This window comes from Rhamphochromis longiceps, linkage group LG2, assembly GCF_057381845.1.
Source record: "Rhamphochromis longiceps isolate RC_006_pf linkage group LG2, R_longiceps_female_GT1.1, whole genome shotgun sequence".
Taxonomy (NCBI): domain Eukaryota; kingdom Metazoa; phylum Chordata; class Actinopteri; order Cichliformes; family Cichlidae; genus Rhamphochromis; species Rhamphochromis longiceps.
In genome coordinates this window covers 29,060,501-29,204,679 of record NC_140558.1, presented here as the reverse complement: position 1 = coordinate 29,204,679, position 144,179 = coordinate 29,060,501, and the positions used below count along the sequence as shown (strand labels likewise).

The 144,179-nt window shown below is 39.3% G+C and overlaps 4 protein-coding genes and 1 pseudogene across 5 annotated transcripts; 2 read left to right on the top strand and 3 right to left on the bottom strand.

The window, feature by feature from the left end:
• Positions 1-10,084: 10,084 nt before the first annotated feature.
• Positions 10,085-13,559, bottom strand: mchr2b (melanin concentrating hormone receptor 2b). Its single transcript, XM_085381895.1, has 2 exons — positions 12,870-13,559; positions 10,085-10,818 (listed from the first exon to the last, which is right to left on the bottom strand). Exons 1-2 carry the CDS (start codon positions 13,271-13,273, stop codon positions 10,179-10,181), a joined length of 1,044 nt encoding a protein of 347 aa, XP_085238021.1. The 5' UTR covers positions 13,274-13,559; the 3' UTR covers positions 10,085-10,178.
• Positions 13,560-46,453: 32,894 nt separating this feature from the next.
• Positions 46,454-51,016, bottom strand: LOC146677396 (uncharacterized; annotated as a pseudogene). Its single transcript, XR_014913631.1, has 9 exons — positions 50,176-51,016; positions 49,473-49,523; positions 49,128-49,246; positions 48,640-49,032; positions 48,362-48,560; positions 48,023-48,234; positions 47,763-47,910; positions 47,580-47,684; positions 46,454-47,249 (listed from the first exon to the last, which is right to left on the bottom strand). The product of XR_014913631.1 is annotated as an uncharacterized LOC146677396 (transcript).
• A 38-nt stretch (positions 51,017-51,054) lies between these two features.
• LOC146677395 (uncharacterized) lies at positions 51,055-55,529 on the top strand. The gene is made up of 3 exons (XM_085421672.1): positions 51,055-51,898; positions 52,492-52,572; positions 53,193-55,529. The coding sequence occupies exons 1-3, from the start codon at positions 51,443-51,445 to the stop codon at positions 55,335-55,337; spliced, it is 2,682 nt and encodes an 893-aa protein (XP_085277798.1). The 5' UTR covers positions 51,055-51,442; the 3' UTR covers positions 55,338-55,529.
• Positions 55,530-59,942: 4,413 nt separating this feature from the next.
• ctnna1 (catenin (cadherin-associated protein), alpha 1) lies at positions 59,943-138,795 on the top strand. The gene is made up of 18 exons (XM_085421664.1): positions 59,943-60,250; positions 61,741-61,858; positions 62,099-62,294; positions 73,787-73,953; positions 74,316-74,435; positions 76,522-76,791; positions 82,766-82,969; positions 100,158-100,238; positions 100,527-100,679; positions 106,456-106,548; positions 107,066-107,222; positions 108,091-108,291; positions 111,491-111,642; positions 115,342-115,452; positions 119,598-119,779; positions 124,548-124,653; positions 135,769-135,903; positions 136,980-138,795. The coding sequence occupies exons 2-18, from the start codon at positions 61,754-61,756 to the stop codon at positions 137,268-137,270; spliced, it is 2,724 nt and encodes a 907-aa protein (XP_085277790.1). The 5' UTR covers positions 59,943-60,250; positions 61,741-61,753; the 3' UTR covers positions 137,271-138,795.
• Positions 93,819-96,265, bottom strand: lrrtm2 (leucine rich repeat transmembrane neuronal 2). Its single transcript, XM_085421656.1, has 2 exons — positions 96,142-96,265; positions 93,819-95,463 (listed from the first exon to the last, which is right to left on the bottom strand). The coding sequence occupies exons 1-2, from the start codon at positions 96,143-96,145 to the stop codon at positions 93,827-93,829; spliced, it is 1,641 nt and encodes a 546-aa protein (XP_085277782.1). The 5' UTR covers positions 96,146-96,265; the 3' UTR covers positions 93,819-93,826.
• Positions 138,796-144,179: the final 5,384 nt, after the last annotated feature.

The window sequence follows — 144,179 nt, the reverse complement described above, 5'->3', positions numbered from 1 at the left end:
GGAAGTCTTAGAATAACTTGTGAACTGACAATAATAACTTTTTACCTTGAAAATGACTGAAAAAGAGACAAAAACCTTCAGGAAGCCTGGAGAACTGTTGCTGAAGACCACTTCTGTCACAGTCCTGAGTCTGTGGACTGTGTTTTTCTGTTATTCTCTATTAGTTCTCCTTGAATTCATGATGTGTTTTTGCTAGCCTCTTGGTTTTGATTTCTGTCTCTAGTATTCCGAGCTCCTTAGTTCCTTAGCATTTCTTGTGTTCTAGTTCTTAGGTTGTGGTTCTGTGCTACTTCTGTTTAGTGTACAGTCATTTTTGCCAGTGTGTTCATTTGTTCTCTGTCAGCTGTATCCCCTAGTCAAGTCCTCGTCTGTTATGTTTCCTGTTTTACTTTGAAAGTCTGTGTATTATTATTCAATGTGTTGATTTTTGCTTCACCTTTGTCTTGTCATGGGGCGATTGTGGCTCAAGAGTTGGGAGTTCGCCTTGTAATCGGAAGGTTGCCGGTTCGAGCCCCGGCTTGGACAGTCTCGGTCGTTGTGTCCTTGGGCAAGACACTTCACCCGTTGCCTACTGGTGGTGGTCAGAGGGCCCGGTGGCGCCAGTGTCCGGCAGCCTCGCCTCTGTCAGTGCGCCCCAGGGTGGCTGTGGCTACAATGTAGCTTGCCATCACCAGTGTGTGAATGTGTGTGTGAATGGGTGGATGACAGGTTGTGTAAAGCGCTTTGGGGTCCTTAGGGACTAGAAAAGCGCTATACAAATACAGGCCATATGTCAGATTACTCTCAGCTGTGCTCTCCTCCTGTTTCACATTCCCTAATCACCTCAGTTTGTATTCAAGCCCTGTGTTTTTTCCCTGCCAGTTGTTGCGTCCTCCACGTTAGTTGTGTGTGTGAGTCTCTTGTCTTGTATCGTCAGCTCATATCAAGTCACCAAGTATTCTTGGTTTACTTAACCTTCCTAGTTGGAGTTTTATTTTTGTGTGGCCAAGTTTCTTATGCCAGCAAATAAGGCTGCCACTTTTGAGTTAACTATTCTGTCTCGGAGTCCTGCACTTGGGTCCAGCCATTGCCAGCCACACAGCTCACCGTGACAGTTTCTGACTCCTTGGAAAAATATAAAGAAACGAGGAGTGAAAACTTTTGCACAGCACTTCTTCTTCTTGTGGTTGCTCCCTTTAGGGGTTGTTACAGCAGATCATCTTCTTCCATCTCCTGCTATCCCTAGCATCCTCCTCCGTCACATTGACTCTATGCACGTCCTCCTTCATTACATCCATGAATCTTCTCTGAGGTCTTCCTCTTTTCCTCCTGTCTGGACGCTCTAGCTTCAAGTTTCCATCATTTTTCCTCAATCTGCACATGTCCAAACCATCTCGAACTTGCCTCTCTAACCTTATCTGTGTCGATCCTCGACGCCCCCAATGAAAACCTCCTCATTCTCTTCATAGCTGCCCTCATTCTCTTCTTACTAATCCTCTGAACTTCCCGATTCACTAACCGTCCTCCACACCATCCCTTCTCCTATCTCGCATTGTATTGATTCATAAGTGTTAGTTAATTTCCATCTCTATCCTTAATCATCCTAACCTACTGTACATCCTTTCCAGTTTAATCTCTCTGCCTAACCAATCAGTACAACTCCTGCTCTCTTTCCTTAGTGTTCAGTCTCACATACATGCATACCTTTTCCTTTGAATACTACTACACTTCCTCATTTTACCACCAGGTCTCCTTGCCTTCTTTCCTCTGCCTTGAGACTACACCCAACACCTTCCTGGCAGTTTCCCTCACCACTTCAGCTCTACGTTCCCAGCCATCTGGTATCGCTTCACTACCACCTAGAGCCTGCCTCAACCCCTCCCTGAACTCTGCACAGAATTCTTTCATCAAAATCCACCATTTAACCCCTGCTTCTCACTTTACTTGCTTCGTCTTCTTAGTTTCTAAAGTCATTCTGCATACCGTCATCCAATGCTGCCTAGCTACTTTCTCCCCTGACGCCACTTTTCAGTCTTCTATCTACACTCAACAAAAATATAAACGCAACACCTTTGTTACTGCTCCCATTCCCCATGGGATGGACGTAGAGACCTAAAATTCATTCCAGATACACAATATAACCATCCTTCCCAAACAGTGGTCACAAATCAGTCCAAATGTGTGGTAGTGGGCACATCTGCTATATTGAGATAATCCATCCAACCTCACAGGTGTGCCACATCAGGATGCTGATCTGACATCATGAGTAGTGCACAGGTGTACCTCAGACTGCCCACAACAAAAGGCCACCCTGGAATGTGCAGTTTTTTGCGGTATTGGGGGTCTGGGGACCCAGAACCGGTCAGTATCTGGTGTGACCACCATTTGCCTCATGCAGTGCAACACATCGTCGCATGGAGTCTATCAGATTGTCAATTGTGGCCTGTGGAATGTTGGTCCACTCCACTTCAATGGCTGTGCGAGGTTGTTGGATATTCGTGGGAACTGGTACACGCTGTCGTATACGCCGGTCAAGCACATCCCGAACATGCTCAATGGGTGACATGTCCGGTGAGTATGCTGGCCATGCAAGAACTGGGACATTCTCAGCTGCCATCTGCCCTGAACAATGTGAACCATGATTCATCCGTGAAGCGCACACCTCTCCAACGTGCCAGACGCCATCGAATGTGAGCATTTGCCCACACAAGTCTGTTACGGCGACGAGCTGGAGTCAGGTCAAGACCCTGATGAGGACGACGGGCATGCAGTTGAGCGTCCCTGAGACGGTTTCTGACAGTTTGTGCAGAAATTGTTTGGTTGTGCAAACCAATTGTTCCAGCAGCTGTCTGGGTGGCTGGTCTCAGACGATCTTGGAGGTGAACCTGCTGGATGTGGAGGTCCTGGGCTGGTGTGGTTACACGAGGTCTGCGGTTGTGAGGCCGGTTGGATGTGCTGCCATATTCTCTGAAACGCCTGTGGAGACGGCTTATGGTTGAGAAATGAAGATTCAATGCACGGGCGACAGATCTGGTTGACATTCCTGCTGTCAGCATGCCAATTGCACACTCCCTCATTGCTTGTGGCATCTGTGGCATTTTGCTGTGAGACAAAACTGCACATTCCAGGGTGGCCTTTTGTTGTGGGCAGTCTGAGGTACACCTGTGCACTACTCATGATGTCAGATCAGCATCCTGATGTGGCACACCTGTGAGGTGGGATGGATTATCTCAATATAGCAGATGTGCCCACTACCACACATTTGGACTGATTTGTGACCACTGTTTGGGAAGGATGGTTATATTGTGTATCTGGAATGAATTTTAGGTCTCTACGTCCATCCCATGGGGAATGGGAGCAGTAACAAAGGTGTTGCGTTTATATTTTTGTTGAGTGTATTTCAGATTGCACCCTCTGCATAAGATGTAATCTACCCGTGTGCACCTTCCCCCTATTCTTATACATCACCCCATTTTTCCACCCTCTTCTTCAAGTACATGTTCACCACAGCCATTTCCATCCTCTTCACAAAATCCACTACCATCTGTCGTTACAGGTTTCTCTCCTCAACACCATACCTACCTAACACCTCACCTCCTCGTTACCTCTGTTCCCTTCACCCATATGTCGCTGCAGCCTGCTCCAATCACTACTCTCTTCCCCCGGAAACACTCTCCACCTCTTCATCCAACTTACCATACAATTCTGCTTTTACTTCTACCTGGCATCCAATTTGTGGGCATACAACATGACTACATTTCAGCTTCAAACTTCATGATTCTCATTCTCATGATTCTGCCTGACGCTCTTCACCTCCACAAAACTATTCAGATACTCTTCCTTCAAGATTACTCCTGCTCCATTTCTCTTCCCATCTAAACCATGGTGGAACAGCTTGAATCCACCTCCGATGCTCCTGGCTTTGCTTCCCCTTTTGCACCATATTTTCAAGACACCCTGAGTTAAGATTTTGTGATTAGATATAAGATTGCAATCCTGGTTAGGTGGGAGTTTTTCCTCAGTGAAGAATGTTTTTTGTTTTTCAACTTATGAAACAAAGTTCAAACCTAAGTGCATCCGTGTGTGTGTGAGGAATGAAAAAAAAAGTGCTCATAATCAGAGATGGGCAGTAACGCATTACTGTAATCTGATTACTTTTTTCAAGTAATGAGTAAAGTAAGGGATTACTATTGCAAAAATGGTAATTAGATTACCGTTACTTTCCCGTAGGAACGCTGCGTTATTGCGTTACTAAAACCGTGATATTTTTTGCGAGAATGTGTCATGACATTGACGTAAGCGAGTGCGACGTTTGTGACAACAGCTGTGTGCAGATCAACAATGGATCATATATCGAGTGCGGGAGAGAGTATGAGCGTGCAGCGTTTAAAGCATGGAAGTACTGACCTTACTTTGAGTTTGATTCCATAAAAAGTGACAAAAACATTAGCGTCCATCGTGCGTGGGAAGAAAACTTCTTTTTACAGCGAAAAAACCCCCTAAACTTCCGAGCAAGCACCGAGTGCGCTACGACGTAATGGGAAACTCACAGAGAATTTCCCATTGTTCAACTCACGGCTGTGGCACACCTGCACCAGGGTAAACCTCCGCCTACCCCACTACTGCTTTACAGGTGAAAATAGAGCAACAGGACCGCTAGTCTTTGATTTTATTTATTTTCTGCTGTGTTTTACTTGCATCTATTTGAAAGAGTGAGTGTAAACACAAAAAATATTTTATTTTATGTGCTGGAATGTGCAGAAAATAGGTTTAAATGTTAAACTAATTTATTCAAGTCAGAGAATGTTGTATATAATTAAATTTAAAGTTAAAAGATTAAAACTAATAAAACAAGATTTAAAAAGAGACTTTTCCATTTGATTAGATTTTATATGATATATATCAGTAACTAATTATATGTAATTAGTTACTGATGACTTTTTTCAAGTAATTTGACCAACACTGCTCGTAATACATAATCAGATTCCACCATGGAGTGTGTTTTGCATATTTAGGTCTGGTAATTTTTTATGGATCATCTCCCTGCAGTGCAAATAGAAGTGGGCTCTATCCCGGGGAAGCTTGCTGTAAAATCCCTCGTGCCACAACCTCCTGGTGTTGCATTAAGATTTAATTTCCAGTAAAACAATGAGTCTTAACATGCATCAGAGCTGCAAGGGAGAGCAACAAGTGTTGCTCGCATGGCTCTCCATCAGCAGTCACAAGACCTCAACCCCAGTGAATATTTGGCATCATTTGAGGAAGAAAATTTTCAAACAACATCACAAGACATGCTCTGGGATGCTCTAAAAGCGAGCTGGAATTTTGTGTTTTGTGTGGTAGAAGGAAAGAAATAGTTACGTGAGGTGTGAGTTCTGATAAAAGCAAACAGTGAACAAAACCAGACTTTTAAGAGGGTTTCAAACACTGAGAGCAGTATCGCTGTGGCAGAGGCGGAGTGGAAAATCTGATTAGTGACCAATTGCATGTAATCTGGGGTTTTAGGCTGTATCCACACTGATAAACCTGAAAACACATTTTTCTCTCCTGCTGGGCTTTGTATCCGTGCCAGAACTGCTCTTTGCAGTTTCGAAATCGAGCTTTTTGGGACTGCTGACTATATTAGGTGAATCTGATAGCGCACGTTTCTTACATAACTTAGGAACGAGCCTCATGGTCTTTTTTAAAAGTTCGCCTACTAGTACTTACAATGCTCACTAATTAATTCTGTTAAAATCCCTATAAGCAGTTTCCAGCTGTCATATTAAACTAAACTAGCAGTCTTATCCTGTCTAAAGATTAAGAATTTTACTTTCTCCTTTAATAGGAAAAAAAAAATCTGTGAAACTCCTGTTTTAGCTATCAGGAAGATTTTGTTCAACTGTGTTCCCAACTTTCAAATCAAAGATCCAAAGAAAAGAGGAGTGGGGGTGGTGGTTGTTGATGAAATCCTCTGCAACTTCACTTCACTTAACTAAAGCAAAGATAGAGGTCGATATATAATTCAGGGTCATTTCAGTGCACTGGTGTGACTTTGAAGCTGTTTTGGCTGCTGACGCTCTGACTCTTGCTTCGAAGAAGGCATGCAGGCATGTCCCAAAACACTAGACTAACCTGGGCCAAGCACACTTCCCCAGTACCTCCTTTTTTAAACTGGCACTTTCAACTGTTCCTTTGGCATTACTGGCATGTTGCTGGAGTGCTAAATAACACAAGAGTTACTGTACGAGCTTCACCGTAAATAGCAGAGGCAAGTGTTTTCGCTTGATGCGTCTGAAGATAATCAAAGATAAATCTGAAATATTACCACTGCACCAACTACTGATTAAAAGTTTGACTCTCCATGGATACTCTTTATGGTTGCTAAAGTGAGAATCGAGAGCACCGATGTATTAAATGAAATGCTGCTTGAATTACTGGGAAATGATTTGGAAGGATGCAGTTATACTGTACAATATGCTGCAGGTCTGAACATTTACAAGAAATTCACAAAGAACTCACAGAGTTCATATATATGATTGACATGTAAGCCATACCAAAAGCTAGAGAAGCCACAGAAGCTTTAAAGAGGCTTTTAAAGCTTTCATTGGCTGAGTAATTCAGCATAAAGCAATGAAAGAAAATAAAGAAAAAACACTTTACAATACAGACAGTGAGGAGACCACAGCAAAGCAAGGTCAGGGCTGGATTAACCCAATGTTGAGGTCCCTGGGCAAAAATCAGTTTTATTTATTTTTATTTAGATTATTTGATTTCACTTAAACTTGTTTGTTCTGGATGTAAGCTCAATGGCAACAGAAACAATAAAGGGAAATGCCACCAGTTTCACACATTAAACGCAGGTAGTGAGCCCTAGTCTGGTTCAACCTGTGAAATTGAGACTCCCAGCAGAAACAACAGCAGCGCTTCTTCCAGCAAATTTCCCAAAACAATATTTTTACAACAAGCTAGTGGTTTATAACTAGTGTCACTATTATAGAGTCAAGTACCAAAGAGGAAGAGAGGATCGGGGAGGATGAGCAAACTAACAAGATGTGAGAGACGGCAGACGGTCTCCCATTTCCTGTGTCAACAAAGTGTCTTTTATGCACCATTCTGGTCATTTCTGGTAGAAGGATTTTACTGTAACCATGGTTATGAAGATTTGTTTACCTTAATAAAGCAGCAAATTTTAATCCAAATCATAGTCTGTCCCTAAGACGAATCAAGCTGCTTAAAGCCAATTTCTTTTAGCTTTCACTTGAAAAAAAACCCTTTATTGTTATGAACAATCGTTGAGTTCAGAGGTTGTAAAATGAGGGAAGTGTTGCTTACATTGAAAGTTACACAAGGTTTGTCCCATCAAGTCTGAGAAAACGGTTCTCCTTCAGCATTGGGGGAGAGTTGCTATCCCAAGGGAAGGAGTTTGACCATCCCCGAGTGATGCTAACACCGAGTTTGAGATGGATGGGTGGATTGATTAATTCCACTGTGGTGAAAACAGACCCGAGCTAGATGACAAAGCTTTCCATTTACCAGTCCATCAGTTTTCCAACCTTCTACAACAGTCACAAGCACTGAGTAGTTCATTTTCCATTCGGTTCACGTTTATTTACATAGCATTGAATGACAACAACAGTCACCTCGAGGTTCTTCATACTGTACAGTAAAGACATTACAGTATTCTGGAGAAAACCTCGAGATAACACTTTGAACTAATGGGAAGGAAAAACTCCCTTTTAACAGGAAGAAACCTCCGGCACAACCAGGCTCAGGGAGGAGCAGCCATCTGCTACAACCAGTTGGGAGTGAAGGGAAAGAGAAATAAAAGGAAAGAAAGAGAAGACAAAAGAAAGAGAGGAGCAGGAAACCAGACTAACACGGAGTAACGAAGAGAAAAGAGAAAAATGTAACGACATCCTGCAGGGGTTCATAAACGCCTAGGGAGTGAAAAGAGGTGAGTGGAGATGTGCTAAGTGCATCGCATGAGGTCCTCCAGCAGTCTGAGCATATAGCAGCATTACTAAGAAAGGATTTAGGGTCACCTGATCCAACCCAAACTATAAGTCTTATCAAAAAGGAAAGTTTTAAGTCTATTATTAAAAGCAGAGAGGGAGTCTATCTCCCAAATTCATACTGGGAGCTGGTTCCACAGATACAGGCTCTGCTTCCCGCTCTACTTTTATAAACTTTGGGAACCACAACAAAGCCTCAGTAAGTCTGAAAGCAAAATACTCTGTTGGGATAATATTATACTATAAGATCTTTAAGCTATGATGGGGCCTGATCAGTCAAGACTTTGCATGCAAACACAAGGATTTTAAAATCAATTCTAGGTTTAACAGGGAGCCAATGAAGAGAAAAAGGTCCCGTTGGTGCTCTCACCGCAGCGTTTTGGATCAACTGGAGAATTTTTAGAAGAACCTGATAATAATGCATTGCATATCCTCCATTGGGTGGCTGTGCTGAGCTGAGATAAAGTGACAAATCTGGACATGTAGAGGTAAATCTGCATGTCCAAACTCTATTGAAATAAGCTACATGTGGTAGTTCAGACATCTACTAATGATCTCTTCCAGGGCACATTCCCTTTGAAGGTAACTACGGTGGCCCTGACAGGTCAAATGCACAGTAATTTAAGAAAACACCAGCATGTAGAAAAATGCTGCAAAAACACACGAAACACAGCAGAAGTAAAAATATAACAATGGAAATGGGAAAAAAAAATGTCACAAAACACAATAGAAGTGTTTTTGGGGAGTCATTAGTGCAGATATGACAGAAGCCAAAATATAAGAAGGACTCCACTGACACACGCTTTAAAAGAAGAAGAGGAGGATGCATCGGTATCGGTGACACAGATGCCTGTTTACTGTTCACTCCACGACTGTTCCTTCACGTTATCGTCTCCCCCAAAAACACTTGTGTCGTGTTTAGTGAGATTTTAAGCTGCTGCCGCCATGAAAAAAAATGGACAGAAACTGGGATATTCCCGTTTTTCTCTTGTGAGTTTGTATTGAAATGCAACAAGGAATCACTTGAGGGCCGTTGACAAAGATAATGTGAGCTTACTCATTGACAAAGGCTCCCTTTCACAATACAGGGCCTCGATATGAAGTCAGACTCTGAGAGCCACTTCAACACTTCGAGCTCGGTTTGTATTTTGAGTTTCCAAACGAATTTACATGTCGTTAAATTACCACAAACTAATTTTCCAACTTGTATGCATCCAGGGCCCAGTCGCCTAATTAAGCACAGCTCGTAATCCACAGCGCAGAGAGAAACACACTGAAACACACTGTGATTATTTACTGAGGAGCAAGTGTGCGAGGACTCAGGAATGACCTGTAATTAATGAATGTGCGTTCCTCTTTAAAAACTCACTAGGCTCCTTCACCTCAGTTGGCACACAATGAATAAACAACACTCAAAATTAAAAGAATTCATCTTAAAAACTTATGAAAGAAACCAGTGATGATCATCTACTGTGCAGTCATAGCTGTTTCCAAACTATACAGTGACAGTTTATTCCTCTGTGTTTATGCTGCGTCACAGATCTAACAGGAAGCGTTATACTTATAAAACGTTCTCACTTTTCATTGTGCTTTTTAACGTTACACTGCAGGGAAATGAGTATGCGGTCTCTGTAATATCACTCTGAGCCCTTTATGAGAAAAAACAACAACTTCTTATCACAAAATGACATGTCAGAGGCACAATCTGAAGCACATATCAAATATACATTACATGGGAGGAGAGAAGAACACCAATATTAAATCAACTATCTCAACTCAATATACAGTATCAACACTGTTTCAGAATGCTCAGAATGAACATGCCACCATGTGTGTTAACATTATCCGTCAAACACATAATAAAGCTGACTCCTATCACCCTCCCATAGAAAGAGTCCTGAACATCACATCATTTCACACACTCAGCATGTGAACGCTTATCCAGCAAGCTGCACTTCAGTGTTGCAACTGACCAGCAAGAGACTGGAAGTACAGTTTATGAAGGCTAATGGAAACACTGAGGCTAAAAGAGAAAAAAACAGTACTTCCACTTTCCTGTTTTTTTCAGCTGCGGTTGCTTTTGCTGCTCGTGCCATTACGTTAGGTGGTATGAGTTTATGGTGATTCCATCCATCCGAGCTCCTTTCTTCTGTGTTAAGCAGCAATATATTTACATGTACATATGTGTATATATAGAAAAAAAAGTTAGATGACCGTACAGCGGTAGTTGGGGTCGTTTGTCGTGCTGGAGCCATCTGTTTTGACCACCGTCACCTTGGAGGAGTGCTGGGAGCTGTGCAGCGCGTTCTTTCGGCACAGACGCTCACGGTAATTCTGGGCGAAGATGAGCAACATGAGCGGATTGATGCAGCTGTGAGAGTAGCTGAGGCAGATGCTGATGTTGTAGGCATAGACGAAAGCGACGGTTGGCTTGTTGTTGCTCAGGTTGATCACCTGGATGACGTGGTAGGGCGACCAGCAGATCAGGAACAGGGCGATGACCATGAGGACCATCTTAGTGGCTCTTTTAGCCCAAACAGACTGCTTACGCTTGACCCGACGTATGGAGCTGAACACGTGGTAGAGGGTGAGCGAGTAGAAGGTGCTGATGATGATGAGGGGGATGATGAAGCCCAGGATAGACTGGTAGAGAGTGTACCAGTACATATCTTCAGGCCCGTCCAGGTACATCATACACACCTCCAAATGCTGCCTGCTCACAACCTTGGCGTACATCATGACGGGGACGGAGAGGAGGAAGCTGCCCAGCCACACCAGAATATTGATGATGATGGTCCACTGCACGGTCCTCTTTTCTGAGGTGGGATGGACAATAGCTATGTACCTGTGAGGGAGAATGCACTGTGTAAAGAGTATGACCACTCTCTTGAACACAAATGGTAAAAGCAGCTTTGCCAGAGTGCATGCAAGTGCAGGATTTTGCTTGGATGGTCATTTTCATGCTGGATGAGCTCAGGCTACCCAATGAGATACAAGGTACTATGTCAGAGATACACAATCATTAAAGTGATGATTGCACTGATAAATCAGCATAATTTAATAAGAGTAATTTAGCAAGAGGATGTAAACACATTTCCATATGGATTGTGCTTCAGTTTGAAGAGCCAGAAAAATCATTTTGCCATTACATGCAATCATTGCCATTTAAGTAGAGCCAGGGACTGTCTGCATGTTTGCGCCTGACCTTTCTGTTGCGATTTAGCAGGCGTGGACACAAAAACACTCCTGTAATTTCCTCCATGACATGCTGCTAAATTGCCATTGCTCTCTTATCATTAATTTAGTATACTGATCATTCAGAGCCATTCGTGTCCTGAGCTCAGGTTGAATATGTTTGCTATATGCCCAAATACCCCCACTTCAGACTGTCAAAACACTAGATAGCCCTGCACTATATTATGTGCAAAAAAGGTGTCCCTAGATGATTTTTAGGTTTGCATAGAGGAAGAATACTACAGTTTACCTCTATGCAAAGAACCAACAGCCCTTCGGGTATTGTGTTTCAAATAAACAAACACTTGTACGTATCTAAAACCTATAAATCCAACAGCATTGGGGCATTAAAACATGAGTCACTCATCTGTAAATGTTTTTACAATTATTTAGGTCTTCTGTTAATTGGGAACACGATCATGTTGGTATCCACAAACCTCCCATGAAATGAAATTACACAGCAGCCCGAGATAAAGTGGCCTTTGTTGGGATAAACAGCAGCGAATTCAAAGAAAAGCACCGTAATGGCAGTTTGGACTTTACCTAATAAGAAATTAAGGGAAAAAAAAAAAATGCAATTACAGTATGAGCAGATGTTGAGCAGATAATGTATGCTTTCTTTGAAAGGTAACATTGATATCAGAAATAAGGGGCAACTCAAATAAACTCAGATAATCAGATATCAAAAATGTGATTTGGAAACTCGGGAAAATCAGCTGCTTTTTGTTTTAGGTTTCCATGAGTTTCACTGCCATTTGACTCAAGACTACAGACTAAAATTATTTGCCTTGAAAGGGAAGAAGTTTTGATTTTTTTTAAAAGGATTGTTTGATCTTTTTCTCAGTGTTTGCTACAGTTAAGCCTTTGTCTTTGTTTTCCCCGTTAAAGAAGTGATTTAAAATGATGAAGCTGAATTGATGTGATATAAAGCTCCGATGATTCACAACCTAAATGGCAAAGCAAATAAGAAACCTGTGAGGAATTCTTCCTGTGGAGGTGGTGCCGCTAAATCGGAGCACATTTATCCGGTCCAGTGACCCCCCTCGCAGAAATGTATTATGTGTATTATTCTGAAGATGTGTGCAATCATACCTCTGTCAAAGCCACCTGATCCAGATTATGTCTAAATGGAGATGTTTATCACTTCAGCTCTTTGGCGTGAGGGCTCATTTAATGTCCTGAATGTGTTCAGCTCACAGACCCGACACATTTATATAGGGAAGATTGTGTTTTCATGGGTTGTTACTCGCATGAAAAAACCCACTCAGTGGTACATTTTTAGAAGGAGTGCCTTTCAAAAGAAATGAAAGCTTCACTTGCACCCACTGAGGCTGGCTATGTATCAGGCTGAACAAATGAGCATGAGCATGGATTTCTGTTTTCAAACAGAAAACTCTGGAAATGAGATTTAAAAACACCTACTGTGGAATAAAATAAAGACAGTGAGTACAAAGTGGATACCAGACAACTACTTTTACTTATTTTCAGGTAATATTGGGTTGTTATTATCTTGATTTTTTGCACAGATAAATACAGATAAAATTTGTTGTTAGCATGCTTTGGAGGATATCTTTTGTTTTGTTTTTTCCTAAAAGATAAAATATTAAAATATCTTCATGGATTGGGAACAACTCTGTGAGATGTGTGGATTTCAACGCTTACCGATCAATGCACAACACAGTGACAATCCCCACTGTGGTGAACTGGTTGCTGACATCCACCACAACGACCGCTTTGCACATGAAGTTTCCGAAAACCCACTGCCTGTCTCTGACCAGCTGGTGAATGTTGAAGGGCATCACAAGCAAGAAGAGCATATCTGCTATTGCCAGGTTAAACACGTAGATGTCTGATACCATTTTCTTCTTGCACGCTGCCACCGCGTAGATAACCAGCCCGTTGGCAACAACTCCAACTGAGCACAGGATGCCATAAATGGAAGGGAATATGTGCATGAAAGTGGTGATGTCGATCTGACTGTAAGGCGAGGGAGTTGAATTCTGACATGACTGATCAGCGAAGCTGTCTGTTTGGTTGTTTTTGCACAATATGCCAGTGTCATTCATCTTCAGCTCGTCCTCACAGTCACCTCGGCGTGGCCAGTAATTAAGTGGCGCACCGTGCGCTCCGGGATCCCCTCAAGCCCGAGCTTCAAACTTAGGGCGGCAAACTTTGGCTCTCTCTCCAAACGCGCGTATCCGCTTCTCTGCCCTGGCTTTCACTTACAAGGATTATATGATTTAGCACAAGAGGAGGGAAAAAAGCAGTGTCCAATCCAGGCTGACTCCACTAGCAAAGATATCGTTCCGAAGATGTTTATATGTGGGAGCAAATTAGGATCCAAATGTTTACTGTGCGCTTCTGCCGCGAGCTTCAACGGACACCAGTGTTCCCTCCTTGTAGAGGATCACGCTCCGCGTTGTGTAATGAGAGGAGCAAATCACAAATCGGCACTTTAACCTCATGACAAGAATTTTTTTTTTTTTTTTTTTTGGGGGGGGGGGAGTAAAAAAACATTTAGTGAGACATTTTTGATCATAGGGGCGTTTCCAGGATTTTTTCCCATTTAAACGAGGCGACACACCCACAGTTTGTGCGCCTTTACGCTTCTACTTCTTTCTGGGTGTAGGTTAAGATTCAAGCTTCGTGGATCAAAGAGGACTTCCTGCTTAAACTTTAAGACGGCAAACTGAAAGAATCTCTCTTCAAGTTCTTTCAAATCGTTTAAGGCGTTAAAAAAAAGTTGGAAACAAATCTGAGGTTCAGACTGCAGACAGCTGTAGCGTGCCCCCCTTCCACACTTCTCTTGTTTCACTTAATTTTTTTACATAAAACAAAAGATCTGTCTCCCTTTGGGGGGTTTACCTAGATTTCCAGACGATCTTTAAACATTCTTCTCTTTTGCTTTCTCTAAATTATGATTAGCTTCAACTTCAGCAAATTAAGGCTGGCAATTAAGTTTTCCGGTGGTGAATAAGCCCTAAAGGCTCCTGTCTAACCCTGCTATCAAAGATGTGATTTTCTTTGGAGCTTTGTTCTGACATCGCTGGGAGCAGCTATAAAGGACAGGAGCTGATCCAGAATCTGAAGCAGCTCAACGTAGAGAGGGCTCTGCTGGGATCTCATCACAGGTCATCCGGCAGGATTATATATTGGAGGTTTCCCCGTGCCGGTTTCAGGGGCTGTTTGTTCATTCCCCGTAGTGCTTTCTTTCTGTTCCACCAACCATTCAAAGACGCATATAATATAATTATTTTTCACACAGTCCTCACATAAAATATACATTATACTTTTGCCAGTTCTCTCTTGTCCAAAACACACAGCCCACCTGCCTCAGCGAGCTCTTTAAACTCAGCTCTGAAATGAGTTTTGCATTTAATTATCTTGATCCTCCACACCAGCCCTCCTTCGTGCAGAGATAGACGGGTAATTGCTGTGATCTAGAGTACCTGTGCAGATTCTATCTACAAGTCAAAAACATGCAGAGTGACTAAAAGCAAGGCCGTTCGCTGCGTTTTGACTGAGGCCCCTCCACTTTGATATCAGCAATTCAAGGACAGGAGATGTGACTACGTTTCAAATAGAGGATTTGCATAATAATGTCCCCCCGCAGTATCAGAAGTCATTTGCTTTGCTTAAATGTTTTTGAGCAAATCCTTGAGATCAAGGACTAATCCATTGTTTGCATTTATTTCATTTAGTGTTGCATAACTTCATACTCTCTACATGGGCTCCTGTGGAATATTATATAAGAAGTGCGAGTCCCTGAGAAGGTCCTGATTTCTTTTCGATATATTTCTTCGTTGTATATCTCACTGGGTGGATGCTCCCCAACACAAGTTACCCCTAGAATGAATTCTAAGGACTTTTATTGTCCTCTGATAGTTTACAGATGTCACCATCAGTGACGTCATGAGTCATCATTGGACAGCTTCTTTTTTGCCTTTGCCTGCGTGGGTTTCTTCTGGGTTTCTTCCACAGTCCAAAGGCAGAGTTTGTTGGTTTAATTTTCTAAACTGGCATACCGGCTGTAGGTGTGGGTGTGAGATGAATCAAGCTCTCAAAGCACAGAGAATCAATGTATGTGTGAATGGATCAGTTTGGCTTGTTGTGAAAGATGGCTTTAGGCGGTTAGTGTGACTACAAAAGCTGTCCATTTCCATTCTTTTCAAAATTTCCATTTGTGGCCTGCACATTGTGTTTAGTGCAGATTTGCTAATGTTAGCGGGCCCACTTGGCAGGTAGTTTGTTCCAAGCTTGCCACGGTTCTTCTGTGGATTTGGGCAGTCTCGCTGTCTTTTGTCTCCTTGTGTAATCCTAGACTGACTGCAAGATGTTGAAATCAAAGGTCCACGGGCGCAGTGCCATCTGTTTTAGGACTCATTGTTCCTCTTGTAACAGAGGATAGTTCAGCTGCAGACTGAATTTGGGACCAGTCAGGCAACATCCTGATGGCTCTGCATCATTTATAACAACCAAATACATTTACACAACACTGTGCGGCTCTGTGTGTGTGTGTAGGTGTGTGTGTACGTGTGTGTGTGTGTTTTAATAGCTTGTTTAGAGAATAACAGTGTTTCTCATGTGACTATCTGTTTCTTAGAAGGCTAGTAGAAAATAGTACAAAAAAGACACAGATCTCATTGTTTGCAGCAGCACGCTTCTTGTGCTATAAATGATAGACTACTGTGGGCTGAACGTACCCAAAGCTCTAAGAGCTGGGCTTGTGGCTGATACAAATCTCCAAAGGCGCGCAGTGTTTGAGTCTCTCTTTCGGCACCTGCCACTGTGAGCGCTGATGCGCGACAGGGTTAGTAGGGTCTTACCTCACACCTGCTCAAGTGGTCGAGCGCAGAGGACGGCGCTCGCCCTGGTCTAGCCCATGGATTGTGAAAGTGTGTTACTGTAAAAAGTACACTGCAGAAAAAAAGAGAGTGACAGACCAAGCCTGGATCAAGTTAGGATTAGCTGACAGCTTGTTAAAGTTTGGAGTGTGCCGACACGTTTCTGGGTACAGATTAAACCAGAAGGGTTAGGTGTATTAAAACCACAGGAAGATAATGCTTTACCATGCATTACCCTCTTGAGAAACTTTGCATCAAGGCATTCATGCAGAACACCCACATGAACATTGTCTTAGATCAAGAATCCCACCAATATATCCAAACTTGCCAGATCCCAATCCATGCAAGCCTCTGGTCTTGCATGGATTGTCAGTTCATTTATAGGATGAACTGACACAAACTGTTGAATGTTTTTTTTTTTTTTTGGTGACAGCATGAATTGGAAACTCACTCACATGTATCATGCCTGCCCCACAGACTAACAGTGAGGAAAAAAAGAAGTGAACAAAACAAAAATATTGTCTTTAGTGTGACTCAGTCTGTAGTATATTAGGTAATGATCATGTGACCTATGCCACCAGTGTCCTCAAAGGCTTCATTATGGTCTCATGTTGTTGTCTACTTCTCCAGCCTGGATTACGGGAATTGAGCCAATGTGAATGCTTTGGAGGTTCACTCGGGTGCAGTCTTTGAGCACGCAAACAGCAGGTCTCCTCTGGCCAGTGACACTTTGCACACTTTGCAGACAATGCCCAGACGCCATAGGTCAGGTAGGCTGCCTTGAAGTGGAAATAGAACAGCAACAGCAGAGTCTAGTGCAACAGGAGGGAAAACAAACAAAGAATCAAGAACAAAGAGTCAGAGATGAGAAGCGGCTTCAGCGGACAGCTTTAATCATTTTTATGTTGGGTTTCATTCCTTTACAAAGAAGTTCTTTGTACACGGCTTCTGTCGGGGACAAACAGAAGCAACACATTCAGAAACAGAACGTTCTGATATTGATCTACACACGGACATTATTTTTTAACCTGATAAAAGCAAATTACCATTTGCCTGTCAATCGCAATTTCCCTTTTTGCTCTTCAATGAATTAGTAAAATAAAGTAATCCAAATGCCATCCATGTGACAAACACCATTTACAGCATTCAGTGAAATTACCCATGCTTCTTAGAAAGTTCCTCAATGCAAACACAGAAGTGGTTTCAAGTCTTCTCCAGACAGTTTAAAGACATTACATATTAGATGCTACCCTGTCCTATTTTTTGACATTTCATGCCCTCCAGAATTTTCTCACATCAGTACAGATGAGCACTCATTATGGTGAAGTGTATAATTGCTGTGACATTGAATCGTTTCAAAAGAGCATCGGGGAGCTGGCACTGAGCTGCGCACAGCAGGTTTTTACCTGTGTTTTCATGGTATCGCAGTCAGTATCAAATGCGCATGTAAAACACATGCAGGTTGATTTATATCCATGCAGATAGGCACTAGATTATCGCCTGACATCATAAGTGTGTCAAAAGTGTGGCCGCAACCGCACTGCAGCAAAATACACAGATTGAGCATAAATCTGTATTAGTAGAGTGCATCTACAGAGATTTATACTAAGAAACATTTCGACAAGCATGCACTGTAAACCTGTTTTGACATCCCATTCCTCCTTTCACTTGGATTATTTTACAAAATCCAAAAACAGACACTAAAACCAATCAATACCTTTCCACAGCAAACCATGCTCCATCACATCAAAGGACACAAACCTGAGTACATCCTGTGCTCTGTGCCCGTGGTACACTCTGTGGACATGGAACTGAAAGCAGTGAGTGGCAAGTGTAGCAAAACATAATGTAGTGTCTGAGTAACTTATCTAGGAACATCTTTTATGCAATATAGTGCTATGCCTTAGGCCGATAATTAAATTCTGAAAATGTGAAACGCCACAGAGAAACTGCCACTGTATCTATACGTCAAGCTGAATGTATAGTATAGAAGGAGACTTCAAATTAAATTAATTTCGAAGGATCATGTTTCATTTCCTGCACATTCTGAGCAGGCTGCAATTTACTGAGCAGATACAGTAACGTATGGGCTGTACGTATAATGTGCTCAACGCTAAACTAAACCAGGGTAGAAGTGTCTGTTTGCAATTCAATTGCAAAACATGAACCAAAGAAAATGAAACTCCAGCCTGTCCACTGTGCAGTTAACAGTATCACATGCCTGAGAGGTCGCATGATACTCTGCAATGAAAAGATGCATAAATGCATATATATATATACTATCATGATCATCATCATCATTATTATCAGTAGTAGTAGCATAAGTAAAAGTAATTACTTAAGAATAAAGACAAGACAGAACATGGTTGACTTGGCAAGGTTAAGGCAAAAGGGCAAAATGTGCATTGATTATTTAAAGTTGCCAACAAAGTTGAAGCTGGAGTGGGTGTGCTGGGTTTATTTATTGGTGTGTAAATGTAGAGAAGCAGCCAAGAGTGTGTTTAGGAAAAAAATACATCAAATGGTTTTAAAAGTACAGGCACAGATTTGTTGGTACCCGAAGCAGCTTACATTGTGAGGTTTTTTTAATATGATTTTAAATATGATTTTTAGTCTTATCCTGTATTTTTGAATTGCAGCTAGTTTACCGCAAAGCCATGATGCAATCTTTTACTTTAACGTATTACAGTGGAGTTATCTGTTTATTTGTTTGCCTTAACAGAGTTTGCATGTTTTCCCTGTGCCTATGTGGTTTTCCTGCGGGCAAAACACCAGAATGGTGTTTTGTAGTATAAAATGATCATTAGCAAATATATGACGATCAGTCCTACAGTGGTTTTTCTCCGAGTGTGGTTGCCACGCCGCGGCAGAGCTGTAAGACTGTTGGATGCAATCAAATGTCAGATACTGTACTGTCTGTCCTTTTCATTACTTTCAAATGCAGTAAAAGTCCCTGGAAACTAAATTTAGTCCCCTCTACAGTTCAAACCCTCACTTTCTACAGCCATGGCTGGCTTTCATTCTACTTCCAAAACATATAGAATTGAAATACATCCAACTACTGGTTCTACTGAATTTTCATTGGCCGCAAGTAATAAAAAACCAAACGCTGACAGGCAGAGCTAAGAGGTAAGTACTCCACATTGCTACCACCATAATTAAATGTGGCAGTAGGGTATGACTGAAGCTTATAATGATTTTATTGCCCCTTGTGACATTTCTGATAACAGATCTTTGCCAGCTTTCAAAGGCAAAACTTCAGCTTAGTACAAATTTCCCTCTGATAGTCCTTCCTTAATAGTGGATGTTTACTCAGAGTTCTCACAGATGGATGCTATATCTTACTAAAGGCAAAATCCCCTCATTATGGAAGACTACCCAGCTTCACAAAGGTTGTGACTTTTGTGACAGAAGAAACTGTGGATCTACAGTTTCTCAAAGCTGCCCAGTCTGTTTTTGACTTCCTCGATGATCAAAGCTTCCTTCAGTGACAGCATTCATACTTTAGACCTTAAACCAGCAAGAACTCAGCTCATAAAAAGTAACACTGTGCTGCAATCCTTGTAGATTTGTCCAAAGTTACAATATCATTACGTTTTGTTAAATAATCTGCTTTCAGCGGGCATTGAAGCCGCTCGTTATTCCAGATTAGATATACGAAACACACAAGATAAAGTAACATTCAAACATCCCTCAGATGAAAATGAGCCCCTTGTTATACTGTGGTCACTGGGTTAAAAGGCATCCACCACAGCCCCCTGACCTTATTTATAGAGCTGCCTCTCCTATTGATCAAATGCTATGAAAATTCCTAGAATGGGACCTTTAGTAACAATTTGCCCTCACAGTTGAGACTAGATGCTGGAACAGATAAAAGCTATTCACAAACCATCTTTGCCATTAAGAGCTGATAAAGGGAAGGAGTGTAAGGAGCGGTGTAGGGAAGAGGATTTATAAGAGATTATTCAGTCCTCTAGTGCAGCACTGTGGCCATGCATCACAGTCTGATCAGGATGACAGCAATATTTCAAATAGTGATGGAAAAAGGACTCGGTCTGCATTTGATTATGGCATTAGTGTGTAAATAGATGCAAGAGGACTACCAGCCAAAGGTAGTTTCAGGTCACAGTTTGAACAGTCCCTAAGAGTTTTTGTTGTGGTTCACGGGGAGCTGGAACAAACACATGGGAAACACTTGACCCGCTTGGCCACATTCAGACTCATTAAGCTTAATAAGAGAAGTATTTATCTCATTAAGCTTGAATTTGGAGGCGGCTAGTTGGTACATTCTTGACTGCGGTGTGTAAAAGCTAACCTCATTTTAGACCCGTGTGTGATTTCCTCTGAGCCACAAATCCCATGATTCAAGGAAATGTGCCTTTTATATTTTCAGCTTCTTTGTTTTATGTTTATTAAATGAAATTGTAGTTTGCGGTGTAGCTACCCTGCCATGGATTACCACAGACTCATGGAATTTTGATACCATTTTGTGACTGATAACAATCAGTTAATACCTACCTACCTAAAAGCTACATTTCTAGGTCTAGGATTTCTGCATTGTTACATATTTGGTTGTCTTTGTGGGAAACCAGATTTAAATTGAGATGATTAATAATTCAATCTTTCATATGGAAGTGGTTCAGGGTCAACACTGGATGAAAGTGCGCTGCATGGCAGGCAGACTATGCTGGATTTGGATGAGAGAGTGAAGTACTGAGGTATCAGCTAATGCTTGCAGCCTCTGGCTCACATCTGCCAATTAGTAATTAGTAATATTAAAAAAGCCACTTTTGCAAAACAAAATCTGAGAATTCTGTTAGTAAAATTAACAGTAGAGGATAGTAAAATAAAATAAAAAACTTATAATTTTATTAAAACACCAAGACCATCTTGCATCTGAACCTAATCATTGTAGCCTTACAGCATGTGACAGATTTGCTAAAGTATTTGGAAATTCAATGCAAATCTACAGGTGCTACAAGGTTTTGTTTACTGAGGCTGTCAATATCTATTCAGCTGGACTTTAGATCCACCGGCGTGGCTCACATCAAGAAATCTATGGTTTCAGGGTTTTTAAAAAAAACTTTATTACATGCCTGTCCACGTCTGTATGTTTTTTATGGGACAGTGATGGCCGAGTTTGCACAGGTTTCTACAGAGACAAGCACCCATGAGTCTTAAAACTGGTCGTAAAAAAGTAAAATCCTTTTATGGTACATATAGATTATTCTTTTTTCAGTGAGGACAGTGTTTAATGTCTGCAATGGTTATCTATATATTGTAAATCTCAGCAACTTGAGAATTTTCTTGCTACTTTGACTTTCCGTTAAATATATTTAAATCATCATGGCTGTTTTCATGCTTCGGGGAAAGCAGGATGTGCAGGAAATGTTGTAGAAATGTAAAAGTACACTTTCGCTGCTCTCTGAAACATAAATTAAGGCTTAATCATTCATGTATTAATGTCAGGTTGGCTATTTATACATTCTAAATACATCTGTAGTTCGAAACTTGGCACAGAGATTTATTATGAGGGAGTTCTTGGCCGTCTAATGTGAGGGCATGAAATATGAACAGTATGCACGGTTTGAGGTTGACTAAGGAACCGTGAACACATTTATAATGTGTTGGATATGAAAGCAATGTTTATCAAAGCTGTTCTGTCTAAATGGAGAAATACTGCGTGACTGTATAACGAGAGTGCACAAAACTTTTTTTCAGTGTTTTTTTTTATTTTAGCACAAAAAATGAAGAAATTATACATAAAAGCAAGAGGTCAATCTGACCTTGGTAGGATTCATATCATGCATCCCCACATGTTTTTATCTCTTATTATTTTGGGGGATTCCCAGTGGTGCACCACCTCACATACATGTCTCCTCTGGCTATTCAGTATGAATTTGTGTTTCTTCCTTATGTGCTGTTTTCAGCTGTGTAACACTGCTGGCCACAAGGAAGCTTTTTGTTCGGCTTCTTCTTCTCCGACTAAGCCTGATGAAATATTCATGGAAATTTCACCCAGAACAAAGAAAAGATCTGAATGTAAATTACATGTTATTCCGCGACTATTACAAAGCATGAATCCAGAACAATACTGTGGCTTTAGGGTTTTTTCTCTTTACATATAGCAACGACGCTCCCTGTATGTTTCGTCCCACGCGAGTTGTCATTTTAATGTGCCATTCATTCGGATTAGTCAATGACTCACTCCAGGCAAGAAGAACGAACGATAGGTCAGCGCATGTCAGCACAAACTTATCAGTCTGTGTCTGTGTTTGGATCACAGAATGAATGACGCGCATGTCTTTTAAGAAACTCCGATTGTACGACTTGTCCTTCCATGCTTGTTTTGTTCTTCTCTGGTTGTTGGATGACACAGATCTTGTGAAGGTTCTTTAGACCATCATATGATCTCCTTCAGGGGAATGAGCAAGATGAATTCACATACTGTATGCAGGGAAAGCATCCACTTATAAAATACCCACACATCTATTCTGGTGTTACAAATAACTCACTTTACTAGCATCTCATTTTCCAAGAATTAACAATCAAAACATTGTATTTTCCTACGAACTCGGGACAAAGTTTAGATTTGTGGACATTTTAAATAGGCTGCCATTTAAGTTATATATGCTGGTAATTCGGGTAATAACGACCAGAAGAAAAGTGGCATGAAAATTTTATTTTCTTAAGATACAGCAAGTGAAGTGAAAACATGCAGACAGGTGCTGAGCTCCAGGAAAATGTCACCACTTTCCAAGAACAGTTTTAATGCACATTGGCATTTACTGTGGAAGTGTGCTAATAAATAAAAAAACCAGCAGTTTTTTCAGTATGCCTGACTGGAGCAAAACCAATTGCTCCCGGAAGTTAGCGACATACGGTTGCTGAGTACTATAGAAAGCAGCACTGATGTTTGAGGTCATTTTTAAAAGGTAAGATGTTTTTTTTGTTTGTTGAATGAGCAAGCTTGCATGTTATCAGCACATAAATCAAATTAATCTGTGTATTGAAACACAAAACTGTGGCTTACCTAGCAACAAATTACTACACTGTGGACATATTAGGCTAGCAAACTCGTAAAAGCAATGAGGAACGACACATTCATTTATCAATTAACCAAATATTTTATCCTAATGTTATTTCATTCATTGACATCATGACATGTTTAAAAAAAGACTTTGAGTTTTTGCTGGGTTGCTGGATTGAAATATTAGCTAAATATAACATTAATAAAACATTATGTCCTACGGCTGTCTGCTCTGTTTATCCTCAAATAATGTTTTCAATGTTTTCAAGCTTTGTCGTCCTGTTTACCGTTACTGTCTGTATTACAGCTGAGCTGACTGCTGAAGGAGAGCCAGTGAGACTGAAAACACAAGGTAAGTTTATAATATGCTACCAGGTCTGAAACAAATACTCAAGACTAAATAGATGAATTAGACTAAATACGTAAAACTTATATAACTCTAATCCTGTATTACAGTATTAGTATTTATTGAATATGTATTGAATTACACAAATTCATAATAAGTGAATTTGTGTAATTCAATACACAACTCGTCACAAAGTTCTATCATTAGAGTTTTCCAATGAAAACCATACTCACCTCCTGATGCATTTACCTGTCCAGGTAACGTGTTTATGTGATGCCATCACCGACAGTCTCTTTCTGTCCCACCTGCAAGTCTTGGAGATTACTTTCACTCTGAGATGTGAATCATGAAGATTACTGAAAACACAATGAAGAAAAAGTGGTAGGTAGACAATAATTCATTGTGAAATATAAATTTTATTGCATAAAAATATAACAATTAGTTATATCACAGTTAATTGTTATTGATTAGCAATATATTAACAATAAAAATGACCACCAGCAGCGTGCTGCAACATATGCTTCACTGTGAGGTAACAATTATTATAGATTGATTAATTTATTGACTATTAATTGCCGTTACTATTACGCTCTTCCACAGTGTCTTGTCTGTCTGCCTTCTGCCTGTGCCTGGTTCTTCCTGTTAAATGGGAGTTTTAGTTTCCCGCTGTTGCCAAGTGCTTGCTCACTTGATTGTTGGGGGTTTCTCTGCCTTATAATATAAAGCTTGAGTCAACTGCTGTTGTGATTTGAGGGTCTATAAATATAATTGAATCTTATAAATTGAATATTCCAGCTGCCTGTTAAGCACTTCCAGGAACTATCTGAATCACACGATGACCCCACATTCACCATTCGAGGGCTCTGACTGAAGCCAAACCATGTCTGCAAATTTCCTCTTGCAGCATAACAGTGCCACTAGATCTTGGGATCAAGAGTTTTTGACACATGTTGGAGGAGGACTTATCTGGTTTTATCACTTTCTCCCATCTCTGCAGACCAGTGCTATGATTTCTCTCAAATGTGTATTCATCCGGGATATGCTCTGCTCTGCCACCAGTGTCATCCAGAGCTTCCTACCTTATTTACTTATTTATTTATAACGTTTTAGTCACCCTACTCATCTCGGCGACCGATGCTCCATCCACGACAGCAGTGACCCTCCCCCACCCCCAAATCACAATACTGAATCAGACTCCGCTGGGCCTCCTCAGCGCTTTCATACACCACAGAGCACAGCTGGATGTTAACTGCTTAATTGTACCACGCAGTGCAGCTGTGTGGTACCGTTTGCGTTCGTAGCGTTTCTCCCTTCATTTAATTTGCCATTTTTCCTTTAATTTGTCACCCATCTGCAGTTATGTCGTGCGCCTCTGTTTACCCTCAAACTGCGAGGTTTTGACAGCAGTCTGATGCGGTTCCTGTTTGATTCGTAATGCCTTTCAAAACAGTGGTTTAGAAAGCACAGAGTTCTCTTTCTGCAGCTTATCTGATTATAGATTTGATGTAAAACAAGAATCAGCCACACTTGCCAAGTTATGATTTCTTTTAAAAAAGCTCCTTCCTTTCCTTCCTTCGTTCCTTACTTCCTCCTGGCAGTTCTCAGGAGTCTCTCAGCAGTTTCTAATCTTTCCTTTTCTTTCTTTGTTTGTTTGGAAATACAAATATTTTCATATTCCTGATGTCTTCTTATGGCAGCGGGGTGTAGGTTGAAGAAATTACAAAGAAAAATAAAGGACAATAACCCAGCTTGATAACATTTAGCATCAGCTTAAGGAACTGTTTACATAATCACATCTACTGTTGAATGCCAGTATTTAATGGAAGTGTTTTCCATGAACCTTGATGTGACATGTAACTCATCACAGCTCCCCGATGCCACCCTGATGCTTTATTTGATTTCATATTCTAAGATAAAAGAAGACGAAGGAGAGGTAATAGTTCTTTGTTCATAATGAAGGCTTCAAGCAATCCTGAGAATGTTTAATTACTAATAGCAGACATTAATCCCGCATCACAAATGCAGTGCCAAAAAACAGACTACAAAATGCCGATAAAACGTTTCTAAAATGATAACTAAATAAAACGCAGCATAAGTGGTTTTAGTTTCAGTGACGGAGGCTGAGGACGCCGGCAGCTGCAGGCATGCCTTTCATTTAAAGTGGTAACTTTAAGCCATAACAAAGCCCTGATGGGTTAGTTATAAAGGCTTCTTTTTTTAAAAAATTGATTAAAAACAAACAACCAGGCTGTAAACATGTTATTTTCATGGTTGAATTTGGGCATTTTAAAACGAGTCTATGGGGACTGACTCGCTTCGAGTGGCCTCGAGGGAAACAACAATTTTTCCTGCTTTTTTTTTTTAACCCTAAAACAGCTCTGAGTGAAGCACCAGAAGCCGGCATGATCTTTTCACAATACACCGTTTTCGTGAAGACATTTTACCAAACCACATACTCTGGGAAGAGCACAGAGGTCATTCTTTAGATCCTCACTTAGCTCTGTGTGTTACCTCCAAACTTCCGTTCTCAGCCAGCGTTTTAAAGAAACTAGCGTGCATGCAACTGTTAACTATTAGGAAATATTGCAGATTGTAATTTGTTTTTCCACAGATTGCACTCCACAGGGGCAGCTCTCCCTTGTTGTCACTAATTGCATTACTGGATGGCTCGAGCTGTAACTGGAGTGGGTTTTTTTATGTCTCGTTTTGTCTCTGAATATTCTGCATTTGCACAAATGATTTTTTTTTTTTTGTTATTTGTGTGCTCATTATACAGCGAACCGCAAGAGCCGATTCTCGGTTCATACTGAGAGCAGGCTCAGTGACTCTAACCCTTGCTCATAGGAGGTCGCTCTATTAGTGTGGGGTCTTTACCTAGCATTGTTAAGTGTCTGTCCCATTTAAATCAGATAAAATGAACGAATTTGCTCCTCTGTTCATTGTGTTTACTGCTTATCCGGTTTAAGGTCACAGGGGAGCCTCCACCAGCAGACACCAGTTACAAGGCAGGGTACGCTCTGGTCAACACAAACCATAACCCCTCCCCTTGTGCTGCCCCCTGCAGGCAAAATGTTTAATTAAATTATATTTAACTAGATATTTTAAAAAAAGGGAGCTTGGTACTTTCCCATTCTTCTGCATGTCTTCTCTATCAACCCATATGGAAAAGAAATAGTAAAAACTTGCATAAGATGTGGCCTACTTCATATAGTGAATCATATAAGGCTTATATGATTTACTCATGAAAGCGGCCACTTTCTCATTACTTTCATATATTGTTTTAGTTAGTATCCAAAACATCCAAGTTTCATTTATATAATTTTTCAAGGGATCTTATATCTGTTTTCACTCTTGTATGCTTTTCATACAAGTTTCGCACAAGACAGATGCAAACTTTATAAGATTTATATATATCTTTTCCATATGGGAATACTTGAGCTTTAATCCAGTTTAGATTGTCTTCACGGGTAAAGCTATTGGTTTAAAAGGGGTCAAATGTGATCGAAATACATCACCAGCACCGTCAGCAAACACGTGTTAGACATTTCTAAGTTGATGGAGACTTGCGGCAGTCTCCGAGCAAACACGGAGGGATTACACCTCGAACATAGCCTGGAAACACCTCTGTGCGATTCAAGAACGGCTGTGGGATGCGACTGGACAGTGGGGACAAAAAGAAAGCATTCACACGCACATATGAAGTGGCACATTTCCATGATGGCAGTATTTGATTTACCCAAAATTGTGTATTGATTTATTTGATTACTTGCCTCACAGACTCACAGAAAACCATGGCAAATAGTGAGTCATACCCAACCAATTTCATGTGCAGACAAGCATAATGTTTTGTGTGGTCTTATGGTGGGTGCTCAAGATTTAATCAAGGATCCACACTGGATCTTGCTTGCATAATCACAGCTTTGATATCGTGAGTCACTCAAAAATAGGAACTGCAGAGGAGAAGAAAATCCTCCATTGTCACATGGCTGCATGGGGAGGATGGATGCCTGACCACATTGTGGTAGCATAGGAGAGCAGTGACACCCAATGAAGGCTTTATTCAGTCATGGGCACAATTCTTCCCTCGCTTTCTTTAAACCAAGACAATAAAGGTACCCTAGCTGTAATTTTAAAGTTTAATTTAAAAAATGAACTGAGGTATTTCTGTGCCTGAAACTTGACAAGTCTAAACTGTAGCATTTCTGTTTCATAAAACAGATGAAGCTTTAATATTTTGGGAGAAAGCAGGGATTGTGTGCTGCAACAGTGTCCTCTTAGATTTATTTGCACTGTTATCAACACCACAAGAGGGCAAGATGTTATTTTGGGATATTGACGTTGCTTTTGTGCGGATTTGAAATGCAAATAAGAGTTTAGCGTGTAGTATCACAGCTCTTTTTAAGCATTAGAAAAATTATTTCGCCACTATTCTCACCTCAAAGTGCAGCAGCACAATAAAAACATAGTGCATCTTGCAAACTATACTTGCCAGATGCCACTAGACTAACAATGACACTGCAGTCATTTCAGGTCTTCTCCTCCTACTTCAGTGCACAGAGAGAGGAAAAAAGGAAAACAATAGCTCACTGTGAAAACATCATTTTTATTTATTTATTTTTTGCTTCATGCGCAATCATCAAATCTCTGGAATAGTTTTTGCCCATTTATGACCTGTCACAGCCACAACAAACATTGCCTCTCATAATTGGATTTTAAATAAGAGGATGAAAACTGAGCCACAAAGATGCCTTGTTTTGTGAGGGGACATCTGTATGCCAGTCTGTGTCAGAGCTCCCTCTGGAAATGGAGTCATTCCAGTAAAAGGGACGAATTAAGTAAGGTTCGGATTAGAGATTTGACGTTTTTTAGGAGCAAAGCCAGAACGAAAATGTTTGCTAAAGAAAAGTTATTGTATCAAACAACGTCTCAAAGGACCATTTTTCATGACAACTGTGTCAACAAGGCCACTGGTGGAGAACTTGAGATTGCTTTTTCCTCAATGACCGGTTCCCCTGTTCCCATCCTGGTTCCTGAACACCCACTGATAGCACAGAGAGTGAGCGATATAAAAAAAAAAAAACAGATTTCTACTAAAAATGTCTGCCAAAATTTGTTGGATGTGGATAATCAGTTATGCTGCAGAGTACACGTGCGCAACACTTGGTTACACATTTTTCTTGCAAACTGCAATCAAAGTATGAAACTGTAGTTTGTCTTCCTGCCATCCCCTTTCCCGCTTCCCCATGCTGAGCGCCAAACTGCGCCGCTGAAGTTAAGAACTTCCTTTTTGATGTGATTTTAAGTTTCTAATGGCATAATTAGTCTTTTCTCCAGGCTTAAGGGAGGGCATTTATGTTGTGTTTTCTTTCTTTTTCTCGACAGTCATGAAAGTGGCTTTATTCGAGGGTGTAAAATGCCTGTGCGCAGTTGCTCGTTTGATGACTGTTCGAAAAGAGAAGAGGCGCGTCACTCGGCTTTACGCAAACAAACAAAAGTCTAAAAGGCTCAAAATAGTTTCGGGGGTGGCGGGAGAGAACAAAAACAATAAAAAGAGACAAACACCGTATTGATCCTTCATCGCCCTCGGGGGCTTTTTGAATTAGAGCTCGCCATCTCCGCAAAGAGTTGTCTCACCTCTCTGTAGCATCTTAGCATTCACACGGTGTCTGTGGGGTTCCAGCACTATCAGTATGCGGCACACATCGCCTGCAGGTCTGCAAATAACTCTGTGGCATGCCCCCCACCTACCCACCCCGCCCCTTTGTTGATCTATACTTTATTGCTATATTTATGAGTAATACACAGGCACCAACGCAGTTGTTCCAATCAACTGGGGGCTGCGCAGATTTTTTTTTCCCTTCTAGCTGTAAAACTTAATGAATAATTTGAATAGGTGCTGACGCAGATAGAGAGCATTGTCAAGTTTATTTCGTTAGATTTTACATATACCGCTCTAAAGTTACACGCTAGCCCTCAAATCCTGCGAACGTCCTCTAGAAAAGCATTGATCCGAACATTCCCGTTCCTGCGTGTCAGCCCGTGGATCAAAGATGAACATATCAAACACAGTGTCATTCCAGATAACATCTCATCCCTACCTGTCTTTATAGAAGCAGAGACTGCCTTAGTGCACACGGGACTTGCAGTCACCGCTTTATACATAATCCTCTGTGGAGTTCAGTGATTTCACTGTGGAGATACGGACAAGCGCTAAGCCTGCAAAGAAGAAGGAATCAATAAAAACATTTTTTTTTTTTAACACCAGAGAGACCGGGTTTATACCCGACACGTAACTGTCTTTGTCGCCAGCCCATGATAGCAAAGCTGGCATCATTTTCACCCTGTGACTCTGTAAGGCAGGACCTGCCAACCAAAAAGGTTTTTTTTTCTTGAAGCTCATTGGCAGTTGTTTATATTCCTGCCTGTGGACAGCTTTAGATGATGTAATAATGTCAAGATACAGACGCTAAAGTTTACAGGTGTGTAAAGATCGAAGTGAAGGCCAAGTTCAAAGATGGATGAGGTCATGGGTGGCCTATGAGTGCTCAGTGAAAGATTTTGTGTGTATTTTTAACTCCCATTTAGAGTTTATGAATACGGACTATTTTCCAGGATGGGTAACTCATTGGCATTACTGCTGAAGGATGGGATCACACATGGTCCATCCATTCATGCCTTCAACCAATGATCCATTTTCTTGTCCCCTTATCCAACAAAGATCGCGGTGGAGCTGGATTCCATCCTAGTTGGCACCGGGTTCAGCTAGCGTTCAGCCGCCATAAAATACGACTCAGGACAGATTTCCTCTTCTCTGACACCCATTTTACCAGCTTAAAGATGTACACACAGGGTTCCGTGGAAGAGCATTATCCACCAGAGGAAGATGGCACTGCAGCAAAACCTCTTGGCACTCACTCAGTCACTTAATATGCATGCATTTCCACCTACTGGTCAAGGGATAACACTGCACATCATGATCTCCCCGCCACCCCCATTTTTTTTCTTCTTATTTGTCAGTCTGTGATACAAATCTAAATTACTGCTGCAAAATAGAGATTCGGGCAGATAGTAGACATGCATGTAAAATTTGAGCATATTTATGTAATAGATTGCAGCCAGTGGAGCATATCACAGGCTGCCTCAGGGGTTTATAGAGGTTGTAAAAGCGGGCTGGTTCAGGCCTGAGTTGATTTGTGTCTCTGCTCTCAGGTGTTCCTGCATGTAATTTGTCCAGAACACCCCCACACCCCCTTTTTTTTTGATATCCAAGCTGCAAATTTTCTCTCAAACAGGATGACACAGTGCGTGAGCCATTATTGCAGTGCATTTTAAATTAAGCTTGTCACCCAGACCTGCTCTAACTGTTCAGCTATTGGGAATAAAAACAGGTGGTGCCTCCCCCTCTTGTGGTTTGATGCATTATTACATTGGTTTGTGCAGTTACTGCTTTAAGCTGTGCCCAGTCATTAGCGCTTTTTTCTTTTTTCTTTTTGATAACCGCACCGAGGCTGCGTCTGAGCCGGGGCAGTGCGTAAGAATCTGCATTTCATGAGATAAATGTGCGTGCAAGGGTGGCACCGATGTTTGATCTCAGCAAAACATCCCAGACGCTCTCCTTTATGAGCGTAATGTGGAGTTATGCGACTGGCTGTGATCATGAAGACAATGTTTGAGAGAGAAGAGAAAGAAATCCACGTCAGAATTGAAGTAGATCTCTTATTTCCTTTGGAGTGCAGTGTATTGCTGATTGAGCGTTCAGACCTATTCAAAACCAAGATTGCCTCTCCTCTTTATAGACAGCTTCAGCTTGGATTGACTCTCAGTCTCATGATGCTGGTAAAAATAGCCCTGTTCTCAACAGGCTAGATTTAATTTAGCAGTCTCTACATCGGCAGTCGATGAGAAAAAGTCGGAGTAGAACCAGGTTTAGAAAACTGAGTTCTGTGTGACTTTCATGAAAAAAAAACAACAACAATAACAACAGTGACAACCAGAGTGATTACTGTAGAGCTTTGCATTGTTTGCATTTGTGTACCTATGATCACTTTCCTCTACCTTCACATCTGTCTGTGTGCATGTGGGGTTTTATTTTTTTTGTGACAGCGAAGACAAGTGTTCAGCATGGCAAATGTTTCCCCATGCGTTCAGAATTTTCTTCTTTAATCTCCTCCGAGAAAGCTTCGGGGCTTGGCTGCAAAGCATGGGTGCCTGGATGAGTTATGGCATGCCAGCGCCTCAGAAGGGTTTAGAAGAACGGGTGAAAGAGGAGGTTTCACCCAAGAACATGCTAATAGTGAAAACTTACCACATAACCGTGCAGAGATCACAGATCCCTATCAGTTATTAAAAAGCTATAATACTTCTTTGCTGTCCCTATGCCTTGTTTGCTAATGTTTGCTTTGCTACTGCAGTTTACAGTTGTGCTGTATATGTCTGTACCCCCCCCCCCCCCCAACCCCGTTTTAAATCAATAAAATGTTGATCACAAAAAAAAAAAGCTATAATATGAGACAGACGGTATTGTGTCCTGGAGAACAGGGTTCCTGCAGGTGAGGGTGAAATGCCGCACACGAAGTGGTGATGAAACTGCAAGTATAGATTCTTGGATTCATTCTGAAAGCATCAAATTTAAGTGTTTCTTTTTCTCTTTTGTGCACACATGATTGTGCATACAATACTCGTGTGTGTTTGTGCACAGGAGGCTGTTGGTGCATCAGGGGGTTCAAGTTATGTGGATTGAAATTCATCAAAATCAGCAGAGCGTTATGATGAAGGTTTTGTGAGGGAAATTCAGCCACGACTATAGCCAGGCTCCATGCAAAGTTGTTCGTTTTCTGTTGCCTTTTTAATGAAAATTCTCCCCAGCTATATTGGTCCTCAGTATAGCTTTAACCTCTGCTGTTTTTACTATCCGCTGAATTGGCTGGTGCCATCCACTGGGCGGGCTGTGTGAATTAAAATCATCCAGGAGTTGTTTAGCGCGCTGAGAGTCTGGCCACGCGTCTATCTATCGCCTGAGTCCCTGGAGACAGATTCCCCATATTAAATTTGTGTTTGTTCCATCCAGTTTCCATTTGGAAACTGATTGACTCAGTGCATCCCCATCCGCCATAATCACCAAATAATTTACCTTGTTGTTATCAAGAGGCAGATAATGGGAAAGAAAATAAATCTCCAATCTCAGCTTTGTTAGGCCAGAACATTACAATAAAATGCTCGAGTTGTTTGTGAGGCACCAAGAAATGAAAACGGAAGAAAAGCCTCCTAATGTTTTACTTGTTTGCATGATTGCTTTAGCGGTTCCTCACCTGTGTTGTGTCTTCTTAAGATCAAATGGGTTCACGTATCTATGGCCAGTCGTTCACTTCCTATAACCCAGCACATTAGTGTGAATGGCACGACTGAAGCTGCCATCATGTCCTCAACTACTTACAGGATGATCACAGCCCATTGCATATGCATTTACAACCTCCAAGTAGGAGGCATGAAGTACAGTTGACATTAGCTCGCTCTCAGTGCACCATCATAAACAAATTCAGTGGCCTTGTACAATAACCTTGCCCAAATCATGATGGATGATTCGCCATCAAGATGATTTTTGGTGAGATCTTCGCTCTAGCAGTTTTTATGATGCAGTGTTTGGAGGCAAATAAAAAAAATATGCAACAGTATTGCACCATGACCTGTTGTGCATTAGCTGGCAAAACTTCCATCTATCATTGGCAGTCAGAGGTAGGAAATATTTAAGTAAGTACAAATACTAGAATTTTCAGGTATCTGTACTTTTTGAGTATTTTTTGTCAACTTTTTACTTTTATTCCCTACATTTTTAAACAAATATCTGTACTTCTACTAAAGGGTAGTAGAGATGAATTTGAAGCTAAGCTGATGATGATTGTGTAGTGTATAATATAAAGACGGGATAGGCATTGAACTGTCAGTGTAGAGGATGGAATTCAGCCAGGACAACTGATAAAAACATCTGCTTACACTTCGTTGAATTAAAAAAAGTCTACTGATGCTTTCAATAGACAAACATTGTGAGTTGTGATTCCTTTATTAGAATTAAAAATTAGACTGAAATTAAGTTTATAGTCCTATCTACTAATAATATTTTATTATTACATTAATATAGCCCAAGGTTCGGTTAGCGTTGCATAAAATTAGGTTGTTGAAATGTTCTTCAAGGAACTACATTTACTTGTGCTGACAGTGCAGCATTGGGATGCTGTTTACAATGTAAATACGATTAGGATGCAATGATGTGAAAATCACAAAAAACCACAAAATCTTCGCAATAGAACATCAAAACCATCTCAAATGTTTAAAGTCAGAAAATCATTTTGGTAGAAAAATAATATCATGTCAAATATAATGGCAGCAACATGGGCAACAAAAGGCTGGGAAAGTAAGTGGCACTAAAAATAAAAAGCTAAAGGAACATTGTGCAACTGGTTATGTTATTTGGCATAATTGGGCATAAAAAGAGCAACTTAGAGAGGCACAGAGAGTTACTCAGAAGTAAAGATGAGCAGAGGTTCACCGATCTGCAAAACATTGTGTCTACAATTTGTGAAGTAATTTCAAAATAAAATAATTCAACATAATTATCATCTACAGTACACAATATCTTTAAATGATTACAAAAATCTGGAGAAATCTATGTGCACATGGTAGAAGTTTAAAAGTCAATGATGATCATGATCTTTGGGTCCTTGCTGCAATAAAAACAGTAAGGATTCTTTCATGGAAACCACTGTATGGGCGAGGACACAAAGCCATTGACAAATGTAGGTTAATTTTTTTTTGGGGGGGGGTGGGGGGTGGGGGGGGGGGGTGGGGGGGGTGTCATTGATGCAGATATACGAAGAGTATCTGCCTTGTTATCAGCATTCAATGATATATGGAGGTACATTTGTGCCTATAGAATTGTCTGCGTGCACATATGGAAAGTGAATTAATACTTTTGGCTATATAGTGTACTGTATGTATATATGCTTTAGAGTAACATTTGCTCCAATCCAAACAACATCTTTCTCAGGGAAAGCCGTGGATATTTCATTAAGAAACTGCTAACCCGCACACTGTGATTTGCAGTAGAAGCGAGGTTGATTGACAATGATTGGGAATTTTTAGCTGAGAAAAGTTTTAATATAACTTTAAATTACTCTCAGAATCAGGAGTCACAATAGCAGACGTGGTATTACTTGGTGTCCAACTACGTGTGAGACAGGAAAGCTTCTTCTGTTACTCTCCACACGTACAGCAACACACACAGGAGGAGAGAGTAAAGGGGAAAAGTAGCAGTTTCTTTTCACATTCATTGCTTTCATATAGCACATTCATGCCGGGCTCCTGACAGATTTCACAACAGACCATGTTGTGTTGATTGAAAATCCACTGATATATTATCACCTTTACATAAGCCGTGTGGTTTTCACTGTAAAAAAAAAAAGTATTTTCTTTGTTGACAATAGAAAATCCACACCTCTCATACCAATCACCTAATACTTTAATCACACTCGTTTGTCCCACACTTGTGAATGTAACTGATTAGCTGAATCCACCGGCAGATCAACACGTTGTTTCAACACTGTTAGCACAAGTGCTGACAATGATATTGCTTTCTCCCACTGATACCTCTGGCTATCATATCTGCATTTGAACTCTTGGTCTTCTGCTGCTCAACATTCCTATCCACTCTGCCTTTAACAAATTTGCATCTTAGTGCAGTGCAGAGAGGAAGGTCAGAGGAAGAACACTGTGTAAGCCTATCAATGAGCAAACCTGTGTCAACGATTTGGGCCAGTCTTGTTTTCAAAATTAGTGTTGAGCATCTAAAAATATAATCTGAAATGAGAGAATGTAAAATAGATTGGTGTGTATGTAAAAAAATAAAATGTTTTTAGAAGGAAGGGGTTTTGTACTGTGAAAGTACATACATAAGGCTTAAAGGTTTATTAAAAGCCCAAAACCTCAGTTTACTCAATGGCTACTCATTTATTATTAAGTCAGAATTGTTTATCCATGGTTAATAGCACTGCACCATAATTAATACATGAATGGTTTGTGGGCAGCCACACATAGAGAAGGTGCATTTAGCTTCATTTGCACAGACATGATTAAATTGAAGTCCAGAGAAACACAACCAGAAAAGGGAAAATCAATTCCAATCAGCAAGAGCCTGACCTAATGTTAACTATGAGGCCCTGAGACACTTGTGCTAACTGCGTACTCTGACCACACTACAGTGAAAGTAAACAGCATTTCCAGCCTGGGTGTAAAGTCGATCTCAACGGAAAGAGAATGAGAATGAACATCATGAGGATCCCGGCGGCGCTGATTGATAGCAATCGCCTTCCCGTATCAGAATAGAGCTCAGCGGACTCTAATTATGAGATGATGTTAAAGTAACATGTCACATCTGCACCTTGGAATCACTCCCCAGCATGAATTCAACATGACAGGTCTGTGTGCTGTGAGAGGAAATCAAATTATATTGTGACAAACCGCTCCAACGATGATACAAACTGCACAGAAAGAATTAAGCCTGGAAACCTGTCTGACAACTTTATTCTCAAAGCTGGGGAGCGGACCATTTATGAACATCAAGCATCAGATTCAGGAGCAGCAAAGAGGCCACCGAGTGTCATAAGTGTAAAATAGTTAGTTAGCGCATTTGGTTTCTGAAAGCATCAGGCAGAGAGGTTAATTGTACTTTAAGGTCATACTCAAGAACTCCAGTGCGCGCCTGCCCAGCGTTCCTCTAACTGTTCAACTCTGTGATGCTGCAAGTAGATTATTATGTCTCTTATGTTCATGTAGTGTTCGCGAAACACTACATGTATTAGGGCTAATTTACATCATGGAGCCGTCATAGATTTAACACTTTCTATGAAGCTGGATTTAAGCATGTGTGTAGCTTTGTCGACAGTACAAACCGGACACCTTGGATTACTAATCCAAGCGTCCTTTTCCATCTTCCACATCATTCTGTGTGTTTTGTCTTTTCATCGCCATGCCGCAACATATCCCTGCTCGTCTTCTGCTGACATGCTGACCCTGTGAAATGTTTATTTTCTCCATGTTCACAAATAGTTGCGACTTCCTTTCGCTCGAGTTCTTTACAGACAGTTTACAGCGCTCATACTTGTGACTTAGGTCGGAAAGTGAAGTGTTGCAGAAGAGTTGTAGAGCTGAGGTCTTTAAATCGTTATGGGGATGGGGGGGCGACTCCTCCTCCTCCTCCTCCTCCTCCAAAATGACTTCTGGTTGTATAGAGGTTTATGTGGGGAAAACACCCTAGGCCCTTTTGTTGTGTGATGGCGTAATTGGGTTCAGTCTCTCATTGAAAGAGAACATTACGTCCATTTTGCAATTTATGGTCATTCTAAGAGTCAGAAAGGAGGATTACCAAGCTCACTGGCTAATGATTTGTCAGTCACAAGTTGTTCACCAATGAGTCAGTCACATCCACCTATCACTGCTCAAATCAAGTTCAAATCACCAAACTGGCAGAGGTGAAAACACTCATGCTGAGGCTGATCCTTGATTAGATGAACTATTCTGCATGTTTTGACTCACGACACAGTGAAACTATTTAAACAGGACTAAAACTATTCAGCTGACTTAAATAGATACACAACCAATATTTGTTTAATTTGTAGATACTTGGTAGTGTGGAGGTTAGTGCCATCGCCACACAGCAAGCAGGCTCTGGGTTCTAATCCATCAGCTGGATGGGACCTTTCTGTGGTAGCAATGTGATATTTTGGTGATCTGTCTGGACTGTACCCCGCCTCTGCCCTATCACAGCTACGATAGGCTCCAGCCAAGCTATGACCCTGAAGTAGATGAGCAGAAGAAGATGGATGGATGGACTTTAGATAATTGTACTCAATCCTATTTGCCTCCATTTCCTAAAACATGTATAACACAAAGCGCTCAGAGAAAGCAAACCTTCACGAAGCCTGGTCACTCCCTCAGCAATATTTACTTTAGAGAGAACAGTCTTGTATTTCTTTTGCATAGATTCATTTTGTTTTCTTTGTTCGTTGTAAACAGTGCAGTAAAAAATAACACACTCTGAGATCAACATAGAAGAAAAACTGTAGACAAGCATCACTTCTCTGAAAAATAAAATGCATTTAATGAAAGTTTGACCTTATTTGATTTTAAAAAAAGAGGTCAGAGGTCTAAATTAGCATTATTTATGTAATCCCCAATATCATTCCCTATATGCCTATATGTCATCAATACAAACAATGGAAGTAAGAAACATAGTTTTAAATAGATCAATATAGCATTTTTATTACTTTAACCTTGAGATCATTCTATTGACCTTGAAGGAGAGGTCGGAGGTCAGGTGTGATATTTAAAATCTTTATGTGTGGTACTTTCTATATGTTAACAAAACACACCACACTTGTAGGATTCATAATTTTTAAGTTATAAGGCTTTTGGTCCATTGCTGACCAATAAAAACTAAGCTGACTATGAAGACCTTGGTCATGTTAACATGACCCCACTCTATACACCTACAAAATTTAATCAAAACACATTCAAGGCTTTTTGAGCTGTCGTGTTTGCAGACAGAATGACATGCATGCAAAAACCATAACCATAACCTTCTAGGTGCCACTTTAGCTCAGTGGGTGAGCAGGCGATCACATGTTAGATGGCTGGGGGGCAGTGAGCTGGGTTTGAGTCTGACCTGCAGCCCCTTGTTGTGTGTCTAGTTTCCTATTTTCACTGCTAAACAGTGAAAGGCAAAAATGCTACAAAAAAGGATCTTTTAAAAAAAAAACACAACCTCCTTGGTGGAGGTTATGTTTTTTTTAAAATAATGAGCAACGAGAAATGCTTTTTCTGACGCGCACCATTACGAACAGCTTTGAAAAAGTCAACTGTCATCACCAGACAATTGAACCAAATCAACCGAGAAAAACAGACATGCAAGAAGGTACAAACCGAGGAGGCACGGTTAAGTAGTGGTCTTGATTTGGTGCAACAAATATTCCTCTTAGTTTAGTTCTGTTTATAAGCTTCATCAAGCCCTGAGAAAAATATCTGTTTCTAACTGCCCGCTGCTCAATTTTCCTCACAAGCAGAACATTTTCTTCATTCCAAACGCTATTTAAAATTGCATGTATGCATAATTCCACTCCAGTGAATGTTTTGCATACACACTGCAACACAATAAAGGGACTCAATTATATTGATGTTAATGGCTCGTTCCCAGCCGTAATTTAGTTTTTTGTCAGAGTCAGCGTATTGTTCCAATACGACCAGGTGCAAGGCAGCTTTTGATGCACTTGAGCACAGATAGCTTTACACTCAATTCTGTTGCCTGGTGAATTACATAGCAGGGGGAAGCCAGAAGTGCACATCTGTCGGGATAAATTTTTTATAAGGAAGTCCTACTTGTGGCCATATTCCCTTCAATAATGTGTGAAACATTTACCACAATCTGTGAAAATAAGTCGAGAAATCACCGAGAAATTGGTTGAAGGTGCTAACTGTAGCAGGACGCAGCTCTCTGACATACATGCAATGTGGTTTCCTGATCCTGCAACACCGACACTGGACGAGGACTTCTTCCATATTCCTGTGCTTTGATCATTGCTTCTTCTTAACCAGGTCCATTCCCCTCCTTTCTGTTTCCCTTTTATTCTGCTCCTCCAAACCCATTCCTCACTCTCGGATTCTTTATAAAACACAGCTGGGTCATTCTTCCCGTTGCACTTGTTATTCTCATCTCTTCATGCTTCATGCCTAATGGTTTCATTATACTTAAGAGATGACACATTTTTTGGATAGGCTGCATTATATTTGTCACAGGCTTGTTGTATTTTTTTTCAGGCTTGTCTGCTGTCACTAGATAACCTTGGTATGTTAAATGGAGCAGCTACAGTTCTTCCCCAGATGAAACTGCAATGTGACGCCTTTCATTATCGCTTTGTCTTGTCTTTGTCTTTCTTCAAAGACGCGTCAGTGCAATAGTCAACAGTGGTTTAACCCTCGGATTAGTTTTCTCCGCCATGGGCTTTATCTCGCTGTTGATGTGCCGCTACAGAGTGCATTTCAGCTGTGTCACTCAAACTGACAGGGTGGGATCCTTTTCTGGACATAAGTCATTCTCTTTCTCTTAGGTTCTTACATGTACATATTAAAGTGTAATTAGAAGAATTTTCAATGAAAGCTCCATTACTGAAACATCAAGAAAAATAATAACTGTGTTAGGAATGGTGTTTAAAGTTGAACACGTAGCATAGATTTGAAATACCACAGATGCTAGCACACGAATTAAGCTGTTCAATCTGATTGTTTCCGATCCAGTCAGAAGGCAAGGACATAGCAATAATGCTTTTGAATGTATTTGTGCTATTTTCATAGCAATGTGATCCATGGGTCCCAGTGCAACAGAGAAGTGAAGCCACTGCAAGCAAAGCACAGTTTGTGCTAATTTTTTCTTTGTGGCTTTATGAGACATTGGACAACAATACATTTTGAAAAAAGGAGAATTTTTCTTCTAACTTGTTTTCACAGCCAAGTAAACAGATATTTAAACATAAGCTAAAGGCGCACACATTAGTTCTCAAGGCTTTGGGGGTGGGGGAGTGACACTGTCTGCCATGGCATTCCAGATACACCAAGTTCTGCCAAATATCTGCTAATATCGCCAAGAAGTGGACAAACTGACCCAAAAAATTAAAGAAATAACCCAGAGTAAATATGTTAATTTCAAGCTGACACAATCACACACTGAGCTGCTTAAAATAATTATTAAATAATTAGATGAAGACTCATCCTATCCACAAGACATTTTCGTAATGCACTCTTGAAGGAAGTGTGTTTTGTGTAATGTATGTATATTCTTTTATCAGAATAATAATGAAAGTGTTTATTTCCCTTAGATTTGAGTTACTAAAATATGGATGGGACTATTATGTCACCGCATTAAAGAAATATTGAATCACATTATACTGCAATGTGCACTTTTGTATCACAAAATCAATCAGATCACTTGAACACATTCATCCAGTCACACAGCGCTTTTATCTGTGACTAAGTGCTTTTTAGCATTCTGGGGGAGTCAGGGATCGAGCCACCAACCTTCTGATTGGTGGATGACTTGCTTTACCTCTTGAGCCCAGATAGATAGATAGATAGATAGATAGATAGATAGATAGATAGATAGATAGATAGATAGATAGATAGATAGATAGATAGATAGATAGATAGATAGATAGATAGATAGATAGCGAACACTTAAACTGTAGCACCAGCAAACTAATGAGATGCTGAGGTGAGTGCTGGGCCATAAAGTTAATTGTGGGTGTGGACAAGCGAGACAGCAATTACTGATGGCCCTGTGATAATGATGTCACTTTTCAGACAGCCAATTAGGGGTTCAACCCCCTGTCTGCATAAACCGTCTCTTATTAGCTACTGAAATAGCACAGACCCAAACTGAAAGTATCTGATTTAAGCACACAGCTCTGTAAAGTAATCTAATATAAGACAGCGCGTTGATTAATCCTAAGAGGGTGTAACACATCAGCCTTTTTTATTTTCAGTGCAGACATTATAATGTATACAGTGCATGCCCAAGACGTTGGACCAGGACATACTGCACCTCTCGCTATATGAGAGCTGGGACAGTCCAGCCACCCTCCTGTGACATTACGTTTGATAAGAAGTTGTGGAAATGGATGGATAGGTGGATGTGTACTCTCTTGGCTCCTCTGATTTAAAAAAAAAAAAGAAAGAAATCTCTAAATGTCATGTCTATAGATAACCAATGTAAAATTTTTATTCTTTGACTGCTTAAAAAAAACACACGGTACAAATAAGCACAAAATAAAACAGATCCTCAACAATTTTAAGATCACATAAAATATAGGAATGCCTCACCAAGTGTCTGACTACCTCAGTTGCTGTTTGTAGTCTTCTTAATTGGACACACCAGGGCTTCTGCATATTTCTTAAATATTTTATTTATACTACTTTTCATCTTTATCAAGCGAATGTTAATAATTTAGATCTGCAACTCTTCTTTGTGCTTGTTTTGAGGTTATCAAGCAGTTGCTTTTCACTAGTTGTTTTTTTTCTTTCATGGATCAGTATGATTTCTGAACTTCTCCTGACTCCAGCATCTGACACAAACTGCTACAGTATGCACCCTCTATAAGGAATAAAAAGTAACAAACGTTTCTTTTGCTTATGTGATGCACAGTTCATGTTCCAAATCAGTCAATTAATACGTTCCTTCTAAGAAATTTGCACTCTGATTTCTGCTACTCCAGAATTTATTTCCTCATATATTACAGAATTTTGATAATGGACGTGCGGGATTCCCGCTTGGCAACACTGACGCGTCAAAATAGAAATCCATAAACCTCTCTTGACAGCGCATTAAATTGGACACATCCTGGTGATTGATTAGACATCCAGCTGACAGATACCCGGCGATTGTTTACTGTGGTGGACCCTGGATACGACTGGGTGTTTATTGCTGTCTGGTCCTGCAGTATTTCAACATTGTATCTCACTATTTAGAGCTATCAGCAAGCAGCTACACAGCAACCACACGCTTCCAAGTACCAGTTTGTTTCCAAACCGCAGCACATCCCTGCCGTGTTTACCTGTGCTATCACCTCTTCACACTGATGTTTTCACCTGCAGGTATTGCTTTTACAGACCGGGTAAAAAAAACTGTCATTTTGGATAATTTATGGGTAATTATCCATACGCGTTCTGACATTCAACACGTCTGCTGAATTCCCTTCAGGTTTGTAAGTACTCTTGGAGGAATGAAAACTGCTGTTTGCCATGTTAGTTTTGGCAAAACGGCAGAAATGTCAACACTAAATGCATAACCATTTCCGTTGCAGTTGTAGTTTGTGTGCTTTTTCTCTTCGTAAAAGGTTTTTGCATATCAGTAGATCAGCTCTTCAATCTTCTATTCATTATTCAAAAAACAAACAAACAAACAAACACTATCAGGTGCTTCTGAAAACTTTATCCATCATCCATTCAAACAGCATAGTGCCATATCAAGTGAAAGTGACTGACTACACATAAACGATGATTCTGGTGACAACCTCCTCCACCAGAAGTCCTCACATCGGAAAGAATCAACGTCAGAACGGCGGCGGTTCGCTTTCCTTCGCTGCTCTTTCTGCAATGTGCGAGAATTTTATGCTTTCAATGACCCGCGCTTTGCAGCACAGCAAAAACAAGTCATGGCCGACTACACAGAAAGAGCATTACTTCCCCTCTTTTCCATTGTTTCACTGCCTTAGGAAGACTTCTGTAAATCTGTGACGGTGATTACATTTCGTTATATGTGGAAGTAATTTGATTTTACAATACACTGTGTGAGGCACCTTTTAAACAGGCCATGAGCAAACAAATGTTTGAGCTTCAGTTCTGCCCGAGCTACAGCCAGAAAAAAATGACATCATCTGACTTATTATCAGCTGTGTGGAAAATGGTAGGTAGTGCCGGCTGAATTGCCACATTTCTGCTGCTGCACTGAGTGACGCTTCGAGCAGTTGGTTTGATAAATTTTTATTATAATAAATATGGCATGAGTGGAGCCGGGGAGAGCTGATATTCTCTACAGGCCTGTCTACACATCACATGGACCCAATCAGGTCCTGATGATGTCATAGCTCTCTGCATCATTAATATTGAAAGGTCATTTCCCCAGCTTGGAAGTTGTCTCTATCACAGGCCGGATTCAATTTCCAATTTGCCACACAACTCTCGAGGTCTTTCTTACTGTATATCTGAGAGAACGCCACCTCACAGTGTTGTAAAATTCTATTTCCTCTATTCTGCTTATAGAGCCATTGACTCAGAGTGGCATTTTATTATTTTCTATGAAATGAATATTTAGTGAGTAGTCATACTCATAACTATACACACACCAAATCCACATTGGATTTCAGGCTTTAATAATATGACTAAGTATCCATTTTTATTTTATTCACAAACATCTATTTATTGCTTGTTTTATTGTTTTATTTCCTACATAGACTGCTTCAGCTCTTTCAGCGCATTAGAAGTCGCAAGCAAAAACATATTCTTTCTTTTTTCTTTTAGCTGTTTTAATAAGGCCCTTAGGTTACTGTGGTACTTTTATGATTAGTTTCTGAACTTCAAAGAAGTCTTATTTTCCATCAGCCCAAATCCTTTTGTGGATTCTCTTTTTACCCATTTCTCTTCAAGTTCCACCTAAAATCACGCCTGGTTATGTGACACATGTGACTTGAAATACATTTCTACCTATAAACACATATGTATAAATATATACACGCTTTGTGTATAAAATGTTCTATCAGAAGTCACAGATTATAATATAAACAGCCTGTGGTGCAGACATTTCCCGAGCGTCCCTTATTAAAAAAACAAAAAAACATCTCTTCTGTAAGGTAGAGTCTGACATTATATAAGCTGTCTTCAGTCATTTCACTGCTGGTAATGCTATGAGTGTGTATGTGTGTACACGATTAGTGCTTCAATGCAAAACAAAGCTTGCATCCTACTGTATTTTTGAAGCTCGCGAATGTGCTTAGTTCAAACACTTTGGCAGCTGCTTAAACCTGTGACTCATTATCGCTTTGAAATTCATTATGTTTCATTCTGTGGCTTCTATCACACACTTCACCTTCCTTTTAGCCTGAATCCCACTTGGAAAATGAGAAATTAGGGCAGCGGGTCTCAAGAGACTTTTGGAATAAAACAAGGTTTCTAGAATAGTTCTTTGTACTGTGAATGACAAGTGATTTCGTGGTTGGTGGCCTGGTGGTAATTGCATACCAGTCAGTAATCACTGTTTATGTGAAAGTGATTATAAACACACGATTGTCTTCTAATCAGCAAAACCCATCTGGCAATAGAGGTAACATGATGAATACAAGTAAGAGGGAGAGAGAAAAAAATAGAGATGCTTGTATAGTATAGTCTGCATCACTGTTTTCCTATTAACATCACCTATCATCAACATCACCTAATATTAACACCACCTTCGCAAGTAGAACCTCTGCAAAAAACATTTGTTTGAAATGCACTGCTTGAAAAAATTAGAGGAACACTGTGAAAACACATCAGATCTCAATGGGGGGGGGTGAATCATGCTGGATATCTACACTCGTTTGGACTGGGAAATATGTTAGACATGAAAGGATGCCAAATCATTTGTTGAAAATGAAAATGATCAATCTCCAGAAAACTGAATGCAACGAAACCCTGAAAATGCTGAAAGTGCTTACTGTGAGTGTTACTCAGTAGTATTTATGCCCCCCACATGCTTGTATACATGCCTGACAATATGCTCCTAGTGTGATAATGGATGGTGTCCTGGGGGGTCTCCTTCCTAACCCCTAACCCTGGACCAAGGTATTGCTAGGCTCTGGAACAGTCTGAGGTGCAACCTGACAGCATTGCATGGGCTGAAACATAATGTTCTAGAGGTCTTCTGTTGGTTATAGCTCAGGTGAGCACTGGGATCCAGTCAGTGGTTCCTTTATCCTCCAGGAACTGCCTGCATTTCTCATCACATGAGGCTGGGCACTGTTGTCCATCAGAAGGAATCCAAGGCCTGCTGCATCAGTGTCTGACAGTGGAGCCAAGGATTTCATCCTAAGATACCTAATAGCAGGCTTGTGTGTCCCTCCATGGATATGTCTCCCCAGACCATCACTGACACACCACCAAACTGGTCATACTAAACGATGTTACAGCAAAATGTTCTCCACAGTTTCTCCAGACCATTTCAGTCTGTCACATGTGCTCAGAGTGAGTCTGCTCTCAGCGAGCCTGTTCTCAGCTCCTTGTAATCTCCTTCATGCTCTTTAGACTGCGCTGGGGGACACAGCCAGCCTTCTGGCAATGGCAAGTATTGATGTGACATCCTGGAGGAGTTGGACTACCTGTGCAACCCTTGCTCGTGTTACCAGTAGTGACACTGACCCTAGCCAAATGCCAGACTACTGAATAAACAGTAAGAAACGTGTGAAGAGTGAAAAGGAGGCACGTTCAGATCAGTTCATAGCTATACTTGTTATACTTGACCCAGAAACAGAAAAAGGGTTATTTCGTTAGTTCCTTGCTTTTTTTGTAAGTCAAGGAGAGGTTCTGTCAAAGCAGCTCCACTGGGACAGCAGGGAAGAGTGTGATCAAAAAGCCTAAATCAGCAGGTGGAGCTCAGCAGACTGCAAAGAACAGTTTACACTGCAAAAACCCACCTCCTTAATACTAGAAAAATACACTTATTTTTGGTGAAGATTTGCTTAAAACAAGTGAAATTATCTGCCCATGGGGTAAGTGTTTTTTTCTTAATAAGATTTCTTGAAATAAGAACAATATCTAGATTTAAATAAAGCTAAAAATAAGTATTTTACACTCATTCCAGGGAACAAATCAGAACATTGAAACTTAAAATAAGCTTTAACCACTTATTGTAGGCCACAAATAAGATAATAAAGCTAAAAATAAGTCTTTTACACTTATTACAGGCAACAAATTAGAACAATTGAAACTTAAAATAAGCTTTAACCACTGATTGTAGGCCACAAATAAGATAATAAAGCTAAAAATAAGTCTTTTACACTTATTACAGGCAACAAATTAGAACAATTGAAACTTAAAATAAGCTTTAACCACTGATTGTAGGCCACAAATAAGATAATAAAGCTAAAAATAAGTCTTTTACACTTATTACAGGCAACAAATTAGAACAATTGAAACTTAAAATAAGCTTTAACCACTGATTGTAGGCCACAAATAAGATAATAAAGCTAAAAATAAGTCTTTTACACTTATTACAGGCAACAAATTAGAACAATTGAAACTTAAAATAAGCTTTAACCACTGATTGTAGGCCACAAATAAAGATAATAAAGCTAAAAATAAGTCTTTTACACTTATTCCAGGCAACCAATCATGGCTTGAAACCTAAAATAAGCTTTAACCACTTGTTCTAAGTAAAATGTTGAAGAAATTAAATCTGAAAATAGGCATAAAACACTTATTCTAACAAACAAATCAAGGCAAATAATCTAAAAACTAGTACATTAAATCATTTTAAAGATATTTCTTCTTTTTAAATTTAGCTAAACACTACTTTAAGATTATATTGCTGATTAAGGACAAAACAAAACTGAAACAGAGTAAAAGTGTCCATCTTTATTTGTCCACTTTAACAATAACCTGCAGATAATAAAGATACAATTGAACAGTACAGGTCCAACATTATGAGTTTAAGTGGTTTCAACATTTCAACAGCCTTAGAGGTTTCGCCATTGCCCCATTAAAATTGACGAGTGACATAGGAAGACCACAAAGATTCTAATTTCTTCCGAATGACACCAAATACCACAAAACTTGTCTGGGTGAGTAAATGAACATTTTCCATTTTAGAAATAAGACCCAGATTAAAAAAAAAACAAACAAAAACAAAACAGAAGTGCCCTCTCCTAATCTTATCTGAAATTTACACACTACTTTCCAATAAATGCATGCCATTCTGCCAGGGCTTTTCTGTAAGATGATGTAGTGTCATGCTCATGAATGGCATCCTGGAGAACTTCTGTCTGAATGACAGACAGCAGGGTTGCCACGCATTTGGGGTAAGTCAGATGGAGTGCATAAAAGTATGCCATCACATATATCATAGCCTCACCAATATTTTCTTTGTCAAATGTTGTAACTGGTAAATTACCAACAGCAATGACACACTTGCAGCCATCGAACATCACTACTGGACATGACAAGCTTCGTTTCTGGAGGACAGCATCTGGATCTTCTGTAGGCTGCAAGACACAAAAGACATGACAGTCAACATCTTATGTTAATTGTATGTTTTTTTGCTGGGATTTGGTCATAACGTTGGAGATGTCATTATCCTGTTCTTTGTTGGTTACACACATTTTATAGTAGTTTTGACTTATGGTTTATCAAGCGACTCCTTATGTGACCACACTCGTGTACATTAAATACGTTATAAATTAATGAAAACAATAAATTATAGATTTAAGTCTTTCGGCTGAAACTGAAAAAGCATTTTTGAGTCATGTTTGACCGAAATATTTTGTTTGCCAAATTTTCTGTAGATCTTTATAAGCAAATTTTATAAAACTTACCTTCAGGACATGTAGAAATGCTTCAGAAGCATTCCCCATCTTTTTTGGTGGATGGGCAGGTGTGGGAAAGAGGAAGAGCCTTCATCAGTGCAAGGTGGGCTTCAGCTGGACAAAGCAGAAACAAACCTTCATAAACATAAATTTTAAAGGATGAGAACTTTGTATTCAAATGGTAAAACTTACTTTTGTCCATGGTCATTGGTGGATTCATTGCCTTCTTTGACACACCGTAGAACTCTACCCTGGAGCAGAATTCTTCCCATCTCAGTTTTACTTGACTGATGAACTTGTTGTTGTGGGGATCCAAAATTCTGCGAAGCTCACCCAACGCCTACAATAGGTTTAAAAAAATAAGTAGACAAATAAAATCAAAATAACTTTACTACCACACCAAATATATTTGAAATTAAAGTGATTATTTATTAACTCTTCCAAAAACTTACATGATGCAATTCTTTAAAGCATGGATATGCATCCAAGATGAGGCAAGCTCTGTTCTCCTCTTTCATGGTGTCTGAGTCAATGAAGGATCTTCTGGCTTCAAACTCGAGGTCTAATAGCTGGGACACATCTTCTTGGTTTGGTTTTGCCTTCTTACACATTTCTTGTAATGTTTTGTAATGTCTTGCTTGTATTTGCCGACTATCCTTGTCAGCTAAGATAGAGAGAAGTACAAGAGCATTTTGGTTTTTCATTGTTACTGAAGTAGACTTCCACAAAACATTAGCTACTACTGGCTGTGTGTTGATAACCATTTTACAAAATTACTAGTATGTACTCACATGAAGTGGAGGCATTGTCAGAATTTCTGACAGGTGATAACAGAGTAGATGCACCACAGGAAGAACTGCGATCAGCATCTTCATCATCAGCTTCTTCATCCCTTGGGTAGAGGTCAGTGAGCCTTCTCTTGGGCCGTCCCCTCTCCGGTGTTGGTCCTTGCCTTTTTACTGGTGTTTTCATATTTTGCAGCCTTTTCTCCTGGTGAAAATACATATATATCATGCCCCCTGAACAAAACAAAATGATTTATATATGAGACACAAATACAAGAACTTACGTGTTTTACGCTTGCATCATTATCCTGCAGCATAGGATAATATTCCACAACTTTTTTAGCCATTGCAGTGATTTCGGTCTTAGAGGGGTATTGCTCCATTTGGCCTTGGCTTGCTCTCAAAAGGGACACCATACTTGTGATTGTATTTCTCACCAATCTGCATCTCAGTTCTTTTGACATGACGCATGCCTGTTCCCTGCCGGAGCAGGCCAACTCCAGGTAACTCTTTCGGCATTGCTCCAACTCACTGTCGGTGTACAGAACATATTCCGGAGGACTGGGGAGCTGCAAGGTTTTCAGCTGGCTTACATTAGCATCAGCAGTTGGAGGGCCTGTTGCAACTACCCTGGGTGAAGAAGTTGTTTCAGGTTTCTGTGGTAGCAGATGGTCTTCCTGGTTTAGGGTGAGAAAATAAAAATGTCAAGTACTGCTAAAATAAAAGCATACTTTCTGGAGATTAGTTGAACTAAATATTTTTTACATAATACCTCAGGATGAATTATTGACCACATATGTTTTCTTCTGAGAAAGTGCTCAGGCCCAGAAAAAAGGTCCCTCAGATCATCACGGGTCAATGTTAAAAGCATGCGCTCGTCAATGCTTGCAGCTAACAAAAAGACAAACACCAGTTAAACTGTGCAAGCACATAACTGCACAAACATAACTGTTTTTTAATAAATAAATATATACACACACACACACACATATACATATATATATATATATACACACACACACACACATACATATATATATATATACATATATATATATATATATATATATATACACACACACACACACACACACACAAATATATTATCAAATATAACCTTTAAGGACAGATACTGTAACATCATCCAGCTTCTCCATTGCTCAGTCACCTGCAAGACAAATGTTTACAATTAGTGTTATGTTAAAAACATTTGAAAAGTTGAATCTTAATTGAGTCCCATGAGAATCAAATTGATTCACGTCAAAGAATCGTTTTGATTGTTCAACATTTTTACCCTTTTTAAAGCTATTATAGAAAAGAAATGTCCAGACAGCCCAGCTGAGGTCTGAAAGGGTTATACAATATTGCCCGGTGAACTTTTACTCACCCAGATTTGTGTCATTGAATTTCATCAATAAGATTATGCTGACTAGGGCTGCCAGATCATGCATCCATTGGACGTAAAATGTACAGCTTATTGCACCAGCAGTATCTGCTCTTACATAACGATCATTAGCTTATAGCTTTAAATGTTTAAGGTATGTGCTAACTAAAAATAAAGGCAAGATGATAGTTTATTACATTTTAAAGAAATTTGCAGATTGCTCATTGCTATCTAAAATATAACAGGACACCGGAGTATATTCTCCAGCATCTCACACTTCTGATAATCAGCTGTCTGCTTGACGTTTATTCAGCTGTGTAAAAACTATAACTTTAATCTCGGCCAAACCGATTTACTCAGGAACAAATAAAATACTGAAAAAAGCCAAACAATAACATTTTTAAGTTATTTAAGTGACTTATATATCATGTTTCACCTGAGTAGTGAAAGACGGCGGTGGTTTTGAAATTGGTTCGCCCGGAGTCCGGTGTTCTCACGGCTCTAGTGAGCGTTAAACCCCGGCTAGCTATCGAGCTAGTGGGTAACAGACGTCTCCGAAAACGTCGGAGCGCTTTTGAAAATATGTGGTGTCTTGATAAACTGTCCAGATATTTGAAGTTTACACGGCTACATTCTCGCCTGAAAATATGTTAAACGTTTATTTTGTGACCTAGAAAGAGTAATAAGAGAAATTTTAAAACTAACTAGCTTCCGCCATTTTTGGAAACTGAGCTAGGCCGCGCTATGAATTCTGGGATACAGCTTCTTCTTCGGGGTTTAACGGCAGCTGGCATCCTTGTACATACAGTGCTGCCATCTTCTGTTTCAATTTTGAATCGATACACAGCGCTACTTGTTTTACCAACCAGCCTGATTCCTGAATAACACTGTTTTGAGCCCACTTTAATAAATCCAATTAATATCAAAATATTAATTTAAACCCACACCTTGTGAGGGAATTCAAGCAGCTAGTAAATCAGTCAAAGACAATTGGAAAACCCTGAATGTGGTTAATTAGCTCTCTTGCTAATTGAAAGAAATTCTCAGTGTGCCTATTAACTTAAGTTAATACAAACGGCTAATACTGCCCCTTATAAATAGCATAGCTAGGAATTCTCACAACATTACAGTAGATACTTCACTAAATAATGTTCTCTGAACCACATGCGAGGGCTGCTAAGCTAACGCTAGCATCCGTTAGCATGCTACATTACTCCTTCCCGCGCTCAAATTAAATTTATTATTCTGTCCGCTTGACTTTAAAACAGTGATTAGACTACACACTACTTACATTCGAAAAATTAAAATTGCTTACCTCTCTTTCTTGACGAAGTTTTCTCTTACAGTTTTTCTTTCAATGCTCAGGTGCAGAAGATTCCTGTGACTCCAAATTCAAACGGAGTTGGGTAGCAACTAACATGGAACACGAAGGGGGTGCACATCTCAATTTTTGCTTCTATATACAATTTAGTGGTTTGTACGTTCATAAAACACAGTCAGTATGATAGGTAAATTTCTTCTTCATTGATTTAAAATAAACTCTTATAGGTGTTATTTCATTTTACCTTATTTGTGACCATTTTTTGTTTTTACAGCTCCAGTTTGTAATACCCCCCTCCCCCCATGAACTTGGTATTTCCCAAACTAGCGCGGCAACAGCTCCACACTGCAACATATTTTTTGCTTGACTTTAGTCTAATACAATGGCCTGTTGGAGGTGTGTGATTTGCTTCGTCTTTGTGGCGTTAACATTGAAGTCTCTCTTAAGTCACATTAATACTGCACACAGTCGCAGTCCAGATTTCCGTGTCATTTGTGGAGTCGATGGATGCGCCGAGGATTACCGTGTTTTCAACTCGTTTTACCACCATCTCAGACGCACACATCCACAATACATCTCCACAGGGAACCCGACTACAGGATGGCTGACAGCTTCATCCGATGCAAATGTATTAGGAGGCGAAAATTTTGGTACAGCCATTTTTGCCGACTATACTGCCGAACCCAGACAAACTGTTAGCAATGGCAATGGCACTGAAGTAGAGCCACCACCACTAGACCCCCCAGTAACATCGGAGGTGTTGGAGGAGGAGCGACAGGAAAGTCAGAACGTGATGGAGCAAGACGCGGCTGAGCTTCAAACACCTCGTCAGAATCAGGTAATGTACTTTATGTGTTTCTGTGTGTACGCGCGCGAATTTTTAAATGTATGTGTGTTGTTTAACCTTAACCAAGCACAGTTACCCCAATTCAGAAATGTACTCAGTTCAAGTGAAAATTATAGTTTTAAAGTTATGTGTTTTCTAAGATAAACTACTTGATTAGAATATTTTAATAGGTATGAAGGCCAGTGCTGAATTTCAAATGCATGAATCCGCTGAAATTCAGGCTTGCACAACAATGTAGGCTTAGTTACCATACTTAAACATAATAAATAAACTTATTTACCAGTGTTGTGTACCTGCCTTGGTTGTTATTAGATGCTCCATGAACCAAGCAGCTTTCAAATTTTTCTTTCAGTTAACTTCAGAGTAGATTCCATAAAGATTGGTTAAGTTTCATTAAATAACTCTTAAATTGTTCATAACATTTGCAGCTTCATTAGCTATCCATTGTAGTATGAATCTTTTAATAGCAAAAATGTACAACAGTTTGGAATATTTCTTTGTTTTGTTTTGCATCTGGTGGAATTTGAAACACATTCTGAGTGAGTCATTTTTCTTACACAATTGTTTTTCTTTTTGTCCTGTAGGGTAAAAGAGAAACTGTTGATCTTGCCAGATGTGCAGCTGCATTTGCTATTGGTGTGCGGGAGCAATGCCACCTATCACAGGTACTGCTTCATCTGATATTATGGGGGTGTCATTGTTAACTTGTTAATAAGTCTGGTTCAATGTAAGGCTGCAACTAATGATTTTTTTTTCATAATCTGTCCACTATCTTTGCAATTAATTGATTGTTTTTCATCGCTGGTTTTATTCAGCTATTACTTTCACCTATATAAGTTATTAAGAACAAATGTACATTACGAAGAAGTTAAGCACAAGAGTTGTGCAGTTCACTGCAATGTATGTAACTCTGGGCACACTCAACAGTTTAAAATAGGCTTAACAGTGTAAAATGTGTTCACTTTTAGGCATAAAAGACAAATGAAGTAGAATTACATAAAAAAAATAAATGAGGCAATCATTTGTTCACTTTTTCTGTTGTAACCTTTCATGCTCCTCCATCTTGCTCGGTGCAATGTGTTTGTGCCACGTGAGTCATGCATGTGGCATGTCATGCAAAACAATGCCAATTATTGGCTGATTTCTTCTTCTACTGCTCCACTGGTAAATTACAACATTCAGTGGCTCATTAATTTGAGCTAAAGAAATAGAGTTGCATTTTGCTTCTGTTATATTTTCTATTTACGCTTTCATGTCTCTGATGTGTTTTTTTTCCCCCCATCAGAGGAGTGTCAACAACATTGTCCTTGGTGTCCAACAGTATCAAACAGCTCTTCTGACGTCCTTGAGGGGAAAAATAAAGACCATCCTTGAAAGGCAACCTGACAGCAATGGACCTTTACAACAAGAAGTTCTTTCAACACTGGACAACTTTCAGGATCCCTTTCCCATATGTGCAGCTTCAAACCTACAGGACCGTGTAACACAGATGCATTTCAACCCTGTCACACCTGAGGAGATCATCATTTCCAATTATGCCTGTAGAGTTAAAAAGGGAGAATCGAGAGTTCTTGCAATCAAAAACAAGTCTTTCTACTACATTCCTTTGATTGAAAGTTTGAAACAGCTTTTATCCAATTCAAGACTATTTGACATGCTCAGTGCTGGACCTCAGAGTTGCCCCAACGCCAGTTTTTTGTATGACATTAATGATGGAATTATTTTCAAAACCCACCCACTGTTTTCAAAGAAGAACTCTGCTTTACAACTGATACTCTATTCTGATGAGATAGAAATGTGTAACCCCCTAGGGTCACGTGCGAGTGTAAATAAACTACTAATGTTTTATTACACCTTAGGCAACATAGACCCTAAGTTTAGATCAAAGTTGGCTTCCATCAGACTTCTCGCAATCGCAAAGTCTAGGGACATAGATGAGTGTGGGGTAGATATAATACTGCGGAGAATCAATGAGGACTTGAAGTTACTGTACGATGGTGTTATGATTAACACTGTCAATGGGGAATTTTATTTAAACGGAGCAGTTGTTGCTGTGTGTGGAGACACTCTTGCCCAGCATGAGCTTGCAGGATTTAAGGAAGGAGTTGGTTTTGCGTATAGCAAATGTCGTCATTGTGAGTGTACTTTTGATGAAATGCAAGAAAATTTCAATGAACATAGTTTCACCAGACGGACATTGGACGGACACATTAGGCAGTGCATTGAAATAGAAAGGGCAACTACCGAATTTTTGAAATCCTCGCTCAAAACGACTTTTGGCATAAATAGACAAAGCAAATTAGTTGATTTCCCAGGTTTTAATCTCATAGAGCAGATGCCACAGGATATTATGCATGTAATTCTTGAAGGAGTGGCACCAATGGAAATTAAGTGTGTGTTGAAATACCTTGTTTTATCTGGAAATTTGGATTTGGACTTGTTTAATTCTGCCATGCAGAACTTTCCTTTTTCATCAGTGGACATACGTGACAAGCCTTCACCAATTAGTATTGCTACTTTAGCTTCAAGTGACAACAGACTCAAACAATCCTCTGGACAAATGCTTATATTGATCAAGATTTTGCCATTCTTATTGTACAGTGTTGTAGAGAAAAATCCCTTTATCCAGTTTATTTTGGATTTAATTGAAATTGTTAAAATACTTTTTGCCCCAGTTGTGTCTTTACAAACTGTGTCCAAACTAAAAAAAATGATAGAAGATCATCTTAAACAATTCAGGCAACTATTCCCAGAAAAAAATGTAATACCAAAGCAACATTACATGCTGCATCTTCCCTCTCAAATTATTGCCCTGGGACCTGTAATACGTCATATGTGCATGAGATTCGAGTCTAAACACAGTTTTTTTAAACAATGGTCATCCAAATTAAACTTTAAGAATGTGTGCAAGTCTCTTGTAAACCACAATCAGCTGCTGGAGTGTTGCCAAAGTGAAGCAGGAACTGAGCATCCGATATTTGTAAATGAGAAAGAACTAGGTCCTATATCAGAGGTTGCTAATATGGACCATTTGCAATCAAAGGTTGTAGAGTTTTTGGGGATTGAAGATGCTATACATCATGCCGTTAGAGTAAAGTGGCTTATTTTACATGGAAACAAATACATCTGTGACAGGTCTCTTATACTCATTTCAGCAAATGGTTTAAACCCTATCTTTGGACTTGTAAAAAACATTTTTATTGTTAATAGTGTACTTTATTGTTTTGAATACCAGGTGTATGAAACCTTGGGTTTCAACAAAGACTTTCTTGACTATGAAATTGCAATTCCCAACCTTGCCCAAGCAACTGAACTGACTGATGTTGAAGACCTACTTGATTTTACGTCATATTACCCAGTCAATTTCAGAAACAGTGTCTATGTTATGACAAAATATAACCTTGAAGATGTCCTTTCTTTAAAAACCTGAAATAAATACCTTCCAATGAGTGACTTTCTTATTTCAAGGAAAAAGGTGAATGTTTCTTATTTTGAGATAATTTTTGTTTTACACTCTATCTAAAAGCTATTTTTGCTTGAAATAAATGTAAAATGGTTCATTTTTAGATATACAGACTAAATAAGGAAAAAAAGTAATATATACTTGAAACAAGTCTAATCATCTAACACATGAGACTGGAAACTAGCTTGTAATGTTCAAAACAAGATGGACAAGATAATCTGGCTAAAATTAAGACAATAAATCTTGTCAAGCTACAAGGAATTTGCAGTGTAGTAGTGTTTGAGTCATGGTCACTGTGACCTTCCGATATGTCCAATCAGACAAGCAAGGCAGACCTCTGATATTATGACATCACCGTCCTAACACCTACCTGTAGGCATGTCTGATATGTCATAAGAGCTTATTGTTTGTCCACTGGAATAATGTACGTTTCTGTTCCGCTTTGCTGGACTGTCTCGATGAATGACTGATTATCATTAGCGTCACTAGTCGGCTGACTTCTCTCTGATGCCATGCATCACCACACACTCATTTCTAATCAAGGTACAGGGTTTTGCTTAGGAAAGGGAAAGCCTGCAGATGACATCATGCAGCTCCATGGACAGCTGTCAGAATGAGTCAGGTGGTCCTAGGCAGACTGATAGTCGCTGTGTTCCTTATGTCAGGGAACAAAATTCCTCCAGCAACGAGGCAGCTTCCAGTTCAGTCACCGTCAAAGCATGAGTAACTACTTTGACAGGAAGCTGTAACATACAGTAGCATCCATGACTGAAAAAAACAATAGATAATAACACAATTGTGAAAGATGCTTACCTTTAGTAGTCACCGTGAGCATTTCTTTTATCGGCGTGGAGCAGTGCCAAGGACTGTGATTCAATAAGATGCTGTGTCCCCTGAATAGAAATGTAGAGCTAATCTATAGAATCCATGAAAGCTAAGAGGAAAGATAGCATAAATACCATTTTTGTATTTTGATTTTTGTAATATTCACCTGACGTAGCACAAAATAATATTGCCGCATTTTCTATTTTTCTAGTGCCACACTCTGAAGATTTGCATGCACTCAATTATACATTCAGTATGTGACAAACATGTGCACTTCCACATAATGAGAAGGAATTATTTATAGCATGCTGCGCTCTTATCATTTGTCGGGCCCAACAGGTACAAAAAGATGAAGTTCAAGGACACCCAAACTTGTCCTCCCAGCAAGCTGTTACTTAGACAAACATTCATCATTCAAGAACACAATTACACCACATCTAAACCGTCTTCTCTACGGAGTATTAATTGGATAAACAGATCTCTGTTACACTATGTACATGCCGGTTTTCTCTGTTCTACACTGAAATTAATAATGTACACAAGATAGTTCACTGCTGTATCTCCATCCCAAAGAATTTAATATGGAAATTGAATCCATTACTCCTTAAGTTTTAACATGGTCAAAACTCTATGGCGAAAACAATTACTTCACAAATTATTATTGCACAAAAACCCCAAAAAACATTAAGGAGTGTCTTTCTGAAAGATAATTATATTCCGAGGCCTTCATTAAGAGCTTGATAAGTACATTTGTAAGCTCATTCTCTCCAAGACTGTAATTCATGCTGCACTGGTGGAGCTTCTTAATTAACACCTACTCAAGCCAACAAATAGAAGTGTGTTAGTTGTACTTGGCTGCAGGACAAGACAGCATTGTTGATTGTAGTGTTCTGTGTGTCCACTGCTTTGAATTACTGATGACTGTCCTCTCTTTTTGGAACCATGACGTGAAGCACTGTAGAAAAGTCTTATCTCACCCATCAGTTCTTCATATTTTGCTTGGACAATACAGATCCATTGTGCAGAGATCTATTGAAACATGCAAACATGTATAGTTTGTGCGATTCTAACAGTTTTGAAGCTTCATTGAACCACACTGCTTCAATAATGTTGAGGTCCAGGCTCTGTGGGTGCCAGTCAACGACTGATAGTGTTCCATTGTGTGTTTTTCTATTCAGTTATGCTTTCACTGCAGTGGCAGTGTGTTTGGGATCATTGTTATGCTTGAATATGAAGCTGTTGCCAATCAGACTTGGTATTGCATGATGGATCAAAATCTCATGGTACTTTTCTGCAATCATAATTCAGTCAGTTTAGACAAGATATCCAACACCACTGGATTAAATTCAGCCCCAAACCACGACAGAGCCTCCACTGTATTTTCCACATGGCTGTGGACACTCACTGTTGTTCCTCTCTTCTGAGCTACTCCATACATTCTCATAAAAATTAAAACCCACAATGTCAAACTTGGATTAATCGCTCCAAAAGACCTGCTGCGACTCCTTTTTAGGTCTGAACTGACACCCCAGTGTTGGTTTTGTGTGTACAACATCATCATAACAATGTTGGCTCAACATTGCAACTGACCAGTCACGCTGTCTGAGCAAACCAACACAAGTAATCTAAATTTGGCTAAAAGAAATGCTAACTTGATCATATGTTTGTTAAATAAAATAACTTTTAAAAAATGAACCACTTACCATTTGTTCCATAAGAGTTTAATATAAACAAAGTAATTTGTTTTCTTTTTTCTCAATATTCCAAAGCTATCACGTCACAACAATATGACTGGTCAGTAGCAATGCTGACCAACATTAACAACACCAGCACAGAGATAAGAGATTATTTAGTCCAGCTCTTATCTAATATGGCATACTTCAGTCTTTTTATTCCTCTGTTTGCCTTTAGTGGCTTTCCTGAACAGTAGGCCAGTTGTACCTCTCAGGTCAGGTCTTTGCTGGATTCCCCCCCTTTCTCAAGCACATGATTTTCACAGGTCCATGTTAAGTAGCTTAACAAACACAAAAACACATTCCTCTGAAAGTGGTCAGGTACAAGGACTGGACTAAAAATGGCTAAAAAGCAAACAATGGCAGAAGAAAAGCCTGGAGGACTTTTACTTACAAACACTTTGCAATATTGCAAGAAAGTCTGGCTCCTTGGAAGCAAAATGTTACAAAATGAGGGGTAACTCAAGACTTTTTCACAGTACTGTATTTCTTTAAGAGGTGTCTTGTGCCATAAACACACATAACATTAGGAGGATACAGATTGAACTTAATTAATAAACTATTAATTGCCAGCTCTGCAGCTAGTTCTATACAACCAAGAACCAAGCACTGAAGCTACCACTGCTATACGTGTGTGCGTGTATGTGTGAATTAGAAAAGTGAGGCTAGAGGGGTGGCACCTGGCCTCTTTAGATAATCTATTTATGTCTTTCACACTTCATCAAGCCTGAACCAAAATACCCAGCACTTGAATATGTTTATCAAATGTCTCAGTCCACGACATATGTGAGATATATTTGCTCTTGACCTTGTAAGAGTTGAATTTGCACATGTTTGCGTATCCACAAAGCATTTCTAGATATAGATATGCTGGTTAATTTACTTGTCTTGAATGCCTGCAGTGTTTCCATATGATGTTTATTTATTAATAATAAATGAATAAATGGCGCTTCAATGTGCCCATTGTGTCTGTGCACCTGATGCCACATCAGCTGGCTTTCCCTAGGGGATTCTGTTATACAGAGTTGCTAACATGTAAAACCCATTAGCATTAACAAAAGATAAACATAATTTTAGTTTAAAACAAATCGAGCTGCTCTAAATTGAGTTAAAATTAAAAATTAAATCAACTGAAAGGAAGATAATCAGCAAGTTAACAGAAGGTACAAAATGTGCAAAAGTTTTGATTCACCCGTCTAGTTTTGCATATTTATGTTTTATGAAATATGTGCTAAGATAAATAGAAGTACAGTAAATAAGGAAAAAACAGAGTTTGCAGAATTCTAATGACTTTTGCACAGCACTATATAACGCAAATAGCTATTTGTGAGTCTTCGTGATACTTCACAAAAAGGTTTCAGTTTGAAAAGGCTCTGTTTTACATTCTGCTAGCGACGCACACACAGAGAGACAGTAAGAAAATAAGCAACAGACAAAAGAGCCACTGCCTGTGGTAATAACCTTAAACCTTGGAGTTTGTTATCGACACCGCCTCATTGCTGTCACTGAGTGGTGCAGTGCAGAGAGGAAAGTAAAGACAGGAGACAAAGGTCCAATACACGAGTTAGCAATAATACGAGATAATGAACTGATTTGCTCACGGAGAATTTCACTGTTTTTTAATGATTATTTTTTCTGTTGTGACAGACTTAAGAAGAGTAAATCTTTTTATGGCTTTCTAGTTTAGCCGTTACGATTGAATGTCGAAGAAATCCTGGCAGAAAAAACAAAACAAAAACTATTACAACAAAATGTCACGTCTGAAAATCCCCTCAAATCAAATGTCATATTTAAAAATCAGATTTCTTCATAATAACTACTTGCAGTTTATTTTCCATCCTCTGTCAGAAGTCTGTTTTTTCGCCCAACAGTTTAAATAGCTCTTCCCTACTCCTGCCTTTATGGAAGCAGTAATTAATCCATATATGGACATACACAGCGAGCGCCACGCCTAAAACACCTCCTGGTTTTACGGACTTGCTGTGGCCCGTGTCCTCCCTTCCCCGCTGCCTGGAAGTTCAGGAACTTGGTCACCGCCCAGCGCCCCCTCCTCCTCCTTTTACCTCATCTATTGTTGGGCAATACGTTACGCCATCGAAATTCTCTTAACCGAAACTTTTCAGCTGACTTGCTGGAGCTCTTGTGATACTTTTCTGTATAGCCGTCGAGCGGAGGGAGTGTTTATCGTGAGTGAGCGGCGCAGTTAAACTAAGTTCGTGGGGCGAGGAAACGGGAGGAGAACTTTTGACGCAAGGAATTCCGTAATTCCCATTCCTCCATTTTGAACTTTTAAACTTCACTTTGTCTAGCGGACTGTTGTCGGTGAGTATATAACGAGTCTTTCTTACTTTACATACAATGAATACTTAAACAAAATGAGTGGACTAGTTGTTTGGGCCGTCGGTAAAGTTTCTCGCAGAAAGCAGGCTAACAGTTGTTTGTCGCTTAGCATTAGCTTTAGCTCATCGCTGTGTTTGGAGAGCTCCGTGTTACAGCAGGCAACCTGCATTACGCTAAGCTAAGCTGGTTACCTGTTACCTGTAGCCTGCTGTTAATAAAGTATTGAAAATGACTTGAGGTGGACAGTTATTGGCTGTTAAATGTGTACACGAGTATCTTCTGCTTTGTATATTCTCGCTTAACGCTTTTTGACGGGGTAAAACCGACGTTTGTTTAGGTAGGTTTTGCAACAGGTGGAAGTTGAGCTAATGTTAGCACACCAGGTGATTGACCCACCCTAGTGCTTCTCAGCAAGTGTTAACATGTTTCTGTTTTGTTACGTAATTTTTCCTGTTTGGATACATTATATACACTTCTTGGTACCTACACATGGCTTAGTTTGACAGTTTTAAACCGTTAATATTATTATTTTTTGCCTAAGTCGCGTACATAAACCCCCCCAAACCTGCTAGACGGTTTCGATTTAATTTGCAGAGATTTGTAGATATCACTTTGCGACATGTACCACGCCCATACAGAGCAGTCGAACGCAGTTTCTCCCACGCTGGCCCAGATTAACCTTCGTCTCATGACTAGCATTTTAATGTTGCTTTCAGTGGAAATGCGTCATGTTGTCTGGACAAACAGACGTCTTCCTCAAACAACCTTTACAGAATTTTTTTTTTTTTTTTCCCCAATACACTTTTTCTTTCAATACAACATTATCAGTTTCACTGCGTGTTAACTCATGGGTAGAAACTCTGTGTATATTAGAAAGAAGAAAAGTGGTTAATAATACAGTAGAACTGAAAATAGCTCTAATATATAACGATTCACTATAAAATTAGAAAGCCATGGTTGCCATGTTCCCCTCTTAATATTTTTGTACTTTTGTTGGTAATGTAGGCTAATAGCTAGTGTTGTAATTCCTCACATAATACAGCTGACCAACTTTTCAGTTGAAGCCTCTCAGCCCTCGGGCCATCCTGATTATCCCTGCCCCTCCATGTTTGATAGCTAATCAATGGAGTCACAGCCACTGCCTGAAAAGAGAAATTGAAATTGGGCCACTGTGTTGCTGTGCTCTGCCGTTGGCATTCATTCTGAAAGCAATGGAGCACTGCTGGCTCTAACAAGGACTTTAATAATTTCTTTAATGCACCGAGTTCTAGACACTAGTCTGATAATCTGACAGAAATCTTGATTTGTGAAGAGAAATTATAACTTTTAAGTCATTCAGGGAAGCAAATATTGAGTAATCAAAGGACAGAGATGTCCATTTTTTTCTGTAGTCTACATTTTCTGCTTCAGAAGAATTAATTTGTCATTTGTTTTTGTTGTTTTATTATTATTTTTTTTTTTTTGAAACCCAGTAAACTAGACATCATGACTAGCAACACCGCACCAAACATCAACTTTAAATGGGACCCGAAGAGCCTGGAGATCCGTACTCTGGCAGTAGAAAGGCTACTGGAGCCTCTGGTCACACAGGTAATACAACAAGTATTAGTATTATTAAAATGAGGCACCTTACACATCTTATTTCACAAAACAGCAAAGTGAAAAAATGTGGTGTTTTTTCCCCCCCTGTGGTTCATTCTTGCATTTCACCATTTTAGAACTGTTATTTTGCCTTACTATGTCATATGTTGTTTGTTTTGTTTTTTTTAGACTTATCACAATTTATTAACTGTAGGCAGGTATATAATATCCTAATAATCTCTGCCATAGGTCACCACTTTGGTAAACACCAGCAATAAAGGCCCATCTAACAAGAGGAAGGGACGCTCTAAGAAGGCCCATGTTTTGGCTGCATCAGTGGAGACTGCTACCGAGAACTTCCTTGAAAAAGGCGAAAAGATTGCAAAGGAAAGTCAGTTCCTCAAGGATGAGCTGACTGCTGCTGTGGAAGATGTCCGCAAGCAAGGTATATTGAAAATACGAATTGCAGCAGTGTGGCTTCATGCTTGTACAGAGTGCCTCTTAAGATAGGACGGATGAAAAATAAACCATAAGCTATGTATACATCATCTACTCCAGCAAAAATCCTTGAAATAAGAATATGGTTTGAGTCTGATAGATTTCTTTTAGAAATGGGTTTTTCAATGAGGCCATTAATAGACTTTCAGTTTAAGCATGCACATGGTTCAGATTCATTTCATGCTAGATGGTGTCATTCCCGTACCTTCTGTGGGGATCAAATTTAACCACTTTTCCCAGAGAAGCCTGCGTGTTCTCTTAGCGCAGTGTTAGGATACTCCCCAGTTATCTGAACTTGAGAATCAACCTCACCATATTCAGTGTTGTATTTTCTGTGCTTCCTCCCGTTTCTTGTCCTTTGTTTTTGTTATAGAAGGATACCAAGATGTGGTTATATTATAGAGGTTTGCATAACATCAAATCAGTATTATTTTACTTGTTTCTTAATGTTCAGAACTTATTTTTGGGTAGTGTGTGGGGTATTCTTGGCTTTTAAAAATCCTTACTGAGCAGTCTACTATAAACTATGTAGTACTCACACGAAGAACTAAATTCCAATTTAAATCTTGTGTTTGCCAGAAATCATAAAATGTATACAAATTAGGGTGTAACATGTAATTGCACGTTCTGTACTGATTGCCAAATATCAACAGTTGTGAAAAAAAAAAGAGGTTTTGTATGATAGAAAATTTAGAAGATTTATGTTATGGTTAGCATCAAAAAGATTGATGCCGATTTACAGTTTTATTATATTTCTTCTAACATTGGAGTGATATCACACACACTATCTGGGCCCTACATTATTGTGCTCATCTCTGCGGAACTGGGGTTTTATGATTAGCACAGTGGGTTGAGGAAGGTTTCTGTACCCGTTAACAGCCCACTGTTAGAACCGAGACAGGGCACAAGTTTGCACCTACACCTGGATCTGCGTACAAGTCTGTAAGGTTTATTTGTACCCAAAGTTGGCGGTATTCAAGATTTTTCCTGGCTCAGAATAGGTCTTTGGATTTGACTCTGTATACAAGTCTGATTGATTCACATAGCCAAAGAGTGTGTTAGCAGCCTTAACAGAGGTCAATACACTTCCTGTGGTTTGGACTGTTTTGATAAACAAAATGCATTTTAGCTTGGAAAAACTTCAAAATCACAGCCCTGATCATTTTCCTTTTATCTAAGGCCAAAACGTTTGGTTTTTTTTTTTTTTTTTTTTTTTTTTTTTTTTTTTTTTTTTTTTTACAGAATAAACCCTGATATTGCAGATAACGTCAAAAGTGATCCGTGGAGGCTTGTGTTGGTGGAGAGGTCTGTTATTCTGTGTAATTAGTCATCTTACTGGGGTGATTAGTGGTATACAAACTCATATGGCAGAAGTGACGCATGAGCTGTGCACTGTTGTTCCCGCTTTTTAATCAGAATGCTTCCCTTCTTAGTTGTTGCCACGGAGACCAGAGAAGGAAAAAAAGTTTGCAGATGTCACCAGTGATGTCAAATTTATTTAAATGGCTATATCCACCTGCCTGGTGGGAGGCCTCCCACGCACAGTCCATTTCAAATTCAATTTCATGACTTCCTCAAGTCTCAAGACAGGAATCCACCATAAAAATCACCAGCCAATGCAATTACAATTTGTCTTGAGATAGCAGGTTCCATCATCTTAACAACCACACAGCAAGTCTCATTGACTCTCTCTTTTTCCGTATATCATATCCGTCTTTTGACACGCTAGGAGACCATTGAGACCAAGGAGCTATGACTGGAGGGTGGCTGTTATCACCTTCTGAAGTGACATCTTTGTAGCTCTGTCCTTTTTTTCTTTTTTTTTTTTCTTTTTTTTTCCTCTGCCCCCCTTCCCCTTGATGCCCAGTGAGTTAGATGTCCCCTGCTCAAGCTCAGCTCTGAGTATTTGGGAGGTAGAAGACATGTTGCTAGATAGCCTGTGCTGTGCTCAGTGCCCAGGAATGTTACTGTAGTTATGGTAAGCTGTCACTGGGCTGGAATTCAGTGACTGTTAGCTGGTGCCTAGGCCTGGCTGTCAGCTATGCCATGCTGCTCAGTGGAGCGTGCCTAGACTGATAATATAGCCATTGAGTAGGGTAAAACCACCCTGGATTCAGACAGCATTTTCTACCCAGCTGTGGATTACCAGCTGTTTAAAAGGAAACACAAAGAAATCACTGACATAATAATAAATAAAAACTCTGTATATATTGCATGTTCAAGTGGTTGTTGCAGCAATTATGCCCTCTTTTCCCTTTTAAAGACTTTTTGTTTACTCAGTCCTTTCTGTCTGCTCTTGTCCTTGTTCCATCTCTGTTGCCCTTCCCTCTGTGTCTTTGTTGTCCTGCTGTTTTGGAGCCTTACTGTGTGATATACATTTTAATCATTTCATCATGCACTTGGTGGGCCGCAGGTGAGCATTAAACAGATGGAAGTTTATTAAAGGAGCACTGATCACTATCTGTCCCCTGAAAATGGCCTTATTGATTTTGTTCAGGGGGGAGTAACATCCTAAGGGTGTAGCAGACTGTGTTTGAGGTTTGTGTTGTCGATCATTTGCACAAACTGCTTTCGCTCTGTCAGACTAAAATGGGCAGAATCTGCGCGAGTGGTGTGTTATGCCTTTAGTGGTGCAACTTTTAGATAAGTAAACAATGCTTCACTGAAGTAGGAAGAAAAACTCCAAATGTGCATTTTAAAAATACCTTCATTACTGTAAAGTTACAAGAGAAATGGTTGATTTTGTTAAATTTAATTAAAAAGTTATTATTGGTAACAAGTAGTGTCTCAGTAAATGTCCCAGGAAACATTAACATCTTTGTGTTAATCTGAGGTTTCAATAATTTCTTTATAACTAGGGATGGGTATCGTTTAGGTTTTATCCGATACTGGTGCCAAACTGGTACTTTTGAAACGGTGCCGGTGCTTAAACGGTGCTCAAACCGGTGCTTAAAGAATGGAGAACACAAAATTGATCCAAAAACCTCATGTTCAGCTGGGTTTGTGTGTTTTTATTTTTTTGTAAAAAGAAAAAAATGTTAACCTTTTCTGCAGCTATGGGGCATATATGATATCACTCTTGGCTGGAAGCAGTGCTTAATCAATGGGGAAAAAACACAAACTTTGTCCAAAAACCTCTCATGTTTAACTGTTTTCCACTTTTTCTTTGGTCATTTTAGCCTTTTTGGCCAGGGCGAAGGGAGCATCTGCCATCAAACAAGAAGACAGCTGCATGAAACTACAACGGTGTTTGCTAGTTCACCTTACATGCATTAATGTAATAACGTGGTTAGCCTACTCAGCGTAAATTACACACGGACAGCATTAAGCTACTCACACAGAGAAGAACGGCTGCTGCTGCCATCATCATCCGTCATCTTTTCTGCTACACTGGCAGGGCTAGGGGCCAGGACTCTCCTCTTCGTGTTTTTGGGGGATGTTGCTAACTCCGGGTTCGATAACAGGCAACCCACCCGCAGTAGATGCGCTCGGTGTGAGGTCTCGCAGCAAGCTATCAAATACGGCGCATTTTTCGGCTTTTAAAAAAAATGCTATGCGTCGCCAGGTGTTTCATCGGATTTGAGGTTTTACCTCCTTTGCACAGTATCACTTTAAAGCACTTGTTGCAGGCTGCTGAGTTTGCAAATTTTGCTGTGAAGTACAGCCAGACTTTTGACTGCTTGGCCTTGGGCATTTTTAATCTGTAGCTCTGCTCTAAAAGAACGTATGTACCTGGACCTGCCTACTATCCTCGGAAACGTAAAATGATTGGCTAGAATTCAAAGTGTATGACATCTCAGGGAGAAAAAAAAAAAAAGCACCGAAATAAAGCACCGAAATGTGCGCTGCTTTTCAGTCTGGTTACTACCGTTTATGTCAGAACCGGATACCGGTACCCATCCCTATTTATGACTCACTTTTCTTAGGTATTTGTAGTATTGCTCTATTTTAGATCTGCAGGGATTATTTAATGAATCTTTTGGACTGTTGGTGGTATATTGGAGACTGAGTTATTGTAACTGTAGATTTGTTTTGAAGCCAGTTGATGATATGACAGTTGCTGCTGATGTGGTGCTGCTAAAGCCACAGCCACTTCTGGCTCACAGATGGTCACAGCAGTGTTGTCCGTTGAGATACACGCGCCTTTGAATGACTGAAGCTTTCTACATTTGCCACATACAGTAAAAAATGTATCATTTCTGGGAGGAAGTCTATTTGCTTGTCTGTTTGACGTTGTAGTGTTTATATAAACTTTTTAAAACTGGTTCTCTGAACAAACCACAAAGCAGTATTTTGGCAGCGTGGATCTAGTGTGAACACAGCAGCCAAGCTGCTTTGCTTCCAACGTTCTATCTTCCTTTACAAGCTAGAAGGGACACGTTGGATCCCAAAGTGTTAAATCTGTCCATTTCTGCTTATTTGTTTGTTAATTTCTTTGAACAGTGAAATTTTAGAAGACGGTGAGTAAAATTAGTCATTTTAACTGCCTTTATGTTTCTGTCAAAATGGAAATTTAACATGAAATTTTGACAGTTTGGGGGAAGACGCCTTTTAAAAAATTTTTTTCTTGGTTTATTCATTAGGTTTAATTCAAGCAGGATTTTGTCCTAGAATTGTTTTTTTTTGTTAAACAATCACTTGTATAGTAAAATGTGTGACAGTGTAATAATGGCCTTTATTTACATTTTGTGTAAATAATTTGAAAGCTTCCATGCAATAACGTACACCACAGTATAGATACTGTTCAGAACTAGTCAGTTAGTTCCAGAATGCATCAGGCAAGCTAGGAAAATGGCTTCTGTGTTAGCACTTCTATATTTCACTGCCCCCCCCCCCAAAAAAAAAATAAATAAAAAATAGATCTGCTATCTAAATAATCAGGTTGAGATATGTGAAGTGTTTGGCAAGATCCTAATAACTGAAGGTAAACATTAACAGCTAAATTAATTTTCATTCATCTTTATTCCACATCACACTGGCCAAAGAAAATTATTCATTCTGCTTGTCATATCTCCTCTCCAGTTTCTATAAAGCTGCACCACATGCTAGAAAGGTAGACACAACAGGTTTTCTTTTTTTTTTTGGTTTCTCTCTTTTCTTTTTGTGGCTGCGCATTTCTGGGGCAACGATGGTGGTTTTACGATCTTTTTCAGAGTTTGAGGTTAAATGTGTCTCCACTGAAGTAAACTACTGATTTCCTGCTTTGTTCATGACTACAGAATTTATTTATGTGCCCAGTCAACTGTGCAGACCCATCCAATGTAGAACAAAGCATGGTGCTGGACAGAGCAGACACCGAGCCTTTTGTTGTGGTTTTGACCTCCCTTTTTTTGTGTGTGTGTGTGTGTGTGTGTGTGTGTCCATGTATAACCAGAAACGCTGACAAATGCCTATATCTCAGATGAAGATTTCAAAAACAAAATGTGTTCAGTCATTGGTCACTCCCTGTAGGCAACTACTACTATTAATGATTGTGTTTTTTACTCTTCTTTTTTTGTCTTTTAATGAACCACAAAAAAGTGATTCATTGCACTGAAAAGCATTTTTTTAAAAAAAATATTTTTATTGAAAAAAGAAAACAGTACTTGCAGTTACCAAAATACAATCAACCTAAGTAAATAAACTTAATATATATGAAAAAAAACAACGCCCCCCCCCCCAGTCCCACACAGATCAACACAAATGGCCTGTATTTATATAGCGCTTTTCTAGTCCCTAAGGACCCCAAAGCGCTTTACATATCCAGTCATCCACCCATTCACACACACATTCACACACTGGTGATGGTAAGCTACATTGTAGCCACAGCCACCCTGACAGAGGCGAGGCTGCCGGACACTGGCGCCACCAGGCCCTCTGACCACCACCAGTAGGCAACAGGTGAAGTGTCTTGCCCAAGGACACAACGACCGAGACTGTCCAAGCTGGGGCTCGAACCGGCAACCTTCCGATTACAAGGCGAACTCCCAACTCTTGAGCCACGATCGCCCCTTAAATACAACCATCAAACATATTAGAGGAATATAACAGTAACAGAAGTAGATTTAAACAGGCAACACCTCTAGACTAGCAAAATAAGAGCATAATGGGTTGCCACTTGTGAAAAAATTTGGCTGTGCAACCTCTCAACGTATATTTAATTTTTTCAAGTTTAAAAAAAAAAAAAACATCTTTAAGCCACCGGGAAATGGTAAGCAACCGGGAAATAGTAGGATACTTAACAGACTTCCAATGCAACAATATTAGACGTCTCGCTAATAGGCATGTGAAGGCTATAATATCCTCTTGTGTGGAATCAAGTGTAAGTGAGCGAACAGGAATCCCAAATACAGCAATCGGAGGACAAGGATGAAGAGTTACCCCAAGAACAGTTGACATAATAGCAAAATACCCTGTCCAGAAACCTTGTAGCTCAGGACACAGAAAAAACATGTAGCTAAGGTGACAAGGAGAACCATGGCATTTATCACATTTATTTTCCACTTCTGGATACAATTCAGAAAGTCTAGACTTAAAGAAATGCACCCTGTGTATGACCTTAAATTGAATGAGTCCAAGACAAGCACAGGAGGTGGAAGATCGTACCCTCGCTATAGCCTGTTCCCAAGACTCCTCATGTATTCGAATTCCTAGTTCTCCTTCCCATGTACACTTAAGCTTAACATTAGAGTGGTTGCTAAAAGACAGAATAGCATCATAGTTTCGAAATGGTTCCTCTGTGATGAGGAATAAATGATAACGTAGTTTCCCACTGCTGTTCTGGAGGTAAAGACGGGAAATTTGGGAAACACTTGGCAACAAAATTTCGAATTTGAAAATAGCGAAACAAATGGGTAATAGGGAGATTATAACGAGAAGACAAGTTGGGAAAACTATCGAAAACACCATCCACATATAAATGTTTGAACTGTTTTATACCCTTGTCACACCACACTGAGAATGTCGAGTCCAAAAGTGAAGGGGGAAACAAATGGTTGTCGCTTAGAGGACCCGAGGAAGACGGCATTACAAAATTAAAGTGATGTCTAAACTGAAACTAGATTTTGAGTGTGTTAAGAACCACCTGATTATCAGTGTACAGAGGGTTTTACGGGTAAAGAGGAATAGAGCAAAGCCGGTAAAGAAGAGCCCTTACGTGACGATAGCTCCAATTTACACCACGAGGAACCAGAAGATTTTAGCCAGTAGCAAAGTTTATGGATTTGAGCGGCCCAGTAGTAGGCTAAAAAATTAGGTAATGCAAGTCCTCCACTAAATCTGCATCGCTGCAGCAAAGTTTTAGAGACCCTCCCCAAATGAAAGAACAAATAATCTTGTCCAGTGAAACAAAAAAATGTTTTGGCAAAAATAAGGGAATTGACTGAAATAAAAAATTTTGGTAAGATGTTCATTTTAACAACATTAATCTTACCGATTAAAGAAAGGGGGAGATTACCTCATCTTTGAATATCAGATGTGATCCTTGATATAAGAGGAGACAAATTTGCTGATTTAGGGCCAGCTAAAGAGCGAGTCACGTTAATCCCTAAGTACTTAAACCCAGATGGACTGAGACGAAAGGTTAGATCGGACTGTTGAAGTTGACGTGCTGCCGTATTAACAGGAAAACACTCACTTTTCCCCAAATTTAATTTATAACCTGAAAACGAACGGAAGTTCTCCAGAATACTTAAAACAGCAGGGATGGAGCATGCAGGGTCAGTCATATATAATAAGTCATCCGCATACAATGATACTTTATGTGTAATTCCATTACGGATGATTCCCCTGAATACAGAAGAAGATCTCAGTGTAATAGACAGAGGCTCGATGGCAATGGCAAAAAGAGTAAGGGAGACAAGGGGCAACCAGGCGAGGAGGCCTGACGTCGTAACTGATGTGCCAACAAGCGACTAGCCTTGTAACCATATTCGTAATATGAGCCACGACTGCGTAGTAATAAGTGCTCAGCCTCTTTGGTTGACATAAGATCAAATTCTGCTTGCAAATCAAGGCGCTGCTTCAGTAATTCTGGAGAAGGGTTCAGTGTATAACTTTGATCAAGGTTACTAATTGCAGCTATAAGTTCTTTAAGCCTGGCATTAATCTTTTTATTAGCACGGACAGAGTAAGAAATAATTTGACCTCTCAGGTAGCATTTAAGAGTCTCCCATAGCAGAGAATATGAAACAGAATCATCCTGATTGAAGGACAAGAACTCCTCAATAGAGCTTGAAATTCACAAAATTCTTTATCCACCAGAAGGAGAGAGCTAAATCTCCAAAGTGGAGGACTACGTTTATGGGTAGAAAGCTGAACATCCAATAGCAGAGGAGAATGATCAGATATTACAATACCAGAATAGTCAGAAGAATTAACACATGAATTAAGAGTTCTGTCGATGGAAAAAAAAATCAATCCTGGAATAAGACTGGTGGACCTGAGAGAAAAACGTCTGTGAAGGTTCTCAGTCATCCAGGTCATCGTAGTCAAAGGAGCTTGCAAAGAAAAGTGTCTGGACTTCTTTAAGTTGCTTGAAGACGTTTCACCTCTCATCCGAGAAGCTTCTTCAGTTCTAAGGTCAAATGGTGGAGAGTCCCAGATATAAACCTAGTGGGAGTATCCCCCCACAGAGGGACAAAAGGACCCCCTGATGATCCTCTAATCCCCTGAGCCAAGGTGTGAAACTGGGCGTGGGTCCAAATCAGCCAGAGTTTCGGGTGAGTTCATGGTGAAACCTGGCCCCACCTTATCATGCGAATTCCTGAGGTCAGATGGCCCAGGATGTGAGTGGGCGTTAAGGCATCTGGGAAGGGATCTCAAAACTGGATTATAGATGGCAGAGAGTTGGTGTCGTAAACCACCGCCTCTGTTCAAAGATGGTCGCTCACAGTGGACATAGATGGCTTCTTTCACTCCTCTTTCAAACCATCTGTCCTCTCTGTCCAAAATGTGAACATTGGCATCCTCGAAAGAGTGTCCTTTATCCTTAAGATGCAGATGGACTGCTGAGTCTTGTCCTGTGGAGGTGGCTCTTCTGTGTTGTGCCATGTGCTTGTGAAGTGGCTGTTTGGTCTCTCCAATGTAGAGGTCTGGGCATTCCTCGCTGCACTGTACAGCATACACCACATTGTTAAGTCTGTGTTTTGGCGTTTTGTCTTTCGAGTGAACCAGTTTTTGTCTGAGCGTGTTGCTGGGTCTGAAATACACTGGGATGTCGTGCTTGGAGAAAACTCTCCTGAGTTTTTCCTGATACACCGGCTACATAGGGGATGACAATGTTGTTGCGTCTGTCTTTCTTATCCTCCCTCGCTGGTGTCTGATCTTCTTTTCTGTGCCTCTTTGCTGACTTTTAGAACGCCCATTTAGGATAGCCGCATGTTTTAAGTGCTTCCTTTACACGTGTGTGTTCCTTCTTTTTTTCCTTCAGGCTTAGAGGGAACATGTTCTGCCCGGTGGTGTAGGGTCCTAATTACTCCAAGTTTGTGTTCCAGAGGGTGATGGGAGTTGAACAGGAGGTACTGGTCCGTGTGTGACAGACCAGTGCCTCCATTGGCAGCTTTATCGATCGCCAGCTGCGTCTTCACCGCCTGCAGGTCGAACTTAATGGTAGACAAAGCATCACCAAGAGTATCCTGAAGTTCCTTTTTAAAGATGTCGGCGATATCTTTCCTCAGTGAAGCCAGCAACTCGACCTTGAGAGAATCAATATCAGGATTAGCTTGACATGTGGGGGGGGGGCTTTGCAGGAGACGACGGCTCACTCGAGGGTGTGGTCGCGGTTTGCAAACTAGGCCTCAGTTGTGTTTGAATAGTACTGCGGGTTTTAACATTTTTTTTTTGCTGCCATTTTACGCCGGCCCGAGTAAAACTTCTCAACAAGACAATCCACAAACCAAAACAGGACTGGAAATATGGCCAAAACGTGCGAATAAATAACAATTTAATCAAAATTGGCGCGAGCTCCCAGACTCTCTTCCTACTCCATCAAAGCTCAACTGGAAGTCCCACTGAAAAGCATTTTATGCAGATTTTGTGATACATGGCTTGCTGTGTACGAATGTGTGTCTCATATCTCTAAATCACTGCCTTCATGAGGCATGTGCCAGGTAGAGCTGGGCAAGTAATCAGATTTTCATCTTGGTTGTCATATGGGCTTCTGGCATTTTATGAAAACAAAATAATTGGTATACAGTGGTTATTCTTCTGTTTTCATTTTTGCTATGCTGTCTGTAACGGCGGATATGTAAAGCTAGCTCATATTCACGTAATATAAAGTTTGTGCTTTTATTTTGGTAACGAATGGTTCTAGCTACAGTCGACAGGGGAACAAGGGTTTGTAATGTATATGATTTAATTTGAGCAATCTGAAATGCATAATATGTATTATATAGTTTAATAAAAAACGTTAGACCAGCGTAATGAGCGATTAAGATGGTGTTACATGAATAATATGGTAATTGTTTGTTTGTCTAGCTCTTACATTGGTTCGTTGTCTGATACACGGCAAGGAATAATAAAGGTCATTCAACAACCATCAGTTCTGGCCTTCTCAGTTCGACTGGATGCTACACTGTCCTTGTTTTAAACACAGTGGTGCACTTTTTTTTTCCCCCTTCCTAAAAGGTTCAGCTCATCTGCTGACTAAAGGAGAACCTTCGGTCAACAGTATCCATTTAGAGGAAGCAGAACTCGGGACATTTATGTAGTTCAATCCTTGGAAGGATTATCAGTTGTCTACAGCTGTCTTTTCTCTGGATTGCTCAGGGTCTCTCGCCTAGTCTGCTTGCAGTAGCAGATGACAGTTGGCTGTTGGCTTCGTCTCTCTGTCATTCACCGTATGGTTGTTGTGCAAGTCTCACGGGGCTCACTAGTCCGCTGCTTTCTGTGGCTCCCTTTGCACCCTTTTGCACCTGCAGACATTCTGCAGTAAATACAGGCCGGTAGAGACTTGGCAGTTGCCCATGCGAGACAGACTTTATAATCACTAGTCAGGGCCTTACTCCTCACTGGATGAGCTGCTGTTGTCCATTTCATTTTTAAAAAAATATTTTTGTCATGTAACTTTACAATTCTCAATAGAATTATATTTAAAAGTATCTACATTTTAAGCACAAATATAAATAAATAAAATAAAATATTGTCCCAAATAATACTCACTATTTTTCCCATAATAAATGTGATATCAATGTTAACAGCTCAGTAGCATGTTTTCTTTTATTTATTTTTCTTTTTGTTACTGTGAAAGATGTGAAAACTCTTTCCCAGTCACAGATGCCTGGGGGTTCAGAAAGAAAAGGTCATAATGGTTTAAAATGGTTGCTTTTGGACAAATGCTTGTAAAAATGTTTTGAACAGGTTTCTCATGTAAGGTTTCTGTTTAAATCTTGGATATGGAGCTGATTTTTTTTTTTTTTTTTTTTTTTTTTTTTTTTTTGTGCTTTGTTTCTCTACCTGAAGGTGAGTCAATGCGTCAGGCCTCTGGAGAATTTGCAGAAGACCCCTGTTCATCTATGAAGAGAGGCAATATGGTTCGTGCAGCCAGGGCCCTCCTGTCAGCAGTTACGCACTTGTTGGTGCTGGCAGACATGTCTGATGTCTACAAACTTCTCGTGCAACTTAAACTGGTGAGATGTTGAATTCTCATGCATAACATACATCGATAATTCTAATTAAAGTGTCACTAACAATGAAGTGAATGCAGAGTTGGTAGAATCAGTTTGATTTAATATTTCTATTTGTCAGTAATTGCCTCAACCTCTTCATTCAAGTGCAAATTGAAATCTTGCATTCTCTCAAACTTTTGGGAACAGCTTGATGTCTTAATTGATCAATCCTAACTCATACTTGAATTTTAAAAGCAAGCATAGACATTACTAATCTAAGTTAACACTTAATGTTGTGCAAACTGCTAATTCAGTCAAGTACTGCTTGTGTTTCAATTACTGTCTTCAGTATTGCAGCAACTCTTTCTATCTGTGTGGCTCAGGTGGAGGACAGTCTGGCCAAAGTGCGCAACGCAGGTACAGAACAGGATTTGGGAATCCAATACAAGGCCTTGAAACCAGAAGTGGACAAGCTGAATGCCATGGCTGCCAAGAGACAGCAGGTAATTGAAAAAAGTGATAGACAGGAGCAGAGTTACAGAATCTGTATTATAGCTTGAACACGGTTGGAAATTTTTTGAGTGACTTCAGTACTTGTAACCAAAAACGTGCTCCAAACAGCACAGTGACAAGTGACTATAAAAGTCTTGAGTGAGAAAGAAACATGTCCCAAAATTTACATTAAATTCAGCCTTCTAATTAGTATACAAGTATCGGAGTGATTTGTGTTTTTAAAATGATTATAGCTGGGCTATATAGCTATATATGATTATAATGGGCTTTTTTTTTTTTTTTTTTTTTTTTTATAAATCGGTTACTAGCTTGTCTCAAAAATCAAAACTTTAGATTTTAGCATCAATAAAATGATGCTAAAATCTACACAAATATTGTACACTCCCAAATCATTCATCCATCAATTTTATTCCACTAAAGCTGGGCAGACACTAATTTTTTATTTTATTTTTTTTTCCCTTTTTTTTTTTTTTTTTTTCCAGTCGCGCGATTGAGCTCCTGCTCAAACTGTACGATTGACTCGCAGGGGTTAGAAGTTCATAGGTCATGATGCAGGGTCTCACACTATACGACCCGATGCTCTGATGTGACCCGAGTGCTCACACTGTGCCTCCATAAAATGAAGGTTATAACAGAAATTCTGTCGCTCGTTCTCCCTCTCTGTCTTTCACTCACACAGACACGCACACCACCATCATCAACTTTGTTAAATTGCTAATGAAAAACATTGATCAGGCAGCTGTGATTGAGCAGCAGTGTAGATCCAACTATTTTCACGGTTGTTGTGGTCGTGATAATTTTGTGAGGCCACATCGAAAAGGCTCGGATGAGCTTGCCATAGTTCTACAAGTTGTACCTCCATCGCTTGTTTCCAGATCACACGCTGCACTGCCGTGCTGCGCCGTCTTTTTCGCTGACATTTGTGTTTGCGCGTGCGCAGTGTGAGAAACTGCGGTGACACCCTCACGACCAAGCGATTGATGATCGGGAGCTGGTTGTGAGGTGTCAATCGCTTCTCGTTACCCCACGTATACTACACGATGCATGACGCACGATGAAGGCCAAAATCGGGCCGATCGCCAAAACGGTCGAACGACTCAAAAATCGGCTCAAAATGGGCCAAAAATCGCACAGTGTCTGCCCAGCATTACTCAGTTCAGAGTCACTAGAGTCTATTCCAGCTGTCATAGGGCTGTGAATATAATATAAAAGTGAAACCTTGTTTGCAATTGAAAATGAAGGTCAAACAGACCAAAATGTCAATTGCCCTCCGACATTTATTATCTTAAGCTACTTAGCACATCATACTATAACATTTTTTTATTTTTTTTTATTTAATGGTGTAATGTGTTGAAACTTGCTTTTGGACATTTATGTGACTTTGCTGATGGAGATGGAGGAGAGGAAGTGGGTTGTGACCTTTTGCCAATGTCCCAGCGTGCTGGAATTTGAATAGTGGACTCACTGCTTTGGGAATTGGTGATCAGTAGTATGTTCTCCTTCTTGGCCATCGAGTCATCTAACTGATAATAGTTTTGAGAGAAAATTACTTTTTTAACTACAACATTTGGGTGTGGATGGAAATGTTTAACAAAAGTGAAATCAGGAAGTAATAGGGCTTAATTGCAAACGAGTAGTAGAGATAAAAGCCTTGGGAGTAGTCCAGTTGGAGCTGAAGTAGTTGGTGTATGTAAGCTAGTTGTTGTTGTTTTTTTTTTTCGTTGTAAATGTATAATAAATCTACAATGGGGTAGTGATCGCTATCTCCTCTCCTCCTCCTGTGAATCTGTAACTAGAGTACAATGCTATGGTCTGAATAGTGATGTATTAAATCGCAAAGGCACTTTATATTGACCTGATTATGACTGTATTTTCTGCAAGGGACGGAAAAAAATCTGGGTCATCTACAATAAACTGCTACACTTGGTGTCTTTGTAAGGGCATGACAAGTCCATTTTGAATATAAAGTATATTACCACACTACCTCCCATAGCTGTTCCTCCTCAAAGTTGAACATTTTTATCATTTTTTTTCTGATCTTTTTTTAAAAATTTTTTTAATTCTTCTTAATTCTAGGAACTAAAGGACGTTCAGCACAAGGACCAAATGGCTGCTGCCCGTGGGGTGCTACAGAGGAACATCCCATTGCTGTACACAGCATCCCGTGCCTGCCTGCAGCATCCTGACGTGGCAGCATACAAGGCCAACCGTGACCTGATCTACAAGCAGCTGCAGTCTGCAGTGTCCGGCATCTCCAATGCTGCCCAGGCCACTCCCACCGGAGATTCAGCACTCAGTCAGTCAGGAGGGGGTGGAGAGCTTGCCGATGCCCTCAACAATTTTGATGTAAGTCAAATGAGTGGCTTACAAGTCACAACCTGACTTGTCACACTTCCAGGTATCTGCTTAATCTAGAAAAGCATGACATTTAAAATGACATTTTTCCTAAGTCTAACAACAAAGGCCTGACTAGGACGAAACATTAGACTTGGGTCAGAATGCTAGTATATAGAGCTAACCAAACTGACTCATGAAATGACGAAAACCCCCCAAAGTTAGTGAGGTACATGGACAAACTTGGGACATGGCTTTAAGGCACATGCTTGACTCACTACTACTCCATTCTTTGAAGGACATAGATTAGTCCGTCTTTATGAACGCATCATAAGGAGGGGGGCGGAGAGGGGGTGGAGATATAGCCTCAAAGCTGTATCACAACATTCAATGGAAATGTGCTAAATTTCTGACGATATATGACATAAATAATAAAATAAATAAAATAAATCAGTTATTGCAGTTTGCAGGCATCAACATGTAGAGCAAAGAAAATAAAGGTCATCTTCTGTCCTTTTCCAATGAGCTACTGTCACTGATGACGCACTGCCTAATCTGAAGTGCGTATTTATTGAAACAAGTTGCCAACAGCAACATTACAGTGCAGAGGTAGTGACACAGCATCAGTCAAATTTAACCACGAAAGTAAAAGTATAACTGCCATATGCTTTTAAAAATGACTAAAGTAACATGAGTCTTAGAGCTTCACATTATTGTTGCATAAAATGGAAAAGTTTTTTTGTTTTTTTTTTTACCTGTGATGAGGATGTGTGATGGGTCAGGTTTTACAAAATGTATTGCTTAAGAAAAATGAACTTGAAAGGTATATAAAACGTGTGATAATGTACTCATAATATTTATAGGAAACAACATCAGGATAACAGCTGGAAAACACAAAGCTAATCAACTTAATGCAGCCTGGGGTGATAAATGCAGAGAAGATTAACCTGATTTCTCTTCCATTGCCACTTATTCTGTCACACTTGCAAAGTAACTTATTGTTTACAAGAGATTTTTCATGTTAAGATAAAGTCCAAAGACATTCAACAAATCCACGAGACAAATTAAGCTCCACAGAAGTACAGGTTTCTGTTGTGTCCTCTTTTGCTCAATGAATTATTCATCTTGTATTGGTTATTAAGTCATTTCGCAAGTAGCAGTGTCTTGATGTGTTGCTCATACTGAGACACTGTGTATTCGTGTGATTGATGCAATTCGCATGCTCATGTTTTATTAGCCAGTGGCTGTATGATGCATTGTTTAATTACTCATAGTTATTGCAGACCATGGTATTTCTGCTGGTTGACATGGGAGGTTTGGGAGTTGCTTGCACAGTTATTCCCGGCCTAGAATGTGACCCGTGGGAAGGGTGACTGCGCGTAAGCAAGATCTGCATGCAAAGGTAATGAGTCTGTGTTGCCATTAGTAAAAGAAAGCAGTGCTTTTTCCTCAGTAAATGAAACTCGAGTTAACTGAATTTGCTAAACAAAATTTGTTTTCTAAAAATTATTTGGTAATGGCCAAAGCACCTATTTATTTCATCTAGAGCTGGGAGATACTTATTTGTATCTCTCTGAAATTAGTAGTCAATTTGACAGTTAAAAGATTTGTACCAACAAAAATGGACATCTTTGGTTAAACAACCTTTTTTTTGATTTATTTTACTTTTAATGTATAACACCAGTTAATTGTTGTTTCTGAGATCTTATGCCATGCACCAGGCTGCAGTGCCCCCCTTGTGCACTTTCTCTCAGGGGAGATGTAAACGAGAAACCTGAAAGACAGACATGTGAACCAGCATGTTTCAGAACTTTGATATAGAAAATGAATGGCTCTATGTAGGGTGTAATCTGGTGTGGTTGTTAGTGGAGAAATGTGAACCTACACTAACGTGTGGGGAAAAGAAGGCGCCTGCTAATGTCAACCACACTTTGCAGGCTAATAATCAGGTTTTTATTTATTTAGCTTTTTGTGCGTGTGTGCAATCTTATGTGTGATGTGATACATTTTGTATTTTAGTGAAGAATTGGTTTCGGAAGGCCCTTAAGTGGTTTTGTTACAGTTTTTAGTCTTTTTGCTGTTTATTTATCTTGTTTTGGGTCCTATAACTAGCGAATTGGTCACAGGCAGTTGCTAACGCTACTAGGTAACCCTCTAATGTATTTACTTCACCCTCATATGTCAGCACTACCCTTCACTCCTGTTGAAGGGTAGTTGTTTGAAATACTCACCTGAAAGTTGAGAGAAATAACTCAGGATCTACTCACTTGGTTGTTAATGCTTATTTCGCCTGCCATGACTGTAGGCCGCCAAAATTCAGCGGCATTCTATTCCCTGATTTCTATATTGCTGCTAGTGTCTTGATGTATTAGATGACCCCTGGACAAAACCATTAAAGGCTTTCAAATTTTGTCACGGTTAGGGTGCCTGAGAATTCCAATGTTTAAAGGATTTGTTGCTTTTCTTTTTTGGAGGTGGTGGACTCAATAAGCCAAAAGGCAAGATGCTCTCCGTTTGATTCAGTACCCGCTAGAATAGGAGAAAAAAACAAAACGCTTGACTAAAACTATACTTAAGGTAGTACATGTGTTATGTAAGACCGTCTTCTTTGAGTGTCCTTCATCAACTAAGCATTACTTCTCAAAGTAGTCCCACTTGGGAATATAACACAATGCCGTTTGTGCATTGAACAAATGTGTATTTTTAGGGCAAGGGTAGGCTGATGGCTGAAAGAAAAGAGTTTGATGATATCATAGTTGGCTTGCGTCAAGCCCTTTTTTTGTGTTTAAAATATTTTTTTTCACTCTAGAATAAAAAGATCATTAGTATGAAAGCTTTTCTGCCTAACGGCATCATTTCTGAGTGATTAATTAATATTGATCAGGTGACAAAAAAAAGCCCTTGTATCTGTTGCATCAGTGATTATTTTACAGGTAATTACACACACTCTAAATAAACTGGAATGCAGGCCTTTTCCAGAATACCTAGTTGTGGTGCCCACTTTCAAGTGCAAGGCAAAATTAGCAAATGAGTCAACCCCCGCCATCTCTCTCCCTCTCTCTTTTTTTTTCCTCCTCCATGTCTCTCTCGTGTGCCTGTTGCCATGGTGATATGACACGCAAGCAGAGGAGGTCAGATGAGACATAACGGAGGGGGGCTGGAGGTGGCAGTGATAGAGGGCGGGCTGCCTAATAAACCACGATTGTAACAGCTGAATTGTTGAATATTTTTCAGCAATAGGGCATCTGCAGCAGTATTGCAGAGTTCATTTCTCCCCGAGTAAGTTGGCTGTCTTAGACTGTCACAAACGTTGTATTGATACCTTAACCCTCCGCAGTCACCACCAGCAGCCTTTCTCAGCAGATTTACCCGTGTGAAGTGAAACGTTTAAGTTGGCTCCCTTGTCCTACAGATATATGGAAAAAAGTGTGGGTTGCTGGAGCACCTCTTAGACTGAGATGAGCGATAAATACTACCCAACTAATACTTGAAAGAAAAGAAAGTTGTACAGTTGCATGGAAAAATATGGAGACCCCTGAAGAATATCTGATTTAATTAAAAAGAAAATATATATATTTTTTGTTTGTCTTTTTTGCGCTGGAAGTATCGATGGTGTCCTGTTTTTGGTTACTTCTTGAGTTCAGTCCTTCATCAATATTTACAGTGTTAATATTGTAAACCTTCTTGACTTTGGTTGAGAGGCAAGTGACATTGTTGAGGGCAGCAGTGTTTCAAAAATTGAACTATTTATAACAAAGAACGCTGTGAGCACAGTGAGGAGGGGAAAAAGAAATCCCTATGCTGACGGCCTTTTTGCACTAAGGACTTTAAGTGCTGACGTTCATTGGACTTGTATAGAAAATATATACTGAGACGGCAAAAAAATACAGCCTGTGGAAATTGGTCTATAGGCACATATCACAGCAGTTTTTGTTTTCCTTCTTCTTTGTCAAGGAACTTTCTTTGCCACACCCTTTTCTGAGATATTTTTGGGCAAGCAGGGCACATGCCTAAAACAGCTGGAAACTGTTTTTCAACTGCTGTTTGATTTAAAAAACAAAAAAAACAAAAAACAAAAACTTGAAACCTTACTTGAACATAATCAAGCTTAAATTAAGAAAAACGAGCAGTGCCTAAACAAAATTAACTGGAGGAGCATTTAAACTATGATGAAAGTGATTTCTTCCAGGATGACTATGCTCCCTTCAGTAATGCACAAATGGTTGCTGCATGGTTTGAACTTGAAAGGAGAGAAAATACTCAAAACAAGGCACCTTGCAGCAGTTCTCAAGCTTACTAAGGTTTAAGTCGTCACCATGTGTTCAGGTTCATCTGCTACTGTATTCAATTCTTTAGCTAATAAATTAATGGGGTTCTCAATCACAAACTCTACTGTTACTGTTTTTATTACACTAGAAACAACATTTGGGTTACATTTTGTAACTTGGTTTTCCCATGAAGAACCTGCAAAAGGTATATCCGCCCCAGGGTCAAACTGTACAGTGGAGGCTCAGCCTGTTTTAAATGCCTTAAATTACACCATTTAAACCATTTTCCTTGCCAGTGCCTTATTTTCTTAAATTCTTTATCCCTAAATTTTGTGTTTATTTTTTTTTATATATAAGCCATTTTATTTTTCTGTGTGGGAACCTAATGGCTTTTTAGCAGAGTGTGTTAACTATGTGAAGTGTGGCCTTTTCTGAGAATTTATTTTCTTCACCATTTGTGGTAGGACCATTTTAAACCAGGACATGTTGCTTTGGGGAGAGAGAAAGAGAATGTATATTAGACTTTATCATTATTACCTGCTTAACTTGAAGCAGTGTATTTAAATTGACAGCAAAAGTTACTTTCACTTTGTCCCGGATAATCAATTAACCCTGAAGATTTGTTTTACAATTTCTGAAGTTTAATACAGGGTTTTGCCTTTAGTGGCTTTAACGTTACCTTTGATACTGCTGCCCTTCCACCACAACAAAAATAAACCATCTTTGAGTTTGAGAGACAATGCAGGAGGGTGGACTGTCGGTGAAGAAAAAAACCCCAAAAACTTAGCCATGCTTTCATGGACTACAGACCATTTTACAAATAACTGCCCGTTGCCAAAAATCTTAGAATTGCCAGTCTCATTACAATTTCTGGATACACTCAGATAACAACAGTTCCAGACAAGCTCTATAAAAAGCCTCAGTCACACCAGGCCTCTTATTGTATTACTGCTGGAAACTACTGTTTTCAGTTTACATTAATTTATTTCAGCGTCTTATAGAGTGGGTCGTGATGAAGAGATTTGAATTTTGCTCAGCGAGTATATGCAGCTTTGTATATACTCGCTGGTTTGTATTTGTTCAATTGGAGACTGCATCCTTCTTTACCCCAAGGTTTAGTACTTTAAATGTTTGACCAGTTTCCTTTTTTTGAACTGTAAACACCTTAACAGGGACCACTAAGGTGAACTTGTGTCAGGTGTAAATCAAAAATCACTCAACAGGCTTCAGCCAGATATAAGAGCTTAACATAAAAATATTATTGGCTCATAATGTTCTGCAAAAACACTTTTGTGGCCGTTATTCAAGCCATAAAGTCGGGATAGAATTTGGCGTTGTGGGGAATACTGGCGTAAATTGGTGTAGATAGAGGAATTTAATCACCATACACATTCCATGAACTTTACTGGTTGGACACATCTGTTTTATTCTTTGCCATGTGGAAAGCACTTTGTAACACTGCCTTTGAAAGGCGCTAAAAAAGGAAGTTGTTGTTGTTCAGGGTGTACAGAGACGAAAAAAAAAAAGACAACATGGCACTTTCCTCCCTTCTGGTTTTCCACCTCACCTCAGAGTCAGTCAGTTCAGTCATTTCCTTTCTTGTTACTCTGGGCTTTGTGAAGGAGAGATCAGTGTACCATGATTGTGCATTTTTTTTTTTTTTTTTTTTTTTTTTTTTTGCTCCCTGTGTAATTTTCCCTCTGACCCTTTCTTTACAGAAACAAATCATTGTGGACCCCCTGGCGTTCAGCGAGGAGCGCTTCCGCCCTTCCCTGGAGGAGCGCCTTGAGAGCATCATCAGTGGTGCTGCCCTCATGGCTGACTCTTCATGCACACGTGATGACCGCAGGGAGCGCATTGTGGCCGAATGCAATTCTGTGCGCCAGGCTCTCCAGGACCTTCTGTCTGAGTATATGGGCAATGTAAGTCTCTTTTCAGTTTTGTTTTCTTGTCATGTTATCTCGTCCCATCTTCTTTATTGTAGGCAGAACAATTTTCTAAGGTCAAAGGTTGTGCAACAGACTACAAACACAATTCATTCTGGCATGGATTGAGTTAAACTCTTAACATTTGACTTTATGTGAGTGTAATATGCGAGTCCTTACATAATCTGTTCCACTTGCAGGCACACCAATACCAACACATAACTGTCAGTGACAATTAATTCGATTATGTAAGTGATTACATAGCTAATCCTTGACCTTGCTTAATGTCATAAAGTATAGTACTCAATATCAACAGTGCTAACCACCATGCCACCGTGCTGCCCATAGTACTCAATATATAAACTAAATTGCGAAATGTGGTCTTACTCAATATTTCTTGTTGTGAACAACTTTTTAAACTGAAGTACTAGTTTGTTTCTGAAATTCAGCGGAAAGAAAAGACTTAGGAAAGTCTATACACATATAGAAAAGATGAGAAAAATTACAATACTAAATATTGCAGAGCATAATGACCAAGCTAGAGACAATTAAGCCCAGTCCACACAGGAAACTATTTGTTTGATGGTCATTTCTTGGTCACTGATGGTTGGTCATTAGTGGACATTCCAAGCTCCAAGTTGCCTTGGTGACCCCCTAATATATTTACTACCTTGTCATGTCAATCTACTGTATCCTGTGCTCTCATTGGTAGCTGCTTTAGTTGCTTGCCTCAAAGTTGAGAAGTTGATTTTTCAGCCATTACCAGCAGTTACTTCACCCACCATTGCTGGATGTCAGAACTGAGCCTGCTGATTTATTAAATGCTAAAATTACTATTCTGTCTGTAACAAAAAGTAATATATTTATTCCTGGCCTTGGCCCTGCATGCCATGCCTGTGAAATCTGTTTAGAATTTTAAGGATTCAGTGGACATATAAAGACCAAGAGCACAACCTTTTTTAGAGTTCACTTGCCTTTGGGGAAGTATCTAATATTTAAAAAAAAAAAAAAAAAGATGACTTAATGGCAAAAACTGTTGATTTTTATCCTTCAAAAGGAAAAATTTTCCACAAGTGCTGATGTCTTATCACTGGATTAATGTGACATGTTTTGTATGTAGATGCAAATCTGCTCCCATTTGTTGGATTTTGTTTTGTCCCAAAAACAAAACAAAAAAACAACAAACAAATATAGATAGAGAGAGAGATATCTCTGAGCTGCTGCACTGGCATATCATTAAAGTGGCGGTAAAAACCGACACGAGGGTACACTGTTCGACCCAGCTGTGGTGGCCACGGCGCAAAGTAGGGCTGCACGATTTTGCATAAAATGAGAATCACGATTTTTTTCTTTTTTTTTTTCTTTTTTTTTTTTTTGGCTTGGAATTGAGATCACGATTCTCTCACGATTTTCTTTTCCAGTATAAATATTTATTGCACTTATTAACTGCACATCAACTTCGTAACAGTTGAGACTGAACATAAAAACAATAAATAAACATAAAAACAACAAATGTCTCACGTTTTGTTGTTGCCGCAAAATGTTGTACTGCTTGAAATTCTGTCTCCACCTTTGCTCAACACTGCGTGTATAGAGCAGGTAATGCTACAATAGAAAAATAGCCTCCGTAATTTCTTTGTGCCTGCGGGAGTTCGACGTGTATAGGGAAGCGCTGTATAAGGTTCCCGTTATTGATGTTTGGGTGGTTGACCGGAACGGATTTTCTCCTGTCACTTTCTCGTCATCCCTGACATGTTCTCAGTTGTTTTTTCCCTGCTAATTTTAGCATCACACGGCACAGCTTCTGTATCACGTGGTATAAGGCTCCGCCTTTGTCATTTGTTGAGCAGGAAGAGTGAGCGCTTGTTTTCATGCAGAGTACGTCCCGGATCAAAATGCGGTACAGTCGTCTTTTTTTTTTTTTCTTTCTTTCTTTCTTTTTTCGTCGTTGTCTTTTGGAAATGAGATCGCACATAAGTATGAATCGAGATCGCGATTTTCTAACGATTAATCGTGCAGCCCTAGCGCAAAGCATCAGATTACAAAACTGCATGACCGGCTAGGGTGTCACAAATGTTATGGCGTGCCCCCAGATGATGTGATGTCCAACTCGGCACGGGGCGCTCAGAGCATAAAAGCACCATACCAGTGAATGCTTATAAAATTATTTGATTGCAGATCAGGTTTGCCTCAAAATTTGTTTTCATTGGACATTGACAAAATTAGCAGTTGTGGGTCAACTAAGTTTGAATGTCATTTTCTCTTATTCTAGCCTCAAGAATTGCAGTCATGGTTTGCACTCGTTGTCCATCCACAACATGTTCAGTTTATTTTAAGGTTCAAGACACTCATGAAGCATCTCTGATTTGCTTCAAAATGACTTTTCCACTTCACTGGACTCATCCATGCCAGCCATGTTACCCTGTATGACTTGAGATGTTAGATTTACAGCGAAATACCACTCTGATGATAAGTGGACATGATAGGTGTATGACCACTCATTTGGCCAAATGAAAACAACAGATGAGAAGCATAATGTGTCATTGTCCACAGTGTGCTTTAATGGTGTAGTTTAGCCTCTAAGAATGGTGCCTTTAAAGCTGTGGTAGATGTTTGTTATGAATCTTAAGCATCTAAACAAACCACACTTGTTTGAGGATGTGTCAAATTATTCCAAGACAGAGAGATAATAATATATGTGATGTCTTTCAGGGAGGCAGTCTTTTTATTGCCTAAACCAGTGTAGGCCTATGCTTGGCACAACCTTGCTACATGATGTCCTTGATTTTTAACTGTAGATCATTTTGAATGCAGATGAAGCAGTGAAAGTCAATAAACGGTATGTAGCCATTACAGCATATGGGTTTACACTCACAGCTCATGGTGTTGGAAAGACTCCTAACTCATTCATTCCCATCCCTTATGTTTCTTCATACCCTCTAGCTACAACTTGTTTACCCCCCTTCTCCATTTTTCCTGCACTCCTCCTGACTCAAAGATTTCCTAGTATCGTATAGTAAAACTCAAGCATTGAATCTTAGGTTTTGTTGAAAGGATTTAACTTGGAGTATAATTAATTGTTCAGTGTAGGGTTGTTGTACTATACTTTATGTTGTACGACTTGAGTTGCTTTGAGCTTAAAATGTGCTAACAGCAGTGGCCAAGAATCAAATTCTGGAGCTTGCATTTATGTGCTAGTGTGTTCCTCATCCCTTAGGCCATGAAACAAAAATGCTTTTGTTAATCTTTTTCATTAAGTTTTGTGTAGGTTTGTTTAATTAGGCATATTACAAGTTGTACAACCCCCAGTAGTAATATACAAATGATCTGGCTGCGGCATGCTGCAACAATATATTAAAGCGATAATTAAAAAAAAAAAAAAAGTCCTTTGAATACCCTCTTAAAAATCTCTTGATCATTTTTATATGGAAAAGGGCTGGATAGATAATGACAATTGGTATGTTGTCTAGAAATCAGGTTTTTGTTTTTTTTGTGTTACATTTTGTTTCAAAGCCAGCTTGGTTTATATTAAAGTTGTTTTGATAAGCATTTTTTTTTTTTTTTTTTTTTTTTTAATGTTCTGTTTAGGTCTGTTTTTGAGCTTTTCAAACTGCCTTTTTATACACATTCACAGCAGGTGATTTATTGCTTGTTTCATTTGTTTGTTCAACCATGAGAGTTATTCGAGGAGCAGTTGAAATTATGAGCTGATTTGAACACCATTTAATATTTGTTTATCTTGTATACAGCAGACACTTTATACAAGTTGTATTGACTTTTATAAATTTGAGCTTTGAGATAGATAGATATTCATTCATTCATTCATTCATTCATTCATTCATTCAATGGAACTAAGTGAATAGAAAAGTTGGGATGCACTAGCTACAGATGTCTAAATGTATCAAGCACATTATGCGGATGAATCACTTGGATATGTCCAAGTGTCTTTCTTTTTTTCGTGTTCCCAGAGTAGAAAATGTAAGGGCAATGCTAATGATGATCATTTAATAAGACTAGAGCTTGTCTACTCAGCCAGTGAAGTGGAAAGGTGGGTGGGGGGAATGTCGCCCCAGCACTGCCACATAGTGTGACCTCAATTATTCCATATTGTCATGACAGTTTGGCATGGCACGTGTCGAGTGCAACTGTTTCTGCCACTTTTTATTAATAATGCATCCCTTGTTCTCGGCATCTGTCAGGGTTTCATTTCACATTGGAGAGTGACACTTGCTTGTTTTGACATACACAGCTACTGACATTTAAATTTCTTCAACCGGATAGGATATATTATCATTTTCACCTTAGGCAAAAAAGACATACCTGGCCAATGTAGTGGAACCCAACTTGTCCTCCTTGCTTGTGGTTTTTGGTGTAGTTCTCTTCCCACACTCTGCCTTCTCCTTGCTGAGTTCTGTTTCACTTTCTTTTGCGGTTTCAGTCTTCCTGCTTGTGCCCTCTTTTCTTAGTGCCTCACTCTTTTCTTAAGTCTTGCTGTTTTCTTGCCTTGGGCATCTAAAATGAATTGTTTTATTCTTACACTGTGCGTGCCTCTCATTTTAAATACTTTTTAGGTTTGTATCTTGTGCCATGTACCCGCCTTACCTGGTACCCTTAGTGTGTGTGTGTGTGTGTGTGTGTGTGTGTGTGTGTGTGTGTTAATAACAAGTTCACAACGCTAATGAGGATATTGATTGACATTTTACATGAGGATTTTGTTTGGACATATTTAAAACACAAACAAAGAAACAAACAAAGATTGTTTGATATTGTACCCAGAGGTTGTGATTATTATAAACTGTTTTTACCAAAAATATTGGGGTGGGAGAGTGACAGGGTTTTTGATTTTATTTATTTTATTTTAAATTTGTCTATTTGTAATCTCAATGGATAATTAAAACAAATTGCACTCCACACAATGTAACGGGGAAAGCTTTAGAGTCCCAAAGGTTTTTCTGTATTTACAGCCTCCATAAAACACTGGTCTGTCAGTAAAAGCCCTTCAGGCTACATTTCATTGATGGGGTGATCTTTTGCTGGTGAATTCCAAGCTTTTTGATTAGCTTTGCTGTCAGGTAAATGAGGTACACCCTTTCTTTAACAGGGTGTGTTGTGAACTGCATTAGACGGCTTGTTTTAAATAATTTGCTGGCAGCTGTGGCAAGCTTTGTCTGTATATTAATATATTTGTATTAATTCAGATTACAAATTTCTGTGTCAACTTTTGACCTTTTGCCATGTCCCTTTCTTGGTCACTTGAGAGCTGAGGAAACAATTTATAAGTGTAATATACTGAAAAATACCGATGCAACAGCTTAAGCATGCAGATGGTCCTTCTGATGGTAGTTGTCCTTAAGGTAGACTCATATTTAGCACCATAACATTTTCATTGAATGTACATCAGTTTAAATGTTTTCTTTCAATACTGCATTTTCTTTTTTTTTTTCTTTTTTCTTTTTTTCTTTTTTTTTTTTACAGTTACAACACTGTGAATACACTGTTAAGTGACAAGATCAAACTAAGAAGCCTTCATTTCTTTCCTTGTTCTAAGTTTCAAACACTTTCAAATATAACACTAATATTCCTTTACTGTTGAGATTGAGAAGGACTGGTGTCCGTCTACGTAGAGAGGTGGCTGCCTCAGAGCCAAAGTGGCACATCTTAAAATGGATTCAACTGAGAATGTGGAATCCAGTTATTAGCCAGGTAAGGCCATTGTCTTTGAGTTCCTGTATCTTGGAACTATAGTTGAATCTAAAACCTAAACAGACTGCGAAGAACATGTATATTGCATACAGAAAAAGTTATAGCTTTAAAACTAAGGGCTTAGGTACCTTTCGGAAAACAAAGCTTATCCCTCAGTTAAGTACCAGATGGTTTAAGTGGTGTAAGCAACGTTGGTGTTTGTTTTGTAGAAAACATGGTTTGATTAGGCTCGAGTTGGAATTTTTGCTGTTTACTTAAAGCAGGCCTGATGTTGGACCATTTCTCTCTGGTTATGAGACAGCAGTGGCAGACTTGCTGGGTCTGGAATATTTTGTAATATGGTAACATGACGGCCATAGGTTTTTGTGAATAAAAGTGCTGTTCTAAGTTTGAATTAGATTTTAATTTATTAGGCTAAATATTCAAGCATGTCTATTGGTTTGTAATTCTCAATTGTTTGTGCTAGGACTCACCAGTGATATCCTTGGAGAATGGCTTTAAATTTAAGCAATAGATACATTAGGGGTTATATGCTGATGAGAGTCCTGATCAATGTGTCTCTCCTAGTAAGCATTTTCTAGATTTATTGGAGGTCTTATAATGAGTACCTGAAACATACATGGGTTCTGAGTCCTTGAACCACACTGCCGAAGCCGTGCTGTCAGACTCGTCAGTTTTGTGCCTTGCTCACTTGGGTACACCCTCCAGGTTAATTACGGAAGCTTGCTTTTTGTAGACCTCATCAGAAAAGAGCAGGTAAAATTGAAGTGGCTCTTGTAGTTATTTATTATCTGAACCTTCTGACAAATGTAAGATCATAGGTTAGAGGGGTGTGGTGTTTTTTTTTGTTTTTTTTTTGTTTTGTTTTGTTTCAATCCTCAGATGAAATAGTTACATGAAGAAAATGGCTTAACAAGTTTCTGTGCCTTCATAATTTCTACTTAATATAACACAAGTGCGCACTAAAAATATGATTAGAAATATGTAAATTATGGAAAGTTTCTTGAACAAATACCTGTCAGGTGTTTATTTTGATATTATTTTGTTTTCAGTTAGCTGTTTTAGAGCAGTCAGTGAGTGAGAACAAACATGGTAGAGTTAAGTTTGTACTCTGTTTAATCATCCAAAAATGTGGAAGTTGTCTGGATTCAAGTACTCAGTCTGTCTAAAATCAAAACAATATTGGATTTGTTGTTTGCAGTGGCAGTAATACTTGCACTAAGCAGAGATTTAGAGAGTGGCTCGAAAATCCAGAGGTTAGATAGCCAATAACTGTATTTACTGGAGTGTTATACAACTGTAGAAAAAAAATATGGACACTGAAATGATAAAACGAAGTCTTTTCTGTTGTTTTAGTTTTTATGTAAATTGCTTTACTGTCTTGTGTGAATGTTTCACTTTGATAGTTTTTTTTCTTTTATATTTTGCACATAGAAGCTTAAGACTTTTTTTTTTTTTTGCGTTGATGAATTATATCTACTATTTTTTTTTTTTTCTTTTCATCTGAAAGTTGAATCTGAAACTAGACTCAAAGACAGTACTGTTTATAAATGTCACTTGTAAAAACTAAGAAAAAGGAAACACCCATGCCATTAATGTTGCCTACAATCTATTAGCCCACACGAAATGTGAAGTCTTAATTTGTGGTTTTGGTTTTGATTTTCTCCATGTAAGTAAATATCACATTGTCACAGAGTTTCTAATTCCAAAGTTTAATCTCTAGTTTTTTGCTCTGACATCCAAGAAAAATGGACAATGCTGGATGTTACTGGTGTTATCTGATGATCATTATCTGTAACTGCAGTGCTTGTATATCGGTCATTTAATTTTGGGCATTTAATCACATAGGACCAGTGTCGATGCAAAATCACGAATTTGGTGCAGTTAATATTCTCAACAATTCAGTCTTACATAAGACTGGAAATGCTTTAATAGCTTAATTACTGGTTATTCATTGCAGTGTTAGTTTGTAGATTTTTCACTATTTGCTCTTCTATTAAACAACAACCTATAGCTTGTGGTAAAGTAAAAGTTAATTAACTTTTGAATGTACCCATAAACATGAATCCTCATAGCAAAAAAAATTGAATTTTTAAAATCATAAATATTTAAACTATCCTTCTTGAATGTCAACAAGTGTTGAATTTCACTTTGTTGATGTTCAGAGTTTTGCAGTATCATGATTTATACACTGTACTAAAGTGCAATTACAGACCAAACCAAGTTGTGAGCATCCATCAGTTGGCAAACACCTTGTAAATTATAATCATTTTATTTAAAAAATATATGTTTTGAGGGGACAATGTTTTTTTTTTTTTCTTCAGTTTGGCACAGCTTATCCACTATACAGATATGAAATTGTACATATTACAATACAAAAGGAAAATGGGAAGAGAAAAGCATTCATTTTGCACAAAGAGGTTGGGTTAGAGAGGGGATTGGTGCTGCTGCTTTTTTTTTTTTTTTTTTTTTTTTTTTTTTTTTTAGGCAGGGTGGGAACAAGGGCTAGAGGATGACAAGAGGAAACAAAAACAGATTACAAAGTGCAAAGGGATGCATATTTCTACAAATTTGTGGATTTTCAGTCACTTGGTACAACTGTAGTATTAAACAGTGAAATGTCTAATGATGGACAGAACTTTATAGGAATTCCATATACATCCCCATACTTGGTGTTATCAAAAACAAAGTCTCCCCATAAAGTTTGCTGAATGAGATTAGGAAATATTCAACTGAATTTTGACTCTTGAACATGCAAGACAGATTAGAAGGGCAATAGTTAAAGCAGTGCTAAGCTGGAAACAACTTAAATTAGAAAATGGAGGTGCTTGACTGATCAGTGTATGCAATGCTTTCATTCAATTCAGACATGAAGTGTAACAATTTTTGGTTTACAAAAGCACTTTCTTGTTTTAGGCATCCTATGAGCATGTGCTGAGACATGTTGACACGCAAGCATTCATTTGAGTGTGAAGCCAAATTTTGACAAGCTCAATATAAAGACAAAGCCACAAATGGTACCTCCTCCTTACCTATAGGGGGCATCAGCCAATGAACTTCACCCTAATTGTTGAAAACCAGGCATCTCACTTAAAAGTGCTGCATCTTGTCATCACTAATTGCAGACTTTAGTAAACACGAGTTAAAATACTAGTCCTAGGAATTGATAAGAATATCGTAAAATCGCTGAGTACTTGAATTTTACAGTGTTCAAACATTGGACTGCTCAACACTTGATTAGCTGTGAAGTTGCTGCTACTCTGGTCAGTGTACATTTCATGCCTAAGGTGCTGTCATTCTGTCATTCCATTCTCTACTACTTTTACTTGCCCAAAAGGATGCTCGGAATTGTTAAGAAAAAGACATAACCCCATTGTTAAACTCTGTCTTCATCGTCCTATCTATTCCTCTCAGCCCCACTCTTTCACCCTACCCCCACTACTAAATTGAACACAAAGAAGTGCGAAGCTACTGCAGCAGCTTTAGTCTGATGCTAATGCACATCCTCCCCCTGCTGCATACAAATGTGTCCTGACCCAGGCTTGCTGTTTGCTTATCACTGGATCTCCATTTGCTCTCAGGGTATTGACCGCAGTTTAACTTGACACGTTCGAGTGCTAACCTAGGACCTGAAATTCATTTTTCGCTAACAAGAACAAAACCTTAAAAAAAATATATTCGCACATGATTTTTGGTCACAAGGATTAATATACTGTATTATTTTTCAGTGGTAGCATGACTAAATGTTTCTAGATCACTGGTGTGGGTGATAGAATATTAAGTTCATTTTGCCTTGCTTTAATTGGTTCAATCTTGAGCCTGTCAGGACTTATTAGTGTGTAAGCAGTAAAGAGCACAGGCTACTGGGGTTTTGTATTCAGAATAAAATGCGCTCCTGTCTGGCATTTGAGCTGTTTGTTACAGTTTGTCACTTGCTACCCTCACTCTAGCTTGTCTGTATATTGATCCTGGTATAATATAGCTCATCAGTTAATTGTAATCAACACCTAAAGCTGTTGGAAATATTATGGTCACAGTTTGTATGGCAGTTGAAAATGGAGAATCCATGTACAGATCATTGTAGATCATTTTCCATGTCTAGGGTGAGGCTGACATCCATGAGTTTTTTTTTTTTCCCTTCTAAGCAGTGTAGTGTGTTGAAAGTTAATCACAGTTGTTCAGTCTGTCCCACAGATTGAGAATTTATTTGTGGTGTTGAGCCCTCGTGGGTGGGAGCTAAAACATCCATTAACTTGAGTCAGCTGCAAAACAGCTTTTCATTTACGGGGGTAACGTCTGATTAAAGAGGTAATTTTTCCAATTTATATAATTGAACATAAATTCTCCATTCTCAGTCCACACTTTCAGTTGCATTTCCACACAGAAATGTTTCTTTGGAGGAAATCCAAATTTATTTATTTTTTTAGAAATAAAACAATCTCATTCAACCCAAATGTATTCTTGGTGGGAAACCGTGGAACCATGTCAGATTTGCTAAACGTAATGTCATAAGTGACTACTCAATAGAATTTCAGGATTCTTCTATCCGTAACAGATGATTTCTTTATTCATAACATAACAATAATGACATTTACTTTACAGTTAATTCATAATTTGAGTTTGGTCTTAGTGCCCTTTAATGTATTATAGTTCTCTCAAAACAAAGCTACAAAACAATGTTCTGATAATTGGTTCTGTTCATTTGCCCCAGTGATTGAATGTTTGGCTTGGACTGCCTATGGTGTAGTTAGAAACAGCATTTCAAATATTTACTTTTTAAAAGAAAATACATAAATCACATCCTCCCTTAATGTATTCTGTTAGCAGAGGGCCACTTGGCAAAGTAGTTTCTCTGTGCTGCAGAATATAGAGACAGTGGTGGAGACAGATCTCACAGTTTACAATTTTCTTCTTTAAAATGATTGCCCCTGCCTGATATGAACAACCTTGCATTCATATAAAAATAAATTTGTGACTATCTCTACAACGTCCTGTAACTGCCCAACCTCTGCCATTGTAGCATTCTCACATATTCTCAAATCTCACTTGTAGAAATTATGCTTTTTACATAAACTGGGAAAAAAAAATCAAACCCTGTATCATCTGAAATGGTCAAATGACAAACCATATGCTCTAGGAATAAATAAGAGTTCATACTTCACACTCTTTGTAAGGCAGCTGCTGACACTTGCACTGCCCGTAGCCGTTGATGATTACGAGTGCCCCTTCTTCATGGCTGGGCTCATACTCATTATAGGGTACCTGCGTAGCTAGGTCTGCCATAGGCTGTCGTTGCTGGGTCCTCATCTGTCTGCGGTTCTGAATAGCCGAACAGTGGCGTATCCGGCGCAGGGTAGGAGGGCAGCACTTCCGTGAGATATAGACAACAAAAATGATGAAAAAGAATGAAAAAAGAAGGGCCATAGTTCCCATGATAACCCTTTGAGTCATAACAGTGTTGTCTGCAGTTGCAAAGTCATCTGTTACAGCTGCCTCTTCCAATGGAGCAGTAGTAGCTTGAGCAGTGCGTGATGTTTGTGTTATGATTGTTGTGGTAGTGACTGTGGTAAAGCTCCCAAAATCCTCTGCATAGTCCGGTGTGGGGGTCGGCTGCATAATTCCAAACAAGGAGCTTGTGATCTCTGCAGCTGTAGTAGCGTCTGTTGTTGTACTAATGGTCTGAACGACTGGTACTGAAAAATTCTGACAAAGTTGGAATCCATAAACGGCATCTAGTATCTCCTCACCTTGGGCATATTCAGGACTGTGGCAGAGGATAGAATGCTCCCACCTTCCCTTAAAGGTGCTTAGCCAAGTGGCAAGAGAGCAAATCCTTTTGGTACATTCCCAAAGGTTGCTGGACAGCCCAATCATACCCAAAGACTGCCACATATCCAAGACTTGGGGATCCAGGCTGCTCAGTTTGTTGTTATCCAGCAGCAAAACTTTTAAATTTGGCAGCGTTTGAAATACATCAGGGGTCAGGACACGAATTTCATTTCCTGTGAGGTCCAGCTTCTCCAGCGTGGTCCAGATCCATTCCATGCCACATGTTACGTTGCTGATCTTATTCCATTGCAGGTATAGAAATTGAAGGGCAACAAGGCGAGGGAAATGGGCCAAGTTTATCTTGGTCAGTTGATTGTGCTCCAAGTGGAGCTCTTTAAGCTTGATGAGCCCAGCAAATCCATTTCGTGCCAGGCTTCGGAGACGGTTGCTGCTTAGGCCCAGATATTCCAGGCTACGGCAGTCCCAAAATGCCCGAACAGGTGTGGTGCGAAGTAAATTAGAGCGGAGGTGGAGTATCTGGAGCTTCCTCAGTCCGTGAAACAGTTCTGGCTCCAACGCAGTCATCTGATTGAAGGACAGGTCCAGTATCTGAAGATTGATGAGGTGGATGAAGGTTGTGTTGGGCAACTTGGTGATACGATTGGAGCTCAAATTGAGGTCCTTCAGTTTATAGAGCCCTTGAAAGGCATCCTCTTGTACTGTGGTAATCTGGTTGTGGTCTAGATGTAGCCAAGTGAGCTGGCTGAAACCATAGAATTGATCAGGACTGAGCTCAGTGATACTATTGTGTCGTAATGACAGCCCCAGGGCTCCCTTGTCCACACCATCTGGGGGTGCCTTAAGCCCCTGGGTGTCGCAGTAAAACTGCAGGTCCTCACAGCGGCATTTTTGAGGGCAGGTTGTGCACAACGCAGGAGACAGCAGGCACGCTAGGAGCATGCTGATCACAGACAGAGCCGCTGGTGCAGGTCCCACCAATGGCCACCTTGAATGGAAACCTGGGTGGGTTCAAAGACAAGAAAATGAACTGTGGGGCGGGAAAGCTAATCTCTGCAGAGTACTTATTACTAATTCATGCTGGCAGTTATGCTTTTTTGTGTACGCTCTGTCTTGTCCTTACATATAGCTGCTAAGGTATTTTACATTGGCAACTTTAACAGTGTATGTAAACATGATACCCTTGAGATTCGGTTTAATGGAGATGTCATTTTCTCAGCAAGGCTTCTAATGATCAGCTGCATACATAAGGCAGACCTTTTTTTTTTTTTTTTTCTCCTCTCCCTTACCATTTATATTAAGCCTGTTTTGGTCCACATTTTGTGCTATTCATTCGAGCATAATTTTCTTAAAATTGTCCTTTTTTTTTTTTTTTTTTTTTTAATTAAGTGCTCTATGCTTCTTTTTTTCCTAGGGGAGGAAAAAAACAGATCTGTTATCTGTTCAGGAAAAAATAATAATTAAAAAAAAAAATCTTTTTTTCATCACTTATGAGATCTTCTAGAAGATTCAAATGTTAAAAATGTATGTCTTCCCAACTCTTCTGTCTGAAGGAGGAAACATGAAGGACCATTGCAGTAAATAGACTAGGCAGAAGAGCTTTTAGTCTTCAGCCTCCCTCACTCTTACTTGTATTCCCTATTCATGTCCAGACCTGTCATATAAAGGGGCTAACTTACCCATTCTTTTGTGCACATCGGAGGCTGCATTCAACTGTCCTTTTCCGCAGACTCTTGGAGCAACCAGATGGAAGAAAAATCCAAAGGGAAAAAGCCCTTTTGATTAAGCACAAAAGGAATCAGCCTCTTGGGAAATAAAGCAATTCTGAACCCACCCAATTCAAACAAAATATGAAATTCCATGTCCCGACTAGATGTTTATTCCTTTTATTTTGTTAGTCCTTTAAAATCCAGGCTCATAGAAGAGTGAGTCTTTTTCTTCCAGCCCACGAATCCTTGAAGAAATTATTATTTTTTTTTAAGTTGATCAGTTGCATCCAGAGCGACTCCAGTGATCAGACCCCCCCCTCTCCCTTTTTCTTCTTTTTCTTTTTTTTACCCTTTTGTTTCCTTTCCTCCGCAATGGTGTCAGCTCAGACCGTTAATTGAAGATCAAGCGCTTCTCTTTCATTGCCGTGGTCCTCCAACCCTAACTTGTTGATGGCAGCCAGAGATCTTGCTTCTGACGCCGGCTCAGTCTCAGCATAGCCTCTGCAGAGCTGTGAGCGGAGCCCTCGTCTGCTAGCTGAGACGCAGGGAGAGAGAGAAAGCAGAGCAGGGAGTCAGGGATGTTATTCTGTGCTTTTTTGTTGCAGCCACTCACTGCTACAGAGTGGTGGCAGCCTGGCGTCGATCATCACTACTGTTTCTCTCTCTCTCTTTTTCTCTCCCACACACACACACACACACACACACACACACACACACACACACACACAAACACCCTCTCACTCTCCTGCTCAGTCACTTGCTCTCTGCCTCATACACAGTGCTTGTGCACCTTAGTCTTCCTCCACCTCCCTCTTGCATTTCCCTTCCCTCCCACTGGCTCGTCACCTTCAGAATATTGATATCTTGAACGTGTTGCGGCAGCATGCTGTTGAAATTAACCACAGCTGTAAATCTCAGTCTCGCATTGCTGCTGTTCTGCAGACTGTATGTATAAATGTATACACAGGACATAAACCTTAAAAAAAATAAAAAGAGAGAACGCAGCAAAACAGATTTTACTACATCAGTGCTAACATAGGGTGTCAAATTTACATATCCTGGTTGCAGTTCTTTAACTTTTGAGGACAGGCATGTGATCAATTGCCAGCTCCTTTGAAGTTAAGTTAGGCTAGCTTTTAAAATGTAAAGGTCAAGGAAAAATACTGGGTTATTCATGTGATGCATTAAAAGGATTTGAAATTTACTAATGCTAACATGTATCTACTTGACCTTAAGCTATTTTGTGATTATTTTTTTATTTTTTTTATTTTCTGTTGGAAAAATGTTTGCATTTCAGAGGTTTTTTTTTAATAAATTTTTTTTTTGAATCCCCCTTTTTAAAAATAAAAAAATAAAATAAAAAAAATTATTATTATTTGTTTATTGTTGTTTTGCTGTTCATCCCTTTTGGTAGAAAAACTGAGGTAGCTGAAAAGTCGAGGTGTGAAATGAACCGTGGTGATGAGAAATTCCTTAATCCCTTGTCCCTATAGTTCTTCATTATTTAATGTTTGGTTGAGGTGCGTTTTGGGGTATATGCATCAAATTAAATTGCAATCAGGCAGACTACTTAGCAGAAATGGTATGAAGAACAGATGGTATCCTGCTCAAAGTTGGTTCTTCGGCCCCAGTCTCCTTAAATTTATCTGATCTGGATTTTAAACATTGTTATTTAATGAAAGCACGTAACAATGCACACTGATCACTGATTGGTGATGGTGAATTCCATATTTTCTGTTTTTTCACAATTTAAGTTGGAACACAGAAAAAGTAAGCCCCGTCATTATCTGGCGGTGAATTTGTAGGTCATTTGTCCTGCATGTTGCTGTATTTTTCCACATCTATTTTAGCCTGCATCCTCAAAATGGGAGAAAACATGTAAAAATACTAAGACCTTACAGGAATGTTCCATCTGTCTGTGTGTCGTCTGCTTAGTGGCAATTTGGCGTGTTGCAAACGTAAATTTTAAAAGGGGGAAAACATTAAATTATACTTAATTTGTACTTAAAGTTCAATAAATGTATAACTTATAACTAATCCAACTAAGATGAACTTTGAAAAGCAATAATGTTGAATTGTTGAAAAGCAATAATATTGACTGCATATTATTTGACTCTTAGAGCAGACTCTTGCTTACATTGAAACACTAGTGGGTTTTTGTTGAACGGGATGTTCCTAAATCTGTCCTAAAGGAGATGGATATACTCACCTGGCTATCATAAAAGATTCTACAGAGAAACTGCTTCCATAATGAGCACCTGAAGAAGTGCTTTAGAACCCCTTGGCGTGGAAATGAAATATAGGCTAGGCATGAATGAAATAGGATTGAAAGTGTTGGGGCAAAGCAGGCTAAAGCACTACCACAGCACTGTATCCAGCCAGCACAAAATCACAGGGGATTAGTGCTGTGGAGCTCCATGGCCCCTAACTGTGTGCACAAGCCCCCAACGGGCATAAGGCAGTGGGGGATGGGGTAGGTCAATGCTACCGCCATCCATGGTGTTACGTTGCAGTTGATTTAAGCATTATAAAGGAAAAGAAGAGCCCAGAGTCCAACTGGTCCTTTGCCTTTACTCAGACCTTTCCTGTCCATCTAATTTTGCTCTAATTTTATGGCTCTCCACTATCTGGGAATTTTCACTCTTTCTCACTTTATCTTCTCAAGCGTTTCTAAAAGTTTTCAGTGTTTTTCTTTTGTACTTTGCAGAATGTGATCAAACATCTCTCTACTAAAACTACTCAGTAGTTACGAATGTGTTCACTGCAAGGCAGCCCCTGAGTACTTGTGTGGATACAACTAAGAACTTATTTAAACGAGAAATGGATGCATAGGTTTAAATGTATAAGACTGATATGATTTTGGGCCTTTATGACTTTCCCAAAGTTGGTCAGTGCTTGTGTAGCAACAAGTCACCTCTACTTACGTCACCTTATGATAGCCAATCCAGTCCTTACTTTGTTCTCAATAGTTTCCACAGTTGGGAGCTAATGTTGGCCTTTAAAGCTTGAAGATAAATGGCTTATTCTAATACAAAATGACCAAAGGACTTGGGCAGCATTGTAATAAAAATTAGTGAGGGGGAATAATGAAACAAAATGAGCACTTGTAATATTATTAACCCTGAATCAAATTAGAATCACAAATGTGACAAATATAAAATGATTTACAACAGTTTCAAGTTTGACAGCCCATTGGATTTAGAAACGTTGGCTGTTACCAGACTACTTTTAATGTTGTGCGCAAGTCTTTATAGCATATCCATGAAGAGCGCTGTGGTGGTAGAGAGGCTTTGAAAGGATTTGGGTAGCTTCCCCCCCCCCCCCCCCTCTTCAATAAAATTTTGGATTTTAAAAGCAGTTTGCAACCAACAGAAACACGTAAGAGGATGCATTGCACATTAAATATGACACTGATATAATGCAAAGAATCTTTTTTTTTTTTTTTTTTTTTAAATAAAAGCCAATGTGGTGGCTGTTGCCCTGTTTACTTTCAGTGTGTATACATTATTAATTTAAATTGTTAGCTGGTATTCTGTCGGTGCATTACTTGCTGTGAGTCGGTGGAGGATGTCATTGTTTATTGGAGAACAAAATGAACAATAACTGGAGGCTTCAGAAATGAACTGGACTTGGTATCTCCAAACATTAGCTCCACGAAGCAGAATAGCTCAAGCTTGTTGAAAATTACATTTCATTTCAGAGTAACACCTACAGGGTGACCCAAGTCTGCTCTAGAAGAGTTTGGGTGACGTTAAAGTATAAATTGTATAACTACCCTGTTGGTTTAAAAATGAAAAGATGCAAGGGATGATTTACAGATATGAATATTTTTGTCATTTTGCCTTTTTATTTACTCAAGACTGTTTAATATTTTAGGTTTGATATTGATTTAATTTGATCTGATCCCAAGACTTTTCAGGATTTTTGACACATGAGCTGGTCACCGTTATTCTACTCACTAATTACTACTTTTTTCCATGTTTCAGGCGGGAAGAAAGGACAGAAGCGATGCTCTGAACACTGCCATTGATAGAATGACAAAGAAGACTAGAGACCTTCGCAGACAGGTACTTTTTTTTTGTGAACTTCCTTTTCCCTCTTTCCACGCGGTCTTCAACTTTAAACTGTAGTGTTTGCGCTCAGTGAACTTTTATTGGAAAAAAACAAATCAAATATTTTTTTTCTTTACTTCAGCCTTTTGAAGTTTACCAGCAAACCTCAGGAGACTCTTGTCTCTCATAATGTCAGGATGTAATCTGTAGTTCAAAAAAGCTGTGGTAGACATCAGTCTGTATGTAAAGGATATGCACCAAGGGCATTCTAACGCTTTTTCAAAAAATCATCTTATTTCACAGCTGCGCAAAGCTGTGATGGACCATGTCTCCGACTCTTTCCTGGAGACTAATGTTCCCCTCCTGGTCCTCATTGAAGCTGCTAAGAATGGCAATGAGAAAGAAGTTAAGGAATATGCTCAGGTGTTCCGTGAGCATGCCAACAAACTGATTGAGGTATTGTATGTTTTTCTTTTTGTTTGTGTGTTTTGTTTTTGGTTTTTGTTTTTTTTTTTTTTTTGTTTTCCCTTCCCCTTCCTCTCTCTCTCCAGTGCATTTGCAGTCAGAACCTGACCCACCCCCAGATCATAACACTCAAATGCTTCAACTCTATCCCATTAGTATTGCATATTTAATTTTTATTGTTTCTGTTCTCTGAGATAAAACTTGTGATAAGACTATAGCATTATTGTCCCTTTAAAAGGCTTCTTTAAAGGTCTTTGGTCAATTCAGTCTGATGTTGGTCACACTCTCGCACACAAACATTAAATAAAGAAATGATAATTATTAAACTTAATATTTAAGGAGCTCTATTGCAGATCCTGGATCCTTTTCCCCCTAAAATGAAAAATAATAAAAAATTGCTATGTGGCCAAAGACATCAAAATTGCTCTTTCTTTATTATATAATAATGGATTGGATTTATATAGCGCTTTTCAATGCACCCAAAGCGCTTTACAATGCCACTATTCATTCACTCTCGCATTCACACACTGGTGGAGTATGAGAAACAAAAAATATATTTAGATCATTATGAAACTGTTTCAGGCTGTCATAGTAGTCACGTGAGTAATCTTTAAAATCTAGTTTTGAGTCCATAACCTTCCACTAACAGACGAGAATGCAATACATGGTTAAAAAAAAAAAATTCAAGATGCAAGGAGAAAAGCAAAGTAATGGACTCGATAGGCAAGAAACTAACAGAACATTCAGCCAGGCTCATTAGTGGTCTTTCCTTCCGTTCCTCTAATGCCTGTGTAGAGCATCATATGACATTTGAAAGTGACTTCTGTCTATGGGCATATTGCCATGAGTATAGCTGGATATGTTAGACTAGCCAGGACAAGCAGCATGCATATTCACCAGGGAAACCATTGAAGCATCAGAAGGAAAGGGGGAGTGGGCAACAACACTGGGGAGTAACCCCTTAAGTAGCACCCGAAGGCCTGAGTGTCATATGTGGCATTAGAGCACTAGACCTTGCTAATGCATGGTTACTATTTGTGCTTGTAACACTTAGAAACACAAGGGGAGAGTGTGTAATTATAAAAAAAAAAAAAAAAAAAAAAAAAAAAAAAAAATTACATTTAAACCAAAGTAGTTTTGGTTTAAATTTGTTATGAACTTTATGGAGAAATTTCTTTTAGTAATTTTTGCTTACAGTTTTCATTTTCATTTGAATATACATGTTGTATGATATCAATCTAAGAATAGAAGGTGCATCTGTAAAAACCGCTTATCAGCAGCACAAAAGAAAAACTGTACAAATGATGTTTAAAGAATGTAAACTCCAAATGCTGTCTATTTTAAAGCTGGGGTTCGTTGTGGTAATTGTTGCTATCATGACTTTAACTAGAATATTTTACTTCCAAAGTCTCCATATCTGCAGTTGAACTGAGCTCCTACATCAGTCTAGTTGTACTAAAATATTTATCAGCAAAATATGTTTTTGTCATACATAAATTAGGAATGCTAGTAGTGTAGTAAAGCCACTGAACAGCATCTTGGCACTGAGTTGATGGGCATCATTATGGTAGAGTTTTAAGCACTGGGCAAAGTAACTTTCTTGCTCATTACGCATTTTCTAAAAGGGAGCCAGTTGCCATAAATTCCCATTTCAAAATCTACATTAGGAGATATTCAGTGTAATCTAGCAGTTTATCCTCCACATACTTTCTTTAGTGTGTTCCTTCCAAAAAACGACAAACATCAACTGCTGCAACACAAGCGTTCACAACCTAAGTTGATGTATGCCTTCAAACCTAGAGAGAGCCCAGCTCTAACTAGGACCTGGGAATTATAAATCATGTTTTGCAACAGCCTCGACAGAAGTTGCATACGTTACTCTTCATTTTGGCTAAAGATTTCTGCCTTTGTAGAAGCTGCCAACATTGCATTTTGTCATTTTTACATTAACCTTTTTAATTATTTTTTTATGTATCCCATCCCTGGTTAATATGATTGGCAAAAGCACACAGTCAAGTATTATCTCACTTCTCAGGAAAATTATTCCTGTAAGCCAACATCAATACAATCGGCTGAACAGTAAGCAGTTCACAGTAGACCTCTTGGCTTTCACCTTTAAATAAAAATGGTTGACATTTACCTTCAAATGCATGGTAGGAAGTAGGTATTGAACTGTGCTGTGGGCCGCTCTAGATTAGAGCCTTTGCCAAACAATATATATGCAAATCAATAGAGCTGGAAAGACTAGAGAGAGAAGTTGAAACATGTTTGTTTCTTTATAACATATGGAACAAAAATGCTTTAAATGTAGAATGTCCTCTGTTCAGTAGCAGGAATAGCAAAGAGCAACCAGTCTCTGGCTGTGTTTTGTATGACATCGCAGGTTGCGCAATTGTAGTCTGCCGTAAGGCAAATGGCCTATTACATTACACACATTTTTATGAAAGCTACATTATGACTGACCCATATTTAGAGAATGAGGGGGATACAAAAAACTGCATTCAATTTGGCATGCACCAAGCTGTGTAAGGCTCTCATCCAGGCAAAGGGATGGTTGTCACATTATGCAGAGGGTTACTTATTTACCTCATTTAGATAAGTTGTTTGTTTTTGAGTGCACACTCAGTTCTGAAATATAAGCTTTGGAGTGTGAAGCCACTATAAGTCATAAAGATGTGCTACATAGCAGGTTGAGATGCAGAGATGTGCATTACTGATGGTATAATCAGCAGTGGAAAGTGAATTTACTGGTAAACCCCACCTAAGGATTTCTTTTGTTTAAGAAAAAAAATTAAGCATTGCCCTAAAGCTTGCTTTTTTTAATGTTTTAAAAAAACAACAACAACAAACTTGCACCCATTATCCATAACTCTAAAACCGGTCACTAAATATTGTGTTCCCTCATGTCAGTAAAACAACTCTTGGTAATCAGCTTTTCCATGAGTGCATGGAGTTAATCAGTGTATTTAATCTTACCTGTCAGTGGTATTATGTCATTGACATGTGAATGACCAGTTGTACACCCTTTTATTTTAAAAAGATTTGGTGTCTGAATACCTTATCCATTAGACCTGAACATCAATAACTTTTTTTTAAAGCTTGATGTATGGACGGTCACACTGCAGTTGTATACTTGGCTCAATAGCACTGATACTAAACCACTGCAGTGATTAAGATATTTTATGCTAAATATATTATCCATGATATTAGCATAAGTTTGTAGTTTGTTGGATTATCTGTCCTTAGTGCAACTGCTTGATTGGGATAACTGTTACAGGGCCATAGTTATTTCAAATAAATGCAACCCCAGTGTCTCAGCTTTAACATATGTTTGGTATGTTCACTGTGAGAAATATGGGTTTGAGATTTGTAAATCATTGCTTTTTTTTTTTCTTCACTTTTACATTTTACACAATGTCTCAGCTTTCTTGGAGTTGGGTTTGTACGTATTGTTGATGACAGAGTACTTCTTTAACAAGGGGTTGTGTATTAAGGAATAGCTCTGTAGGACAGGAAGGTAAGAAAACGGGTGCACTTTTGTAATTGTTTGCATAGACTGTAAAGTCGGGCTCCCCTGATACTTTAAATGGTATGGTACAGTGTTGCAAGTGGAATGGCATCTCTCTATGCAGAAACATCTCCTTTCCCAGTGGTTCACAGGGGGCGTCATCAAAAGCTTTTGTGAAAGATCGTGCAAGTAAAAACACAGGTCTTTCCAGTTTTTCTTCATGTAACCACTCTTCATTCGTCCTCATGGATTACTAAATGTTCTCCCTCTGGTTCCAGTATGTTTGAATAGCGATGTAGAATATGTTTATATCAATGTTTCAGTGCTTTAGCTACACAGTGAAGAAAGTGCTTCTCATCAGCAAATTACTCAGACATTTTAAGGTTTGAAAGGGGCTCCTCAATGCAATACTTTGGCAGCCAGTGATGCACCAGCCCATCAAATAAGATGTTTTTTGTTTTTTCTAATAAGTATTATTTTCTAATAAGTATTATTTCCCTGTCTGTTAATGGTACCAGAGGAAGAATATCATCACAGAAACCTGTTTTTGAATAGAAGTTGATTAAAGGAAAAAGATAAATTGAATGCCTAAGCTGAGCTTTGTTCATTCCTTTTCCAACCTCGTGTTTTTGCTCCAATCAGACATATTATTAATGTACGTTTTAAAATTCAGTGTGTCACCTTGGCTGACAGTTTTGTTGTGCTTTTTGACCCAGACGTCAGTAAAGTAGTAAATTAGTGACCAAACTTTAACAGATTTATGTGTGGGAATACAAAAATAAGAGCAAAGCTGTTGGACTCCTAGTGCTTTTGCTGTCATGAGTTGGTTTAGTCCTTTGTAATTGATTGTTTCAGCACATTTTCTATCTGTTGAATAATCCCATTTTGGCGCAGTTCCTCACATCCCAGGCATTCTGTTACAGCATTGCTGCCAGTATATGCCAACCAAAATGGGACTCTTCAAAGCCTTTGACCTAAATTTGTCGCTATAAGTAGATGTCTAATGTAAAACTTGAGTATGAAAGACTATTTAGAGATAATTGTAGGAGAGCTTTATTTTAGTCAAGACAGAAAAAAATTACTGATGTTAGCAGCTGCAGGCAAGATTTGCTTAGTTTAGCACTCCCGTTCTCACTCTACTGCTCACTTTTTGAAAGTGTCATTAATATTTGCCTCTCCAGGAGCGTAATGGCAATCTGGCAGTCTTGTGATTCAGTCACTGAGAATAACGATATCCTTGAGTTAACCAGCTACAACTTAGATTTCCATTTGGTGAAATTTACTTTTATTCTGGGAATTGAATACAGAACTTTCCCAACAGCTCGGCTTTTGTTTTTCTTCCTACTTTTTTGGTTTCTCCCTCTGTGTCATCATATTGTATCCTTTTTAGCAGCTTTATAAATTAATCCACAGCAGTGGGTTTGTATTCCACAGGGATTAGTTGTATTGCAGAGCTGCTCCATTTCTGACGGAAGAATCCCTAAACCAGGCTACCATAATGAACTTATCCAAGTTTAATTATGTATCTACAGTATGTATGGCGTTTGTTTCTGTTTTTTCTCAAAATTAGTGCAGTGCCCCGTTCAAAGTGCTGCCTTTATTCAGAACAGGCTCGCAGCATCTGAGATTTGTGGCGAGAGGAATGGTGGTAAAATGGATAAATGATTTGGGTTGCTAACACCCACTCTGCTTGAGCCAACACTGCACTTATTGGTTCCTGTGAGTTAGAGGGACCATTTCAAGCAATGGAAAGACAGACACTAGCAATTAAGTGTTTAAATTTTCATATTGTGATTATTTTCTTATCACAAATATCAATATTTATCACAGCTATCGGTTTTGTTACTTGCTGTGAAAATGTGCTGAAAGTATATTAAAACAAACTGAAATTGTCTTAACAAATGTTATATTGATTGAGGGTTATAAACAAAAAAAGACCACCACTGAATATGAACAATTTAGTTTTGACTGTGGTTTTCTTCCTTTTTATTTGAATAATTTATAGCTCCACGCCTCAGCCAAGCGTGATACAAAGCTTTGTACTGAAAACAAACATCTATACTAGTTTGCATATGAGTAGTTTTAGCGACTTCACACACCTTAAATAATTATCAAGAATCAATGGACACAACACTGGAAGGTTTTTCTTGTTTTTGTTTTTTGAAGCAGGGTAATCACACATGTTGTTTTTTGTTGGTTTTTTTTTTTTTGTGAGATTTCTTGCCTTTGGTTAACAATTTTGTTTTTTGTTCATTGTAGGTGGCAAATCTGGCATGCTCCATTTCCAACAATGAGGAAGGGGTAAAACTGGTCCGTATGGCTGCATCTCAACTAGAAAGTCTTTGCCCCCAGGTATGTTTGCCCCCAGCTGTCACCCAGCTCAGGTCTTGGAGCACATCCAAAAGTCAATAAATTTAATTGCAAGCACATACTGTCTTCAGCAAACAACAGTTGAAATCTGTTTACGTCTCTAACCTCCCTTTTGTGTGTGTGTGTGTGTGTGTGTGCGCGTGCGTGCGCGCGCAAAAATAACAAGTTTGTTTTGCTTGTCAATCTTTTGACCATTGAGTCCATTTTTTCCACACACCTGCTGCTAACGCTCTTTTTAAGCTCATCTAATGAGTCCCATTCATCCTGAGCTATGATATCCACAGATGTTTCTTAGTCCAAAACAAACAATCTATTATTTTTGCCCTAGTCAGTATCTAAAAACACTCCCTGTAATCACCTCTAGAAATTAATTTTCTTCCTAATTCAATCCTAACATTGAGCTAGGGAATGGGGTCTTCGTGCAATCAACCTATGCTAATGTTGTGGCTCAAGGCTATGTTGTAATTGAGCTTTAATGGTTGTAATTGGGTGATTACAGGTGATTAATGCAGCGTTAGCCCTCGCTGCCAAGCCCAACAGTAAGGTGGCCCAGGACAATATGGATTTGTTCAAGGAGCAGTGGGAGAAGCAGGTTCGTGTCCTCACTGATGCTGTTGATGACATAACCTCCATTGATGACTTCCTTTGTGTGTCTGGTAAGTCTTGTTCATTTGCATGTCATAGCCATGAGGAAACAAAATAAGTTTTTCCAAATAGTTGTAATGGTCTGGATTTTATTATTCGTGATGCTTATAGACTAAACGCAGTGCATAACGGAGGAAAAACCTTTTTATACGGTCTGTGGTAGTAGTGTTTCCTCGTGAGTGGCAGTCACGCTGTACACTTCTCAGATATATATATATATCTGACGTGGCCTTAGCAAAATGTTTAAACGTAGAAGACCATATTTGTCACCATTATCCACACAACAGAGTGATTGAGATTGTAGTGCAGTACTAACCACTGTTATTTGATTTAAAATATAATGTATGTATGTAAGATGCATAAGCCATCTTAATTCTCCCTTTGTCCAACAACAAGCATCGGTTCACTCTCCAAGGTATCATTATGCGCTATAGAGAAAAACCCAGAAGCATGAACAGAACTACATCTATATTTGACATCCTGTCATGTATGTTGAAGCACACAAATGGTTTAGAGTCCTCATTAAGCATTAAGCAGAGTGGCTTCTCTGACCTCCAGCCAAGGACAGACTGTAATTTACACAGTGGACATTTGCATTTTATAGGCGGCTCATTAATAAGTATTCTAAGAATTGGTTTTCAAACCCATACCTTCCAACAAACGCATATTATGTATTTGAGTTTTTCAGTGGCTTTTAATTTCAGGACTAACTCAGGAATGAGAACTTCCTAATAATTTTTTTTTAGACTGTCACATTATGTGTCATATTATACTGTAGTCGTTTTGATTAAAATAAAAAAAAGTGTGGGTGTGTGTGGAGAGGTCTGACTGTCCGTCCGGGCTGTACACTAATAATTTCACACTGCTTTATGTCCCCAGAGAACCACATCCTGGAGGATGTGAATAAGTGTGTCATTGCTCTGCAAGAGAAAGATGTTGATGGTTTGGACCGTACCGCCGGGGCTATTCGAGGCCGTGCTGCCAGAGTTGTCCATGTGGTTACTTCAGAGATGGACAATTATGAACCTGGAGTCTACACAGAGAAGGTTTTGGAGGCAACAAAGCTCCTTACTGATACAGGTACCACAGAAACAAATAAGTTTACTACTAAATAAATTTAGACAAATACTGAGAGGGTAGACACGGTAACACTTGCTAATGTAGGTTACTCAAAGTTAAATGAGAAGGCAGTGGGTCCATGGGCATGGATGGCGTCATGGTTGCTGTGTCCATATTTTATATACATTGTGTGGTTAACACTTATACCGTATTTTCCGCACTATAAGGTGCACTTAAAATCCTTTAATGTTCTCAACTCGGCAGTGTGCCTTATCTGGTGCAGCTTATCTATGAATTCTGGCTGTTTACTGACTTCGAGCCGGTTTTATGTGGTACACGCCGCTCAAAAATCTGTCGAAATGTTTTAGTAGGACTTTGCTGAGCTACGAAGCCGCACCGCTTGATGGATTGTCTGAGCGTTATGGCTACCGTATTCCGCGTCAGGCCCCAAAGTCAAACGAACACTGTAAATTCTTTCATCTTTAATAAAATGATCAGTGTTGCTGCTTTACCAGGTGTAACAATTAAGTTTAACATCCAGGCATCCATGAAAACAGAATATATTAAATTTAACGGAGTTAGAAGTTAGCAGAAAGTTAGCTCGCTAGTTTTGCTAGTTAACTAAACACGATATATCATGTTCTGACTGAGATTTCTAGCGACACATTTATGTTAGCATACCAAAGCATAACACAGTGAACCTGGAGAATGAACACTAACTTTTTTCCACTTGATAAAAGTTCCCAATGTGGTTTTTTTGACAAATGCAATTGCATGGAAAATTACTGTAAACGGACCAAACTTCAGTAGGGGAGAACAACTGAGATAATCCAGCCACAATATGAGGTTAGTCATTAATATAAGAACCTCTATTAGTCCCACACGTGGGGAATTTGTTTTGTTACAGCAGAAAGTGGACAGTGCAAAGTTACATAGCAAAAGTTAGAAAAACACTGGAACAACATACTGTTGTTCCAGTGTTTATAGAGCAGCTACCAGCGAATTCAACATTAATGAATCAATTGTAAGGAAGTGGAGGAAGCAAGAGGAATGAGTTGAGTAAAGTTTGACTTATCTGACTGTTTTGTTTCGATTAATGCGCCTTATAATCCAGTGCGCCTTATGTATGAAAACAGACCCATTTGTCGACAGTGGGCCTTATAATCCTGTGCACCTTATGGTCCGAAAAATATGGTATTTATGATCTACTTACATGGACTGACACACTAGGGGCCATAATGGCATGAGCGTGATAGTCTTTCTTTGATGTCTGTCTTGTTTTTGTGTAAAAACGGTTGACAAGAGTATAAAAAGATTAACTACTAAAGGGCTTTAAGATAATAGGGTCCCCCAGTTAAGCTCTTGCAGACTAGGAGAATCTGTAGATCACAAGTTTGTTTGTTCTTTCCTAAGATTTTATTTTTATTTTGAGAATAGCTTTAGTTGCTTTCAAGAATGAGCTTATTTTGGTTATGCTTATATATTTATTATAGGTGGTGGTAGTACTAGTACAATACAAACGCAGCACTTTTTACAAACAGAACCAGAGGTATGCATGTTTAGACAGGTTGTCTGTAATGTGGTGCACTGTACTGTTGGAGTATTTGTGTACAAATTAGTAGTCATACACATGTATAAAGAATTTCCTTTAATTTAATTTGATCAAAAAGCCTCTAAAATCTTTACTTTTTATTTTTAAAAAGGTGGAGAGACCCTGCTCCATCCACTTTATCTTTGGTACATTGCCTGGTGCTAAAACCACACTAGTATCTGCCTGCAAAGTTGTTTCTCAGAAGTCTGCCCTTTATTTGATTTGTCTTTGCTTTGGATGTTTTTGAGCATTTGAGTGCTGGTGGCATTTTAAAAGGCAACTTGTATGAATCTAGAATTGGCTTGTGAAATGCAATTTTCTGTTGAATGAGCCTGAGACATTTTGAGCTCTTCCACAATTCATTATGGTGCATTGTGTGATATGGTCTCTCACACAGCTTGCATTACTAGTCAGTATGACATGACGGTCACTGTTAACCCTTCAGTAGTATTCTGTTTTAATCCAAATTATGGCGTAATCAATCTGTCATAGGTTCAAAGACTGAGTCATATTACAGTTCCTTCCACCTGTGCTATTATATTGCAGTTTAATGTGTGGAGGTTTTTTGTCCTTCAAAGGACAAATTCCAAAAAATATTTTGCAATGCAATAGAGAGAGGGGGGACAATATTCACCAGGGCAAAAAAAACTTTATTAGCCTCTATTTTCAGTTTGTCTGAATGTTGAGGTGCATTTATACAATGTTTTCCACCAGTTAGTAAGAATGTTTAAAGTTCATTATCTATGGATTCACTAACAATACAGTTATTTATTAACACTTTTTTTTTTTTTTAAATGGGAACTTACTTGAAAGAGTCAGTTGTGATAGTTTAAGGAGAGTAATCACTGTGACTGAAAAAGCCTGGAGGTTGTAAACACAAAACCAAATCTGCTTTTTAATCCTGCTGCTCCCTCCCTCAACATTTGCATCTTGACACCCATGATGTTCTCATGAAGTTGCAGCAAAATGCAACTCTCTTAATGCAGTGCTTTAAGTGGTGTCTATGCATATGTCCTGGTGAGTCCTCCAGAGCATTCTGTGCATTCATTTAAGGCATTGAGTAGACACCAGTGCAAATTTCATTAGGTTTAATATAACACTTTGTAATTATGAATTCTGACACCACTATCTTCGTTTGCATTTAATTTTAATTCAACATCAGACCAGAACTATTGTTCAATATTATTACATGGGGCCATTGATACTGATAAGTCGATTAATGTAATTTTCTTACTAGACTAACAGTATGTGTCAAGTAGCTTTATAACCCAAGTTACACTGAGAGAAATGTGATGGATGTAAAATGAAAAATAGGCCCAAGGTAAATTACTCTGATATAAGGATAAATATTTACAGAAGTGTATCTAACAACATTGTCAGTTCTGCTTATGGAACGCTATCTGATCAGTTTTTACTGTAGGAAAAAAAGACCTACAGAGGTTTTCAGCATCAATACAGCTGCTTTATTATTTGTTTCTGACAGTACAGAAACGGTAGAAATGAGGCTTACATGTTAGTGAGTTGTGTACGGTTTACACTGCCGACACAATTCATTCAACATACAGCTGTCAGGAAAAGCCACATCAGATTGATAAAGGAACTGATCAACTTCATCTCTGCTTCCTGTAGTCATGCCACGGTTTACAGAGCAAGTGGAGTCTGCAGTGGAAGCCTTGAGTGCAAACCCCTCACAGCCTGTGGATGAGAACGAATTCATTGATGCATCGCGCCTGGTGTATGATGGCATTCGTGACATCCGTAAGGCTGTCCTCATGATCAGAGTGAGTTGCACAGTTTTGTTTTTGTTTGCATGTTTTTTTTTCTTTCTTTTTTTTAAATCGAATTTATTATTTCTAATGCAAAGTAAGGCTTCATATTGTCATCTATTTTTCTCTTTCAAATTGTGACAGTGAGAGCTCTGACGGAGGATTTTTGATGTGGTTTTTAACAGCTTTTGAACAGAAGTCATATGCTTGGAGTTGCTCTATTGTTGCCATATGAGTAGTAATATCCAGATTAGCTTTTTATCTATAATTGTGAGAACCTGTACACATGCAGTCTTGGGAACCTATGATTAACTTGTCTCAGGCAGTGGCCAACCTAATTGACCAGACTTGCAATTTAGAATTAGAATTAGAATTCAACTTTATTGTCATTGCACATGCACAGGTACAGGGCAACGAAATGCAGTTTGCATCCATCCAGAAGTGCTTAGTGATATAGATATATTACAATATATATTAGCAATAATATAGATATGTAAGTATATTACAGAAATGGGTCTATTATGGTATGTTATAATGTACACGGTATGAAGTATGTTGTGAATATTCTATAACTATAAGTATGTACAGGCTGTAGTGAGTACAAGCTATGTACAGGATATGAACAGGATATAAATATGAAAAACTATACAGAATATGAAATAAATAACTTTACAGGAATCTGAGATATACAGCTATACAGAAATGGGAACTATGCAAGTTGTAAACAGTTGTAGGGTTAAAAATTATCGTATGTACAGAATGATTATTACAGAGCTATACAGTTATACAATTTCGGATAACAATGGGTTTAGTTGTCTGTGGCATAATGCCTTTTAGTTGTGTCCCATGGATGAAGAAAACATTTCCATCAGGGTAAAACGTTTCATCATAGGATCACTAAGAACAGTTTGGGCATTCAATCACAAATGGACTCAATCCATATTTCCTCTAAAATGAAGAAAAGTGAAGGGGGGAAACCCACACAGCCTGTAGGAAATAAGATTCTGGGGGAAAGTTTTTTTTTGTTTTTTTTTTGTCTTTCAACATATTACCCCCTGTAGCTAAAGTACCTGAAACTGCCAAATTTGATTTCTCAGTAGGGAGCAAATTTCTTTAAACCACTTGTCATGTTTAACAGTACCAAATTATGTATTTATCACACTAAGATACAAAGTGCTGGTTGCTGTCTTCTATTATTTTCAACACTTTTTTAAAATTGAAAACACTAGCCTTGAGAGCACATTTTGTTTTGACAGTGGTCCTTAACTCTTATTAATAATCCTGCTCAACCACAAACAAAAAAGCAATAACAAATGAAAAGAGGAACATTATCCTGCTTTTGCATTTTAATAAGTGAATGATTTAAGATGGAGGGTTTAATTGGCTTTCCTTAATTGAATTGCAGGCCAAAGAACTATATTTTAAGACTAATTTCCATCTGCCCTAGCTCCACTCTTCTTACCCTTTTTGTTTCAGACCCAGCGGTGAACATTGGGCTTATGGTTTGGGCTGAACACTACCTGGTAGATTTGTGGGCAGGTGTAATTTGGCGTGTGTGACTGTTAACGGGACTTATTAAGCAGCTTTGCTCATAATGTATCTGTTAGCTTTATTCTGCCTTTAAGTGCCAGCTGGAGAGACTGATGAGATTGAACCTTCACCCACCACTTTCTAGAGAAGGCAAAGGAAAAAAATGGATTAGTGTTATCTCTGCATTTATGTTATTTCAAGCAGCATCTACACAGCACACTCTTTAATCTTAGTCTTAATTACTGTTTGTTATAATAAGATTAAAGGCGTATCAAAAGCATTGATCTAGACTGATTCAATTGCAGGCTAAACTGTCATTCAAGGGTTTTTCTGTGGGCACGTTCAATTCTGAGTCCAAAGAAATATGAAATCCTCCTAACAGCTGCGCTGAGATGGCCACGAGACAGCTTCTCTTCAGGGCATGTCCACTCACATGTACAAACCCACCCTCTTGCTGTCTTTCTAAAAATCCCCACATGCAAGGCCCTAGTCTTAAATCAAAACAGACAAGAGTGTGGTTGGGGCTGCTTAAGATAGACTCATCTTTAACCTCTATAAGTAGTGCACAGACAGTCTGTTAGATGTCCCTTGAATATTTGACAGGCAGACAGACCCCTCTCCCAACCTCCAGTGACATCAGAGAATATGCCTCCTAGACATGAAACGGTCTCGAAGTCAGCGAGCCACTGACAGTTAGATACAGAGGGCAGCTGTTACCGTATGATTTGTGCGGTGCATCACAGCCCAAGGTGATTTTGCTGCCTCTGTCCTAAAAGAAGAAAAAATTGTCTCGACCCACAGAGGCTATGAGCAGAATGTCACAAAAAGAATAAAACTGGGGTTATTTCAGTGTTGAACTGTCTCATTCATATTTACAACAGGAGGGAAAAAAAATTCTGGTTAAGGCTATGTCTGTTTTCCAGCTCTGTCATAATGCTATAATTTCACCTCTTGCCCTGTACACTTGTAATTATTGCATTTCAGATATCATCTGTACATGTATGCGTCATGAAGGCGTTACAGGTGACATGGATAATTGCAGCTTTCAGACACGGTAGAAATACAGAGAATTATCACCTAAAAACCTGATTAACATATTTTCCCACAATGTGGAAAAAGTGGGTTTTAACTTCATTTACCTTGACAGCAGGTTTTCAATATGTTGTCTTTTTTTAGACTGCAGGCTATTGTTGTCACTTCTCACAGTAGTTTCCCACTGGGTGCCCACCATGAGTTATGATTTCTGAGCCTCCCACGTTCACAGGTTATCTGTTGCACAGGCCGCAGCAGGTGATATCTCTGCCCCACTGAACAGCATTGTCTGAGTTGAAAGCGATGCCGATGAGTCACTACAGCTTTTGTATCTGAAACCATACCCATATTCCCTTGAGTACAAGAACATCTCTACATTCCCTAAAGCAGAGTAAGATTGTTCAGAGACTTTCAACTATTTTTTCATTACAGAAAGGAGGTAGTGAGAAAGCCGGATAAGCACAAGCCAGGGCGTCTGCATCCTAATGTCCCTTTATCTGTCCACATCATCTCCCCTGTTCCTACATATCAACTAACTTTTGCCTATCACTTAATATTGTATCTTGCCTGAAGCATAACCGGCAAAGATAAAGTTCATTTTATATATTAATAATATGGCAAATTGTTCCCTGTGGCTTGTTTTGCATTCAGGGCAAGAGGTAAAGGATCTGAGATGAAGTGGCAAAATTCTGGAAAAACACAATTCATGCCTCACTCGCCTTTCTGCAGATAGCGACAGATGGGCCTCTAAAGTGTTTTGCTCCCAATATGTTTCGTACCAGCTCATACCTTCATTTTCCCTCTCAAGATGCACAGGCAGCACATTACACTTGATTTACAAATTCATTTGGAGTTTACAGTTTCTCTACCAAGCTGTGGAGAGGGTAGACATTTATCTCATGCTGCCCTGTCTGGCAGCACTAAGGCATTTCTCATAGATGGTAAGCAGTTTTGCTATTTAATAGTGTTCACAATGCTGTAGTATGCCAATATTATTTTATGTTCCCCACTTATGTACAAACAGCTTTTTCTTACCTTATTCCACTTCATCTCCCATTTTTCTTTTCTCCCCTCCTCCTGGACTTTTTTTTTTTTTTTTGGGATGTTTGTCTTTCTTTTGACATCTTCTCATGCTCTGTTGTCCTGTTACAGACTCCAGAGGAATTGGATGACTCTGACTTTGAGACTGAAGACTTTGATGTTCGCAGCAGGACCAGTGTGCAGACAGAGGATGACCAGCTTATTGCTGGCCAAAGTGCACGGGTATGTTGTTCAGAGGTTCTGATTCTGTATTTACTCCTCTTCCTCTAAAACGAAGGGTCATCAAATTGCAACAATACTTTGGGAAAAATTGTGAAATATCCCAGAAAGAAACACATCTCAAAAATGTATTTTCCTATGAGAAAATGGGTTGCTTCAGTGTGCGGCTTAACTGTATTTTTACATGGTTAAATATTAGCTGTGATACTGCATATTTCAGTATCACAGTTGAATATTGTCATCCAACTCTATTATATATATATATATATATATATATATATATATATATATATATATATATATATATATATATATATATATATATATATATATATATATATATATATTTTTTTTTTTATTAATTATTATTTTTTAATATTTATTTGGGGTGCAACAATACACAAAATTCACGGTTCGGTTCGATATTTTTTCGATACAAAAAAAAATGTTCATGCCTTTTTAATTTGTCATTTATTAAAATTATAAATATATATTTTAACTCAAAAGTACATTTTTAAAATTTAACCCTAACCCTTGTGCGCTTTTTTTATTTTGACAGCGAATGCGCACCTGCGGACCACTTATGTGCAGCCCTGGTTATTTAGCTCGTCATATTGCAGCCACAGAAATTCTTTTGTCCATGAAACCATGAAGCTGCACTTTCTTTTTGCCTTATAGTCTGATTTGTCATAACTTCTCCGTTTTGTGGTAAGCTTTTCTTTGGCTGTCACTTCTTCACCCTGACCTGTCTTATTTGGCTCAGAAGAAATGAAATATATATCCTCCTGCTTTTACACACGCACTCACATAAGCTCAGCGATTCTCTGCGCGATCAACCTCTCACATGTTTAAGCTTGCTGCGGGAGATTTCACTTGTCATGTTTGCATAGTGAGCTAACGATTAATAAGACGATGTCAGAGGAATTGGTGCACAAATTTTCATCACTCACAGATCAGTGCTGTCGCTCTCTATACACAGTTCGCGCGATTGCAAAGTGAAAGCAAAAAAACAAGCGCAAATTCAAACGCGATTTCAATATGTCACATATTGACAGTGGCTCACCGATGCCAATGACATAATTACCCAGCTACATTTCTGAAAGAATGCAAAAGCATTGACATATATTTTTCTTCCTACAATAGCCCGACGGGCAGGGAAGAGATAGATTTTGGTAGCCCGACTGAAAAAAATCGCTAGCCCCAGGACGTCGGGCTAGCGATATTGCAAGCCCTGTATCTGATTGAGGAATCACTCATCTTTGGAAAAGAGAGTTTATTACAGAGAAATGTCTCTTTCCAAAATAAAAGCTATACTATCCGCTTCTTCTGGGCTATATTCTCAGCAGCATAAGGAGAATCATGTGCTAACAGCTGTCTAAATGACTCGGCTAAAGTTAGTAGCATGCTTGTTGTTTTTGTCTTTGCACTAGGATGATGTCGGCGTAAATGTGCAGTCATATTCGTCGTGTTCCCACTAGTGCTTTCAGGTTGATCTCGTTGAAATGACCTTAACGCCACAACACGGCAAATCTCCGTTAACGAGCTACCGCCGATCGCCCCGTGCATGGGGCTAGACAGCCAACACGTTAACGAGCTAACTGCGCTAACACACTAGCTCCCACCCATGTAATTGAGCATTGCATGGCACATCCAACATACTGTTTTACTTTAGTCCATGACTCGCTTACCTTCAGGGTCATACGTCACATGAAAACCAAAATAATTCCAAACGCCAGATCTGGAGAGCTTAACTTCTGTCTTGCTAGCTTGCCCTGCGCTCTTCCTTCTGACTATGCTGTCTGTGTTGAGCACTCAGTGGATCTGCGCTCGACAGTGCAGCCTAGGCGGAGTAGTCGAACGCAGATTCACTGAGCGCTCAACACAGACAGCATCGTCAGAAGGAAAGTTGATAAAATAAATTACAAATGTTGTATTGTTCGATACATATGCGTACCGAAGCGAAAGCACTGTATCGAACGGTTCAATATCGATACGAATATCGTTGCACCCCTAATATATATGTGTGTGTGTGTGTGTGTGTGTGTGTGTGGTAGGTTTAAAAATATACTTGATGAGACAAATATCACTTGACTGGTGCAATAACATCAATTGGAATAGTTTATTTGAAGAGCAATTTTATATCTCTAATGAAATTTGAAGATGAGAAAAGTAGAACCAATACATTAGTCTTTCTATATTTGCAGGAAATATTTAGTCTTTTTTAACAGTATTCTAATATTAATGCTGTCCCAGCCATTGTTTATTTTTCAAACACTTCACCCACGTACTTGGTGATGATGGCTTGTCTTCTCAATAGCTCAAGTTATGGGGGGAAAAAGGTTTAACCATATAGAGCTCTTATATTCAACTTAAAATGGACCTGTTATGCTTTTACTTACTTTTTCTGTTTCTCAAAGAATGCATGGCTATAGATGAGTAGGACTCTTTTTGGCTAATGCTAAAAGATGAGCTGTTCTATTGATACAGAGCAATGATGGAGGATCAAAACTTTACATGAGTTTTAAGGAAACTGGCATCTTTAAGATATTTTTCTTAATATTTGGCCCCATTAATCTATCATTAAAATGTTATTGAAGAAAAGTGTCATAGTAGCCAAGCAGCTTTTTTTTAAAAAATTTTTTTATTCTGAGTCATGCAAGCTCTTGTGCACACGTAAACCTGTTTATAAGCTATATTAATTACCCGAAGACAGTTGGTGACTCCAGAATCTTTTGCTCACTCATTTTAGCTGTTTTAAAAATAGAGGTTTTTCACTGCAAATGACCTTTTTTAACAGTATTCATGGCAACAGAGACATTCTTCACTTACCTTTAAGCATAGATTGGAAATGTAATAAAAGCAGACAAATATAAAGCTCAGCAACAACACATGTATGCAGATGAGTTGGAATAAATTTTAAATTTTTAAGAAATGATGATAATAAGTCAACTTTGAAGTCAGTACTTTAAAGTTGACTTATTGTGTGAATTATGTCCTCCAGTTTGCTTTCCTTCAGTCATCCATGCCATCTGGCTCTTAGATACCATGTCACAGACGGAACCAGTGAATGTTTGTTGACTGAGCAGTCTGCACTCTGTGAACTACCCAAAAAAGACTGAGCAGCTAGTTATTTTGTTTTCCCTGCGTGGTGTAACACACTGCGAATCCAATCTTTTGTGCCTCTGGACACCAGCTTTGTGTGTTCTTTTGTCATGAGATTACTTCAATACAACATTCACTTGGATAGGACAGAACTGCAGTTCTACAGTATTTGTACTACGCACCAAATTTGTTAAATTTAAGGTTAAACTTACTTGTAACTTTATATTTTAGGAATATAGAGAGATTGTACATGTCTTGATCTCAAGAATCCCTCATGGCTCCATTGGTACATTTCAAGTGTTTTTGTTGTTGTTGTTTTTAAATCGCCAAAGATGATCTATTTTGTTAGGTACAGTCTTTCCATCTGTGCACTGCATAAACAGCTCTTTTGAAGCTTATGTGCCTCTAGAGAGAGGGTCCCATTTATCAGCAATAGAATGAACACTTGTGTGATGATATTGGATTTCCTGCTCTTAAGTGTCTGCCTACTTTGGCCTGACAGGCTCATTCACTGAATGGCTGATGTCTGATTGCCTTTTTTGGAAGCTGCCCTCTTACTCTCCAGTCCAAAAGGATGGATAAATATGGTGATAAATACATCTTAACGTGAATAAAGTAGTTGTAACTAACTCCCCTTATACTGGTCTTCAGTGGCCAGAGGTGGTGAGTTCATATTTTTCCAAGATATGTTACATATGACTCACTTGCTCTGAACATAATTTTGAACCCAGCTTTGAATTTTGGGGATGAGAGAACAATATTATTTACTTATTTATTCAGAGGATACTTCAGGCAACCGTTATTCAGGCACATTGCTGAAAAGCAAGTTACACACCAAATAGTGAACAATTATGCATGTGTTTAAATTCTAAATAAAGGGTCACACAGTTGTGTAGGATATCTTGCTGCCTTGATATTCTCAGGCGTGGTTTCGAACAAGACTCACTCATTGATTATGGCCGCCAAACTTATGTTCATGGTATCAGCAACAGTATGTTTGGGTCTAGTTTGCTAACCATCCATGCTTTTCATAAATCCTCCTTCAGGCTATCATGGCTCAGTTGCCCCAGGAGCAGAAGGCAAAGATTGCTGAGCAGGTGGCCAGCTTCCAGGAAGAGAAGAGCAAGCTGGATGCAGAGGTATCCAAGTGGGACGACAGTGGCAATGACATCATTGTGTTGGCCAAGCAGATGTGCATGATCATGATGGAGATGACAGACTTCACCAGGTTAGTGTTAGTGGACTGCTTTAAAGAATACCTTTGATTGGTAATTACTTTCATGTACTTGCACGGGGACAAAATACGTGCTGCATGTCAACTTCCCTCTTGCTCGCATTAATATTCTGTTGTTGTGCACTTCAGGCAAAATGCCTTCCAAGTCAGATTGCATATTTAACTTAAGCCTGTGTCAAATACAATCAGCCAGTAAGCCTACATTTGTTTTCCCAACATTTGCCCATATCTGCACAATGCTGTGCACCTAGTTTAGCAGTACCATTCATGCATCAGTGCCCTTTTCCTTGAGCAGCACTGTTGGTAGGATTTTGTGCTTGATTATTTTTCAGTCCTCCTTTAATCTTAATATGCACAGCCATAAGCAGTGTGTCAGATCTCCCTCTCTCCTGGTACATGAATAAAGCTCTGGAAGTGGGGATTCTCCATCCACAGAGCTGCTCTAAAGTGGCTGTATTCACTCTTGGTAAATGGTTCAAGAGGTGAAGAGCTCAGCAGGGACAGGTGAGACATTTTACACCAAAAAAGAGAGACTACATTTGAGCTATGGGTCTAAGGAAAGTAAAATAAAGACCTGTTAAATGTCATGATTTAATGTTATAAGCTGGTCAGCCACGTGTAATTACTGTCTAAATCAGCATTTTTTGTCAATATGCAAACTACTTGGAAGTGGAAGTGAGCTTGAAGTAAGTAGTAGATTCCCAGTGTTTTGTTTTGTTTTTTTTACCTGTACACGGTCTTTTTTGTGCACATTTGGGACATGCGTTTTTATGCTATAGATGGTGAATAGTGCCTAAATTTGCTAAACTTCTATGTGCAAACTCTGTATCAGCAGCAAAATGAGAAAAGATTGACCTTAGTGTGTTGAGCCCAGATAGTCTTGTGGACAGATGGTAGCAAATGTAGTTAAACATGGCCTTATCCTGAAATTTTCATCAAGTCTGTTTTAGTGAACCTGTTGACATAAGAGATCTCGCCACTCTTGGCTCTGACTCTGCAGCAACATACACACCTTTGTACAGAAGTAGCAGCCAGTACCCTCCAAAGGCCTCATTAGAAATTTGGCTCTTTTTCAGTTCATCCTGGTCTTTGCCATTTGCTAACAGATTTGTTGGCTTTCACTTCACATCAAAACGCATCAAACCATAAACAACAAATTCAGTGATGAAGTTCTCAGTGCTGCATGTGACAGCTTTCTTTATTGTTGTTTCATTGTTGGATATACAAGTAAGTTCAGGACCTTGAAAATTCACAAAGGATGTGATACTGGCTTTTTCTCTCACCCGCTGATGATAGAAAAGTGTAAATCGTGACCCTTGCCAAGTACACAGTGGGGGCTTGTCCAAAGGGATTACTGATTATGGTTCACCAACATCACCATCTCTACATTACCTTCTAGCTTACAGTGTGAGTGCATTTGTATGTTGGCATGCACAAGTGGACATTTTGACTGGCTGCCTGTATTTGCGTCTGACTATATTTGTATGGCTGTGCCTTTTTTAAATTTTCAAGTGAATTACTCAGAGGACGTTGTGTGTCTAACTCTGAGTCACCTCCGTAATGATGATGAAATGCTGCCTCTCTATCTTAATCTTCTGAATGGGTCAAAGATCCCGTCTCCTTGGCCAAAAAAAGTGAATGCTGGAAAGCTGTAGAGGATTTGAAATACTGACATAACCAGCAATCTGACCAGGGTTAAATAGGAACCAGTCATGTTTGCTTGCAGTACTTCTTATTCATGCAGAGGATTAAGAGAAAATTTTTTACATGACATGCAGATGATACTGCTCATCCTGGACTAAAATCAGTGCTTTTTAGTGAACACGGACAGCCACATGCCTACTTCAGCTTTCATTATTTATCTAACAAATGCATTTTATCATTCGAAAATATTTTAGTTATAAGTTTTCAGCCAAAGATTGACAAAGCTATAATAAAAATAAGCATGACTAATAAATCTTTGAGAATTTGCAGTATGAATGTGAGTGAACATTTGATGAGTTGCTTTGTTTGTAGCCTTTCACCTCTCTTACAGTTTGCAAAATGAAATCACAAAGTCAATTTATTAACCCAGTTAAACTTCAGTGAATGGTAACTCATGGACTATTTTTATGTGAGTAATAAAAGAGAAATGCTGTGTTCTATTAGATAGAAAATGAGGCACCTTCATCAATGTGATGAGCTGCTGACCTTATATGCAATTTCTTTATTTATCCTTTGAATATTTGAATTGAATTTATACATATAAGTCATACTTCTTCCAATTAGCACATTATATCCTCTCTGCTATGTTACTGCCATTTGAAATAAATTGAAAATGATGCTTTACAAATAGTTTTAACAGTCCACATAGTAACTGTGTGGAAGTTGTTCATTTAATCCCATAACTTAGCATTGTGGCTTTTCTTATTTGGCACTGTCAGGGAGTTTGGAATTGACTCTGTGTACGCTTGTCTCACATGCGTCCGTGTATGTGTGCGCGCGGGTTGGTCGACTGAGGGAACACGCATGGTCATTTGTCAGGCAGAATAAATATCTTCACATTATACCTTCAATCTCACATGCAGTGGTAGCACATGGAAGGTCAGTAGTTGGCTAATTCAGCCCGCGTCCAAATTATTGCCCCCACAACCTTGAGCTGGCACAAAGCACTGCCAAGGTTAATGCTGTATGAGGTAATTGATCCAGACCTCCCTCCTGACAAATCTGCAGAGAGTGACTGAGATCCTTGTTGACTCTGCATCGCTTATGGCTGTATGGCAGCTCTCATGAATAAGGCATATGTGTATAGCTTGAGAACATGCAACATATTTGAAAGCCACCTGTCACAGTCTTTTGATGTAGAATGCTTCACATTGACACACGGACAGCTGTGTGGACAGATATGGAAAATGATGCTTTAATTCTTTTGCTTTAAACAATTTTTTTTAAGGAGGACATCATAGGTATATATTCGCAGTATAAAAATGATTACCATGTTTATGTATTCTAATGTGTTTTTTGGGGGCAAACTTCTATATTATATTACCAACCTACAAATCTTTTTCTAAATATCGTCACAGCACCGTTAGCTCTCTCCAGGGGTTGACTTGTCCCCAGGGAGCTTCCAGTATGTGCACTGACGCGTGGCCTTTTCCACTAGGACTCTGGCTTGCTTTACATCAGAGCAGCAGAGGGAGAGCATGAGAAGGGAAGGGTTGGAGATGAGATGAGAGGAGAGGGAAGAGGAAGCAAGAGAACAGAACACAAAATTCCATCTGTTCTGGGTTGGATGGCTCATTTTTTTAGCCTGAAGAGAGAAGCTTTGAATCCAATTTGTGCCTCTTGCCAACTGTGTCCCAGAGTCCCTTGGGGGGGGCAGAAAAGTGGCAAATGGCTGATAAGCTTTACAGTGGGTCAGGTCAGGGCTGGATTGACCTGTGCTGGGATGGGCTTTGTTTGGCTCAGGACGGGTCAGAAATGGATGTGTAATACTGTGGCAATGACCAAAGGCCTTAAATTGAATTGGATTCCAATTTTGCTGCTTTCAATTCTCTTGCCTTCTCTTCCTGCCTTCTTTGTCTCCAACTTGGATGGGGAAAAAAGAGAGAGAAGTTGGTGTGTGAAAGAAAAACTTGGATACTAATTGATCGCGCAAAAACAAATAAATTGGATTTAAGACTAATTCAGTAGTATGTTGACAACTTTACATGGCAGTGCTGCATGCAGGCGGGCAGACAAACCCTGGAAGAAGTCAGTAAAGTTTCCATTTGAGCAATATTAAAAAGTTATCAACCTGGCTTAAGAATTACCCAATATAAACAAACCCAACCTCAGGGGCTCACAGGCTAGTGTCCTGTTAGTGCTAGTGCCAGGCTTGGATAAATGGGAGGGTTGCATCAGGAATGGTATCCGGTGTGAAGTCTGCCAAATCAAGTATGCTTGTCCATCCAGTGTGACATTCCCTTGGGAAATAAGGGAGTAGTCTAAAGTACTTTGTCCGATAGCCACATTAGCTGTCTTCAAGTTATCATTACGTTAAGGCTTGCAATGGCAAATAATAAAACAACAATGTGGGAGTGTTGCAGCAAATGTAATCAGTTGCGTCCATGTGTAATATAAATGGAGATTGTTAATTTAACAGGGTAACACAATTATTTGTTTATTAAAAACTGTTACACTTCTCTAGAAGTGAAGATGAGAAAGTCTTCCAGCAACTAGAGACGAACAGTGGCAGCTTACCGTACCAAGTATGGAGCCAAGTGACCAGAAGCACAGAACTACCTCGGCAACCTAAAAATATTTAACTTATTGCACTATTGCGCAATCTTTATCCAAAAAGTCTCTTGCCCCTGTGTTATCAACCTTTGTCCTGTGTCTTAGCACTGTGATAAACACTTCAAAGTTGCTTAAAAGTTTCTAAGTAGATTTTTCTTATATTTTCTGTTGTGATAGAAGGCATGTGGTGCTATATAATCGCCTCTAGACAGTTTATTTCCAAGCAGTTTGTGGAGAAACAAAGTGTTGTCAGTTCATCAGTAAATTTTATGCATATTTTTTCAAGCTAATATGCGTTTTATTAGACTGAACACAAAGGAAAAATGAGTTGAAAACTTGATCTTATAAGAAGTCATGTAGGTGCTACAAGAGTTTGATGGTGCAGTGTTATATTCTTGCTTCTGACCGAAAAAGAGGTCTCTAAAACAAACAGCTGCTCCTGCATATTGAATGAGCTTGCAATATATCAAAAACAGTCACTGATCTTTCCACGTCTTCTCCTCAGGGGAAAAGGGCCGCTGAAGAATACGTCTGATGTCATTAGCGCTGCCAAGAAAATTGCTGAGGCAGGATCAAGAATGGACAAGCTGGGCCGCACCATCGCTGACCATGTAAGTTAATATTAATCTGTAGACTACAGCTTCATTCTTAACATCAGAGTATGTTTAGCTTCGTAAGGTAGTAACATAAAAGATTTTGTTCTGTTTCAGAACATTTTAACTCATACATAATGTAAAATGGGACCAATCTCAGATCAGTGGCACATGTTTCAGACTACATGGAAAATTATTAACATTTTGATTAGTTTGTCTAATGCTACAAATTAGATTAGATGTTCATCATTTAAAGACAAACACACACAATTTTAATTGAAAATGGTAAAGGTCTGCCTGCTGGCATTGGAATACTCTTGTTTAGTTTCTCTAAAGTCCTATTCATTCATATCACCACATCTTTCCGTGCATTACAACATTTGGCAATTCAAACCCCTCCCCGAAGAGTTCCTTTGGCACCCTGTGATCAGGTCTTCTAAAGTTATTCTTTTTGTTTTGTTCAAAAAAATAAATAAATAACAGTAGTACATAACAATTCGTGTTTCAAGTTACATGGTGGTGTACTGTCAAGGTTTTCATTACCTGAATTTGCAAAGCTTTTCTTTTTTTTTTTTTTTCCTTTGACAAAACTTTAACAGACAAAAACAGAAAACATCCACTACATGAATTACTCCTCCCCCCCCCCCCCCCCCCCCCCCCCCAATACTTCTTTCTTTTATTTGTTCTTTTGTCTATTTAGAAGCAAATCAAAGAAACAGGCTTGCGCTGTGGGGTCCTTTCAGACATTAACTGCAAAGTGTTGTGTGACTGTGATGCAATCCTTACCAGTATTTACCATTTCTTTCAGTGTTAAACCCTCATTCTTCCATCTCCCCCCTCCCACTTCCATCACTTGTTCACATCTATTCCCTGCCCCAGTGACTATGGTCCTTGACATCAGGAAACACACATTCAATTATCCATGGCCTCATATTTCACTTAAATACTTGCACTGTAGCGCTCCACAGGGAGACATGTTACATGATTTATCCCCCAACTTATTCATGTGCCGTCTCTAACGCTGGGGCTTACCTTTTTCTCTCCAACATGTATACATTTTGGTGTGAAATCATGGAAGAGTTTAGTTATGTTTTTAACAAGACACAGTTGTCAGTTTGAGGCTTTCTCCCTTAAATACATCACTTGCTCTTTGTGGTTTGACTATAATAGCTGTGGGTTTTGTCAACTTGTATTCAAGAACACAGTCACTCAGATGAACAGAATCAACTGTTTAAATTAGAGTTTAAATTAAATACTTCAGGGCAATAAGTTTACAAGCTGATTTGGGATTTATCCGTTTCTAATTACTTACTATACATGTACTTTAAGTGGCGAACTGCCAATTCCTGTAACCTTTATTTCCCCTCTGATTCAAATGGGAAGAGGTTTTTCAAGTATCCTTTCCATATTTCCTGCACAGGGAGAGGTCGTGGTTATTCCTTCTTGTAGCAGAAACATCTGCATTCAGCTTTAAGCAGATTCCACCCCCCTATGGTCTGACATAATGAGCTGCTGGCCTCCTAATACCCTGCATATCTGATGTTTTATTTAAGATGGCCTCAGATCCTTAATATTACAACCCCACGTCTATCAAAAAGTAACAGTGCTACCTGTACTGACCTAATTGCATTTGAATCATCTGAATAGGGAATAAGCTCTGGAAAGTGACTTTTATATGCCTCAGTGCTGCTTTTAAAGATGCTTATTCACTTTAAGGAAAACAGCGCTATCCCCCAAAGAAAACAGATGGGTAACTGTGCAGGTGTGAGTGTGCATATCTGTGTGTGCATGCCTGCATGCAATCATGTCTGTTGACTGACATGCTTCTCCATTTGGCAGTCTGTGTGTGTGGATGTAATAGATTCAGGTACCTATTTTGCATTTATGTACTAAACTCATTGTAGGTACTTGTTTCTTTCTTTTCTGTGTATGTGTGTTTTGGTTATGTGTACGCACTATGAGAGGATTTTGGGGTTGGAGGCACTCAAAGTATGAATAAATGAAGAGCTTTGGCTGTTGAAACAGAAGTCTTTGCCAAGAGTGAGGACCCCTTCAGCCTCTGAACCCATCCAGCTGTCCCTCTTAGCCTTTCTCTCTCAGCAGAGACCAAAACACTCGCAGATCAGGCGACACTCTCCCATAACACATCAGCCAAGGCTCCCAGGGATGGACATGGGGTAGAGACGAGGGGAATGATGGAGATGGGGGAGAGAGAGAAAGGGGGCATTGCATTTGCGTTGAGAGAGGTATGTCTCTCCTGAGAGATGAATCTATTAAGAGTGCTTCGCCTTTTAATTAGCAGCATAATTGCCAGGTGGCCATTTTTAAAAATTTATTTACGCAGGCTGTTTATTTTTAGGGCCATATCTTTAACAAAGCAGGAGATGCCACAGGCCCACTTGCAGCAAAGGCAGTGCGCTATAGGATGGTCTGCATACTCCATCAGCAGTGGTTAAATGAATCACTACCAGGATGCACATAGACTGACAGAGTCTGAGAAGCAAAGGCAAAGCTGGGACTGCTCATTAACCTAGGCATATTAATCACTTGCGCTCTGTGCCTCTGGCCTGCAGGGCCTGTGAGGGTTTGCTCCTCATATAAAACACATTGGCAGATGGTCCCAGACTGATAGCACAGCATCTCACCCCACATTTCTTCTTTGTACAACTGTGTCATGATATGCTTGGTACACGAGTGCTGTGTTCAAAAGAACTGTGCAGGTGGACATGGTCTAGGTTGGGGTTTTTGAGAAACTGTTAAATATGTGTAATGGAGCCTTATTAAAATTTAAAGAAATGAGTGTAGTGCAGAGATGAGCTGCAGGATTTAGGTCATTGCTGTATAAAGGTCTGCACTGCAGTTTATTAAGAATTTATGACCCTCCTCTGCAGGGCACCTTATGAGAATTACATCTGAGGGGCCAGTAAGCAAATAATGCTATGTAATTGAGATTTATAATGCAAATGTGTTAGCCGCTATGTAGCCTATAAATTGCAGCTGCTTGCCTTCTTACCAACACTTGCATGTACACATGCAAACACGAGCACATAAAATAAGGCTTACATATTTGGAGAATAGGCATGCACATGCTGTATGCATTTGTTGCACAAGCTTTATTCTCCTGATGTTTACTGACATACATAATGTACTTTTCCAATTTGCATTCAATCAGTAAAGATTTATGGTGATCCACTGGCTCTGTCGCTGGTCACAGTCTGATCCAGGCTCCGGTCCTAGACACTGTACTCAGGCAGGGTTATAAATTACCTACTGCAGAGAAGAAGGAAAGTCGCCCAGAGAGCCCACAAATTCTCAACTCAACCACCAAATGAAGATTTCTTTTTTGGATTTCTTTTTTTCTAACCAAGCACCATCAGCTCCCATTCAGTTGCATTTTATTATTTTCATCCATCCATATGTTGCACTTGTCCATTTCAGAGTTCCCAGGGTTGCTCCCCAGCTACCATAGGGCAAGAGGTGGGGTACATCGAGGACAGGTTGCATGGCCGACACAGGAAAAAACGGTCAACCATTCACACTTGAATTCACACCTATTGTGAATTCAGAGCCAGAAACTATTTGCTTTAGAGCGTCAACGTTAAATGTAAGTGTTTTAACATGACTCTCTCTGGCCGTGCTAAGTTATCAGTTTTGCTTACAAGTCCGACAGTAAAATGCCTGACTGACAGGTGAAGTGTGAACATTAAAAATTGATGAGGACCTTTTAATTGGTCCCTGTGGTTACCTCGACAGGTTTTGGTTTTTTTTGGGTTTTTTTGTTTGTTTGTTTGTTTTTCCTCTTCCTGGTGTGCTCCCAGCTTGATGTTCTCCTGTCTGCTTCAATGTCACATTAACATTCCCAAGTGCCAGTGTGATTGAATCAGCCCAAACCAAATACGGAGCTTCTTTTTAGCAGCTGCAGTTAAGAAATGTAGCTATCATCACATAGTTTAAAATGAACTGTTGGTTGCCCATGGAAGATTTATTCTTGACCCTCATTAGTAATAGAATCAGCACTAGCTTGGTAAAGTAAAAAAGAATGGGCATTACAATTAACCTTTACTGGAAAGATTTCTGTGAACAGAAAGCAAAGGAATATCCACTTGATCAGAGGTCTTGCAAAGAAGATGCAGGGCTGCAGGATAATACACCACCAGTATACTGATGGAGTCCAGTGTTTTAATTTGTTTTTCATGGTGTTCGTTTATCTTGATACGTGCTCAATAGGGATGGGTATCGAAAACAGTTTCTTGTTGAGAACCACTGTTTCAATTCCTTGGAATTGTTTGCCATTTTTTGCAAACGATTCCCTTATCGATTCCAGTCGCCCCGAATGACGTCACCACGTTGCGGAGCGTCATTTACCTGGCAGTAAACATGGCAGCTCAAACGCTCAAAAGTTTGATTATACTTTACGAGAACGGATGACAGCAGGGCAACTTGCAATACTTGCAAAGTAGATATTTCATTTAAGGGAGGAAACACTACGAATATGCAAAAGCATTTGCTCACAAAACACACGATAACCTTAAATGAATGTCGTGTTTTTAATTCTGCTCCGGACTCGTGAATCTCAACCCAGCAGCAGTGGTAACGTTTGCACGTCCTCTCCCGTTAATGCAATCTGCCTTATTACAAAACCTGCCATGACTGTGCGCTGCATTTAGGTGACCATGATGAGAGAGACAGAGTCTGGCTGGCTCAGATGCTGGTAGTTCTCGCTGCAGTCTACCGGTAGCGTCTCCTTTCAGGCCAGGATAGACGAATGTCACCGAGCAGTGACTAAGTTTGTGGTAAAAGGCTTGCACCCATTTGCCACAGCAGATGCCCCCAATTTTCGGTAAGTGAATGTGTTTAATTGTAGGCAGGGACATTACTGGATATTCTTGTGTAATTGCTACAGAATAATTTATGTTATACTTTGTTATTGCTACAGAAGAATATTTCTTTTATTATTTTACACTTACAATTTTTTTTTCCTGGGGACCCTGTGACACCCCATTGAAGAGCCATAGGCTGGATCTCTTAAGATCTCACTGTTGGGTTTGTAAGGCCATGTTACTCCCAAATTTCTATCTTGTTCAAAGAGAAGATATAAAACAAAGTTCTAAGCTATTCGACCATAGTGTTCTCCTTTTTAAAAAAAAGAATCGGTAAGAGAATCGATAAAGAATCGAATCGTTAAACAGAATCGAAAATGGAATCGGAATCATGAAAAACTTATCAATGCCCATCCCTAGTGCTCAATCATCCAGGTAATTAAATCCCAAAAAGTTGATTCTGTTCATCTGGACGTAGCGTTTTCAGTGGGAGAAACGTTTCATCACTCATCCAAGTGACTTCTTCAGTCAGCTGACTGCATGTTTCCCAGCCTTATAAACATAATGACTGAAACTAGCACCACTGACAAATGGGCTTTGATCAGTGGTTGTTGATCAATGGTCATGACAATTGGATAGTAATGATCATGAAACTGATCTCACAGCCCATTGTTTGTCATTGGTGCAATGTTATGCAAATGTGTTGTTTATAAGGTTGGTGAAACCTCTGTAGTGTATTATGTCACAACAAGTCAGGCATACCAATGGGAAAATGCATATCTCATCTTTGTCTTACATGGCACGTTTATGGTTGTATGGTTGCGAGACCTAAATGGTTACACTTTAGAGTCCTGGGAAGTTTTAATCCATCTAGTTTTTATCCACAAGTAAAGCTGCTTTGAATTTCTTACTGCTGAGGTTTTTCAGTTTGTATGCTTTTGAAGCCATCCCATTTTTTTCACTATTGTACATTTTGCTGCTGTTTTGTTAAGTTTTAAACCCCATATCATATACTAAGCATTGTTTATGTTGTTGCGTTATCTTGAGATGTCTACACAGACTATAGCTGGAAATTGATCACTTCCCGTCAGTGCTTAGCCATATCTCGTACTTTAGTTCTCCCCTAAAGAAAACAGAATGGTCTTTTCAGCGCTTTGTTTCCTGTATCTCCAGAAGAGTTTGCCATGAATCTTTTTTTTCCCCCTTTTTTTGTTGTTTTCCCGTGGCTATAAGCACATTCTATCTCTTTCATCTCTTCTTGCAACCCCTGTGGCAGTTTTGAGGTGTAATCACAGATAAAGGTGCCCAGCGGCTGGTTGTCCTGAAGGTCCTTTGTTATGTTAGGCATAGTTAATTATCCAGAAGCTTCTACCAGACAGACTTGGTCTTTTTTTTTTTTCTTTTTTCTTTTTCTCCTCCACCCAGGAGTAGTTGCTCGCCTCTGTCAGTGCGCCCCAGGGTGGCTGTGGCTACAATGTAGCTTGCCATCACCTGTGTGTGTGTGTGTGTCTGGATGTGTAAAGCGCTTTGGGGTCCTTATGGACTAGTAAAGCGCTATACAAATACAGGCCATTTACCATTTTTACACTTGTATGCAAAAGTTTGCTAATTGTATATGAAATTTAAAGTATACACTGGTAGTGCATAAACATTTTTGCAGCAAAGCTTGTTATTTTGACTTAAAAAGCTAACTGAATTTGGCCTGGACAGACTTAACCTTTGTCTCCAGTATATCTGAGCAGTAATTCTTTATAGACAAGCATACCAACAGGCAAGGTTCTGTATTGTATTATTTATTTTTTCCCCATTGAAGCTATTAAAATGCATCCACAACACCAGACTGTCAAACTCACTTGAATAAATGTTTGAGTGTTTAAGCCTGCCTTTCAACTGTTGGAGAACAAATTACCTATTGGTGTTTTATTGTATTTATTTATTTTTTGTTATTTTATTTATTTATTTTTTTTATAGGGTTGAAAGATGCTTTATCAGTACAGTTTTTTTTTTCTTGTTTAACTTTCTAATTGCACCTACAACTAAGTCATCTGATCTAAATGAATGTATAAATGGGTCTTTTTGAGTAAACAAGATAACTGGAAGGAAGACTTCAGGAAGCAGTCCAAATTTAGAGACTAGAGCAACAGGTCCCTCCAATAAATACAGTAAGAGAAAACACTCAATTGCCTGAGGACAGTGGAGACTAGATTTTCTCATGACTGAAAAGCAAACATAACAGAAAACGCTTCTTGGGTCCCATTGTTGCATGGCTCGCCCCAACAGGTTGCTGGCAGACACATTAGAATGCCGCACCGTGAGTAAATATTGGAAATTGGCATTTCCTCTGGGTGATGCGTCCGGAAAGGTCAGCGCTGGGCGGTGGCAGCTCTGTGGCTCTGCCTCTGCTCTGTATAATAGAACTGAATAGCACTCGCCAATGATGGGACCTCACCATCCGATCATTATTTAAATCATAGATTGTGTGCTTTGTGTTGAGTAACAGAGAGAGCTTTGTTCAGCATCCTGCACTGTCATTCTTATTGCCACATTTCCTGTTTTTTGTGTGCAGTGGATTGGAAAGAAATACATTTTGCTTTTGATTGGATTGTGATGTGAGCTTCTCTAGAGCTACAGCTTTGATGCAAAGGAAAGAAAGAGCTACCCACTCTTTTCAGACCCACATAAATGTGTAGTACACTAAAAGTCTTGTAAGGCATTGTTACTGAAGAGATTCAATTAGCAAACTAGAATACTGATCTGGTACCCATTGTCCCCATGTCATCCATTGTTTCACCTTTCTTTTTCTTTAAAAGGTACTTCAAGAAGTGAAGGGGAGGCAAAACTACACTAGAATCTTTGACATTTCTGCCTGTACTGCTGGCTGCTTTTGAAAAGATTTGTCCTTCTAGTTTGTTCTGAAAAGATAACCAGAATTGTCTCTAGTGCACCTATTCTTGATTTGCCATCTCTCCACAGTAGCTGGCAAGGCAAAGTTGACTGTCCTATTAAACAACTGTTTTTAATTTCAGTTTATTCACTAATAAATTAAAATACAAATTCCAATATGATCATGTACAAGATGGCTTTTGCGCAGCTCAATTTGACAAATGACTACCCACAGCTTATAAGTTTGTTCCCAAACACCAGATAATATACACTCATTCCCAACATTACATTGTCTTACTAACCCGAATCACTAAATCTCCTAAGAATAATATTAATCCACTACATCCAGTGAGTGGTACATAAAAATCCTTAAGTTTTTTTTATAATTCTAAAGTTTTGCAAGATCCTTGCCATAAAGTTTACATAAAAAGGCTTGTATGCAATTTTAGAGCAGCACACAGACGAGACAAAAATAGGCAGTGGTGTGTTCTAATAGTTAAAAACTCACGCAAGAGCAGATTTTGAGTGAACTGTTTCAATAACAGGCTAGATTATTAACTTGACTACCGAGGGAAAGTGCTTGCACAGCCTGCAGATGCAATAACATTTAGGTTGTAAAACTACACCTGAAGTATTAATTATTTATAGCATAAAGTCTAAAAGCAGAGATGTTGCCCTTTGATCCACCTGGTTTTAGGGAAGCGTTGACGTAACAGTGCGGGTAGTTATTGAGCTACCTTAGTTTTGCCACCTGCATTTATTGCACTTCTATTTCCATTTGCAGCACCTAAACAATTCAAGGTGCTCTTGTCTCTTCTTTTTGCAACTTATGTATTCACATGTCACAGTCAGAGCAGCGTTGCAGAGTTTCCTGAGTGCTAAGTGAAGCCAGCAGCTGAGCTGAGTATGAGCACAAGTGATGCTTTCACAGTGCCCTGCTTCCAGCCATCTGAATACTTCCCCAAGCCTTCATTAGCATGGCTGCTGCATTCAGCCTCATCCCAGGTCTTTGCGTTTGCATCTCTCTCTCTCTCTGTTTCTCTCTGACTTAAATGCCCCTCCCAACTACAGTTGAATCCTTTCGTCTACCTTCCTTTTCCCCAGTTGGATTTCTACTTCTTATTTACTCCTCCACTCTGTTCCCCCTCTGGCTCACTCTTCATCCCTGTCTTTTCTCCTACTTATTTTTCTTTTTTTCCCCTTTGCTTCTTCTTTTTTTAAACCTTCCTCTTTCTACCATTTTCTGTGGTCTCACAGCCTTGTATTAGTCCTCTGCTGTACAATGATCATCATCTCTTTTTCCATACAGTTTTTAATAGAATGTCAACACTTAATTTGTCCTCTCTGCTTAGCCTGTCCTATTAGTCAGCAGTAGATGGTGATAATACAGGAAATGGGAATGTTGTTATTAAAATGTACATGGAATATCTAAAGAACTGTCAATAAATTGTAATTGTAGATGCTTTAGGATGTTTGTGTCCTATATGTAGATGAGGTCTATTTGAGTAGTTAAAGGATGCGTTGGTTGTATGTTCTATTCTGCTGTGGTGACCCATCACGTATGAATGAGTACAGTTGTACTGGGTGGGATGGTGTTTAAATTCATGCATGCATGGCTGTATGGCTGGGAGTGAGTGCACTATACTCAGCCGTGCACTCTGTTCTCCCACTAGGGATACTGATGCGCTCAGCAGGATTAGACGCATCATAAGTCCTAGTCTGTTTGAAGTGTCCAAAAATCAGGATCCTACTTATGTTTCCTCTTCCTCCCTCCTTTGATACAGAAACGAAAACGGGGTTTTGTTGCCTTTGGTTAGGTTGACGCACTTGAAGAGGAGTAAAAGCCATTATAGCCAAGTGGGAGATACCCCTATGCCCCGCTGTGTCATTTACATGCTTATATACAGTGTTTCTTGTTTATCCCAAGACAAGCAAGCACTCGTTTACACTCGTGTTCTTTAGCACTGACCTCACAAGCTCTGTCCCAGAGAGCTTTTATCAATTAAAAGATTGGCCCTAATTATCTCCATTTCACCTTTTCTGTGCACTCAAAATTAACAGGACCAAAGGACTCCTCCCTCTGACATTTTTCACAAACATGGTCATCCCAAATATTTTCATAGATATTTTGTGTTTGCTAGGTGATGTTGACAATTGCCAGCCTTTGATCGTATAGCATAGCCAGTCTGATTGTCGCTGACATGCTAGCTGTGACTCAAGTCACTGTAATGATCTGATGTAAAGCATCGGAGCCCCATCAGACTGCTTAGATCCTTCACTTGATGAGCAGCTAAGAGTACTGTGGCCTAATTACTCTGGTAGCAGGGGGCTTGTTTAGCAAACCAGGTAGAGCGCAAGTGTAATTACGATGCTATAATTCAAAAAGGTTGCCAGTGCTAAACAGAATACAGTTTTTGAAGCTCTTCACTTCGAAATAGCGTTTATAACTTTAATGCTTCAGTGTATTCTTTTTTCTTTTTCTTTTTTTTTTGTGTGTGTGTGCTTTTGGTTGGCTTTTGATAGGCCTTGGGAACAAAAGTAAGACTTTTCTTTTTTTTTTTTTTTTTTTTTTTTTTTTTTTAATAACCTACATGAACCTATGGTCTTCAAATTGCTTAACTGTGCATTTTAAGGTTTCTCTGCACTATTACATGCTCACTCACATATTAGACTGTATTTACCGAAGCCTGTTTGAGTGCTTTTCCAGCCCTGAGAAGTTTATTTGCACTTTCACGCCCAAGGTCACTGCTTAAGTTGTTGGCATGAAGGTCTTTTCAAACTCTTTTCTTCTAAGAATTCAAATTACTGAAGGCATTTTGAAAACAATCAATGAACTGTGCTTGGGTTTACACTTTCAGTAAAAAAAAAAAAAAGACTTCACACAACATTCATATCAACACTAATTGACTGACAGCAATGTTTGCCTCCTACTAGAATTTGCATTCTGTGTGACTTGATCATATTTAACCTTGTGAAAATGAGTTATCTACCAGGTTGTGGGCGTGTGTTTTTCATTTTTGCTCAGAGCACTTTGATTTTGTGCGTGTCTACCTTACCTGTCACACTGCTACTATCTTATTCTAAGGAGCTTGGAAAGAAAAACGTCTGGACTCGAATGAGAGGTGAAACGTCTTCAAGCAACTCAAAGAAGTCCAGACGCTTTTCTTTCCAAGCTCCTTAGAGTATGATGACCTGGATGACTGAGAACCTTCACAGACATGCTACTATCTCATCCTGATAAAGCTGAACATAATTGCATTCATAGTAAATTTAACAGTGCCAGCAAGTGACTTAACTGATTAGCAGCTACATGCAAACAGGTAATATTATTGATAGAAAGCTGTGCATAACAAGGGTGTGTGTGTGTGTGTGTGTGTGTGTGTGTGTGTGTGTGTGTGTGTGTGTGTGTGTGTCTGTCTTTCTCTCATAGTGTCCTGACTCCAGCTGTAAGCAGGACCTGCACGCCTACCTGCAGCGTATTGCCTTGTATTGCCACCAGCTTAACATCTGCAGTAAAGTCAAGGCCGAAGTTCAGAACCTGGGAGGAGAGCTGGTTGTCTCTGGGGTAAGTTTAGCCTTTTCATTTTATCCTCAAGCACTTTAAGTTGTATATTCCAGTTTTCATTATCTTTCAACCTCACATCGGATCAGGCTGAAACGAGTGTTGAACTGAGTTTGAGTTTGAGATCGGATTTTTGTTTTGAAGATTGCAGGCTGGTAAAACTTGGTGACAGTGATGCAGCTTCAAATGTGGGCAAAGTGGCAGTAATTGAGAAGAATGAAGAGACTGAGTAGTGGTGCAAACTGTGCAGGTTTCAGGAAACTTGAGCTGCTTTGTTGTCAGCTTCATGGGATAATCAATGTAAACAGAACTGCACTTGTGTATAGTGAAATCTCAGAGGAATGCCTTTAATTTCTACAACAGTTCTTAAATCAATAGAATCCCACAGCTACTTTTAAAAGTTTTATCTGTTGTTGCCCAAATAAATTAAAAATACAGAGGCTTAATGACACCGGCTGCTGGTTGTGATTACTTAATGATTTATTCTCTGAACTATAAGTTGCAGCTTAAATTTTAAATTTTAATTGAATAAACGCATAACAGCATTTAGTGGCTTTCTCTGTGCTGGAAAGGACTAATGTTGCCCTGATGTTTCCTAACCTTTTTACTACCTCAGATAGCACTTTGCAATAAAAAAAAAATTACAAGTCCTTTAAGCACTAATTAACCACTTACTTGCCAGTTAAATTCATTTAAATATCTGTGCAGGGAATAATGAATTACTTCCTCCTTTCTGTTGGGCAGAAATGAGAATATCCTTCTACTACTTTGAGTCAAGTGTGAGTGGCGTCTCTGGGGCTGTTAAGTGTGGGGATTAAATTGGTGTGACCTTTTTACATATTCAAAATTTTGTCACACGTGTTTGTATTTCAGACAAGGGACTGGTTGTTAATGCTTTAGTCTGAACTCTTCCCCACAAAGCTGTAAAGATGGATTTAGTTCATTTTTAACTTGATATGAGCTTAAAGACGATTTAATCAGCCTTTGCTTTTATCATTTTACAAAGCTGACCCTGTTCTCCTCCCCCCCCCCCCCCCCCCCCCCCCCCCCCCCCTCCAACATCTCCTCCACTGTATCAGTTGGACAGCGCCATGTCACTCATTCAAGCAGCAAAGAACCTGATGAATGCCGTGGTGTCCACTGTCAAGGCGTCGTATGTGGCGTCTACCAAGTACCAGAAGAACAAGGGCATGGAGGCACTCAATATGCCCGCTGTTTCCTGGAAGATGAAAGCTCCTGAGAAGAAGCCTCTGGTGAAAAGAGAGAAGCAGGATGATGGCCAGACCAACAGAGTCAAGAGATCTTCTCAAAGGAAGCACGTGAACCCTGTGCAGGCTTTGAGTGAATTCAAAGCTATGGATAGCATCTAGACCCCTGACCTCCAACCCCACACATTTATTGTTTAAAAATAACAAAGGATTTTGACCAATGAGTTTTTCTATAGATTGAGCATGTCACTCTATCAAAGAGAGAAGCTTTTAGCATATTTCTTCTATCTTTCCATAGACCGCTTGTCTGTTTGACCCAATATATTCCTCCACTGCCTCATTTTTATTCCACCAGCTCAAATGTACTCTTGTCTAGTATCAAGTGTCTATTCTTCAGAAAGGGAAATCAACTGGACAAAGTTATTCAGTAGGTGAATTTAATGGATATGGGCTTGTGGTTATTTTGTATCCTAACCAGTTTCAGAATAAAACTGTGGGGTCTCCAGGGTGTAAGGCTTGATTACGGCAAAATGCGTTCTGTACTGCAGATATCAGCTATGCAAAATTTCAACTGCCTTATTTTTACCTTTAGGCATAACTGCAGTTAATTTGGATGTGGGAGTCTAACTGGTAGGATTTAAACATGTTTTGGTTCAGCCAAGTCGAGATATTTCCATGTGTGCCTGCGTTTTTCTTTATGCCATTATGTATTTTGTTATGACACTATAAAAAAAAAAAAAAAATCAGACCAACTTTAAACTTTATTGTCAGCACCGTACAATTTGATCCATTTGTACCCCTTGATTGTCAAAGGATATTTTCCTTTTAATTTAACCATCTCAAATTGTATTTGAATGAGTTTTATTGTTGTTACTGTTATTGTATTGTCTTCAGAAACCAAAGGTGACGGTTTATTCTTACCCTTCTCTTTTGCTACATAACTGATCTACTTGTGTGAACCTACACTTTAAGGCACAGGTCTCCAGCAGTTGAGTCAAACTTTGTTAATTAGCAATAACTCCTCTGTGTTTAAGAGAAGCCAGTGGGCTAAAGAATGAATACACAGTTGTTGGTACTGTCCAAAGCCCACAAGCTTTCATTAGCTGTCAATGAGACCAAACACCACTACATTCTCAACATGTCCAAACTGAGGGATCAATGTTTTTCTCTTCACATCTTAGAAGTTGGCAAGGTATGGAAATGATTATCTGCCTCTTAACTCTTATTGTGTTGCTTGTCCTTTATATATAAAATCTTAATTAGTTTAATGCACAGTCTTTAAGAAAACACGCAAACTGCTTGTTAGACTTTACAGAGTTCAAATAAAAGCAGAAGTTGTTAGCAGCGTGGTTTGCAGACATGTATGGTGGTGCATTGGTTTGCAGCAAGGCTTTTAAATCTTGCTGTTTTGATCTTGGAACTGAATTTGTTTTGCTCATTTGACATCTGTAAACCATAGCAGGATGGGCATGCATGTTTTTTAGGGAACTGAGCATTTTGAACGTTTTTGTTATTTAGGGTTTTTTTTCCCTCCCTACTGTTAACCTTTTGCTGTATTTGAGTCTTGAGTTGATATCAAACTACATTGCTGTGGATTGTTTTGTTATTGAGAGCTGACATATTAGTGGACACTTGATAAATTTAATGTGTCTGCTTTATATCTTAATAAACTTTAAAGTGAATCTAATCTGTTATTTTGTAATTTGTCTTTGTACCACTGCCGACTAAAGTAATGTGCACTGCTCAAAACAATTAAATAAACACTTTGAAAACAAATCATCATTTGATGGAAATTAAAATTACCAACCTGCAGATGGCTGAACTCAAAGACACCCCAAAAATCAAAGTGGAAGAATATGAAGCCAGTCCATTTTGCTGAAATTACTATTGCAGAATTACAAATTGGTAGAGTCATTTGCAGGATCCCCACATGCTTGAATGCACACTCTTTATCAAACTGTGTCCTGGTCTCCCACATCTGGGCCAGAGCCCCTGGATACTCTAAGTTGCCAGTTGATAGCATTGATGGACCGAAACATATCCCAGAGGTGTTCTACTGAATTAGTCAGGTGAGGACGGGGTCCTTTATCCTCCAGGAGGTGCCCACTGACTCAACATGTGAGGCTTGGTTTTGTTGTGCACTAGGAGGAACCCAGGAACCACTGCGCCAGCATAGGGTCTGACAATTTCATCCTCGATAACTAATGGAAGTCAGGGTGTTGTTGCCTAGGCTGTACATGCTTCAAATGGATTAGCCTCATCAGACCATTACTGTCCCTCTGATTGTTTGGTCAGAGACTTTCACACCAGTGTTTTGTTGGAGGTCATTTTGTAGCTCAAAGTACTCATCTTGTTCCTACTTGCACAAAAGACCAGATATCAGTCCTGCCAATGAGTTATGGACCTATGTTCCTGTCCAGCTCTGCTTGATTAACGATCTGTCTACTGGAATCTCTTCCATGTTTGAGGCTTTGCTGGGAGACACAGTGAACCTTCTGGTACATATAGATGTCCCATCCTGGACTACCTGTGCAACCTCTGTAGGGACGAAGGTCCAGGTTTCGCATCATGCCACCAATAATGATACTGACCCTAACCAAAACTAGTGGGGAAAAATGTGAGGGGCCTCCACCTGTGAAACCATTCCTTTTTGGGGGTTGTCATTGTTGCTCCTCTAGTGTACCTGTTGTTAATTTCATTAACAACAAAGCAGCTGAAACTGATTACGCCCTCTGATATTTAACTGACCTATCAATTACAAAGTTTAACTGACATGATGCTACACTCTGATTAACACGTTCCTTTAATTTATTTTTATTTCTCCCCTCACTTGAACCATGCTTACATACTTTCCCCCCCTGTTGTACCACTTTTAATTTGTTTTGTAGTAACACATTATAGTATGTGGGGGGGAAAAGCCCAGAAGAGTAATGTTTGCTCTCAAAACAAGCTTTAGCATGCCGCCTAATGTGCTGCTCTGTATAATTATGTTGTACGCCTCCCATATAGACTTCATTATTTTGCAACATACATTGGGTCCTGCTGCTGTTGTTTATTAAAAGTGCAGCTTTTAACATCAAACACTATATTTAGCCTGGTGCTGGTGCTTATTAAACAATAGCCAGTGAAGTTGGACTGCAATATGTGAAGCAGCCAAGAATTTATATTGCTGCAGTAATCGCACATCAGAGTATATTTGGGTCATTGTAAGGACACTGAGAAGACAAAACCACCTTTTTTTTTTTAATTTTTAAATATGAAAGTCAGTTTAAGTATGGTGATTTGCAAGATTGTGTGTGTCCGTCAGTTTTTTTGTTTTTTTACTGTACCTCATTTAAATCGACTTAATAAAATATATAGTTTCCCAGAATCGCTTAGAAAAAACCCACACAAAAATGGATGCAGTAAAAGATTTCCATATCACTGATGGCTGTAATTATACTGTTTTTGAAAGCTGCATTAGGAAAGAATACATATTTTCCAGCTCCTTGTATAAGATTTGATGTGAATACATTTACTTAAAAAAAAAAAACATTGGCAAACATGGAACATTAAATAGAAAGACTAAAAAGGTTGATGCATGGTGATAGCTGGAAAATAAATTTTAAAAAAATCATTTGGCGCACCTGTTCAAAACAACAATCAACCAATCTATGCCATTAAAATTAAGGCAGTTCTGAGAGAAAACGGGGGTCCAATATGAAACTAGCAATGGATAACTGATGAAGTGGGCAGTGAGTGTACATCTCAGTTAAAAAGTTATAAATGTAACTACATAAAAAGTGTCTAAGTCAGCATAAAGCCAGAGTAAGACTTAAAGTGGGGCCGCTGCTGTGTATCTACTGACACACATTTTTCCGCATGGGTTGGAATTAAAGGTCTTTTGGGAAAAAAGACCCCCTGGGCAAGATTATAGGTCATATAATCCCTCGTGACGGTGTGACGTGTTAAATTTACAATTACGGTATTTCATCTCACTGCAGACAACAACATGATATACATACAGCTGCAGGAAAAAAAACGCAAGAGGATAGTGAATTGAAAGGGTGCAGGAGGACCCAGCAAATTGGGTCAGTGCTTCACACATTTGTACCTGGAACTTTCTGAAAGGTACAACAAAGAACAGCAGATATGGAATAAGGATATAATGAGCTTTTGTCACAGCAGACATATTCGCTTCAGATCGGGGAGAAGCATAGGTGGAATTAATGAGAGTAATGACAGCCCAGTTCCATTAAGCGTCCCAGCAAAGCTATTCCAACTGAAGATAGCCATCGTTCATTTTTGGTAGCTGTGATATATCTCCCACTTGGTGAAAAGAAGACTACAAACTGTCACAATAATGGCTGCGAATACCCCACTGTGGGCAGCTGCGTCAAAGTGAAATACAGTCCCCTCCATAAGTTGAGCAATGACACGATGCTCCCAACTTGTGAAAGTCAGCAGTGGTTTAAGGAAAAAATAGTGAATTAACCATTTTGCAAATGCAGGATTTTTACACAGTCTCCTTCAGAGGACAGGAACTGAAGAGCGCTGATTCGTTTCCAGCTTCAAGCGTGCGCAAAGGGTAACCTCTGCATGCTGTTGTTGCTTCAGCAGAGTCATAGTGGACAAAGACAGTGGCCAACAGTATAGTCAACCCAGACCAGGTGTATAATTGCCATCCGATAACTGCTTTGAGCCTAGTTTTAAATGTACTGGCCGAACATCCTGCAAGTGCAGCCCCCTTATGAAGCAAAAAAGATAGCATTTAATGTAGTGCTGCCATGTTCACAGGCCCAAATATAATTGGACTAAGTTTCACAATTATAAACACAAGAATTGATTTTAATACTTGGGTGTAAATGCTTTGCCTACAATCTGGGAATCATGGATGTCACCAACTGCTACATTTCCTCCCTTGATAGTTTGCCTGGCTTTTACTGCAGCCGCAGACTTAATCGAATTTCGTGTTAGCGATTGCTTTTCATGCAATAACCCAAACGATGAACCCGTTAACACCAGCTGACTTTGCCAGCTGACTCTGGTCGGGTGCAGCATGTTAGCCACCATCTTCTCTCTTCTCCTGCTCATTTCTGCTGTTCTGTGGCAGTCAGGGAGGGAGGACTATCAAACCAATGTGTGGCAACACCTAGTGAGATTCGCAATGGTAAATGGCACTCAAGTGTTAGCGGCAAGTCATGCTTTACACACTGAAAGACCAGTTAGAAGCCTCGCTGGGAGTCCATCTGACCTTTGAGAGAAGCATTACCTGCCAAGTGCACTAATGACTGGAGGGATATTATCCAGAGACGGTTCAACACTTTCAACTTTATCTAATGGTGAGTGAAACTTATTTATTCTTACCCCGCGGTTTTATTCTGCTTCTGTTCAGTTCCGCTATTATCCTGCTCACTGTGCACGTGCTACTTTCTGCCTTTCTTCATACAGTTATGTTTTTGTACTTTTGGCCTTGAAACCATCAAGGTTGAACCTTTCTGTCCATCCAAATGGGCCACAATGGGAGCCATGACGACGTGAGTCATGACAACATGAGCCATGTCACCTGAATGAGAGCTGGGTCGTATTATTATTTTATTATTATTATTATTTTTTTTTTTTGTAAGGCTTAAATCCTTTTTGGTAGTCAAAGGGTAGCTTTGGGTAGAATTTTGACTTGCAAGACTTTCAGTGCAGAACTTTATCACGCTTTTGTGTTGCTACTTTCACTAAAGTATCTGAAAATAAATGAATAAATTTGAATCTATCCGACTCACTGGCATCTTCAGGGGAACTTCCATGTCATAAAGTATGCCGTCCCTTGCACATAATAATGAGTAGGAGGAAAACTGTCTTGGCAGCCTTGGTTTTCACAGAGGGTTACATTTCTCATTGGAGTTTGGGCCTGCACCCTAAGTTCATTGTAAGAAGTACTTAAAGTATAAATCTTCCTCTTTATATTAAAATAAACCCGCACTATTATGAGGAGCTATTAGGAATAAATCTGCTCCCTTAATGTTAAAAGATCCAGGGCAGCCTGAATTAGCCAGGCTGTAGGAAGAAGCAGTAAATTTTGAAACTGTAAACATCAGTTATTGGTAATAATAAACCTCACATCAGTCCTGTGCTGATGTTGCCTTATGCATCACACTGCATTAGGGTGGTATTTCCACCTGTGTTTCTCCACAAAGCAGGATGCAGGACCTTAAACTGATACAGGTGTTCTTATGTCTTCACTGAAAACCTGAATGTTCAAAGTAATTAAATACATTAAGTGGAGGAAAATTCATCATCTTCAGGAGGTTAAACATGACTTTCTGTATGCATTTTTCCACACACACATATATATAAGTGCTTTACCATAAAATACAGTAGTGCTTTGAGGTCTATAGTGGCCTTCAGCTCGTCTGCAGTTTTGGGTCGAGCGTTTCACTGAACTTGTCTACGATGTTCCGTTCAAGCAAGTTTGCCGGCCAATCAAGTTCAATAATAATATGGTTATCAAGCCATTTAATTGTATTTTTGGCCGTGTGAGCAGGTTCTGAGTCCAGGAAAGCAAATCAGCATCTCCACAAAGCCAGTCAGCTGATGGAAGCATGACGGTCTAAAATCTCCTGGTAGATGCTGCTTTGACTCTTGACTTGATAAAACACAGTGGACCAAACACCACCGGCTGAGCAAACTGAGCACAAAGTCTCCTTCCTTCCATCCTACCTAGGATGCTTCTGATGTTGATGAGTGGGTTGATATTAGGGGTGGGGGAAAAATCGATACTGTGTAGTATCGTGATATTTTGTTTGCTAATAATGTATCGATACAGGGACAGCAGAAATCGATATTTTGTTACAAAAAAAGGTTTTGTGCTCTGACTTCAGAGCATGTTGATCCTTTTTCTGAGCAAGAATCCTGACATTCCTTCGCTGCCCAAATGTGTTTAACTTTTTTTTTGGCAGCAATAAACATGACAGCTTACTTATTTTAATTTAAGACATGTTTTATTTTAATTAAGTTTAAAACTTTTTTTATTTAATGTAAAATTATATTTTGTTTTAATTTACTTTCAAATTCTTCAGTTGCTGAAGGGGCTGCGTA

Coding starts and splice junctions, on each gene's coding strand:
- LOC146677395 (XM_085421672.1), top strand. CDS start 51,443: ATGGCCTGTTGGAGGTGTGTGATTTGCTTCGTCTTTGTGGCGTTAACA. Junction 51,899..52,491: donor AAACACCTCGTCAGAATCAG/GTAATGTACTTT, acceptor TTTGTCCTGTAG/GGTAAAAGAGAAACTGTTGA. Junction 52,573..53,192: donor AGCAATGCCACCTATCACAG/GTACTGCTTCAT, acceptor TCCCCCCATCAG/AGGAGTGTCAACAACATTGT.
- mchr2b (XM_085381895.1), bottom strand. CDS start 13,273: ATGAATGACACTGGCATATTGTGCAAAAACAACCAAACAGACAGCTTC. Junction 10,819..12,869: donor ACTGTGTTGTGCATTGATCG/GTAAGCGTTGAA, acceptor TCTCCCTCACAG/GTACATAGCTATTGTCCATC.
- ctnna1 (XM_085421664.1), top strand. CDS start 61,754: ATGACTAGCAACACCGCACCAAACATCAACTTTAAATGGGACCCGAAG. Junction 61,859..62,098: donor TGGAGCCTCTGGTCACACAG/GTAATACAACAA, acceptor TCTCTGCCATAG/GTCACCACTTTGGTAAACAC. Junction 108,292..111,490: donor AAAGCTCCTTACTGATACAG/GTACCACAGAAA, acceptor TGCTTCCTGTAG/TCATGCCACGGTTTACAGAG.